Genomic DNA, 121,896 nt, shown 5'->3' on the forward strand with positions numbered 1-121,896 from the left:
ATGTTTGAAAATGACGTAGAATAAATATATTAACTGATCAAGCAATATTTACCTTGATTTTTCTTCATTTGTTGTTGATAAAAATTTAAATTCCCTCCACGTCCAACATGTGCTCTGATGTCACTGAACATTTCCACAGAATCCACCTAAACAATCTTTCACACAAACTTTTTAAAGGGACATTACAGTTTCGTGGTGGAAATGACACCAATACTGTGCGACAGCTATATTTTGTATAAAAAGTAATATTGATAGTGGTCTCACATTAAATACTATAATGTATTTTAATAATTTTACTAGTGCTTAAATCAGGTACATTAATAGTTAGCATTATGATTTTTTCATACTTTTCAACCTCCTTATAGGTGTCAAAATCACTGTTTTTTCCTTGTATTTTCATTGTTGAAGTTTAAAAGTCTGGGTGTGCGACAAGGAGAAAACAGTGATTTTGACACCAGTAAGGAGGTTGAAAAGTATGAAAAAAATCATAATAAAAAGGTAGTAAAAAGTTTTTAAGGTGGTTTTATTGTTAGTTTGACAAAGAAAGAGGAATTTGTCCAAAATTATATGTATGACCAAAGAACAAAAAAGTGTCTATAGTCTAAGATATCTATACTGTAAATTTTGTGTTTTATTTAGTCTATTAATAACTGTAGTACACAGTAAAATCCCCATAGTTAAATCACCTCTGCTTAGAGTACATAGAATTAAAGTTAATGAGATGATTAAGAAATTAATAAGGCTGTGACTGAAGTCAGTTGTAGTTCTTGTGTTTCTCTTTTCTTCAGTGATTCTGCTTGTTAACAGCAGGTGTTCATCACTACTGCACAATCATCACTTAATTAATTGCTTAATTATCTCATTAACTTTAACTCTGCTTTGGTGTTAACACTATTTAGAGAGGGACCATATAATCTGAGCAGAGCTGATTTAACTCTGGTGATTTTGCTGTGTAATAATTTTAATTATTTAAAATTACAGCAATTAGGCTACTAATAAAAACAAATATATATATATATATTTTAAAAGAACATTTTTTTCTTAGTGTGAAAAACATTTTAACAGGCCCAAAGTACATGTTTACACCAAATAACTGTTTATCCAATGGAAAGATTCAATTAATGTTAAAAGTTCTTCATGAAACCATCGATGCCAATGAAGAACCTTTATTTTTAAGATTTTCTAAGTCCCCTCGCGGCTCATAACAAAGAGTAGTTTAATTTATAAAAACTAAACTAAAATTTTAAGTGAAACTAACTTTAAATACAAATTTTACATGACAAAAATTCAAAGTTCTGCCTTCCTTACCCTTGTTTCCATGACAATATCCTAGTTACCATTGTAAGCACACAAAAACACTGAAAGGGTAACTTCCGGCTGGTCTGAACTTTAAATAAATAATGTATCCCGGCGTTAATTAAACCAAGAGAGCGTTTGAAATGAAGAAAAACACCGGAGCAGTAAAACAGCAGGGGGGCAAATAATCCCCTCATTAAAATCATCGCTATATAGGGCAGACATTACAGTGAAGCTAGCCGCAGAGCTAACAGTCACACCTGCTCAGATCCGCCCGTGCGTACTGCATACTGTAAATGCCCACCAGCATTTATTACCAAAACATTCATCCCATGCTGTAATCTGCGAATGACTGCATAAATCTCAGCGACAATGGACTGTAAGAGGGAAAAGGACAACGGTGAGTTACTTGATAAAGCGGTGTTTTAAACGTTAGCGCGTGCTAGCAGCTGTAGCTGTCCACACACACTGGTGCTGATTCACAAATGTACTTCTGGGACCACAATAACATGTATTTGAATTAAATATATTTTGCTGTATATTTGCCAGCCTAATAAATTCAGCCTTTCATTATAATTTCAGTAAAACAGCACGGCGTCTCCTTCAGGGCATTACTCTTGTTGCTCCGAATGTGCGCTGAATTTGGGTTCATTAAACACAAGCTTCGGCTCCGTTGATTAAACCAACTGTTGGTTTGCGACAACTTTCAGTGTATCCACATAATCTCGGCTTTCTTATCAGCTGGCAAAACTCTTTCAAGTGGGTGCTGTGTGTGTTGTCATGGTTGACTTAAAATGGATTAGTATAGCTTTGTATTATAGGCTATTCAGTTGATTATTGTTATGATTCTGCACCTTTTTGGATTACAGGAAAGTAAAGTTATAACCATCCCAAGTGTTGTTTTGATTTAGTGTTATTTAAAGGCTATATTGAAGTTTTTATTAACGTTTTGAATTGGGTTTATTTATTTTCGATTTTCATTTTAAAATGACTAATGTTTTAGCTGTTTTGTTATGCGTTTTTTTTTTTTTTTTTTTTAGATATTACTATTTACTGTAGGTTTAATTATTTTTATTCCAGTTTTTAGTTCAGTTTCAGTTTAAGATTTAGTTAAAGGATTAGTACACTTTTACATAAAATTTTCCTGATAATTTACTCACCCCCATGTCATCCAAGATGTCCATATCCCTCTTTCTTCAGTCGAAAGGAAATTAAGGTTTTTGAGGAAAACATTCCAGGATTTTTCTCCTTATGGTGGACTTCAATGGCCTCCAAATGGTTGAAGGTCAAAATTACAGTTCCAGTGCAGCTTCAAAGGGCTTTAAACGTTATCAGATGAGAAATAAGGGTCTTATCTAGCGAATCAATCGGTCATTTTCAAAAAAATATAACTGTATATGCTTTATAAACACAAATGATCGCCTTGAACGTACTTCCGCTTTCCGCATTCTTCAAAAAGCTTACGCTGTATGTCCTACGCCTTCCCTGTTCTACTTACGGAATGAACGCGTAGACAGTTTCGTTTTTTTCCGTAAGTTGAATAGGGAAGGGGTAGGACATACAGCGTAAGCTTTGGAGATATAATTAATTTTGAAGTTTTTTTTAAGTGTTAACAATGAGATTGTGGTTTTTATAATCAATTATCATTGTTTTATAATCAATTATCTTAAGATGGACCAAATTTGTCACCAAAAAAAGTCATTCGGTTTAACCAAAATTTCGGCTGATATCTAGCTAGCAAACAAAAGGACAATTAAACATGTTATATTTAGTACAAGTCTTTAAAATATTACAACATTTCTCATGTTTTATAGCGGTTGTACCAAATAACCTGATGTTTCGGGACATGTGTATGAGCAAGAGAAAAGATGAATTTTTCAAATAGTTAAGAAAGAGTAAGTTACTTCATGACCATGTGGTCCTTTGCAGGTGTCTGAATGATGTCACATCCTGTCACATGATATTGACCGCATGACTTGATCCAAAATGGTCCCATTATATTGGTTACTTCGAATAACATCAATGAAATTAATTTTTCCGGACATTCTTTCTCATAACAAATGACTTCTACACATAATTTTAATACCATTTTGGCACTATGTTGATATATGATGTTATAAAATCATGCCAGAATAAAAAGTATATACATTTATTACATTTTAAGATATTTTAATCACAAATGAAATGGCTGTATTGGCCTTTGGACGGTTAAACCGAATGACCTTTTGACACTTTTAAATCTTTAAAATACCTTTATATGTAGCAAAATATAATTAAAACCTTTTGGATTCAATAAAAGAGATCTAGTTGTGCTACCTTACACACTTTGGATGTCAAATCTTTGTTTTTTATTAATATTAAGGCCTTTGGACAAGAAGATGACCTGTCATGTCATCTTTATCTATAAACATTTTGGTACATACATTTTGGTATGTCCTCTACACTTTAAAAAAAGCAACCAACTAAAATAACTGCTGTTATTACATTTTTATATATATATATATATATATATATATATATAATATATATATAAAATATAAATCAAGAAGAAATAAAAAAAAAATCAAGAAGAAATTACAAATTAAATGTAAGGACACAAAGATGCTGGTATCATATAATGATAAAAGTGTCAGAATTAAAAATTAATATTTTCAGGCATTACATTAAACCCAGAGGGAGCTGCAGCTGTAATCCAGTCTTTGAGAGTTAAAGAAAAGCGACACATAAAGGGAGATTAAAACCGTAATCACCATGAATCTTTTGAATCATGTAGAGCCACATTTATAATCTCCCCACAGAAAATACTTAACAGACCAGAAAGAGCTTTAATACTGTTCGGACTTTTTTATAATCACACATTTTCTCCTCATATTCCAGAAACAGAATGTGCAAAAATCACCACCGTGCTTCTGAAATCCCGCACTGGGGAGTTCGATTTGGAGTCCATCTTGTTTCTTAAACTGAGGAAATTAGGTAAGACTATATTGGTTTTGGTGTCTTTGCTGAATACATTCTCATGGTCACACAAACACAATCTTGCTTTTTTTTTTGTGCAGGAATTTATGATCTTGGATGTATAGGAGAGTGTGTAAACCTGGAGAGGCTGGACCTCTCAGGAAATAACATCACAAATCTGGGGCCTCTTTCACCTCTACGAAGACTTCTCGTTCTTAATTTGTCAGCTAACAGAATCTCAAATTTAGGTAAAGGTTGTTTCAACCTTAAAGGGGGTATATGCAGAATTCAGAAACCCTTGTTATTAGCGACACCGGTGGCCGCTAAGCGAACTGCAGCCAGCCCACGTGCACAGTTATACACACAGCCTTGCAAAATATACTTGATTTGACTCGTACGTGTACAGAGACATTCGACGCAAACACAGTTTTGAGCAATCTCTCACCAAGAGTTACAATATATATGTATTCTTTAATGCTAGAGCTGTACAAATAAGGGTACTTTCTAACCTCTTCACACAATCTCTCGTCTATGTAGGCCTCCATTTTTGCTGTAGCTTGCATGTGTTCCTGTCTGTTCTGTTTATGCAGTTTTTCTTTGACTACCTTGTGAATCGACGCCCTCGGGGCACGGTTGCCACCTTGTGGATAAACCAACCTGGTCTCATAGTAGAGACGTACCCGTGGGCACGTTTTCGTGAGACACAAAATTACGTACCGATGAGTACGTCCGACAGAAACGAACGCTAGAGGCGGGTAAAACATCAATAAGCCCTTTTGCTCATTTTCACACACGGTTTCGATGACGGCCAGGGTCGGATTTTGAATGAATAAAGACGCGTGTTCGCGTCTCCTTGTGCAATATGATGTTACGACTTCAAAGCGATTCTTACCGGAGTGTCCGATTTGTAAACGAACGTGCTTTGGACTTTGCGTCGCTTAACCGGCTCTATATGTTTAGCTTTTTTTGGCCATGACCAAGCTTGCTCGGTAGCTCCCCCGATACGGAGTTGGACTTACGACGAGGAGTCGATCCTCATGTGTCATTGAACGAAAGGGCACGCATAAACGTCACATCCTTTTGATTTTCCCCGGCAAAAACGTCCTGAGTCCTTCACATAAAACAGTCAGTCTACAGGCTTTCCTTCACATCAGTCTACAGACTTTTCACAATTGAATTGAATTTCGTTACAAGCTTATAAATTCTTACATATAGCCCCTTTAATCTGATTACTCTGTATATAAAATAAATGCTATTATATCTGACTTTTGGAGTTGAACATGTCTCTTCTCAGAACCCCTTTCCAGCTGTGAAAGTTTACAGAGTTTGAATCTTGCTGGTAATGTGATACCGAGGTAAGCCACCTTTCTTAGCTTCTCATATTTATCTGCTTTCCTATCCACCTTTCTATAAGTGACACATATTGTATTGCACCTACAGTGTTGATAATCTTCATGCACTCAAGATTTTAAGAAAGCTGGAGAGCATCAGACTGAAGGACAACACTTATAATTACAGTAATCCAGGTTAGCAGTTTTGGGACGTTAATTTATTAAATCATTTTGGCACTCAAAACATTGTACTTCATTCTTATTTATTTTGCTACAGTCTGCAAGAATCCATCATACCGAACTCTTATTCTTGAAATGTTCCCAAACTTGAAAGTGTTGGATGGTGAGTTTTTCATTTTATTTTGCTTAACACTGCTTAACAACAACAACAAAAAAGTTATTTAGCATACTTTTTTTCATAATATGTTGTACTCAGTCTAGCAAGTTATCATATTCCCTTTTAATGTGTCATTTAAGGTGAAAGGGTGGTGGGACGTGGAAGTGACTTATATCAACTATGCAAAGACATTGATGATACTATTAAAGGTATTCACTTGAATGTAAATCCTGTTATTTAATAGATTTTAAAATAATTTTAGAACATTTTTGGGGTTAAACATATTTGATTAATTAGTGCATGCATGTTAACTTTTTTTTTCCAAAGAAATGAATACATATCTTGAGCAAGGATGCATGATCAAAAGGAGAGTAAAGATATTTGTTACAAAAGATTTCTATTTCAAATAAATGCTTTTCTTTGTACATTCTGAAAAAATTACATTGTCCACAAAAATATTAAGCAGTACAACTGTTTTCAACATTGATAACAAGAAGAAATCATGTGATTTCTGAAGGATCATGTGACACTGAAGACTGGAGTAATGGATGCTGAAAATTCAGCTTTGCATCACAGGGATAAATTTTTAAATATATTCAAATACAAAACTGTTGCTTTAAATTTTAATAATATTTCACAATGTTTTACTGTATATTTTTGATCAAATAAATACAGCCTTGGTGAACATAATAGACTTATTTTAAAAACATTTAAATAAACCTACCAAAGCTTTAACAGGTATTGTAAATTTGTAAAAATCATTTTACTTTTCTCAAATTTTATGTAACACAAATTAAATTTCAAGAAAAAAGTTGAGATAAAATGTTGAGAATAAACTTGTTAAATTTCGAGAAAAAAAGTTGAGATAAAATGTTGAGAATAAAGTAATTAAATTATGAGAAAAAAGTAGTTAAATTACGAGAACAAGTTTGTTAAATTATGAGAAAAAACTCGTTAAATTTCAAGAAAAAAGTTGAGATAAAATATTGAGAATAAACTTGTTAAATTTCAAGAAAAAAGTCGAGATAAAATGTTGAGAATAAACTCATTAAATTACGAGAAAAAAGTCGTTAAATTATGAGAACAAATTCGTAATTTAAAGAATTTGTTCTCAAATTTAACAATTTTTTTTCTCGTAATTTAACAAGTTTATTCTCAACATTTTACCTCGACTTTTTTCTCGAAATTTAACAACTTTAATCTCGAGATGGTTTTATTTTTTTATTACTGCTTGGCCCTAATCCTCTTCCGTAGATGAGGGCCAAGCAATAATAAAAAAATAAAACCATCTTGAGATTAAAGTCATTATAATGCAAGATTAAACATTATATTTTGAGAAAAAAAGGTCGAAATATGTTGAGAATAAAATCATTACATTTTGAGAAGTTGTTGTGTTTTGAAAAAAAAAACTCTGTAAATTTCGAGAAAAAAGTCTAAATAAAATGTCGACAATAGACGCTAAATTGAGAAAAAAGTCTTTGTCTTTCAAAAAAAACCTCGATCTTAATCTCGAGATGATCCTCTTCCGTACAAAATCTTGCAGACCCCGAGCTTTTTTTTTTTTACTTTTTAATATATGACTTTTTTAAAAATATATATATAATTTTAATTCATTCCCTTTAAAAATAATTATTTTCCTCTGTTTTTGTATGAGGCTCTGCCTCTATACGTTCTATAACTTATTTTCTCTTTAATTTGTAGCAGGCATGTATAAAAATGGCCAACTGCCTGAGGTGCCAGAGACCAAACCTTGGGTGGATGATGGTTTTTGGGAGATAAAGAGATCAAACAATGCCATTGTTGATGAAGCCTATAAACAGTTCAGTGGTATGTACTAAACACATCTACATTAATCAAAACCATTTTCTAAAACATACTTTAATCATAATCAGCAGTCACATTTCTAAAGCGTTGATTTAATATGCTTCCATATTACCATCTCAACAGATGTTCTTCATGAATGCAGGCTGCTGAATAGTCGAGCAGCACATGTGATCTCACAAAACGAACGGACCTTCAGCCTCAAGAACCAACCAAAGCAGTACGCCGTTTGAATCTGGGAATCCTTCAATCGAATTATGTTTCCATAAGAATGCATCAGTTTTCCACAGCTTTTTCTATGTTTTTTTAAAAAATCCATAAGCTTGATGCATCACCGGTGCCAGAATTCCAAAATCCTCCGTGTTGCCTGCAGTGTGAGGGTTTAGTTTTTGTAACTACACTTGAGTTCTTTCTGATTTTCCTCCATTTAGAGCAGTGGATCTCAACCAGAGGGCCACAACAAACTTCCAAGGGGGCCTCAGTATTTAAAATAAGCTAAACCAACTTAAAAAACAAGATATGGCTTAGTATTTGGTTATTTTTTTTAACAAATATACACAGATGAGCCAAAACATTATGACCACCTGCCTAATATGCTGTTGGTCCACCTCATGGTGCCAAAACAGTGCAGACCCGTCGAGGCATTGACTCTACAAGACCCCTGGAGGTGTGCTGTGGTATCTGGCACCAAGAAGTTAGCAGCACATCCTTCAAGTCCTGCAGGTTGTGAGGTGGAGCTTCCATGGATCAAACTTGTTGGTCCAGCACATCCCACAGATGCTCGATTGGATTAAGATCTGGAGAATTTGGAGGCTAGGACAACACCTTGAACTCTTCATCATGTTCCTCAAACCATTCCTGAACAATATGTGCAGTCTGGCAGGGTGCATTATCCTGCTGAAAGAGGCACTTCCACCAGGGAACACCAGTGTCATGTCAACAGTGTTTAGGTAGGTAGCACGTGTCAAATTTACGTCCATATGAATGGCTGGACACAGGGTTTCTCAGAAGAACATTGCCCAGAGCATCACACACCCTCCACTGGCTTGTCGTCATCCCACAGTGCATCCTGGTGCCATCACTTCCCCAGGTACACATGTACAAGGCCATCCATGTGATGTAAAAGAAAATGGGACTCAACTGACTAGGCGACCTTCTTCCACTGCTCCAAGGTCCAGTTCCGACACTCTCATGCCCATTGTAGGTGCTTTCAATTGATTTTGTGTGACTTGTACTACAGTAGACTGATGATCTGTTGGCTGGAACCAGACGGGAGAGCCTTCGTTGCCCTCATGCATCGATGAGCCTTGAGTGCCCAAAACCCTGTCACCATTTTGTGGACCACTGTTGGTAAATTCTCACCACTGCTGACCAGGAGAAAACCACAAGCCTTGGCATTTCAGAGATACTCTTACCCAGTTACCTTGCAATAACAATTTGGCCACTGTCAAAGTCACTCAGATATTTATTCCTGCCCATTTCTCCAGCATCCAACATGTAGATTACAAGAACTGATTGTTTGCTTACCATCTAATCTACCCAGACCTCAATATGAGATGATCAATGATATTCGCTTCAGCTGTGACTGGTCATAATGTTTTGCCTCATCAGTGTACATCTTTCTAGTTATGTTAAGCTCTAAAGCTCTATATTTTATTGGGTAGAAATTGTGAGTGAAGGGGGCTTTCAAGTATTGTTGTGGACAATAGGGGGTCTTGAAGTGAAAAAGGTTGAGATCCACTGGTTTAGAGAGACCCATACTGTAGTTACCCCTAATCCAATTTGATCACTGTCTCAGGATGTTCAGAATCAAGACAATTCCTCTTTGCACTCCTAAAACAATGCTGTATTTAACATTGTGCGTTAAATTATGCTTAAAATGCTGCTATTTGTATATTTCATAATGGTGAAGCACTTGTATTGTTTATTAACCACTTCTGATGCTTTCCCATGTTGCTCTTCTTGTTTACAATTTTTAGAGAATGCTTTTTGCCTTTTTATTCTATGCCTAATGTGGACAGTTTTTTTGAAAATTGCTTGTTTCATATGGCATTTTTTTCTTTTTATTTGCTCAAGCTGCTTTTTGTTTTAAACTACATTTAAATCTTATGATATATGATCAGCTTTGCATCTTTGTATTTACATTTTGTTGGATAAAGTACATTCATGCCAAATATCCCTGTGTCTATGTTTATTCATCTTACAAGTAATGAAAATTACTGTCACAGACAGGGCTTTAGCATTAGGCTTTTGTTCAATTAAAACATTGAATTTTATTTATTAAATTAACTTTTATAAATGTGTCTTAGCAAAAGATAAAGCATTACATATTTTAAGATATGTCAGTGAAAGTTGCTTTCAGTTAACACAGCTCAAACATGATTTTAGTCTGGGACTAGAACCGGGCATCAGAGTATTTAAATGGTTGAAGTGATGTTTTACTCAAAAACAAACATTCTGTCATAATTTACTCACCCACGTTGTTCCAAACAAAGACTTTCCTTCTTCCATGGCATACAATACGCAGCATGACCTGAATGGTGCCACAATTTTCATTTTTAAGTGAATTATACCTTTTGTACTGCACAAATAAGGTATAAAATATCGTTCTGAACACATTCAAGAAAACGTCTCCATCTTGTGGTCTATACATGCATAGGTCTACAGGCACTACTAAACATAAAAGTTACCCACCTCACGAATTATTTGTCTTTCCTAAAAGTTACTCACTAAAAATCATTTCGTTTTGATAATGAGGGGAGAAAAGTCACGTGGCGCAAAAATAAATAAATGAATAAATATCGGGGAAACCATGTAGACATGTAGGCTACCATGTCATCCAGTGCAGTAGGGGGAGTGCTACAAAAGCATGTACGTTCAGCATTTCAGACTTCTCAACTTTACAGCTGCTTGCCGATCAGTGCGCTTGTACATATGGTTGCCAGGTTTATCTAAATCCCCATTTCTGCAGTCTGCAATTCTGAAAAGGGCAAATTATGCTAGTTGTGATTTTTTTTTCTTTTGTAATTGTTGGGAACATTTGTGAATTACTACCAACATTCATAACTTACACCTACATCTAAACTCTGAAAATGTGTCAGATTTTGTATCACTCTTTCATAAATAAAAAAAATTGCATTTATTCTATTAAAAAAAAAAAAATTCAAAGTACATTTGGTCAGTTTACATAGATAAAAAATATAAACATAAACTGGGATTTTCTAACCAGGGGCCTGTACCATGATGGTAGTTGAACAAACTTAGGGAGGGTTATAGGATTAGTTTCGAGTTGACAAAACCAAACCACTCCAATCCAGCTTTGTTGGTACCATAATGCTGATCATCAACTTTCTTTGTCAACTCAGGTTTGAACCTGAGTTTTGGAGCACGTACACATGAATGCGTGACATCAGTGGTGAACAGCCAATCACTTGCCTTGCAACAGAGAGAAACTATGATTCACTTCTCGCGAGAAAGCCAGCGTGATTCAAAACTCTTTTGCTGAAGCTTAAGAGATTGAAGAAAATGAAGTATTTAAACTCATTTAGACTGATGAAAATACTTGTCCATGAAAAAGGACAAATAAAATAAATTATCTTGCTCTATCAGTGCAGGTGAAACTTGCAAAGTTAGTTTATATAGGGTCACATGTAGTCACTAAAGTTTATTTACAGCTTATTTATATTACGTATGATCTGTATATTAATATTCATTGAAACTAAATGCTTAATAATAACTGCTAAACTAAAAATTCTTGTGTGTATTGGATTAATAATAATATATATCATATAATAATTATATAAATCATAAAATAATTCTAAGAAATGATCATTAAAGCCAGACAATTTCATTGTTAAATTTTTTTTTTTTTTACTACATAGTGACCTTTAATTTGGAGGACGAGAAACTGGGGGAGTGAGTTTATTGCGTTGGATGTGTCAGTTAATTTAGCTCACATCCGATTGGCCCAATTTCGGTTTGAGATCTCTAAACCAGAACATAACCTGCCCCGGAGCAGGTTTGCCTTGGAGAATACGTTACTATGGCGATGAACACCGCTAAAAACCAAGTCACTTTCATGGTACCTAAAACCCAGGATTAGCGCAAACTAATCTGAAACTTACCTGGCTAGCCAGCTAATCCGGCTTTATGGTACAGGCCCCAGGTGTGCGCATTTGACCCTTCGCCGGGAGTTTGATTGACAAGCGATCTAACCAATCATAACGCCGAATCCGCCATTTTGTCCGACAAAGCAGAGTTAGAAGATTAACCTCGGTGAACTTGAACTCGAAAAATGGTGTGTACTGACGTCTTTCTGCTTTTGAAACAACATTCCTTCTGATGTTCATTCATGTTTATTTGATGCTATAAATAGTAGGAAGAGATTGTCGGACAAAGCAACAGTAACTAAGGGGGGCGGGTCTTTGCGAAGGGTCAATTAAGGGAGTGATAGGGTGTCTGTGGAAAAGTAGAGAAACGTACGAAATGTAAATAATAATAATAATAATAAAATAAATAATAAGAATCAACTAACAAACTAAATCAACAAATCATTTGAATTAAAAAAGTAATTAAAAAAACAAAGTAGAAAAAAAAACAATAATGTAACACAATAAATATTATGAAATAAATCAAATACAAAAAAGTAGATGCATGAAAATATATAGCTACACATTTACGTTGGGAGGCTCTCGCACCAGGATAAGGTCCGTGTCATCAAAAAGATTTCAAACCCCTGCAATAAGGTAAATCATAGCTTTGTAGTAGTCTAGCTAAAATCTGGCAACCCTAGATACTCCTAGTAGAGGATGAGACACTGAGTTAGTAGTAGTCGCCACTCGCCAGATCACGACTAGCACAGGATGGCTGGAAACGCGTGGAGGTCAACGGTAAGGACTATATCATACGACAAACCTCAGATTACAGCAGTCTGTGTTCTGTTATGCCTAATATGACTGTGTACTGTGAATGCATGTATATACTTAAATTACGCAGAAATAAAGCGTTGCGTTGCATTAGAGATGCCACAGCGGCCCAGTACTGCATGCCCTTCACACCGGCACTTACATGTTTAACACATTTAACAGCTCTGTTAACTCATATAGTAGTCTTTTAACACATATAAGTGAAGTTAAGAGAATAATACGACGCGTTCTGATCTGGGTGGATGAATCACGCCTGAGTCAAACGCCACAGATGTTCAATGCCTCTGCAGCCACACGTTATTGTGTTTAATAACCCAAATATGTAAATAAACTCAGCTAGAGGGAGAGTAAGGTCAGGCTGTGATCATTTAAAACGACATTCTTGCCTTTTCAGCTCTTAAAACTTCTCGAGAGATGCGGCGTGCGGATAAGTGACGCGAGCCGGACTCCGGAAGTAAGACGCGCATCTCTCCGTTCAGCCAGTTAGCTTTAACGTGTTAGCTTGCAGTGGGTCATTAGGCATTAAAGATGGCAAATTTGACGTGGACATTAAAATAGTCAGGATGAGATGGTTTAAAAATGAGCTTAGCTTATTTACACACTAGTAAGGAGATCCATTAGCTCCAACTAACCAATCAGATGGTGGATGAAGGTCACCTCGACATGTTGGCTTTATGAATGTAACAAGGAGTGACTGATGTCTCGACTAAACTAACCATAGTTTTATGAGTTTCTCTCATTAACTTAATGTTGATAGTTCTTCTAAAACACAATTATGTAATGATGAGGACATGAGAACATGCAGAACCGTTTTGTGTCCTTCAGACTGGTGTTTTACATATAATAATGTGGCCACACTTAAAATGTATGAATGTCATTGCAAAATATGAAACGTCTTCAAGAAAAAAAAACATATATATATATAATGTATAATATTATACCTTTTCTCAAAATTATCTTCACTTTTCTTACCAAAAAGGTCTGGTAAGATGTTATCTGAGGTGGCAAAACTTACTAATGTCTTAATTATTGTCTTATAATGAACAGTAGGCTATTTATATGATTTATATTGTTATGCGGTATATTGTTTAACAGTATCAAATCTGTTTTATAATTAAAGGGTTAGTTCAACTAAAAATGAATATTCTGTCATTAATTACTCATCATCATTATATCTTTCCAAACCCTTAAGACTTTTTTTTTTCACCTTCAAAACCCAAATGAAGACATTTTTAATACAATCTCAGAGATTTCTGTCCCTCCAAATGCAATGACGATCATGCATTTTTGAGTACGATTCATTTAGATATTTTTTGGAGAAAGTGTCCAAATACTTTTTTGGTTCTTTAGTTTTATGGCATCGCTCTCTCACAGTACACATTGCAAAAGAAGTAATGTCCTCATCAGATCTGCTCTCTTTTTTTGAGGGGTTATTTTAAAAAAAAATCCTTGTCATTGGTGTTTGACCAGTAGCTTTAAAGTTTTAGACAGATTTAAAGGGTTCACCCAAAAATGAAAATTGAGTCATTACTCACCCTCATGTGGTTCCATACCCGTAAGACCTTCGTTCATCTTCAGAACACAAATTAAGATATTTTTGATGAAATCTGAGAGTTACATGACATAGATAGCAATTTAACCAACATTTTCAAGGTCCAGAAAGGTACTGAAGACATCGTTAAAATAATCCATGTGACTACAGATGTTCAACCTTAATGTTATGGAACGACGAGAATACTTTGTGTGCAAAACAAAACAAAAATAACTTTATTTAACAATCTCTTCTCTTCCCTGTCATTATCCTTATGCAGTTAATGCAGTAAGCACAGGCTTCCGTGTTTATGTCAGAATGCCGGCTCAGTATTGGCCAAAGCTGATCATGTGATCAGCACGACGCATGCATGTGATGCTGACGCAGGTGCCGGACAATAATGAGTCGGCATTCTGACTTAGAACCTGGAAGCACTGGACGTAAACAGCATATGAGAATGACACAGAACAGAAGATTTTGTTAAAGTTGTTACTTTTGTTTTGTTTTTGTGCACAAAAGTATTCTCATCGCTTCATAAAATTAAGGTTGAACCACTGCAGTCATGTCAACTGTTTTAACAATGTCTTTAGTACCTTTCTGGACCTTGAAAGTGTCGGTTAAATTGCCGTCTATGGACAAGTCCTCGGATTAAATCCGAAATACCTTCATCAAAAATATCTTAATTTGTGTTCCAAAGATCAACGAAGGTCTTATGGATGTAGAACGACATGAGGGTGAGTAATTAATGACAGAATTTTCATTTTTGGGTGAACTAACCCTTTAAACTGAATGTGTATATACTTGAAGTGTTGACTATGCAGATTTGTGAAACTACACCCCTCATTTTACACCAGGGATGAGTATTAACGAACACTTAATCATGTAACTAATTGGCAAAATTAATCTTTTGGCTTCAGGATGGTCCCTGGTGTAATTCACCTTCTACTTGCTTGTGGCCTTAATTGAATTTGCTGCATTGTGTGTTCAAAAAAACACTTAAAGTTTGCATGCAGAGTTAATGGGATCAGACTAAGTCTGTCTCAGTCTATTTAACTGCTTGTGCTGCCACAGTGAAGATCAGCCATAGTAGCAGTCGCATTAAACGCAGCCCTTTTCAAAAACACATGGGTAGTTTGCTTGCTTTTTAATAGAATGTTTGTGCTTTCTGTATTGTGTAGAATGAACTTGATTGATTTCTTCCAGTGTTATTGATCTGTTTGTATCTTTAAAATCGTCTCTGCAGGTGTCCCGTGTAATAGGAGCCATAAAGACTCCGACCCCACAGCCCAAAACCTTCTCTAGAGGGGTAAGTTGAATTTAATACACTGCTGTACCATAATAACCATGTTTATATACATGTACCATGGTAATTCCAAGGTATTAAAGGGATAGTTCATGCAAAAATCTACTCAATTACTCACCTTCAAGATGTTCCAAACCTGTATGAATTTCTTGCTTCTGCAGAACACAAAAGAAGATATTTTGAAGAATATGGGTAAACAAACAGTTGCCCCATTGACTTAGTGTTAGGTTACAAACATTTTTTGAAATATCTTCTATTGTGTTCAACAGAACAAAGAAATAAATACAGGTTTAGAACAACTGGAGGGTGACTAAATGATAACAGAATTTTCTTTTTTGGGTGAACTATCCCTTTAATTAAAGTACATTAGATGTAAATAGCATGGTACACAAATATTGTAAGAATGTAGTACCACTCCACCTGACAGGCAAGGTTCTCTCAAAGTTAGGAACAAATGTTCTTAAAGTAACATTAATAGAATGTTTGGTCAAAGTGATCAAGTCTTTAATAATGTTCTTAAAACATTAGCACAAACACCTTATTTATACATCGTTAATGGAGTTTTTTTTTCTGAAACGTTTTAGTTGGATGTTCGTCTAACATTTATTAAATGTTAACTACTTATTTCAGAATGTTAGGAAAATATTCAAAAGTAATATTCCAGTAATGTTTGAAGAATGATAATGGAATGTTTCCTTAACTTTCGAATAACCAAAAAAAAATAATTTTTGTCTAGTAGTTTTTTTGGATTGAAACTGTATCGTTAAAAAACTGTATCTTTGAAGAGCTTAATGTACTTGGAGTAAGCATGAATCATAAAAGAAGTCTCAAACATTAATTTCGCAGCCTGCAGGAACTATGCAGTTCAGTCAAGGTTGTTCACTTGAAGGCGTTGGCTTTTTGGCTCTAGCAACGGTATACAAAACATATGCTGCAAAATAACTCAATATGGATGCCTTTGTTCTGGAGGCATTAGTTAAAGCAGCCTGCAATTTTCAAATGAAATCCTCAAATATATGTAGAAGCCTCAGAAAAATAATGCCAGATTGTGATACTTGTGATTAATTCTCAGAAATTTAATCTAATTTGCGGTTTGTTTGTTTTTTGTGCTTTGACAGATTCAAACTGTAACGTTAATTCCTGGAGATGGAATCGGTCCAGAGATCTCCACTGCAGTAATGAAGATATTTGAAGCAGCAAAGGTACGTATCTGTTGTTTTTACTCTTCAGAAATTCAGCTTAGACTGCAAGTTACAACAAGCGCGTTGAGCGACTATTATGTTTTTAACCCCTTTTGTGCACTGCTTTCAGTCTTAGAAGAGTATTCAGCACATTTGTGTAAATATTTGCCCACGACTTACATAGTGCAGCTGTATTTAAAGTCACCATGATTTCAAAACTGAAAATTCTTCGGTTTTTGATTAATGGAATATTGCAGGATTTATTTTAAATGATTTATCCGGGCACATCATTATATTTTTAATCCATGTGCCCTTCAAACCTCCCACTCCATCTTCTCTGATGACATGTTTACTGGCACGAGGGCGGGACAACCTGTCACTCACATGAGATCGACCAATAGCAAACTACAACCATCCAATCAACTCCCAACAGACAAAATAAATTTTTCCACCATTTTTTCTTATTCAAGAAGCGTTTCACTTACAATAGGGAAGAAAAGACTATCACAACTTCTGTTTCATGCCGATTTTAAAGCTACATTATCACTTATTTTTTTCTCAATCAGGCCCCTATTCAGTGGGAAGAGAGAAACGTCACTGCCATCCAAGGTCCCGGAGGCAGATGGATGATCCCTCCTGAGGCAAAAGAGTCGATGGACAAAAACAAAATTGGTTTAAAAGGTAAACTTCTTTACTCTCTCACATCATTTGAATCATTATAGTGTTTACAAAACTCAATTTCGATTACATTTCAGGACCCCTGAAAACGCCGATTGCTGCTGGACACCCGTCCATGAACCTGCTGCTAAGGAAGACCTTCGACCTGTATGCCAATGTGCGTCCGTGTGTGTCCATCGAGGGCTATAAGACGCCTTACACCGATGTGGATCTGGTCACCATCAGAGAAAACACAGAAGGAGAGTACAGTGGGATTGAACATGTGGTATGTATCTGCTCTTTCAAACAAGTCACACCAATAGACATTAGCTGCGTCCGAATTTGCATTACTGTACCGACATTTGGTTTGGAACTTGCTTCACGGGCGTTAAAAAAGTATGTTACATGTAGTATCACGTGTTGTACTTTTTCCAGCAGCAGTATATACATTTATACCATTTTAGATATCTAGGCCTAGAGTACAACAATAGGATGACATTTGACTTTTGGGGTCCTCAGCAGTTGATTGGCTCCCTTCACAAATGCCAAAGGTCATGCTATTATCATCTAATGCTATCTTAACCAGTTTTTCACGCAGTGCTAGCAGGAATTCACTGGGCACAGCTCATATTTCAGTGCTGTTTATTCTTTAGGTAGGTGCCACATGGCTGCTGTATATCAGTTGTCTCTGGTCCCAGTCCATAGTGTGTCAAAGTTATGTGAAATGACCTTCAGGTCATCATATTTCATTCATGCGATCTTCCCTTTGTCTGTCCATGTTGTTCAAACTATGTACACTGTTGTTCAAGAGTTTGGGGTCAGTACAATTTTTCTTTTGAATTAAATAAATACATATATTTAGTAAGGATGCATTAAATTGATCAAAAGTGACAGTAAAGACTTTTATAACTGAACTTTCTGTTCAACAAATAATATAATAATAAAATATTAAAGGGATAGTTCACCCTAAAATGAAAATAGTCGTCATTTACTCAAGCGTTGTTCTAATGCCGTATGCCCTTCCTTCTTTTATGGACAACAAAAGCAGAATTTTTAAAAAATGTCCCACTTGTGCTCATTCATATAATGGCAGTGAACAGCGACCAGCATCAAGCTTTTTAAAAATGATGCTAAAAGTATCACTGAATGATCCCATGTGAAACATGTCATATATTCCAGGTGTTCTGGGGGTATACGATAGGGTTTAGTGAAAAATATACCAAAATTTAATGTATTATACAAAGAAATTCTTGACCGTTGGTTTTCTCTGCATGACGTGCGTGTTCATGAGACTCTAAGCGCTGCAGTTTACTCTGTCCTGCCCAGAAAAAGCACACGAGTTGTGAGAAATCAAGATTAACAAAATCGCAACATATGGCATTAGAATAACACAGGTGAGTAAATGATCCATTTTAGGGTGAACTATCCCTTTAAAGTGTTTTCAACATTGATGATAATAATAATAATGTTTCTTGAGCAGCAGATCAGCATATTATAATGATTTCTGAAGGATCATGTGACACTGAAGACTGGAGTAATGATGCTGAAAATTCAGCTTTACCATCACAGGAATAAATTACATTTTAAAATATGTTCAAATAGAAAAGTTATTTTAATCTGTAATAATATTTTACAATATTACTGTTTTTTTACTGTATTTTTGATTAAATAAATGCATCCTTGGTGAGCAAAAGAGACTTCTTTCAAAAAAAAAAAAAGTACCAACCCCAAACATTTGAACAGTAGTGTAAATGTAAAAATCACTTTACTTTTCTCAAATTTTCTGAAAAACCCCAAACTTTTGAATGGTAGTGTATATGATGTGGTTGTGTACATAAAACCTTGAGTTGTCTTATAGATCAAGTCTACCATATGGAACTTAAATCTGAGTTTTAGGGCTGCACAACGATTAATCGCGTTTACGTAATATATGTGTGTGTTCTGTCTTTTAATAATTATGTATATATAAATACATGCACATACATGTATATATTTAAGAAATATATACATGTATAAATAAATATACATATTTATATATATTTTATATTACATATAAATATATAAATATAATTTTTTTCTTAAATATATACATGTATGTGCATGTATTTATATAAGCATAATTATTAAAAGACAGAACACACACATATATTACGTAACACAGACTTTATTTTGCAAACGATTATTCGCAGCCCTACGAGTTTGTATAGCAGTCATCATATCTTGCCCCTTTGTATGAACTAACCCTACTCTTGGTTTTGTCAAGTGGTTTGAACAAAACCTAACCACAATATTAAATTTGCTTTATTTTCACTATGAATCAGATTGTGGATGGAGTCGTACAGAGTATTAAGCTGATCACAGAGGATGCCAGCAGACGCATTGCTGAGTATGCATTTGAGTACGCCAGAAATAACCAAAGGACCAGTGTCACGGCTGTTCACAAAGCCAACATCATGTGAGTTTCTCCTTGCCAAGAAAACTGTCACAAATCACATAGTAACTTTGTAGCTATGATGAATTTCTATATAACAGGAGTTTTTACTGGTAACAAATGTCTTATTGGATCTAAAATGGTTGTAATATATAAACATGCTGACTTCAGTGATGTTTTCTAGGCGAATGTCTGATGGTCTGTTTCTGCGGAAGTGCAGAGAGGTTGCTGAGAATTTCAAGGATGTGAAATTCACAGAAATGTATCTGGATACGGTCTGTCTCAATGTATGTATACAAGACAACTTCATTCATTAGGCCTTTTCTACACATCTTACATCTGTGACATGTTTTGATGTGCTTTTGACACAAAAAAAGTGTAAAAAACATAATGGAGATTTAATTAATTTTGAAGTTATATTAAGTGTTAACAATGAGATTATGTGGTTTTTATAATTAACAATGCTTTTGTTATTTTTTACAATATGGACAAAATTTGTCACCAAAAAAGTCATTTGGTTTAACCAAAATTTCGGTTTTACCGAATGACGATATTTTCAAACAATGCTTACAGGCTGATATCTAGAAAGGACAATCAAACATTTTATATTTAGTTTTTAAAATATTACAACATTTTCCATGTTTTATAACGGTTGTACCAAATGACCTGATGTTTCGAGACATGCGTATGAACAAGTGAAAACATGAATTTTTCTAATAGTTAAAAGAGAGTTAGTTAGTTATTTTGCTTCATGACCATGTGGTCCTTTGCAGGTGTCTGAATGATGTCACATCCTGTCACATGATATTGACCGCATGACTTGATCCAAAATGGTCCCTTTATATTAGTTACTCCGGATGACATCAATGAAATTCATTTTTCTGGACATTCTTTCTCATAAAGCAATTTTTGATGAAAATTTTGATGTTAAATCCACTATTGTTTTATATAGAATTGTTATATAGTCCATACAATAATGCAAATACATCAGAAGTAACTGTAATTGAATTACAGAGTAATGAATTACTTGGTAATGCGTTACCCCCAACACTGTCCAGAAGTCAGTTTATTTTCATAAAATCATCACCATCTTTGCATTGTGATTATCCACTAGATGGTGCAAGATCCCTCTCACTTTGATGTGCTGGTAATGCCTAATCTATATGGCGACATCTTGAGGTGAGTCTGTATAAAGCATCATATAATAATATTAAAGGTGACCTAGATTAAAAAATTTAATTTATCTCGGCATAGTTGAATAACAAGAGTTCAGTACATGGAAATGACATACAGTGAGTTTCAAACTCCATTGTTTCCTCCTTCTTATATAAATCTCATTTGTTTAAACGACCATCGAAGAACAGGCGAATCTCAACATAACACCGACTGTTACGTAACAGTCGGGATCATTAATATGTACGCCCCAAATATTTGCATATGCCAGCTCATGTTCAAGGCATTACACAAGGGCAGCCAGTATTAACGTCTGGATCTGTGCACAGCTGAATCATCAGACTAGGTAAGCAAGCAAGGACAATAATGAAAAATGGCAGATAGAGCAATAATAACTGACATAATATTTTTAGTGATATTTGTAAATTGTCTTTCTAAATGTTTCGTTAGCATGTTGCTAATGTACTTTTAAATGTGGTTAAAGTTACCATCGTTTCTTACTATATTCACGGAGACAAGAGCCGTCACTATTTTCATTTTTAAACACTTGCAGTCTGTATAATTCATAAACACAACTTCATTCTTTATAAATCTCTCCAACAGTGTAGAATTAGCCGTTAGCCACAGAGCACAGCCTCAAATTCATTCAGAATCAATGTAAACAATATAACAGTATACAATACTCACATAATCCGACGCATACATGACGAACACTTTGTAAAGATCCATTTGAGGGTTATATTAGCTGTATAAACTTTGTTTATGCACTGTTCAAGGCAAGCGCGAGCTCCGTGGGCGTGGAGCACGAGATTTAAAGGGCCAATAGCCCTGAATCGGCTCATTTATAATGATGTCCCAAAATAGGCAGATAAAAAAATGAATTAAAAAAAATCTACGGGGTATTTTGAGATGAAACTTCAGACACATTCAGGAGACACTTTAGACTTATATTACATCTTTTTAAAAAAAGTTCTAGGGCACCTTTTAAATTTCATTTGATTATCTTTAAAGTCTCACCATCCTTTGATTTGTCTTTCAGTGATCTGTGTGCCGGATTGATTGGAGGCCTTGGAGTAACTCCTAGCGGGAACATCGGAGCCAATGGCGTTGCCATATTTGAATCAGTATGTGCTGGATGCTGCAATAGCTTTACAATGGAGTAATCAATTAGTATCATTCCATTTATCATAATTCTTGTTTTTTTTTTGTGTACGTTAGGTACACGGAACTGCCCCTGATATCGCAGGCAAAGATCTGGCAAACCCTACCGCCCTTTTGCTGAGTGCTGTCATGATGCTGCGTCACATGGGACTACACGTTTACGCTAAAAAGATTGAGACTGCCTGCTACGACACCATACGGGACAAAAAGGTTGGATCAATTATTAGTCATCTCGGGGCATTAATATGAATTTGGCATCCAGCATCAAGACAGATCTTAATACTTACATCTGTTTATATGTTTTTATATATTCCAGGTTCTGACCAAAGACCTTGGTGGAAATTCGAAGTGCTCAGAGTTCACAGATGACATCTGCCGAAGAGTGCAGGACATGGAATGAGGCTTTTTTAAAGTCTATGTTTGGATATCATGCCTAAAGAACTGACAGTCAAAAAACATGAAATTAATCTTCGTATCATTCTGATATCTGCGCACAATTCTATTAGTCTACTAAGTGTCTGCATTTTTGTTTCTACAGAACCACAAAGCACTGTCTTAAATTCTTGTTCTACGGTGACTGTATTTGTGAACTGTTTTAATCTGTCAAAAAGGAACTACATAATATAAGATAAACCATATTTATTGACTGGACATTTTCTCTGGTTTGATATATTGACAATTTGCCTTTCTGTCACATGACAGGAATAATCTTGTCCAAGTATTTGGGGCTGAAATACATTTTTCTTTTCTGCTTTGCTTTAAAATGTGTTAAATCCGTAAAAAAAAAAGTGAAAAGATGTTTCACAATTTTATGCTTGAGCTTTAACATTAGCTATGAACTTTGCATTATGGTTAACAAGTAATATAATTCAAACAACTGTTGACCTTTGCTGTGTCAATTGTGAAATGACTGTACTGTCAAGACATGACTGTGGTTGGAATATATACGTCTATTTTTATGGGCAACCTATGTCTTTATTTTTACAGAGTACTTTTTATACGATAACAGTACATAAAGATGAGAGCATTATCATATACATTATATCCACAAACAAAGCACAAGTTTTATTTTTAAGATCTGATCAAATCATACAGGAATATTAAACATCATATAACATCCAACCAACATTGTAAGACAATTAACAGTATGTTGAGAGATAGTACTTAAAAAAATAGAATTAAATTAGGTTGTTAAATTTAAAAAAGCATTAAAACCCACTTTTCTATCATCTGTCTTGGCAAAAAGCAACAGTATCTTTAATAGAGATGAAGCCAGGTCTTCTATTCTCTGTAAAAACTCTCTATCTCACTGTGATACTTCTGCAACACCACTGGGCGACGTAGTTTCATTGTAGGACCTGAAAAGAAATATATATTCTATTATCTTTTGGAATGAACATTCGGTGGAGGTTCAGTACAAGTTAAAGGGTTAGTTCACCCAAAAATGAAAATTCAGTCATTAATTACTCACCCTCATGTCGTTTCACACCCGTAAAATCTTCATTCATCTTCAGAACACAAATTAAGATATTTTTGATGAAATCAGATGGCTCAGTGAGGCATCTATTGCCAGCATAATTAACACTTTCAATGCCCAGGAAGCTACTAAAGACATTTAAAACAGTTCATGTGATTACAGTATTTCAACCTTAATGTTATGAAGCGACGAGAATACTTTTTGTGCGCCAAAAAAACAAATAACGACTTTATTCAACAATATTTAGTGATGGGCGATTTCAAAACACTGCTTCATGAAGCTTTACGAATCCTTTGATTCGAATCAGTGGTTCAGAGCGCGTATCAAACTGCCAAAGTCATGTCCCCCAGTGGTGAACCATTGAAATTTCGAAACTCTTACCACGTAACAAACCCTTGTATACTGAAATCATGTAACTTTGGCATTTTGATACACGCTCTGAACCACTGATTCGAAACTAAAGATTCGTAAAGCTTCGAAGCTTCATGATATATTTCGTTTTTTGGTGCACAAAAAGTATTCTCATCGCTTCATAACATTAAGGTTATAATACTGTTGTCACATGAACTGTTTTAAATATGTTTTTAGTATCACTGAAAATGTTAATTGTCTTGCTGGCAATGGAGGCCTCACTGAGCCATTGGATTTTATAAAAAAAATATTTTAATTTGTGTTCTGAAGATGAATGAAGGTCTTACAGGTGTGGAACGACATGAGGGTGAGTAATAAATGACAGAATTTTCATTTTTAGGTGAACTATCCCTTTAAGATCCAAATACAACCACCAGTTTATAAAACGAGCAATTGACATCTATTGAGAAGTGTTTTAACACTCACCTAGTTCTCCTCCAACAATTGAGAAATCTTTCAATAATATGGTCCATTTTTGTATGCGTTGTGCATTTGAGGTTGCTTTTGAATTGACCCGTGCAATACCCTCTTCAATGGACTGGTACACTAGCTTGTCTTTTCCTCCAATGATGTCTGACACTTTTGTCGCTTGGCTACCAAGTCGTTGACAGTATTCCACAGCCTCCAAGCTAAGAATGTCTGTTGGCTCTGCGGTCTCTGTATTGACTGTGCACTATCCAAGGAAAGGAAGAACAGAGTAACCTAAATGGTTTTAGAGTTATTGAAGCCAGAATTTTTCTCAAAACATACTTTACCTTTAGTGTGAGCAGCATGGACAGAAATTTCCTTTTGTCTCCAATTAGAATGGCATTGCTGATGATTGGCAACTCTTGTTTCACGGCATCTTCTATGAGAAGTGGGGGAACGTTCTCTCCTCCGGCAGTGATAATGAGCTCTGAAAATAAAGAGATTGAATGGAATTGCCCCTGAATCCAATTATATGGTACCATCAAAGCTAGTAAAATGTGTAGGATAAAAATAGCATCCTTTACCTTTTATTCTTCCGCTAATGTAAAGAAAGCCATCTTCATCTACCTTTCCCAAGTCTCCAGAGTGGAGCCATCCATCTTGATCTAAAGATTCCTTTGTTTTATCCTCAAGGTTGAGGAAGCCCATGAAGACATTCCGTCCCCAAAAACACACTTCTCCAATTCCGTCAGCATCTATGTTTACTAGTTTGTATCGACAGCCTGGAACCACCTTACCACAACTAGAAGAGTTTGAGGAATTGTTACACAGTGAACTTGATTATTGACCTTCAAGTTGAAAGTATTCAACCTGTAAATTGAGGAAAGACAGCTTGCCTTTGAAAGCGGTACACTTTTGGGCCAGACATAAAGTGGGGTCCTGAGCTTTCACTCATCCCGTAGGCTTCATAAAGTCGAATGTTGAGACCGAGGAAGAATTGAAGGGTTTCGCTTCCAATAGGAGCAGCTCCTGAAAAGAACTTCATACAATTGGAGAAGCCCAGCTCGGCACGAAGCTTTTGCAAGACCAAGCTGTCCGCAAGAGTGAAGAGGAATGACTTCTCCTCATCCCTGATTTGAAGATAATGATCATAAAATCATAAAGGTCCAAATCACATGAATGTAACAAACGGAAAATGATATTCAGTACTTTTAAGCAAATTATGTACTTGGTAAGCCTTTGATTAGCCTCCAGACTAACAGACATGGCCCATGTCACCAGTTTCCTTCTCATGTATCCACACCGTGAAATGCCTTCTTTGATTTTTTCCATAATTTTCTCCCAAACACGAGGAACGCCCATGTGGGCCGTGGGGGAAACCTCTCGAAGGGTGTCTACCAAACTCCCCTAAAAATAAAACTTCAAGTGAGCAATAGAGTGGATTTAAATCCTTTACAAAATTTGACAGTGTGGCAGTAGTCCAGTCATTCAAGTCCAGACCAGGACCTGAGGTGGTCGAATTCCAGGTCAAGACAGAGACCTGACGAGGGTTTAGTCCAAGCGAAGGCAGAGTCCATCATGAAAATATGGTCTTGGACTTCACTTGGACTCAACCCTCTTCAGGTCTCTGTCTTGACCTGGACTTGACCTACTCAGGTCTCAGCCTGGACTTGAATGAGCTGGTCTAAATTACAACACTGATATTTGATGACACCACCAGTTACAGGATCTAAAGCAAAAGTTCCACCTTCTAGTAGAGTGTGCAAAATTATTAGAAACTTCTGGGCAGGCTTGCTGGATCTAAACTCTGCAGGAAGGTGGCCCTCCAGGAGGCACATCCTGATATTGCTGAGTTAGATGCGTTCATATTTTGTTGATCCTGGAACAACATTCCACTCTGAAAATTTAGTCTTGACCCTATTCCTACCCCTAAACCTAACCCTACCCATAAGTTATACCAAAAATCAGAGGGAAATGATAGATGAATAACACTGATGTAGAAGCACCAATTCATTATTTTAAGCCTAAACTTGACATAATCTGTAAACTTGTCCCTCAAATCTGAATGGTTGATTTGAATGTTGTTCCAGGATCTACAAAAATGTTGACCCAGGAACATGCTGAACTCAGCAATATCAGGTTATGCCTCCAGGAGCAGGACTGTTGTTGAGCATTTACCTTTAGAGCATCTGGTTGAGCAAAGGTAACTTGCTCCCCCCACTGGATCCCTGTCCACAGATCGTAGATCTGGGCAGCTATATGGCTGAGAGGAAGGTAGCTGACCAGAGACTCTTGCCTGATTTCAGCTGACTGCATCTCTCCAACCCTGCTTGCATGGTGGGCTGTCCATGTGATCTATAAGAGTCCAGAATTCAAATTTCAATAATCTATAAAACAACATTGCCACTATATTGTGAATGTAATTTTTTTTGCATAGCCGTTTACATTGTCATGGCTTAGCATCACTCCTTTCGGTGATCCAGTTGTTCCAGAGGTGTAAATAAGTACACAGCACTGATTGGCTTTCTGGCTACTGATGACTTCATCTAGTTCTTGATCAGAGATTTCCAGTCCTAGTCCCATGAACTCTTCCCACTGTCCAAAGACAAGCAGTCACAGTAAATCTTTGGGTAACTTTGGCAACTCATCTCTGTTTATCGAACACTCACTGAATAGAGATTGGGAATCTTCTCCTTCAAAGATCCAGAATACTGTACTATGGCTTTCAAGTGTGGCAGCTTATCCCTTATCTAACAAGAAAAAAACAAGAGTATTAATCAGGTTGTTCATTGATTATGAGAAGGTCCAGGTAGAGAAAATAAAGTACATCAAATGTTACCTGTAAAATCTTATCCAGCTGCTTTTGATTTTCCACAACAATGACATTGGCTCTTGAGTCATTAGCGACATAGAGGCAGGCATCTGGTGAGTTTGTGGTATAGATCCCTGCCATTATACCCCTAGCACAAACAAAAATATAGATGTGAGGGCAGTGATCCTAGCCCTAATATTGCAGGCAGCGTTTGTGCACGAAGGCACCAAATGAAACTGATTTTGGGCCGACTTCTGAGGTAGCATAACGGTTTAATGATCAACAACAAAATAGAGAGAGCTTTGGTTAAGGCTAAGGGAATATTTACAATACTAATTTCTCACTAGAAATAATATCAAGTGGAAAAACACTGGTCAAAAACAGGCAGTACCTAACCACTACCTGCAACTTTCAGATGCCATCTTTATTTTTTAGCTTAAAGGGTTAGTTCACCCAAAGACCCAAGATTTTCGTTCATCTTCGGAACACAAATGAAGATATTTTAATGAGATCTGAGAGATTTCTGCCCTTCCATTGACAGTCTATGCAACTACCTCTTTGACGGTACAAAAAGTGCATAAAGAGATTGTAAAACTAATCCATATGAATAGAGTGCTTTAGTCCACATTTTCTGAATAGACATGATCACTTTATATGATGAACAGATTTAATTTAGGCTTTTATTCATCAGTAAACATAAACAGAAGCTCAGTCGTACTTGCTTGATGTGCAAGAACAAACCTCACTGGTTTCTTGTGGAAGCTCAAACATGCTGTGTAACATGAACAAACTTGATCAGCTCTCTCACGTCAAACATACACGCTTGAACTTCCATTTACCATAACTAATCTCTTCGAAAAAAAATTGGACTAAACCACTCAATTCATATGGTTAATTTTACGATCTCTTTATGAACTTTTTGAACTCTCAAAGTGTCAGTTGCTTAAACTGTCAATAGAGGGACAGAAATCTCTCAGATTTAATTTAAAATGTCTTCATTTGTGATGAATGAAAGACATAAGGGTGAGTTAGGGGCCGTTCACATATCACGTCTTTTGCACGCTCAAATTCGTTATTTCAAATGTACTCGCATGGCTCATAATGGGAGCGACACGGCCGCAACACTCATGTATCGAGATGAAAAATTCTCACCGCAGGTCATGTGACAAGAACCAACCAATCAGCTTCGGCCTTTCCAAAACAAAAAAACCAAAAGCTCAGCTGAACAGCTGATCATAGCTGTACAGGGTGTTTTTATTTCTCATATCCATAAATATATCTAGTAGTAAAGCTAAAGCAAGGGCTAGAAATCAATGTATCCTTTGCTGAAACTTGTGGAGAGCTCAGTTCATGGTTGCATAGCAACAACAGACACCCTTTAAAATGTCATGTAAATGCTTTAGTTCCAAATGAAATCGTGTCTCTCTGTTTTTTGTGAATTCGGACTAACAGTAGTAGATAATGTAACCACGCTTACCAGTGGCGTGCACAGACCTCCGCGAGGGCAGGGGCTCAATTGAGTTCCGAGGGGGGAGAAATGGGAACGCTGGGGCACCGCGATGCGACAACAAAGAGCACTTTCACTTTCGCGATCAAAGGGGCTGGGGCTTAACCCCCCCCCCCCCCCCCCCACCCAAGCATTGTGTCTTGTATACTTAATTAACACTGTAGTTTGACTGTGTAGAAACCAGCTGAACCTTGATTATGCACACATAAACATACTTACAGTTTTTTAGCCTGGGCTGGTAAGTGTTTGGCAGAACAATGTGGATTTAGTAACACCAACACTTACAAGTATGAAATTTTAGGCATAATGTGAAAAACCTACAGGTATTTCTCACCCTGCAAAGATAGTTCCAACAGCAGCGATAAACCACTCCGCAGAGTTGAATCCCAGGATGGCTACACTGTGGAACCGCTCCAGGCCAAGCTAAGAGAATTGTCAAATATCACTGAATTATATCTATTCCGTAAATTCCATGCATACGACTTAAACTTTGTAACATGAATATGTTATGCATAAATTAGTGTTTAAAAAAATGCCAAGTTCACCTTTAGAAAGCTTTTGGCGGCCATTCGACTGAGGTGATAATATTCCGAAAAGGTAACTTTTTCCCAATTGTTTTCTCTTTTGGTTGCCAAAGCAGTCAGCGTCCCATATTTCTGAACCGAGTTGGTAAACATCTGATGCACAGTGATGGGCTGTTCTGGACAGAGTTCATCCATTCTCAGCTGAACTGATCCACTGGCTTCTGTAGACCATAGGGATTGGGCTGGGGCCAATTCCGCACTTGCCAGAACCTCCTCAACGCTCTTTTTCTCTGCTGCATTGAATAGGAAATAATCGCAGTTCAATGACTAAAAATCTGATGATGTGAACAACAGGATTGAAAGGTAATAACATAATCCTGATATCCAAACTCTGAATACGATAAACAAAATAAGAGTTACTCTACTTACACAATCCTTCCCCAACATCCTGCTCCAGAAGGTCTGTCATGGGCTCAAGAGGTGAACAGTCTGAGCTGAAAAAAAGAGTGCTGGCCTGTTAGATAGCAGTGGACTCTGGCTCTCCCTGCGGACAGACCCCAGCTCCCGTACCCATGAATCACATGGCAGAACTGCTCAACAGCATTGTAAGCCCCCACAATGATGGGTTTTGGTTACTAAGTGCTAAAGCCCCAGCAGATTTGTTGGCAGATGGAAGCTCACAAAATGTGAGAAACTTTAGTTCCCATCAGTCATAGAAACTTCTGTTTTCTTCTTCACTTCAGTTCTTGATGTAACAGCCACAAGTAAGAGGGCACATTAGGTTGCTTTAAAATACTGGCATCCCTACAAAACGACCGGCTTGATGCTCTTTGTATTCAAGAGTGCTAGAACTGGCAGCTGAGCTGATTTCATTTCCGCTGCTCATTTTGATTCAGCGTGTGTTTGATGAAAACACAAACACCAAAAGAGATTTTTCCAAGTAGTGTTCTGCCAAACTCTTTTCAAACAAGACATTTCACATCTTATTCCTACCTATGGCAACCGAAGCTGAATATTACATCACACATACTTGCAAGTTGAGTTTAAGAAACTAAAAGTGCCTTATTATTAATACCATTTTGATTATAACAAGTTGCTTTCATTCACTCGGCAATCATTTAAGTTCTTTGCATGTAAAATAAATCAAATGGCAGTGCATAAGAAGAAAACTTGACGATTACAGTGACCACCGTTCAAGGTAAACAGGATTTATTAAAAGCATTTACATACCCGTTTCCAAGCTGTTTCCTGGTGGGATCAGTTTGAGTGCTTGTGCTCATGGTGCCTGCAGGACTGGTATGAACTGCTCAAAGATTGTCCGGTTCTTGGCCTATTGAGGACAGAATGTAGGAATGAATAGCTCCACGAAGCAGTTCTCCAAAGAAAGACTTAACAACTTTAGCTATGTACTCATTTTTATTATGCTCCAAGTAAAGCTTCTGAGAAATGTTCACAGTGAATGAAATGAATGTTGGCAAAAATATGTTCTGTGGGAACTGAATGTCTTTGGGTAAAAACACATAGTGCATACTAATGAGTTTGGGGGCTTTTATATGCAAATGTGTTACAGTTCTTTGAATTGGAGTACAAAAGTTCACTCGGTTGAAGTTTGTTCTGATATACATTCATCTTCATCACAATGAATTTAGTACTGTAGAATCAAATGTTTGAGAATTTATCAGCTTGAGAAAGAAGATATTTTTTTATAGTGATATTTTCCATACACAAAACTGTTAAGTTTTTACTGCCTCTCACACCATATAAATGTTCTTGCATATCAATTTTACATTGTCGATCACTAGAGTATAACAAGTACTAAGTATTGTGGTCCTCGTAATACTGGCATTTATATTTCATGATTCTTTGTACCTGATCACCAACCAGCTTCTTGACCAGTAAAATCTCATTGAACAAAACTGCTTTGCATTCATTTGCCACAAATGAGTGGAAATTTAAAGAGATCACTGGGCAATAGTTTCAGTGTTTGCCAGTTGCTGCTGGATCGCATGATACAAATGCTCATCTAAACTTCACAATAATGAGATTTCCAGGCTGGAGAAGCCAAAAAAAAAAAAAAAAGCAGGATTTCTAATGTTTATCAGAAAGTGTCCCACATCTTCAGGCTGACACACTTCTCATGCATGTTATGTAATTTACACTGGACTTTAAAAACTTTCAAATCACTGAAACCCTGATCCTTCAACCAACGGCTCACTTTCAGGCACAAACTGTACACCTACTTCATTAACTAAACAATGTAGCCACGTGGAAAAGCAGAGCCCACAGGGTAGACAAAAAGCCTGTAAAAACAGACTCTTCTGCCTTAATTTATAGACAGACCGTTCTATGCATCCCAGGACAATGTGTGTATGATTATAACTGTCTTATAAAGTGTCTCTTGCATTGCATTTTGTTTTATGCATACTCATGTCATGAAACTCTAACTGAGCGATGATTGGTTCTTTCGATGCCATGGCATCAGCCAATCAGAAGTAACTCCATATCCACGCAACCATATATATCGTACCCTAGCCTGCGATCGACAAGCTGCGCAATGTGAAGCGCTGTTATCCCTCCTCCTCCCCAGTGCCACCTGTGGAGATCTGCTACGGGGGTTCTACCATTCTTGCAGCAGCCTTTTCCTTGTTGTTTTATTTGACTAGGCTGAACAATTTGTATTTGCTCAGCAGCAACAGCAGCAGCGTAGCAGATCTCGTACGCCAAAATCAAGCCATGGATAATCCACTCCGAGAGTTGTCATGATTGAACTTCTAGTTAACTTTTCCTCACGTATATCGTGTCTCATATCAAATTAATGCTCATTTTACGACACACATTTTCATGTATGTCACCTCCTCATAGAATGCAGTGTGTGTTTGTTGTATTAATTGGAGTATAAATGGACACAAACTAGTGCTGTAGTACTCGAGTCCGGACTCGAGACGTTTTTCTGTTGTCTCGGACTCGTCTCGGACTCGGTGATATTTGCACTCGGACTTGTCTCGGACTTGGTCATTGGTCTCGCCACAAGTCCTAATTGGTTTCGACCGAGTCCAGTTTTTCAGTCTCACTTCTTACCGATTCCGAGACGATCTTTTTTGTTACCAGCGGCACAGGCAGTAACGTCAGCTGCGCATTCTCGCTCTCTTCTCTCACGGTGAAGTGACACACACTCGCGCGGGCGCCTCCTCTCTCTCACTCGTCTCATTCGCTCCGGTTCCTGCAGGTTTTGTGCTCACACCGAAAGCGCGCGCACCACTGATCACGCGAATAAGCCACGCTTAGTCTCAAACAGAGACAGAAGTCAAACAGAGTCCAAACAGAGTCCAACAATTACCAAAATGAGTGGCTTAATGCACTTAAAATTTTAAATACATACAAAATGATGTCAAAATGCTCGTCTTGGCAATTATTCAGATAAACACAGTCAGTTTTGGATCGTTAAATAGCTAAGAGAACGCAACTCTTAAAGGGACAGCAGTCCAATATTCCTGCTGCTGTCTGACATGTTATTTAAAGAACAAAAGACAAAGAAAATCACTTTCTGCTCTTGACTAAATGCGTTTTTAACTTTAAAGGTAAGAATAAGTCTGTATTTAATATTTACAATAAAAAATACAGAAATTAAGGTAACCAACGTGGATGTGTTATTTTACATTTGATTACTTTAATTTCTGTAGTATTTCTTATCTAAATAAAAACCTACTTAACCTGAAAAACTTAGTTTCATTGCTCTCTATTCTATTGCATTTATTTGCTGTTTGGAATTTTTTTATTTGTATTACTATTTGTATTTGTATTACTGAGTTTTACTTTTTTTTATAAAAATAAAACTTTGTGTTGAAGAAAGGTAGATTTTTGTTTGTATATGCTGTTAATTATAGTTCTTAGAAAGAAAATCAGAATCGGCAAAAATAGGTATCGGCAGATCACACTATCCAAAAATCGGAAAATCGGAATCAGCCAAGAAAATTGAAATCAGCGCATGTCTAGTTCAAACAAAAGCCACAGCAGAACTGCGATTCATATCGATGTTTTGTGAACAAATCTGTGGCTGTGTAAAAACCATGAAAGTCAATGATTCAATTACCCTTTCAAAAATACATCCACTTGCGTCCTTACTGAATGAATGAATGAATGAATGAATGAATGAATGAATGAATGAATTGAATGACTCGATGACTCACTCATTAAGACAGTGACTTACCGCCACCTACTGGCAGTTTTAGTTCAATTTAAAAGTATCACACATTATAACATCATTGCTTATTTTTCTTTTGTACATTTTTAATTTAAAACATTGATTTATTTTATAAAGGTATTTATAGAGGTAAAAAAGCACTGTAATGCACAATCAGTTTAAAGGGGAAAATATTGTCCCTTAATGGAAAAGGTGTGATTGCAGCAGTCTAAGTGGAAGAGAAGGGGTATGCAGAAGAATGTTAAATGCCTCAGGGTGTACGTGACTGTAAAATGTTTGGGAACCACAGTTGTAGAGAATTTAAAAACAAGTAATAATGCAAAAAATAATAATGCAAGATTATTATTTTAGAATCTAAGATATGCTGTCTCTCACATCACATAAATTATCAATAGTTATGTACGAAGGTCTTGAAGAGGATTCTTTTTTTTCTGTCTCTGTCTTGACTGTCTCATTTGGACTCGGACTTGACTTGGACTCGAACCTTTTGGACTTGGACTTGACTTGGACTCGACAAAGGTGGACTTGACTACAGCCCTAACACAAACTCACCAGTTTAATCAGGCTTGAACACAAAGAGCCATAAAATTCCCCATAGAGGAATTTCCCACTCTGAAATTCCTCCTTCCTTTTGCAAGTTAAACTAACCATGCAAGTTTGTCATCATTTCTTCATTCAACACAGCAGAAATTGATTGCAACTTCAACTCCATCGATTCAGGGGTTTATGATAAGCAGTAAAATCCTCTTAAGCCTTGTTTAAACTGCACGGCTGCGACGCGGCTACCGGACCTGATCCGCAGCCACTCTAGCAAATGCTTGTGTTTACACCAGCCGTGCCGATAGATAGGCACCAAGACTCCTGCTCATATTTCACATCACTAGGAGGCCCAAAATTAACAACAAGATATTTGAAGTTGAAAAACTTATAAATTGTTTGTCCTTGTCGTCCATAACTGGACTTTTAAGTGTATTAACTTCATCTGTAGGCTATAGCAAAATAAAGTATGGCATAGCAATAAACACAATTTAACCAGACAAAATATAAAAATTTAGCCATTAAAAACATGAAAAATTAACGAAAACAACGTCGGACAGTCAAATCTAGTGGTCTCGCGAATCTAGCCGCTTTGCTTCTGAAATGCTTCTGGTGTGAGTTGACACCACGTAGAGGATGGAACAAAACCTTGCCGGAGCCGTAACGCGCCGCAGACACATACAGTGTAAACCAGGCTTGAATGAGGTGTTTTGAAATCAGAGACTGGTGGTTCTTTCCTGGTTAAATTACTCTTTTTTTATAGCTTCATTCCCTGTTCCCATTTCTGGCTTCATTCTGTCACTTTCCATCTTACCTATGTACGTGTGATTGTGTTTGTATGTGTTTGTTAGTTTAGTTGTGTTTGCGAATTTACTTAATAAAACTTGTGCACAATACATATTTGGTTCTGACTCCCTGCCTGCAAATAACTGTCACTTAAATAATCTCGATCTTGTTACATGCTCTAAGTGCTGTAAATGCTAATAAAGATTTATTTTTCTGTGGCCATGAAAAAAACCCTTTTCTTAGAATTAATTAATAAGCAATACTGAGTGTTCACAGAATTAACTGATTAATTGATTTGTAATGTTAATGTCGCTACGTGAAGTTCCTAAACATAATTTAGGGAGGAGCAAGCCCATCTAATCTTCCAATCAACAGCCAGAGTATATAAGCAGCTGATGTGTAATCACATCCTATATTTATTCACTAGGGTGGTATCTCAGAGCTCAAGTTGAAGATGCTTCATCGAGCCCCTCCTCAGTGGACAGCAAGCCATATAAGCTAACCTAATACCCTAAAGATTATATGGACAAACGAACTCATTAAATCAAGTTAATCTGATTAACTGATTCAAATATTCATAAGTAATCATAACAAGTTATGAATAATTATAAACAGTTCCCCTTTGAGCTAATTTGCTACACTGACTTGCGAACATAAAGACAGATTATACCTTCAGATTTGAGGAGTGAGAATAAAAAACTACTCTTTGCCAACATGTAAATCTTCAAGCATTAACCTGCACCTCACAATAATTCAGAAATCTGTCTGTTGTGGATCAATGATGGACTCAGCTGACCCTCTTTCAGACCCTTTAGACATGCTGATGAAGTATATTAAATGCCACATACTGATCTGCCAATTTCCAAACACTGTCTTTCCATGTGATCCAGATATTAAGTCTGTTTCCACAGGCCCTTAACTTGCTGTTTTGTTAAACTTCAATAGTATTTTATTTCATAAACTCACTTTAAGTTTTGTGGCTCTTTACACCATTGCAAAATAGATTCAAAAGGAACACCATTAACACTGTGATTATCGTGTACAGGGATCTGCAGTAACCAATGCAGTGTCAAAGCCTGATTTTAGGCGGAGCTCCGACTCGCTGACTATGACTGAGCAAAATGCAACTACTGGCAGCAAATGTTTCAACATGTTTGCCAGTTCCTGCTGGAGCACATTATACAAGATTCATTTGAGGAAGAACTTCTGACCGAGAATTTCCTAGCTGTGATACTGAAGAGACATCGGACCAACAAAAGACTCAGCGGACTCTCTTCCAGATGCTTCAGACATGTTAATGGAGGATATTAACCAACTCTTACTGATCTATTATTCTAGGTAATAGAATACACTGAGATGTTTTCTTACAAAGATGTTTTGCTTTTTTCTAAGGATCACAGAGCACACATTAACAAACAATGCAATTGTTTTATGGTAATAGTATCTACATATTATCTTTATATTATATAATTATAAATTTAACCTCTGGACATGTAATCTTAAATTTATCTATACATCTGATTAGTTGTGCATTCACAATTGTGTGCTCTTTTCCAATCTTTATGTCTTTTTTTTGTGTCTGTATGTGGGTTTGGGAAGAAGTAACCTACTTAATGGCCTCATTGTTAACGCTTAACAATTCTGTTTAATAAAACAAATGAAAAAAAAAATCATTATATCATGAGTAAGTCATTTTGACTGTTGCTTTTAAAGATAGTAAAGAGGATGTTTTGTTTTATACATTTTTGCAATATTACTTGAAACTGTCTTTACTAAGTGATTAAAGACTATTTATTAGGTGAACTGAAAGGAATATTATTAATATACATCATGACATAATGAATCCACTAAGTGTGTGCGCGGCTTAATGATTGTAAGGCCGATATGAATGTAAATTGATACTTATGACTGATCGCGCTCAAACGCGTCCAGTCAGAGCCAGTTGCGTTCAGTCTGCGATTACAGTCGGTGTTCAAATTCCATGTGAAAGTATATAAATCTGCTTCAGGAGCAGGAAACTGTCGCTGTACGTTGAGCACAATCAGAATGTTTTAGCTAGTCGTAAAATGTGTGCCCGGCTTAATAACACAGCGAATGCCGGTGGTAAACAAACACTCGTGCACGAGTTTTGGGAGGCGTTCACTTGAAATGAGCTGTGAAGGAGGGGGGTTGTTCTTCCGCATGCGCTCATTTCAAAAACTCAGTCGACGAAAACATCCTCTGCACCACCTTTAATGGGTCAGTCTCAAATAATGACAATTTTGCAACTTACAAAATGTTGAAGATTTGTAATACTGTTCAGTTCATTTTTTGGTAATAAAACTGATGGTTAGAAGTAACTAAATTCAGACACTGTTACAGTTCACCATGCCTTGACAGTAAAACCAGCCATAAATTATGAAAAATTAATTTTATAAATTGGTTTCATCATCAAATCTTTCATATGACTCGCCGACTATGACAGCAGAACATACATTTTTGGCAAATGTTTCAACATGTTTGCCAGTTCCTGCTGGAGCACGTTATAATAAGATTAATTTGAGGAAAACGACTTTTGATCGAGAACAACGAGACATTTGATAAGAACCTTGTGAAGACTAATAAATACTATATGATGAATGATCTCTGATTATGAATCTGACATCAAATCTGCTGCAAGAATGTTAGGTTTGATACTGAACATGGATAATAAACTGCTAGACGCCATCAGTCAGTGGACTCTCTTCCAGACAATAACATTTTTCAGTTCTATTTAGCAACAAGTTCTGCATTGCCTTTGAGAACTCTGATTGGCTTCTCTGCATGACGTACCATTTTCTACAGACATGAACTGATTGGATGTCGTCACAGTCGTGAGCGAGTTCCTTCCTATAAAAGGCAGTGTGCTCTCCTTCAGAGCTACACTTTAAACACAGACCGGCTCAGGTGATTTTCACTTGCAGAATCTGAAAGCCTCACTGATCATCTGGAAAGTCAAATGTTTTTGAAGTGTCTGACGAAGCAACATCAGAGACCATGAACATAATGGAGATGTGAATGGAGATTTTATTGCGCAAACTAGTGTTGTTGTCATTTTACCATCTGATCACAGGACCAACGGATCTGCCACAAATGAGTGGAACATAAGTGCGAATTTCAGGCAATTACTTCAGCATGTTTGCCAGTCGCTGCTGGATCACATTATTCAAATGCTCTTCTAAGTCACTGCACCAATAGCTGAAGCTATAAGTCGACGACACCTATATATCAATGTCAATAGCTTAACCTTTAGAGATGAAATAAAACCAATCACGGATTCTGCAGGCCAACGTAAACATTTTTCTCAATCTAAATGAAAAGAAAACTGAAATTAACACTGGTATCATGTGCTCAAAAGCTGGTGTTGTGCTCAACTGTAGCAGGCGGGTCAGAGTCCAGAGTCCCTTCGTCTTCTGTCAGGATTTTCCTTCAGTTCTCTACAGAAATCAGATCCTCCTTCTCCATGCCGAAATTTTACGGCTCCGGACTAATTATGGACACCGGAATAATTATGGACTCACCGGACAAAAATGTTGCTGGAACTTATCAAGGTCTGTTCAGGCCAACTGATCTACCTTTCTTCAAGCAAATGTCACTTACTTTAATATTTCGATTAAAAAGCTTGTACTTTTGTATTGTCCATCTTTGAAATAAGTGTCACTTACTTTCATATTTTGGTATATAATAAAAATACAATCATACAATTTTAATTGTGGGAAATAAAGGTCAAACTATTTTAAGTTTTTGTTTCTGTGTGTTTCTTTAGTTTTGAAAATAATTTTGTCAGTCCTTAATGGCTGAACAACATCCCTGAGAAACATTTATTTCTCGAGTTTGTAATAGTAGACATTATCATATTATATTCAGTAAGAAATACGAAGACTGACGAATAGAAAGAAAAACTTCGCTATTCCAGAGACTATCATACAGTCATTGACTCTTGGCCGTAACCACAACTTTACAGTCTCCACAGGTCCTTTACTAGCAGGTTTGTTAGACTTAATGCTCATATGAGCCCATACTCATACTCTCTATTCATTTTGCTCGGGTGACTGTAGCTGCTAAAGGGGCTGAACAGAGATATCAAAGCCGCACTATGCAGGAATAAAAACCTAGTTCACAAGCAGGTGTTAGGATGTGAGAAACCTTTCCTCCGATGACTGAACAAGCTGCACTAGTGACCATGAGCAACTTTACCATGAACGGGAATGATCAAAACTGTGTTGTGATCATCCCAACACCTGATGACAGGAGAGATGCTGAGCTTTCTGACACAAATGAGTGGAACATGCGAGCGATTCTTGGACAATTGTTTCTGCTTGCTTGTAAACAGCTGCTGAATCACATGATACAAATGCTCTTCAAAACTTTACAATAACGAGATTTCTGAAAGAGAAATAGCACAATTACCAGTTACTCATCCATCTATAAAACACTGTTGAGCAGAGATCAACTGACTAGATGGCAGAGAAACTACCCGCCTTCAAATCACTGAAATTTTGACCCTAAAATCACCAGCATTCGTTCAAGAGGAGGAGTGTAAAATCTGACCCTGCTGCTCATTGTGCCTCGTCACTGCTGTCATTCATCCAGCATTGTGTCTCTCCTACATCGGATCCGATTTATAGTCAGTGTAGCTCAAGGATTCTTTGAGCTCCAGGAACAGTGACATTGCCGATCCGACACAAGCTGAGATTGACTGAGCCTGTGCTTCAGCTTCTGGACTCACATTCATCACAGATCATCATGATATTTAATATCTGTTTTGTGACTCTCCAGCACTGATCATGATTAAAAGAGTTTTCAACATGAATCTGTCTAAAGTCTCATGTAAGAATGCTTTAATAACAATAAAATCCTGTGAATTTCTCAAAGTTATTGTCTCTTTAAAGCTTCTTACCTGCTTCTTACAAAAATGAAATGAAATGAATATGATTGTATTTTCATTTTATATGATAATGTCTACTATAACAAACTCGAGAAATAAAAGCTTCTCAAGGATGTTGTTCAGCCATTAAGGGCAGACAAAATTATTTTCAAAACTGACAAAACACACAGAAACAAAAAGTTAAAGTGTAGTTTGACCTTTATTTCCCACAATTAAAAATGTATGATTGTATTTTCATTATATACCAAAATAAAACAACATTTATTTCAAAGACAAAATTAAGTTGGGTTTCGAAATATACCAATATATAGTTCAAAAAGAAGACAAAAAGTGCTGAGACTTTCTGTTGAATTACAGAGCACAGCTTTGTCCATGAAATGCATTGGTTACTCCTCAAGTGTTCCTTGAAACCATAATCCTGGGAGAAAGTTCATTCGGAGCACACAGAGAGGAAACTTATTGCTTGAAGAAAGGAAGATCAGTCAGCCTGAATAGTCCTTGATAAATTCCATCAACATTTCTGTCTGGCAAGTCCATTATTATTCCAGTGTCCATAATTAGTCCGGAGCCGTAAAAATTCAGACGTAGAGAAGGAGCATCTGATTTCTGTAGAGAACTGAAGGAAAATCCTGACAGAAGACGAAGAGACTCTGGACTCTGACCCGCCTGCTACAGTTGAGCACAACACCAGCTTTTGAGCACATGATACAAAGACTGACGAATAGAAAGAAAGACTTCCCTATTCCGGAGACTATCATACAGACACTTCAGACATGTTGATGTTAATATATTAACCTCTTACTGATCTACCATTCTCCAAGCACTAAGCTCTCTTTTCCCAGGGCTGTAGACTTCCTACGAGGATCAGTATGATTGCACTGACAAACACTGAAATGCATTAGTTATAAAATATCAAACAAAGTGGCATCTGCAAACAACTGACTCTAGAGCGGTTTTAAAACTTCTGAGATACTTTTTCAGTTTTTAGTTACTGTTCACCAGCTGGTCTCAAGATCATTTTTAGGGGATATACAGTATGAAGTGGATTGATAATTCCTCTCAAGTTTACACAGCAGAATAACACAGTGTAGTTATTACTCTACACAATAAACATGGTCCACAAAGTTTAACAGTTTTTAACAACATATTAATGATAAATAAATAAATATATTATTATTTTTTATTGTTATGGCTTAAATGGCCAGTATTTATATATCCCCAGGTGAAAAAGTACATTTCTATAATGTAGTTAAAGTGCTCTATTTTCGTGCACTAATTTTGTACTTAATATACTAAAAATTCTTCTTTAGTACTTAAGAACATCTAAGTGTACTCAACTGTGCTATTTTGAGACACCATGAAATATGAACTAAAATGTGCTTTTGATGTACTATTTCTGTATTGAAAAATTGTATTTAGATACCACTTATAGTACACTTGAATCCATAGTGTACTAGATAATAGCCTACTAATCCCATGCGAATAGGGCTAAAGTCACTGACTAGCCCGTGTAAATGTTGAAAATGCCTTACGTCTCCCTGAGAAACAATTACTGTCTGAAAAGGGCTATAAAAAACAGCAAGGTAATGATCTGTTGAAACAACCTTAATATCTTTCAGACCTTAGTATCTTACAATCACCAACCTACATCTACAGGTACCTTTACACGACAACGATGTAAAAAAAAACAAAAACAAAAAAAAAACGCAGAAGTTTTTTCTTTAGAGGACAACACTATCAAAACAATCCCCATTCACATGGATCCATGAAAAAACGTATTTTGCATGCCAGGCCAGTAGATGGCGATGTCACTTGGTAAAGAAACACTACGTGCCTGCGCACATATGAATTCTTTTACAGAAAACTCGTGCCAAATGCACATGCCTATAGACTAAACACATCATACGCATATGCATGCGGTCACCATTTTCAAAGATACTGATGAACTGAACCTGCAGCTCATTATGCCGCGTTCACTTTAGACTGATTTAGTCATGCTGTATTCACTTGTACTTGGAAGTCAGAAATTCCAAGTTCCCAGAAGAACAGAGAACTGACCATCAAGTCAGAGTTCTGACTGGGAAACTCAGAGGAACCACAACAACCTGACTTCAAAATCCAAAATGACTGCTTGACGCGTCAACTGTCACAGACACGTCAGGTTCCACCTCACTCCCTTACCCGCGCACTCAATCACCGGAATTCTAATCACCGCCACCTGCAGCTCATCACCACAGTCATCAGCCTCACTATAAGAACCCCACACTCACACATACACATTGTCCGGTCTCGTTCGTGATACACCCCGTTGTTCACTTACCTCAAGGACTCTCAAAACGATACTTACCTGTCTACATCATCTCCTTCGTCTCCATTGTCTCCAGTACTCCTCGTGTCCCTACCTGCTTGTGTGTGTGAGTGTTCCTGTCACCCATCTCCAGCGTCTCCTTCCACCATCACCTGCAATACAAAGAATAAGGACAGTATTACCTCTCTTTCACCTCCAAGACCTTCATATTCACCAGTCACTTACCTGTTTGCTTTGCTGATTGTCTCAATAAACAACCCAACTGCTTTTATCTCTGCTTCCGGTGTCTCTGTTGTAACAGAAGACCGGACCCTAACAGCCATACATCAGCATGAGCTACCATGACCCATTTCAAGAGCTCGTGGACGCTTTGCGACGAGCACTCACCACTCAACCACAGTCACCGTCGCCAGGACCCCTCACCGCTGCCACTTCCGCATCCACTGTCACCGCTGCTTCACCTGTTTACACCGCCAGTCCCATGGCCAAACCAGCGCCCTACTCAGGATCGGCGGAGGATTGCAGCGGATTCCTTCTTCAGTGCGAGTTGGTCCTGGAGATGCAGCCGCACCTCTATCCCACCGAAACGGCGAAGATAGCGTTCATAATCTCCCAACTGCAAGGTAAGGCCCTTCAATGGGCGGATTCCCTCTGGACTCAAAAAGGCTCAGTCGTTAAATCCTATCCAGCGTTCGTCTCCCACTTCAGAGAAGTCTTCGGAAGACCTTTGGCTGACTCTTCTACTGGTGAGAAACTGTACAATTTAAAACAAGGAAACCAGACTGTTAACGATTATGCCTTGCAGTTCAGAACGCTCGCCGCAACCAGCGGCTGGAATGAACAAGCCCTCATCACCACCTTTCGACAAGGTTTGGAGCCTAATGTGCGGTTGCATCTCGCTGCATACGAGGACTCCATGGGACTCGAAAAATTCATCCAACTCGCCATCCGTGTGGGTTCTCGTATGCAGTCGTGTCTCCTTGAGCACCAGGGCCAACCACTGACCACCACCCTCCTCCGTCGGTCCGAACCCGTCAGCTCTCCAGAACCAGCCACCGAACCCAGGCAAGTGGATAACTCACGTTTGTCTCCAGCAGAAAGGCGGAGAAGGCTGACCCTGAATCTTTGCTTGTACTGTGGATCCCCTGGGCATGTCATCTCCACATGCCCAACCCGTCCTCCTCGACCTGTGGTGAGTGCTATCATTCCTTCAATCCAAAAGATGAAACCACTCACTACTATCGTAAACCTTACTGCTGCTAATGCTTCCGTTCCAGTGGTGGCGCTCCTCGATTCAGGGTCAGCAGGAAACTTCATCTCCGGCGCCCTCTGTCGACACCTCGGGCTCAAGACCTCGCCTTCTCCGGTTAACTACCAGGTCCACTCCATCACGGGCAAACCCCTAAGCCGAAAGATGGTTCGTCGCGTCACTGGTCCTCTTCTACTGCAAGTGGGTATCTTCCACTCTGAGACCATCCATCTGCTGGTTCTGGAGGAATCCACCGCTGACGTGGTTCTAGGGCGCCCGTGGTTGGAACTCCACAATCCCACCATCTCCTGGCGCACGGGCGAAGTCCTGAAGTGGGGCGACCACTGCTTCTCCAGCTGTTTCCCAGAACTTCCTGTTCCAAGATCTCCTCTCTCCAAGAATATCTCCGTGAACGCTACCTCCATCGAAAGTCCTGTGGAAAAACGCTCCGTCGATGTTCCACCCGACTACGCCCCCTTCAGTGACGTCTTCTGCCCGCAACGCGCCTCCAAGCTTCCTCCACACCGGCCATGGGACTGCGCCATCGATCTGTTACCGGGTGAGCCAGTGCCTAGGGGACGCATTTACCCCCTATCAGTACCGGAGGAGAAGGCCATGGAGGAATATATTAAAGAGGCCCTTAACCAAGGATACATCCGCCCGTCTACTTCCCCTGCTGCTTCAAGCTTCTTCTTCGTGGCCAAGAAGGACGGAGGCTTGCGGCCCTGTATCGATTATCGCTCACTGAACAAGATTACCGTGAAGTTCAGGTATCCACTTCCCCTCGTCCCAGCGGCCCTGGAACATCTCCGCGGTGCCACTGTGTTCACCAAGCTGGACCTCCGCAGCGCGTATAACCTCATCCGGATACGCGAGGGGGACGAGTGGAAGACCGCCTTCGTCACGCCCACCGGCCACTATGAATATCTTGTGATGCCGTATGGCCTGGTCAACGCCCCCTCCGTATTCCAGGATTTCATCCATGAGGTGCTCCGGGAGTTCCTCCACAAGTTCGTTCTGGTGTATATTGATGACATCCTCACCACGTTGCGGAGGTCCTCAAGCGCTTACGGCAGTTCCAACTCTTTCTAAAAGCAGAGAAGTGTTCCTTCCATCAGTCCTCTGTCCACTTCCTGGGATATGTGATTGACCACAGTGGCATCAGGATGGACGAGGGGAAGGTTTCCGCCATCCAGAACTGGCCAACTCCCACTACCATTAAAGAACTCCAACGTTTCCTCGGCTTCTCCAATTTCTACCGTCGCTTCATCAAAAACTACAGTACCATCGTCAGCCCACTCACCAACCTGCTCCGTAAACAACCCAAGTCTCTGTCCTGGTCCCAACCTGCCACAGAAGCTTTTGAGACCCTCAAGAAAGCCTTCACCACCGCTCCCCTCCTCGTCCACCCCAATCCAGAATTACCATTCGTCGTGGAGGTGGACGCCTCCACCACCGGAGTGGGAGCGGTCCTCTCACAGCAGCAGGGGAATCCAAGTAGGCTCCATCCATGCGCCTTCTTCTCCCGCAAGCTCAACCCGGCGGAGGTAAACTACGACATTGGGGACCGTGAACTCCTGGCTGTCAAGCTCGCCCTTGAGGAGTGGAGGCATTGGTTGGAGGGAGCTAACCACCCTTTCCAAGTTCTTACTGACCATAAAAACCTTGAGTATCTGAAAGCTGCCAAACGACTCAACCCACGTCAAGCCAGATGGGCAATGTTCTTCTCAAGATTTAATTTCACCATCTCATACCGCCCTGGATCAAAGAACCTCAAGGCCGATGCTCTCTCACGTCTCCACGCTCCCGAGGAGAAGAATGATGACCCTGAAACTATCCTGCCCGAGTCTCTCTTCATGAGCCCCATCGAATGGTCGGAAGAGACCTTACCCTCCTCCAATGCCTCCTCACGCACTCCGCCGGGTTGTCCCCCAGGCTTGCGTTACATCACCAGGACACAACGCACTCCACTCCTGCACTCCGTACACTCATCACTTGGCACTGGTCACCCGGGGGTCAATGAGACCCTCTCGCTGCTCAAACAGCGCTTCTGGTGGCCAAACATGGCCAGCGACGTCAGAAGGTACGTGCAGGGCTGCAGGGAGTGCGCCATCTCCAAGAGCCCACGCCATCTTCCAACCGGCAAGCTCAATCCTCTGCCCGTTCCTGAGAGACCCTGGTCACACCTGGGAGTAGACTTCGTTACCGACCTCCCAGAATCTGATGGTCACACCTGTATTCTAGTAGTCGTAGACCGTTTCTCCAAAGCCTGCCGTCTGATCCCCCTGGAAGGTCTACCCACTGCCATGGCCACAGCAGAATTAATGTTCAACCATGTCTTCCGTCATTATGGAATCCCCGAAGACATAGTCTCTGATAGAGGACCCCAATTTATCTCTCGAGTCTGGAAGGCGTTCTTCTCCCTCCTGGGTGTGACCGTCAGCCTATCGTCTGGATACCATCCTCAGTCGAACGGGCAGACGGAACGGAAGATCCAGGAGATTGGGCGCTTCCTGCGTACCTTCTGTCATGGCCACCAGGACTCCTGGAACCAGTACCTGGGCTGGGCCGAGTACGCCCAGAACTCCCTCCGTCAAGCTACAACAGGATTAACACCTTTTCAATGCGTGCTCGGCTTCCAGCCCCCACTGTTCCCCTGGGACGGGGAACCCTCCAACGTGCCAGCGGTCGACTACTGGTTCCGGGAGAGCGAGAGGGTATGGGACTCAGCTCATCACCAGCTGCAGAGAGCCCTGCGCAGGCGCAGGATGACAGCCGACCTTCGGCGCTCCCACGCTCCTAACTACCAACCGGGGCAGAAGGTCTGGCTGTCCACCAGAGACATCAGGATGCGCCTGCCCTGCAAGAAGCTGAGTCCCCGCTTCATTGGCCCATTCACCATCCTCCGACAGATCAACCCCGTCACCTACCGGTTACAACTTCCTGCACAATATAAAAGAATTCATCCAACCTTCCATGTGTCACTCCCTAAAACCTCACCACCCTTCTGTTCTTCCTTCCACAGAACCTGACGTGGCAGCCGTCGAGCCCCCCTTCCACTCATCCTGGACGATGGAACTGCCTACGAGGTTCGAGAGATCCTGGACTCCCGGCGCCGTGGTGGTCTGTTAGAATATCTGGTGGATTGGGAAGGCTACGGTCCCGAAGAACGCTCATGGGTCCCTAAGAATGATATCCTTGATCCTACTCTGTTACAGACTTTCCACACCAACCACCCGGACAGACCTGCCCCACGACCTCGAGGACGACCACCACGACGTCGGGGTCCTCGGCCCTCAGGAGCGGGCCGTGGGAGGGGGGGTACTGTCACAGACACGTCAGGTTCCACCTCACTCCCTTACCCGCGCACTCAATCACCGGAATTCTAATCACCGCCACCTGCAGCTCATCACCACAGTCATCAGCCTCACTATAAGAACCCCACACTCACACACACACATTGTCCGGTCTCGTTCGTGATACACCCCGTTGTTCACTTACCTCAAGGACTCTCAAAACGATACTTACCTGATACTTACATCATCTCCTTCGTCTCCATTGTCTCCAGTACTCCTCGTGTCCCTACCTGCTTGTGTGTGTGAGTGTTCCTGTCACCCATCTCCAGCGTCTCCTTCCACCATCACCTGCAATACAAAGAATAAGGACAGTATTACCTCTCTTTCACCTCCAAGACCTTCATATTCACCAGTCACTTACCTGTTTGCTTTGCTGATTGTCTCAATAAACAACCCAACTGCTTTTATCTCTGCTTCCGGTGTCTCTGTTGTAACATCAACAAAGTTGAAATAGTAGTAATATATTGTTTATTAGCGCTTTTGTTAGTCTCAATAAACTGAAAAATGTGAAAAGTACCATTTGTATTCCGAAAGAGCAAGCACAACAAAAGTTTGTCTAGACACGTGCATCTTTGTTTTCATACTTGTGTACTGGATTGCGGTCAATTAGGGTGTGATGCCATTCCCAGCTACGACATCCCTCTTCCAAGGTAAATGGAACTTGAGCTCTTGCCCCTTTAATCACTAATAGTAAAGTGCCCTTTCGGTCATATTGCTGTGCCCCCCGGAACGCAGTGTCAACCAAGGGGGGTACGGTCGTACCAACAACCCAGTCCCCCTTTGTGAATGTCTCAGAGATTTACTTTAAACTTCAAAGTTCTTATGTGTTTAGATGGTAACAGAATATAATATCATGGTAACTATGAACACTTATAAATTCACAAAAGTTGTATAACCCTAGCATTTTGGTCAACTTGGTCTCTCCTATGTAGATGCCAGATTCAAAGAACAGAAAATGTGAACTGATTTGAATTGACACAAGGGGAAAATGTTGAATATGTGTTTCTGGCTTGTGCTTAAAAACATCCGGAATGTATTCACAGCGCTTCACTTTTTCCACATTTTGTTATGTTACAGCCTTATTCCAAAGGGGATTAAACTCATTTTACTCAAAATTCTACAAACAATACCCCCTAATGACAACGTAAAAGTAGTTTGTTTGAAATCTGCAAATTTATTAAAAATAAAAAACAAAAACAAAAAAATCACATGTACATTAGTGATGTTCGGTTATTGAACGAATCGATCGTTTGAGCCAGTTGAAACCAGTTCATAGGAAGTAACCGGTCGAGCCAGTTCACTAATCGAACTGAATCGAACTTTAGTTCTGGGTTGATGACGCAAGAAACATAAGCCATAAGCATAAGCACGTCTGACTCAAAAAGAACCGATTGAGTCAACCAGATGTCGAGGTTTGCTGAGGACTACAGAGGAGTATGATGTGTGAGTTGATGATACCATGCAAGCCTGAGGCTTATGACTATTTTATTAAAACCTACAAAAAACCTTTTTGTCAAGAGATGTAAATAAATTACTATGGTTTATTGTACATACAGATTAGGCTATAAGCTGTAAAGTGAGATCAATGAGTTTATTCTTTCTGTATACTTTAGACGTTAGAACATCTACGTTTGTGCATATATGTGTGTTGTAGTTGCGAATCTTATGCAAGATGTAGGATAATCAATAGTCAGTCGTGTCCGACATAAAGGTATCCGCGATCCAGTGAAACTATGACCACAAACGAGAGGGGGTTCACAAACCATTAAAGGTACAATTTGTGATATTTTTTTTTCCGCTAGAGGTCGCTAGAAGCCTATTCAAAACAAAGGCGTAGTTTGATGACGCCAAGTTTTAGAGCAGAAACTTGGGACATGTGGTCTCCATCAGACAAAAGACTACTGCACCAGTTTGGAGAACATTATAAATAAAAAAGCAAGGAAGACTTGTCATTTTTAAAGAATATTCAGTTTTTTGATGAATCAATCAATGGTTTGTACACTCTGGCATGTTTGTTTTCTGTGCATTAATATGTAAATTCTGGTTTATTATTGTATATTTCTGGTTAATAAAAAAAAAAAAAGACATGTGGTCTCCATCTCAACGGACGGTGCAAAAGAATAGCGATTGGCGTCTGGAAGAACTCATGTTCGTGGATGCGATTATTAACGTTACTGTAGTATGAAGCAGAGCAGGACCGAGTGTTGTGGAGCTGAACGAGCGATTGATCATCACACGCCTCACGAGCAGCGGGACTTTTATTATGACACAGTCGCCGGCGCCGCTTCCGCTTTTCCGGTCATGAGTTTACGGGAGCTGTCCTTGTCGACAGAACCAGCGGTAGATGGTAAACAGTAATTATGTTTCATAAATAAGTAACACAATCCACCATAAAACGTGCAAGAAGTAAATAAGGAACTGCTTGAAGCAAGCTAGTGGTTTGCTGGACGCTAGACTCTACTTCCGCATTTGTCCACGGCACTGTTGTCATGTGGTTTCTACGTCAGTAAAGGCGGTAACAAAGGTAACTGCGTCATTGACAGGCGACTGCACTGCCCCGTGTCACTGTTTAGAATGGGAATTTTCTCATGATTTACAAGTAGTTGAAAACATTAGAGATATTGTTAGTAATCAGCTGGACAAAATATATAACACTAGCCTAGTGGTTTGTGGATATTTTACTGCAAAAACTTTACATATTGTACCTTTAAGTGAATCAAAGGCAATAATCAGCAATAGGCTATGCGTTCACACAAATTACTTTTTATTTGAATGTTTCAATATGTGTTGACACAAACAACTTTATTTAAACGTTTCATTGATATAACATGACATTGAGTTGTTAGAAAAGAAATGCATAGTGACATCATAGCATGATGAACCTATGAATTGGCTTTTTGAACTGGTTCATTGAGCCGAACTGTCCGAAAAGAACCGGTTCGCGGAAATGAATCAGACTTTGCATCACTAATGTACATAAGTATTCACAGCCTTTGCCATGACGCTCAAAATTGAGCTCAGGTGCATCCTGTTTCCTCTGATCATCCTTGAGATGTTTCTACAAATTGATTGAGTCCACCTGTGGGAAATTCAGTTAAATGGACATGATTTGGAAAGGCACACACTTGTCTAAATAAGGTCCCAAAGTTAACAGTGCATGTCAGAGCACAAACCAAGCCATGAAGTCCAAGGAATTGTCTGTAGACCGCCGAGACAGGATTGTATCGAGGCACAGATCTGGGGAAGGGTACAGAATAAATTCTGCAGCATTGAAGGTCCCAATGAGCACGGTGGCCTCCATCATCCGTAAATGGAAGTTTGAAACCACCAGGACTCTTCTTAGAGTAGACCGACCAGCCAAACTGAGCAATCGGGGGAGAAGGGCCTTAGTCAGGAATGTGACCAAGAACCCGATGGTCACTCTGACAGAGCTCCAGCATTTCTCTGTGGAGAGAGCAGAACCTTCCAGAAGAACAACCATCTCTGCAGGACTCCACCAATCAGGCCTGTATGGTAGACTGGCCAGACGGAAGCCACTCCTCAGTAAAAGGCACATGACAGCCCGCCTGGAGGACTCTCAGACCATGAGAAACAAAATTCTCTGGTCTGATGAAACAAAGATTTAACTCTTTTGCCTGAATAGCAAGCGTCATGTCTGGAGGAAACCAGGCACCGCTCATCACCCGGCCAATACCATTCCTACAGTGAAGCATGGTGGTGGCAGCATCATGCTGTGGAGATGTTTTTCAGTGGTAGGAACTGGGAGACTAGTCAGGATCGAGGGAAAGATGAATGCAGCAATGTACAGAGACATCCATGATAACCTGCTCCAGAGCGCTCTGAACCTCAGACTGGGGTGAAGGATCATCTTCCAACAGGACAATGACCCCAAGCACACAGCCAAGATAACAAAGTAGTGGCTATGGGACACTCTGTGAATGTCCTTGAGTGGCCCAGCCAGAGCCCAGACTTGAACCCGGTTGAACATCTCTGGAGAGATCTGAAAATGGCAGAGCACCAACGCTCCCCATCCAACCTTGAGAGGTCCTGCACAGAAGAATGGGAGAAACTGCCCAAAAATAGGTGTGCCAAGCTTGTAGCATCATATTTAAGAAGACTTGAGGCTGTAATTGGAGCCAAAGGTGCTTCAACAAAGTATTGAGCAAAGGCTGTGAATACTTATGTACATGTGATTTTTTTTTTTTTTTTTTTTTTTTTTTTAAATAAATAAATTTGCAAAGATTTCAAACAAACTTCATGTTGTCATTACGGAGTATTGTTTGTAGAAGTTTGAGGAAAATAATCAATTTTGGAATAAGGCTGTAACATAACAAAATATGGAAAAAGTGAAGTGTTGTGAATACTTTCCTGACGCACAATACAGTAACACACAAATATGTGTTTTTATGCATAAACACAACTTTGTTGTGATTCTATTTACAAAAACTCTGTGAATTTATTCAATAAAATACTTGTACTTTGTTGCTATTGTTGTCGGTGTTTGGCGTCTTCATACTAAATTGATTGTCCAAGCAGTTAAATTTCAAATGAAAAAAGATGAAGTATCATAAACATTGAATTAATCATTAGAAAATCCTCAATGCAGTTGTCAACAGCTCATACAGATTGCCTCTCCCTCACACAGATTTGCTGGGTCTTTCACTGATTTTGTGGCAACTGTCAAAACATAAAATAATTCAATTGATTTGAACACTTATAAGAACCTATGTCTATTTTCACAGGTCACTTGCTTGTTCTTTTGTTAGTCTTCAGCAATGACAGGATACAAATATAATATTTTATAAACAGAACAACAATTAAAACCATTCTGATGTCTCAAGGTTGGCTCCAGCTCTAAAATGTTAGCTGAGCCATAGCAAGATTTTTCAAAATGACCACAAAGTGGAGTGCAAAGTCCTTGGAAAAATTTTTGCATTTCATGTATTTCTACCACAATTATAGGCCACATCGCAAATATATACTACGAGAATCCCCAAACCTACCCCAACCAACACTTTTTTGATTACCTCCACCCTAACTTTATTGTAAATGAGAAAGCATTGGGAGGCATTAGTTCTGTAATAAATTAGGGAAAAGAATGGATATGACGACCCCTACTGATGACTGATCAGCACAGTATAGATCCCTGAGATTGAGCCCAGCCGAGAGATTTACAGTCAAGTTAACACTAATGCAAACAGTGTTATGTTAAATGAGCTCATTTATAAGCTCAGTGCCTCCTTTCAAAATTATATGTTAACTTACAAAATGTTAAAACTTAATAAATCATTTGTATTTTGTGTCATGTCTCTTTCTTCTCCCCTGCTGCTTTTTAGAGAACTGCCACATAATGCTTCCTGTTTGGTAAAAGACATACTGTACATTTGCTACAAAGGATGATAGTAGAACTACTACATTATCAATTAAACTAGCATGCATTTTATTCATACTTTTTTGTAATAGCCAGCAGTCCTATAGGTCAGTGACCAGAGTGTCCAAGATAAAGTAAATAATTAATAAAAAACTAGACTAAGCATGTGCCAAGTTCTTATATACATCTAAAGGTTCAGTGGGGTTCTATATAGAACCATAGGGTTCTAGGCTCCGTTTTAAAGAACGCTTTATGCCAAACATCTCTATATAAGGAGAAATGTCTTAAATGATTGCATAATACTTTCACGTTTAATGATTTTTCATGTTTAATTTTTTGTGAGCTGCTAATTCATTCAGTTAAAATTCAAACTAAATACATAAAATTATGAGAACCCTTAAAAGGTTCAATAAATGAAATGCTTGACAGAATGCTTTGGGTTCTTTTCTTCTAAGATATATACTGTTTTGTATTCAAATGGTTTTAAAAATATGCCTTTTATACCATTTTCAACAAAAGTTGAAGTTACTAACTTTACTGCATATCACTGGTGTAACCATCAAGCACAAAGTATGATTTTGATTTTGCAGATCAAAGTTTTGCTTTGTTTGAAATATTCTTTCTTAAGAAATAAAGATTATGCCCAAGTAGAAGCCATATTCATCCTTTTAATAAGGCTTTTTCTCATTATGATATCAAATGAAGCAACCCTGACCTTTTTTTTACTTTACTCAAAAAAAAAAAAATCAGTTTAATTTTATTTTTAATTTTCTTAAGAAATTAATAGATCCTGACAACAAAAATTAGCATCATGTCATTGACCTACAAGTTACAAACTTGATGACACAGCTATGAGGCCATGTTAACTGACCAAAGGTCTACATTTTGAACAAACCCACTGATTTTTTTCAAGTTATTACAAAAAAATTGTCATTGTTTTTTTTTTTTTTTTTTTTTAAACTAAAGAATCAAATCTACATAAACAACAGTTATGCAAAGTGCATGCTGTAGGATTCATAAACATGCATAACCAGTAAAAAGTAAAAAGTCACGTATTTAGTGGTTTGATTCTCTTTTGGTCATAAAATGTGTTTACCTGTCGTTCACAAAGTGCACGTGCAGGTGTTCACTCAAAGACCTTCTTCTTCCTCAATAGGTTACTTGATTGTAGGTAAGCATCCACTTCATACAGCTCTCTGGTTTGTTCTCTGTGTTCCAGTCACCTACACATGATTCAAGGGGTCAGCAAGAACCGCCTCTTGAGTAGCCTAATTCATTCACAAATCGGCATGCTATTTGTATATTAATTATATTAATTATATTTTTTAAATTATGCGAATAGTCAAATATTTTTCTTTTAATCTATTAGTCTTAATGCTTTGTGCTTTATGCAGTCAAATCTTAATACATGCAAAATCTATTTGAAGAGTTAATTTGCAAAAACCGATAAACGGTAAAAAAAAAAAAAAAGAACTAAGTGCTGTGCATTATTCTCCATACATAGCACGTTCTGTACCCTAAATCCATTTTGTCAGAAAAGCCGGTTTTGTCCACTGTCAGGCATCGCAAGTTCACGTTTTAGCAGAAGCCGACAAGCGGCCTTTGTTTGTGTACAGAAACCGATAAGTCCGTTTTAGCGAATCAGCGCACAGTATTCAGGTCAGGTGACAGCGCTTCTAGTTACTTCAAAAAGAAGCGCTAGCTGAGGTAAGTTTTGTCAAAGCTGACTAAAAGTGATCGAAAAATCATGTGTGTGTCTGTGTGTGTGTGTGTTTGTTTGTGTGCACACGTGTGTTTGAGTGTGTTTTAAGCAGTACTTGGGTTTCGTTTAACTCTGAAACATGAAATGTGGAGTTATCTGCTTTTGCTAAAAAACAAACTTTTAATATATATATAAAAAACATACTTTCAATGAACTTTCATTTTTTTAATTTACCTGTATTTTTTTGTTATTAAAACAACCCAACTGCAGTTTGATTGATATTACTTGGAATGCACAATAAAAAAAAAAAAAAAAACATGATTTGAGAGAATTAATAAAAATGGAGTTAACTGTTTTTTCAAATAAACTCTTCATTTTGACCCATCTAGGCTTCGAGAGTGAATCCAGTCATATACACCATCCTAGGTATATGACTTTCTTTATATATATATATATATAGGCCTACTCACTAAAAAATTTTGGGTTAAAAATAACTAACTATGGGTTAACATAGCACCTTCCCAACTGTGGGTTCTTTTTAACCCAATGGTTGGGTTAAAAGCCAGTTGGGTTAAAAAATAACCCAACGTTTTTTACTGGGGTGTATATATATATTTAGTTATGTTATGAAGTAAAATATCAAGCTTCCACCAGACCGCCTTTCGTATTCAACTTTTGTGTGTGTGTGTGTGTGTGTGCTTTTGTTTATATTACATTTACAAAAAAGCAATAAAGCAATAAAATAGAACAAATATAAATCTTTTGGAATGAGTGGTTTGCAGTTTGCTCCCTTTTATATACATGAAAAATCATGTTGCATGTCTAATTTTAGTAACATAAAGATGTAGCATAAAATGTAATAATATATTTTTTGTAAACAATACAATTATTTTAATTCATTTGAATGTTTATGAATTTGTAATGATGCAATTCACTCAGAACAAATTTTAAGGCAGTCTGCAAAAAGTCTAAAAAAGTAAAAAAAAAAAATAAAAAAAAAAAAAATAGCACCATGATCTTCATGTCACTTCTTTTTCTAAATGATAGTTTCTTTTTAAGAAATAAAACAAGTCTACATATAGCCTAATTTTCTTATTTAAAATAGCCTACATCTGTCCTTCATTGCAATATGTAAATATGTCAGAAAAAAAGGTACGGCGTTGTCACTGGGGCTGTACCCTTTAGGTACAAAGGTAATAAGGTACTAATATGTACCTTTAAGGTACTAATATGCACCATTTAGGGGTAAGTAAGGTACAAAGACTTACCTTTTCACTTTTGTACCTTAGGGTACAGCCCCAGTGACAACACCGTACCTTTTTTTCTGACATGAACGACCGTTATTCAGAAATCAATGTTAAGAGGTCTCTTAATTTTTTCCAGAGCTGTATATAACATTGATATAAGTGATCATTTTGATTTCTATATAAATACAAAATGCATGCGAATAGACCCTTTTTTTCTTTTTTAACTATTTTTTTTGTAATTTGATAAAAAGGTAGCCTACAATACTAATTATAAATGTTAAATGTAAATTGTACATAAATGTATAAATGTACATAGGCATACATTTTAAAAAAATGAAAATATAAAAAACTTTGCAAGATTCCATGGGTCTATTAAATAATTGTTAATCGTCAAATAATTTATTATACTGTTTTGTACTGTTAGTAGGCTATTTAGGCAAAATAAATTATTAAAATATTATCTGCAAAATAGGCCACATTCATCTGAAGAGAAACGATTCACTTTTAGCACTAGAATAATGCTTTATAGAAGCAAGGAGAAAAAAAGGAAAAAGATACTGTCAGAAAAAAAGGTACGGCGTTGTCACTGGGGCTGTACCCTAAGGTACAAAAGTGAAAAGGTAAGTCTTTGTACCTTACTTATGGTGCATATTAGTACCTTATTACCTTTGTACCTATAGGGTACAGCCCCAGTGACAACGCCGTACCTTTTTTTCTGACATATTTACATATTGCAATGAAGGACAGATTTAGGCTATTTTAAATAGGAAAACTAGGCTATATGCAGACTTGTTTTATTTCTTAAAAAGAAACTATCATTTAGATTCTAGTGCTATATTTTTTTTACTTTTTTTTTTTGACTCATAAATGCAGACTGCCTTAGACTGCATCATTACAAATTCATAAACATTCAAATGAATTCAAATAATTGTATTGTTTACAAAAAATATATTATCACATTTTATGCTACATCTTTATGTTACTAAAATTAGACATGCAACATGATTTTTCATGTATATAAAAAGGAGCAAACTGCAAACCACTCATTCCAAAAGATTTATATTTGTTCTATTTTATTGCTTTATTGGAACAATGAATTAGTTCTTTTAAATAAACAAGCAGCCTCCAAATGTGTACAGTTTACTGCTTTGGTAAATTGCTATATTTTAATATTATAAGATGCTTTTTGTTTGAATTCAGCATAAAACAGCATTCACGTCTGTTTTACCAACCTATTTTATGTGTAAAGACAGTATCAAATTTCACTTTAAATGCTGGATAAGCTAAACTTATTTTGGGCCAATTTGTTTGTATATAGGACTAAATGAACATTTACCATAGCAGAAATATATATTAAATGTTAATAATATATATTAAATGTATTAAAAAAAAAAAAAGGATGTAGAATAAAAGATTGTAAACCATACATTGTAGCCTAAATCTTTAGACTAGGCATATTGGGAGACTGTCTTCTCTGGTTCACAGTTTGGCCTACATTAAAATGGCTTATTAAGCACCTTAAATGTAAAACTGCACAAAGATTTTATGAGGGCTGGGTAAAAGAAAATATGATTAACTCAGTGTAAAAACAAGTCTAAGCCCACACTGTGTGTGTTTAATATCAGTAAACACACACACACACACACACACACACACACACACACACACACACACACACACACACACACACACACACACACACACACACTGTTTCTAATTGGTCATCAAACAACTTTGTCTAATACTAGGCTGTTTTTAAATAATTCTAAATAATTAAACACAACAATAACATGATCATATCCACCATCGTTTATTAGCTTGAAACGTTTACCTTGTTAAAGAGCGACCTCTGCTGGGCACTTGTCAGAACACTGGGGACCATTTTTTGTTTTTTATATATATACAGTACAGTCCAAAAGTTTTGACCCACTAAGATTTTTAATGTTTTTAAAAGAAGTTTCGTCTTCACCAAGGCTACATTTATTTAATTAAAAAAAAAAAACAGTAAAAAGCAGTAATATTGTGAAATATTATTACAATTTAAAATAACTGTTTTCTATTTGAATATATTTCACAAAGTAATTTACTCCTGTGATCAAAGCTGAATTTTCAGCATCGTTACTCCAGTCTTCAGTGTCACATGATCCTTCAGAAATCATTCTAATATGCTGATCTGTTGCTCAAGAAACATTTAATGTGTACAATTGTACAAAATATTTGTGTACAATATTTTTTTTCAGGATTATTTGATGAATAGAAAGTTCAAAAGAACAGTGTTTATCTGAAATATAATCTTTTGTAACATTTTAAATGTCTTTACTGCCACTTTTGATTGATTTAATGCATCCTTGCTGAATAAAAGTATTAATTTCTTTCATTTCTTTTCAAAAAAAATAAAAATAAAAATTCTTACTGACCCCAAACTTTTGAACGGTAGTGTATAATGCTACAGAAGCTTTGTATTTCAGATAAATGCTGTTCTTTTGAACTTTCTATTCATCAAGGAATCCTGAAAAAAAAGTACACAACTGTTTTCAACATTGAAAATAATCATAAATGTTTATTGAGCACCAAATCAGCATATTAGAATGATTTCTGAAGGATCATGTGACACTGAAGACTGGAGTAATGATGCTGAAAATTCAGCTTTGCATCACAGAAATAAATTACTTTGTGAAATATATTCAAATAGAAAACAGTTATTTTAAATTGTAATAATATTTCACAATATTACTGTTTTTTACTGTATTTTTAATTAAATAAATGTAGCCTTGGTGAGCAGACGAAACTTATTTTAAAAACATTAAAAATCTTAGTGGTTCCAAACTTTTGGACTGTATATATATATATATATAATCATAAAGAAGCAGAACAGTAATTCGGAAACTATTTGCAAATGTTATTTGCATTAAAATATGCACACATGAGGGTCTTGTCCCCTCTATGGTGGTTACGGCCCTGAATTAAAGTGATATAACTTATAAAAAAAAAGAGTTGAAAATTGCTTAAAGTAATGTAAAAACTTATGTTTTATTGAAAACTTATTGATAGAATTTGAATTGAATTGATTGAATTTTTTTTTTATGGTGAGCAAACCTGATTTCCTCTTTTTGACTTTTCCAAAATCTTTTGGAATGACGCGTCATTGGGAGATGCCTTCACTTTAATACATAAAGATTCAGCTAAATCAGTAATTTAATTAATAACTTAGTTTTAAGAGGCTATCTAATGAAAAATTGCTCTTTTTTTGTATGATAAACAGAAACGCTACTTTCATGACAAATATTTCCACATGCACCTCACATTTCTGCTGAAATTGTAATTCTATATATACTAGGCTACTACTTTAAAACACTCCCTTACAACATATAACGTTTGGTAGCATTCATAATTGCTTGGATAATGTGCAAACATTAGTATCATCTGTCTCAAAACGCATCTGCCCTATATCTATTCTTCGCGTCGAAGGTTCCGGCGCTCGAGCTCGAGAAGGTTCTGGAGCGCCACCGTTTATATAAGAGCGACAGCGCGCGCTGCGTTCAGCCAGCAGAACAACACTGAGAGAGAGAGAGACGAACCCGACGACAAAGCGAACCGGCTTTTCCTCTCCTTTTATTTGAGTGAGTATTATCAAACTTATAACATGCACCAATACAATCTTGAGGCTTTAGCTTAAAGTGTTCTCTAGACTTATTCACAAATTTATCAGTTTCGAGTAATGTTGTGTGACACGTTAGTTTCTAACAGTGTGCGACCAATATCCTCAATAAACCTGCACTAATATTAATGTATCATTTATATGTCTAGTGGCATGATTAAACATGGTTTAAAGCTTAACAATGTCATATGCATACTCTTGAAGTGAGCAAGACTGTTGATGTTATTTTTCAGTATACTGTAGCTGATTCCTATCAAAGATGGTTCGAGAAACCGGTTACTACGACCTGCTCGGCGTGAGTCCTAAAGCCTCGCTGGACGAGATCAAAAAGGCATATCGGAAACTGGCATTGAAATATCACCCGGATAAGAACCCGAATGAAGGCGAGAAAGTAAGTGGAGGTGCTGAGCCACGTACAGATATAGTGTTTCACGTTGTCATGTACAGCGACAGCAGTGAGAGGAACTTTCTGGAAGTGTCCCGAACACTCATGCGAGCCGGCGAAGGATTACATTCGGTGCTTTGCTTTGAGATCCATCCATGTTTATAGATATATAGTTAATGCTTTGTATTTTGTTTTTGTTTTGAATAAAGAAATAAAAGGTGAAGAAGTCCCCGAACAGTGATAAGGTGGGGAAAAACACGAGTGGATTTATAGGTGCTTTATTTTATTTAATGCTGTTGTTTTATTTTAGTTATAGGATTATTTTTTTGAAAATTTTAAGGGAATAGACCAAAAATAAAAAGCCACAAATAAAAATAATGGAGGAAAAAAAAACCAAATAAATAAATAAAAGTTAAAAAAGGGCAAAAACGACAACAAAAATGCAATAAAAATAGAGTTGTGAAAAAAAAATTGTCACAAAATGTTTAATTTTGGGGAAAAATTTAAGTAAAAATGCAGTAAAAAAGTGGCTAAGGGACAGAAGAAAGTACAGAAAGATGAAGGGAAAAAGACTAAAAGGCACTAAGGTGTTTAGTGTATCCAGAACACATTTGATCTGCTATATGCAGCATGGAAACTAATCTGGGAAGTGTTTTTCCTGGAACGTGTTTTTGCATGCATTATTAAAGGAGTAATATTATAATCTTTTCTATTCCCCAGTTCAAACTCATATCACAAGCCTATGAGGTCCTGTCAGATCCCAAAAAGCGGGATTTGTATGACCAAGGTGGTGAACAAGCCATCAAGGAGGGAGGCATGGCAGGAGGAGAATCTCCCATGGACATTTTCAACATGTTCTTTGGTGGTGGAGGCAGAATGCAGAGGGAAAGGAGAGGTGAGACATATATTTATTGCACCAGCAGTGAGCAACTGTGAAATGTCCCACCATGGGAAGTCTAAACATAACGTTTGGGGGGGGGGGTCTTAAATATAGTTTACGCACTTCAAAGTTTAAGTGTAGTATTTCATATCTATACTGTGGTTAACTTCTATGGTAATATTTTGTCTTATTCAGGTAAGAATGTGGTTCACCAGCTTGGGGTCACGCTGGAGGAATTGTACAACGGCTCAACGAGGAAACTTGGTCTTCAGAAGAATGTTATCTGTGAGAAATGTGAAGGTTGGTTACTATAGTTCCTTTGTGCACTTCTATTTAGTAATATTATAGTTAGTTGACTTCAGAATTAAAATTTCCTGATAATTTACTCGCCCCCATGTCATCCAAGATGTTTATGTCTTTCTTTCTTCAGTCGAAAAGAAATTAAGGTTTTTGAGGAAAACATTCCAGGATTTTTCTCCATATATTGGACTTCAACAGTTACCAACAGGTTGACAGTTCAAATTGCAGTTTAAATGCAGCTTTAAAGAGCTCTACATGATCCCTGCTGAGGAATAAGGGTCTTATCTAGTGAAACAATCAGTCATTTTATAAAAAAAAAAAAAAAAAAAAAAAAAAATTACATACATTTTCACCACAAATGCTCATCTTGCACTGCTCTGCGATGCGCCACAAATTACATAATCACGTTGGAAAGGTTACGTGTGACGTAGTACCGATCCAGTGTCTACAAAGTGAACATGCAAAGACAAACAGCCTTTACAAAAAAATAAAAGGAAAACAACGATGCCGGACAATGTTGGAGGAAAAAATGGGTTACTTCAGCCTATGTCACGCGTGACCTTTCTAACGTGATTACGCAATGTGTGGCACATCGCAGAGCTAGTGCAAGATGAGCATTTGTGGTTAAATAGTATATACATTTTTATTTATTTTTTTTAGAAAATGACTGATTGTTTCGCTTGATAAGATCCTTATTCCATGTCTGGGAGACATTAGAAGCTGCACTGAAACTGTAATTTGGACCTTCAACCCGTTGAACCCCATTAAAGTCCACTATATGGAGAAAAATCCCGGAATGTTTTCATCAAAAATCCTAATTTCTTTCCAACTGAAGAAAGAAAGACACAAGGGGCGAGTAAATGATACAAAAATGTTAACTCCAAAGTGGACTAATCCTTTAAAGACCCAATGTTGATTTATTGATTCAAGATGTGAAATTTAAGATGTGAATGGTTGCAGGTTATGGAGGCAAAAAAGGCACAATTGAAAAATGCTCAACTTGCAAAGGAAGAGGGGTTCAGGTCCAGGTACAACAGATTGGACCCGGAATGATCCAGCAGATTCAGAGCATGTGCTCAGATTGCCAAGGACAAGGAGAGAGGTTCAACTCCAAGGACCGCTGCAAAAACTGCAATGGACACAAAGTAGAGCGCAAGAAGAAGATTCTTGAAGTCCACATTGACAAAGGTAGAAGAACACAAACTTTTCTTAGCTTCTGTTTCAGTTATTTGGAGCAAACGTTCCAGAAGTATATGAATAATGGTCTTTATTACAGGTATGAAGGATGGGCAGAAAATCACATTCCATGGAGAAGGAGATCAAGAGCCTGGACTGGAGCCTGGTGATGTTATAATCGTACTAGACTTGAAGGAACACCCTGTCTTCCAAAGGCAAGATGACAACCTCGTTATGAAGATGAAGATCAAGCTGGTAGAGGCACTCTGTGGGTTTAAAAAGACAATCCATACTCTCGATAACAGATCGCTGCTCATCCATTCATCTCCAGGTATTTCATATATACCATTTACTTGTGTATAATATTTGATTTTTCAAGTCAATAAAACATTTCAATTAAAATTAAATATATTTCCCCTCCTACTATTCATGTGAATATTTAAATTAATATTTAGTACATAAAATATTTGATTGTAATTAATTTTAAATCATTTGAATTTTTGTCTTTTTTTTTTTAGGGCAAGTTATAAAACCTGATGATCTAAAATGTATTTATAATGAGGGCATGCCTCTGTACAGAGAGCCTTATGAGAAAGGTCTTCTCATCATACAGTTTGAGGTAAGTCAGTACCCTGTGTTACACGTTTTTTTTTTTTTTGTTTTTTTTTGAGAGAGAGAAATAAAAAGGATTTAGAAATTAAGGATTAATTCTCTCATTTTAGTAAATCGTAGTCATGATTTACTTTGTTCCCTCATTTTAGTTAAATCTGGTCACAGATTAAAGGGTTAATTCACCCAAAAATGAAAAAAGTCATTAATTACTTACCCTCATGTTGCTCCAAACATGCAAGACATTCGTTAATCTTCATAACACAAAATATTATTTTTTTTCCAAATTAAATCTGAGAGATTTCTGTTCCTCCATTTACAGTACATGGAACTACTACTTTGGCGCTTCAAAAAAGTTCATAAAGAGATCGTAAAACTAATCTATATGAATTGAGCGTTTAGTCCAAATTTTTTGAAGACACGATCACTTTATATGATAAAGTTTTTATTCACATACATTGATCACAGAAAATAAACAGAAGCTCAACCGAAACTGCTTGACATATGAGAAGAAACCTCATTGGTTTTTGTGGAAGCTCAAACATGCTGTGTAGCATGAGAATGAACCTCATTGGTTCTTGCACATCAAGCGAACATGCTTGAGCTTCTGTTTACCATATCTGATGTGCATTAAAGGTGGTAAAGAGGATGTTTTGTTTTATACATTTTTTTTGCAATATTACTTGAAACTATCTTTACTAACTGATAAAAGACTATTTATTTGGTGCACTGAAAGGAATAATATTAATATACATCATCTGTGCATGAGGTAGGGCCTTAAAAACATCAGCCAATCGTTTATGTGATCATCGCGTGAACGATTGGCCCTCTGGCTTGTCAATCACTGCCATGACATTCCTTGTGAGAGACGTGCGCGGCTGCGCGCTCCAGTAACTTTTCACACTCCACATGCGCCGCATGCAATGTTTTTGTCCGGAGACAGGAGTAACAACTGCAGATTATGAGTTACCTGTGGTGAGTATGACATAATGAATCCACTAAGTGTGTGCGCGGCTTAACGATTGTAAGGCCGATTATGAATGTAAATTGATACTTATGACTGATCGCGCTCAAACGCGTCCAGTCAGAGCCAGTTGCGTTCAGTCTGCGATTACAGTCGGTGTTCAAATTCCATGTGAAAGTATATAAATCTGCTTCAGGAGCAGGAAACTGTCACTGTACGTTGAGCACAGTCAGAATGTTTTAGCTAGTCGTTAAATGTGTGCCCGGCTTAATAACACAGAATGCCGGTGGTAAACAAACACTCGTGGATGAGTTTTGGGAGGCGTTCACTTGAAATTTCAAAAACTCATTTGACGAAAACATCCTCTATACCACCTTTTTTTTTGTTTGTTTGTGAATAAAAAACTAAATTAAATCTGTTCATCACATAAAGCAATCGTGTCTTTTCCGAAAATTTGGACTAAACTGCTCAATTCATATGGATTAGTTTTATGATCTCTTTATGAACTTTTTAAAGTGTTAAAGTGGTAGTTGTGTAGACTGTCAATGGAAGGACAGACATTATTCATTCAAAAGATTGTGTTACTATCTTAAAAATTAACTAATTTGCCTTACTTAGTTACTTTTTAACTATCATCATTAAAGGGATAGTTCACCCAAAAATGAAGATTTGATGTTTATCTGCTTACCCCCAGGGCATCCAAGATGTAGGTGACTTTGTTTCTTCAGTAGAACACAAATAATGATTTTTAACTCCAACCATTGCAGTCTGCAGTCATATAATGCATGGCAACGGTAACAAAAACATGCACAGACAAATCCAAATCAAACCCTGTGGCTTGTGACGACACATTGATGTCCTAAGACACGAAACGATCCGTTTGTGCGAGAAACTGAACAGTATTTATATAATTTTTTACCTTTACCACTATGTCCAACTGCGTTCAACATCATCCGGTTAGTGAGGTCAAAAAATGCGTTTTGATGACAGAAGTGATCTCACGCTTTGCTTCAATGAGTGTGAGAGATCACTTCACTTGTCAGAGTGTGTTCAGACCTCACACACCGGATGTGGAGGGCAGTTGGACATTATATAAATTATATAAATACTGTTTCTCGCACAAACCGATCGTTTCGTGTCTTAGGACATCAATGTGTTGTCACGAGCCGCAGGGTTTAATTTGGATTTATCTGTGCATGTTTTTTTTACTCTTATAGACAAAGTTCCCATTGACTCGCATTATATGACTGTAGACCACAACGGTTGGAGTTAAAAATCATCATTTGTGTTCGACTGAAGAAAAAAGTCACCTACATCTTGGATGCCCTGGGGGTAAGCAGATAAACATCAAATTTTCAATTTTGGGTGAACTATCCCTTTAATGCATTACATTACTTTTGCGTTACTTTTTCTCACCTGGGCTGGGCTTGTTTTTTTATAACAAGAGTTATATTTTTGGGCAAATGTAAATATCCTTTCACACCGAAATTGAAATAAGCCTCAGGCTGAAGGAAATGCAAATTTACGCGTGTACAGTATAGGGCACAAGCTCAAACAAACCTTTCAGTTGTGCTGCTATTCTGGTTAACAGCAGTATCAGACACAGGGAAAAAAAGTTTAACACTTAAAGTAATTTTTGCTTATGAATCATCGAAGGTCAGCAGCAAGTACATTGGTCAAAAAGGTGAGATTAAATGCTTAAAAATATTTGTTTTGTTTAACTTTTTATTATTGAAGATTTGCATAGTATTCTGATTTCAAGTTACCTGTAATGCGTTACTCCCAACGTTGTTCAATTGTGTTCTGAAGATGAACGAAAGTCTGACAGAATTTTTATTTTTGGGTGAACAATCCCTTTAAGAATTCATTTCCACAACTTGTTAATTCATTTTCTCATTTTAGTAAATCATGGCCATGTTGTCGTAATTCAACAACAAAGTTGGACCCAAAAAAACACTAAAACACTGTATTATGTATGATTTAATTAAAATGAGGGACTGAATCAATAAAACAAGAAAATTAAATCTTGGCTCAGTATGAAAGGAAACAATTCAATTATCTTGTGTTGGGATCGTCACATCTCACAGAAACATTTCTGTTCCCTCAGATTGAATTCCCAGATAAACACTGGCTACCTGAGCACATGCTGCCTGACCTGGAGAGGTTGCTTCCTGTCAGAGATCATGTCATGATGTCAGATGATATGGAAGAGGTTGACCTCTGTGAAGTAGACTATGAAAGGCAAAAGAGAAACCACAGTGGTGAAGCCTACGATGAAGATGAAGGCCCCAGGCACGGTGGCGTCCAATGCCAGACTCAATAAGTGTCATATAAGGAACATCTGTGCAATACTTCTTGAAATAGTGTACACTGAATATTAGGGTGGTTAAAATTAGTTCTTGCCAAACAATACCTACAGCAAGGATTTCCCCCTACCAAAGCCTTACAAAATGGACCATTTTCTTGTCACCACTGGAATTCTTTATTCTGGATTATCTGATGAGGAGGAACCAGGAATGTTTTGAAACAACCGCCACAAATGATTATTAACAGGCATTTAAAGGAATTATTTTGGATAAAAATATCATCTATTTAGAATTTATTAGAAGCTTTACTTTTGCATGTAAATGATTCATTCTGTGAGTACGTTCACTTTTATATGTTTATCTGTTAGATGTGTTTTGGTCGAGTGGGTGCTGCACTTTTTTTGCCAGTTAAAAATCATATTTGTACATTTTCTAAGAATGTTTCATTGTACATTTAACTTGTGTCAAGTTTCTTCAGTTAAATGGTTTTTTTTTTTCCACAAATAAAACATCATTATATTTTCTCTTGTTTACTTGAGAATATATATAATCGCCAATGAATGGAAACTTTTATCAATGGAAAATGTAAATATTTTGAAAGCTTTGATGGTAAAAAATTACATAAGGTCATTAGATGAGATGAGAAATTAAAATGAAACACAGAATTAAATTGCAGGATGCAGTTGTATCATGCAGAAGAATCTTTATTCAGAACCGATAACATGGTAGAAAGAACCTGCCATGCACCATTCATAATCACATTTAAAGTTCATTCATTGTAATCAATGAAAAAGTAAGGCATTAAGAAGTTACACAATTTCTTTGTATTCAAAGCATCATTCCTTCTTCATCCTTCTCAGTGTTGTTTTCTCCTGAAAGAGCATCCTATTAGGAAAAAGAAAAGATGTCGCTTTATATCTGTATCAGATAACATTATATATAGTTACTTCATCATGTACAGTCAAACAGTAAATACACACCCTCAGTGAGCCTCGCTTTTCCTCCTGTTGGCTGGCAAAGCACTGTTGAACACCCAACACACAACACAACCGTCTGCGCATGACTAAACACAGTTGTGATCTTATAACAACCTACATGGAAATAAACAGAAAACATTACGTTTCCTACAAGTGAAATATTATGAATAAGGCAAAGAAAGATTCTTCTATAGATCTCAAACCTGGACATTTCACATCCATGAAGTAGGAGTTGGGACTCTGCACAAGCCTTTTCTTCTTATGCTGCCTTCTTTCAAAATCAAAGGACGGGTTGAGTAGATCTTTGGCCAGCTGTTAAAATAACAACATATTGATAAATACACACAACATGTTACTATAGTCATTTATAAATTTACTATATATACACACCATGTTACTATATAAATTTCCTTCAAAAAAATGACAGTCATTTTAATCTCTTAATTACAATTTTGGTAACTATTTAGTCATGCTTCTGTACACGAAAACAACATCGTTCAACAGCCTCTTCCCTCATTGTCAGTCTGAAAACTATAACAGCTTACTTTTAAAAACACACATAAAACATCAATCTAACTCAAACTATCATTTTGCTCGGTGCAGTGAAACTGTTTACATGTTACTCGTGTAAAGTGAAACAAGGCCTTATCTGAAAGCCACGCAGCGCCATGTGAAATCACAAACTTTCCCGTGTTCAACGCACGGTTAAAATAATCAACAATTGGATTAATATTAAAACGACAGAATTCATATTAGCAACTGTCAAATGCAAGATCCGTTGTCTAGTTGAGCAAACCCACTTACAGGCATGATCGGAAGCTGCTGATTTTCGCATTCGTGTGTGTCTGCTGCTTTCCTCGATCCTGAATCGCTCGGGTAACTGCTGGGTTGCCACGCGCAGCTTCATAAAGGAAATCTGATCAGACATGTCCAGGCATGCTCCACAATAAAACACTCCTTCATACATTAGCCCCTATAAAACATGACAACATTACAGGGACTTCCTGAAAATGACATCAGTCTGACAACATTATGTAATGATGTACCTATCTATCCAGATAGCACACATATCGCAGACGTATATTTGATGTGCGTGTTTTCATCTGGAAGACGTATTTTTTTTATTTTATTTTTTTTTAGTTTTTCATCTGCAACACATGTCTGAGAGACGTTTCCTGTCAGATGTTAAATAGACATTTAGAAAATGTCTTTAAGATGTTTATGATTTAGAATGCATGTAAAACTGACATTTTAAAGACGTTTATCAGATGTTTGTACAGCAGATGCTTTAGAGATGAAGTGCTCTATAAGACATCTTGGAGATGATTATCTATCTATCTATCTATCTATCTATCTATCTATCTATCTATCTATCTATCTATCTATCTATCTATCTGTCTGTCTGTCTGTCTGTCTGTCTGTCTGTCTGTTTGTCTGTCCGTCCGTCTGTCTATCTGTCTGTCCATCCGTCCGTCTGTCTCTGTCTATCTATCTATCTATCTATCTATCTATCTATCTATCTATCTATCTATCTATCTATCTATCTATCTATCTATCTATCTATCTGTCTGTCTGTCTGTTTGTCTGTCCGTCCGTCCGTCCGTCTATCTGTCTGTCCATCCATCCGTCCGTCTGTCTCTATCTATCTATCTATCTATCTATCTATCTATCTATCTATCTATCTGTCTGTCTGTCTGTCTGTCTGTCTGTTTGTCTTTCCGTCCGTCCGTCAGTCTGTCTCTATCTATCTATCTATCTATCTATCTATCTATCTATCTATCTATCTATCTATCTATCTATCTATCTATCTATCTATCTATCTATCTATCTATCTATCTATCTATCTATCTATCCATCTATCAAACTATATCTATCTATCTATCTATCTATCTATCTGTCTGTCTGTCTGTCTGTTTGTCTGTCCGTCCGTCTGTCTATCTGTCTGTCCATCCGTCCGTCTGTCTCTATCTATCTATCTATCTATCTATCTATCTATCTATCTATCTATCTATCTATCTATCTATCTATCTATCTATCTATCTATCTATCTATCTATCTATCTGTCTGTCTGTCTGTTTGTCTGTCCGTCCGTCCGTCCGTCTGTCTGTCTATCTGTCTGTCCATCCATCCGTCCGTCTGTCTCTATCTATCTATCTATCTATCTATCTATCTATCTATCTATCTATCTATCTATCTATCTATCTATCTATCTATCTATCTATCTATCTATCTGTCTATCTATCTCTCTATCTATTTGTCTGTCTGTCTGTCCATCCGTCCGTCCGTCTATATCTATCTATCTATCTATCTATCTATCTATCTATCTATCTATCTATCTATCTATCTATCTATCTATCTATCTATCTATCTATCTATTTGTCTGTCTGTCTGTCCATCCGTCCGTCCGTCTATATCTATCTATCTATCTATCTATCTATCTATCTATCTATCTATCTATCTATCTATCTATCTATCTATCTATCTGTCTGTCTGTCTGTCCGTCCATCCGTCCGTCCGTCCGTCCGTCCGTCCGTCCGTCCGTCTGTCCGTCCATCTATCTATCTATATGTCTGTCTGTCTGTCCATCTATCTATCTATATATCTACTTGTCTGTCTGTCCGTCTATCTATCTATATATCTATTTGTCTGTCTGTCCGTCTGTCTATCTATTTGTCTGTCTGTCTATATCTATCTATCTATCTATCTATCTATCTATCTATCTATCTATCTATCTATCTATCTATCTATCTATCTATCTCTCTGTCTGTCCATCTGTCTATCTATCTATTTGTCTATCTGTCCATCTATCTATCTATCTATCTATCTATCTATCTATCTATCTATCTATCTATCTATCTATCTATCTATCTATCTATCTATCTATCTATCTATCTATCTATCTATCTATCTATCTATCTATCTATCTATCTATCTACTTGTCTATCTATCTATCTATCTATCTATCTATCTATCTATCTATCTATCTATCTATCTATCTATCTATCTATCTATCTATCTATCTATCTATCTATCTATCTATCTATCTATCTATCTATCTATCTAATAAAGCTGTATAATTACAAATTGCAATAAAATAAAACACACAAACCCTCTGGGTTAATATTTCCTGTACTGGCAACCCTGACATTTCTCAGAGCCCCTCAAGAGATGCAGTTCCCTTTCCTTAACAGCTTCCTCCTCTACGAAACACATTTCATTGTTCGATTTAGTTTACTTTTTGTTCTTTTTACTTGCTCTTATTCTTCTTTAATTGAAGCATAATCACAAACTTTGAGTAGAATTACATCTATTTAATCTCAGGCAGTTGGTCATGTGACTACGCCCCCTAGTGGTTGTTCAACGGCATTATTAGACTTTTATTATTTTTATTTATTTATTTATTTATTATTATTTATTTATTTTTACTACTAGACCAATACAACCAGGAACATCATTTTAGGATAGATATAATTCATAAATTAATATATTTCTTTTGAAAGGTGAACCTTAATGTCCAAAGACTTTCCAAACTTTGGAAATCCAAAGAAAAAAGACAAAACAAATATCCTTCTTACACCTAGTGTCAATATCTGTATTAAAACTTTAAAAATGTTTAGGCTACACTAGAATAATTCTTTTTTGTAGCATGATATACAGTGCTTACTTGATAACGACCTGTAATGTATCTAGGGGGGCTTCGTAGAGACTGTGCTCCTAGAAACTACATTGACCAATCGCGCAGGTGCCATCGCGCTGACGTCACACAACGAGGCTCCGCCCTCGCTCGAGACCGTATGATTTTTGTGTCAATGCCATGAACAAGGGAAACTGTGCACTGTCATTCATAAAGGAAATACTGGCTTGGTAAATGGCGAAGACTTACGATTACCTTTTCAAACTCTTGCTAATAGGAGACAGTGGAGTGGGAAAGACATGTCTGCTGTTCAGATTCAGCGAGGACGCGTTTAACACCACCTTCATCTCCACAATCGGTCAGTTCACCGGTGATCTGGGTAGAAGGTATTGGACTCTGTCCCGTTATATACAGGACAATAGTGTTCAGATACAGTGAAACTGTAATAATTAAGTTTCTAGTTTCATTTGCATTGATAAAAGTGGGTTTGAAAAGCACCTGTGGTTTTTTCAACCAATTATGGGATATGTTTAAAACATCTGGATTTATTTAGAAATGCACAGGCCTTTGAGTAGCTTGCTTATGTAGACAAATTAAAATGTTTTTATTTCTTATAATGCTTTGTTTAATATATATTTGTGTTCTATACAATGTTTTTATATAATTTAAATGTATTATATATTTTTATTTATTTAAAATTGTACCCAAATCAGTATTAATATTAAAGGGAAGTGTTGATAGATAGATAGATAGATAGATAGATAGATAGATAGATAGATAGATAGATAGATAGATAGATAGATAGATAGATAGAGATCTAGATAGATAGATAGATAGATAGATAGAATCTATCCATATCTGTCAATACAGATACACAAATATAGATACTCTGGAAACAATGCTGTCGGTGAAGGTGTGAGAGTCATATTTTGCTGACCACAGCTGTATCTACTTTTAACCTGTCAAACCCTGCTCACTAATGGCCTTACAAGTTCATACAGGAGTCTACACAAGAGAACCATAAACTGTATTACTGAGTTATTAATTCTGTGTTCATGCTAATGGATTCAAGGAACTCAGTAAGTTGCTGTTAGATGTTTTGTTGTAGTGTTCAGGTTTAAAATCAATACCATATGCTGTTTTCCGTCATTATTCTTTGACAGTGAGAAAAATGATGCAGAAAACATAAGATGCTATACAATAATAGGCCTAGGAGGAATAAGTGCTTATAGAACCTTTTCTCAACTAGATTTTCTATCACTTATTAGCATAAACCTCATAAAATGTTGTTACATAAATGATTGAAACAATAAAAAAGCTAAAGTTTTAGATTTTTATAAGAAAACGATTGCTAATATCTTCTACAGTTTAACTTCTCATGCACATTTATCTTGCTTTAAGGATATTTTAGACATAATACTTTGTAAGAAAATAATATTTTGCATTGTGTGTGTATGAAAGCTGCAAAGTTGTCTTTCGTCTGACTGCACAGAGAGTTTAGTCATTTCCTTTGTCAGTTTTTCCATCTGATTAAAACGTCACCGCCCCCTCTGCCTTTGTTTGCGATGCTGTCTTGCAAAGGGGTCTCTGAGCCTTGACTTTCTTTCAGACTTCATTTGTATTTACATCCCATTTATCTGGCAAACCAGCTCATTCTCTGAGTAAAAACAGCAATTTTGCTGAAAAAAATGTGCTTGTTTATATGTTAGAAATCATCACGACCTCTCTGCATAAACAATATTTTGATGACAACGTCAGGATGGAGTGCTGGGGAAAGTATGGTTCCTTTGTGTGGGGTCATAGTAGACTTGACCGTGAACAGAGGGCTGTACTGTTTGAATCCCCATCATGCTCTCGTGATATTCACTCAGCCCATCTCAGCATTCTTCCGCCAATGCAGTGGATTATTTGACTGGCATCTGCTTTCTTGTGCCAGGACGTCCATAACCCCAGTTGTGGCCACTCTGCATACTTCCCCACACTTCTGAGCAGTCCACCTCCGCTTCCTGTGACTCAGTCTGTGTGTTTTTCTCAAGGTTGTGATATTGCTTAATTGCTTGATAAATTGTTTGTCATGTTGCTCATTTTTAGCTGTGGTCGTCTGTCGGAAGCTAGTTATTTTAGTTTATAAAGTTTTAAAGGATGTAAAAAAAACTCTTAACCTTTATTAAACCCTCTGAAGCCGTATGGATCATTTTTATGATAGATGGATGCATTTTGGGGGGGCTTCAAAATCTCGCCTCCCATTCACTACCATTATAAAGCTTTTTAAATATATCTCCAATTGTGTTCATCTGAAAGAAGAGGGTTGGTAAATCATTGGAAAATTTTCATTTTTGGGTGAACTATCCCTTTAAGGACCATTCACACCAAGGACGATAACTGTAATGGTAACGATTAAGATATAGTTTTTAAAATCATTCTAAATTTAAAGGTGCCCTAGACCTTTTTTTAAAAACATATAATATAAGTCTAAGGTGTCCCCTGAATGTGTCTGTGAAGTTTCAGCTCAAAATACCCCATAGATTTTTTTTTAATTAATTTTTTTAGCTGCCTATTTTGGGGCATCATTATAAATGAGCCGATTCAGGGCTACTGGCCCTTTAATTCTCGTGCTCCACGCCCACAGAGCTCGCGCTTGCCTTGAACAGTGCATAAACAAAGTTTACACAGCTAATATAACCCTCAAATGGATCTTTACAAAGTGTTCGTCATGCAGCATGTCTAATCGCGTAAGTATGGTATTTATTTTGATGTTTTAATTAATTTTTTTAACTGCCTATTTTGGGGCATCATTAACTATGCACCGTTTCAGGCTGCGGCCCCTTTAAATTCTCGTGCTCCTCGCCCACGGAGCTCGCGCTTGCCTTAAGCAGCATAAACAAAGTTCACACAGCTAATATAACCCTCAAAATGGATCTTTACAAAGTGTTCGTCATGCATGCGGTATGCATGCGTCGGATTATGTGAGTATTGTATACTGTTATATTGTTGACATTGATTCTGAATGAGTTTGATAGTGCTCCGTGGCTAACGGCTAATGCTACACTGTTGGAGTGATTTATAAAGAATGAAGTTGTGTTTATGAATTATACAGACTGCAAGTGTTTGATAATGAAAATAACGACAGTCTTGTCTCCGTGAATACAGTAAAAAAAGATGGTAACTTTAACCACATTTAACAGTACATTAGCAACATGCTAACGGAACATTTAGAAAGACAGTTTACAAACATCACTAAAAATATCCTGATATCATGGATCATGTCAGTTATTATCGCTCCATCTGCCATTTTTCGCTATTGTTCTTGCTTGCTTACCTAGTCTGATGATTCAGCTGTGCACAGATCCAGACGTTAATACTGGCTGCCCTTGTCTAATGCCTTGAACATGGGCTGGCATATGCAAATATTGGGGGCGTACATATTAATGATCCCGACTGTTACTTAACGGTGTTATGTTGAGATTCGCCTGTTCCTCGGAGGTCTTTTAAACAAATGAGATTTATATAAGAAGGAGGAAACAATGGAGCTTGAGACTCACTGTATGTCATTTCCATGTACTGAACTCTTGTTATTCAACTATGCCAAGATAAATTTAATTTTTCATTCGAGGGCACCTTTAAAATAATAGCAGACTCCACACCACAACTATAACGATAAGGTCAAAGAGGAACAATATTGTTGGAATCACTTTCACAACGATTTTTTTCTAGCTGATGAACAATAAAAACATTGACAGCCAATCAGAATCCATCCTTATTTAAAGAGCTTGAGCATTTTAAGCGACATTTGACAAAACTGCAAAACAGGTTTATAATAAACAGAACGTTATTGTGTGTTGGTGTGGACGCAAATATAGTTATAGTAACTTTATAGTCATGTTTTTAAGGTGAATGGGCCTTTAGTCAATATTTTGGTCTTGTTTTCCAGTATATGTATCTAAAATTCTTTTAATGGGACGTATAATGCCCCTTTTACAAGATTTAATAAGTCTCTTGTGTCCCCAGAATATATCTGTGAAGTTTCAGCTCAAAGCACCCCACAGATAATTTATTATAGCTTGTCAAATTTGCCCGTTTGGGTGTGAGCAAAATCACACAGTTTTTGTGTGTGTCCCTTTAAAATGCAAATGAGCTGCTGCTCCTGGCCTCTTTCCAGAAGAGGGCGGAGCTTTAACAGCTTGTGCTTCAGTTGCTCAACAACAACAAAGCAGGAGAATCTCACGCAGCCAAAATGAGGATTGTCAGTAACAGTGTTCAGCCTTACATTGTTCAAACCGGAGTCGGACACTGATGGAGAGACTCAGGAAGAAGTTACAACTTTTAGAATGAAACTGGACGTTTCTGAACAGTTACTGGATAAATTTATGTAGTTGCTGTGGAGTTGATTCAACTAGCATGTGCCGTCATGTTAATCTTTTGTGTAAATCCAGTGTTGAATTGACTCTCGTTTGTGAAGCAGTCCAGCGTAAAATGAAGGCATGACAACAACACTCAACTACAACAACTCTTCCTCTTCTCTAAAGCAGCCCAACATGGCCTCGCCCCCTTTGTTGTGTGTTCTAAGGGGCGGGGTTTATGTAAATATTAGGGTTAGTGATGTCACTAACCCGGGAAGAAGCTTGTTTTAGTCCCGACCAGCTGTTTGTTTTAGTCCTTAAAAAGCGATTTCTGTTAAAGAAAATATCTCCTTTAGCATTGAACTTTGAGTGTCGTAACTTTGCAGATGTTGTTTATGCTCAAACAGCAACACACTAACTAAAGTTGAAAAAGTGAAATCATAATCAACCATCCTTTTAAAACAAGATAACTGTATAATTTGTATGCCAAAATAACATAAGATAAAGGTCTTATTGTCAGAGAAATCAAACAAAATTTAATGAGGTTTATGCATAAAACAAGAACTGTTTTTTAGTATAAACCTCTTAGTTACCAGCCCAGATCTTGAACTAATAATTTGTTGTAGCATTAGACATTTTCCCACAGGAAAACCACACCACAAAGCCACTCATTTGACAATTTATATGGAGTAAATGCACAAAAAGCACCATTCGCGCGTAACGCTCAATTCGCGCGAATGAGGCGAATTCGCGTCTTCCGCGCCGCGCTAAACGCCTCATTCGCGCCGCAAGACCTCCAGACGCGCTTAACATTGAAATCATTCGCGCCAGATGCTCTATTCGCGTTTGGTGTGAACACAGCATAAGGCCTCTTATTGTATTTGTACTTAATTTTTGGTCATTAATAATCTTAGAAATCCTCCATCTTGATTTATTTCTCGAATGGAAACCATCTCTCTACAACATCAATACATTTAAGATGTCAGATATACAGAGAGAACAATCTAAAATGTTAAGTTTGTTGAGTAGTACACAACATTTATGTGAGTAAGGCAGCCTGATACAAGCAACAAGTAATTTTCCTCTAACCAGCAGGACAAAAAAATGGCAAGAGGAGCAGTTTAACCCTAGGAACTGGAAATGGCTCATTACTGCAGTGCAACTTTGATTGTACCATTGATTCCATGTGGTGCCAGTCACTGAAGATCTGACGATGTTTCTCTTTTGCTCTCTCTCCAGGAATTGATTTCAAAATCAGAACTGTCGAGCTGAACGGCAAGAAAATCAAGCTTCAGATATGGTGAGCTGTTTGTCATTAATATGCAGCGCTAAGTTGTGTTTTATATATCCTGTTATGTCATCATTTACACTTCGTCTTTAGAGATATTTAAAGCTGTGTAAAGAGATATTCACATTCTAAACAGACTTTTGAATATAGAGAACAGTTTCTGCACTTAATTCGAGTTTTGTTGCTTTTAAACATTATACCAGTTAGCTTTGAGGCTATTATGCTAAAAGGCCATTTTATTCATCTTGCACACAAATATTCAAATTTTTGTTCAATAAAATGCTTTCTAGAATGAAAATACACTTGTGGGAAAAGAAGTACACTTTAGCATATTTTAAAAATGAGTACTTTTTACAAAATAATATACTTTAAAACAATATTCTACTATTCTACTCGATTTCAGACACTCAATTGCATGTTATTATATGCATTATAGTTTATATTAAATTCATTTAGTTGAACTTAAGACTGCTTTTTTGACCCACAGGTCAAAAGTACTCAAGAACATCTTTATATGTAATTTCATAATTATGCCGTTTTTGAAATATGGTTAAAGTGTACTGCTGAATGTATTAAAATAAACTATAATGTAATTTCTATTGAAACTTTTGTCATGTATTGAAATATATTTGTAATTTCACATTTGTAATAATGAAGCTGCGTTTTAGTACATTTAAAAATGTTTACTTCTGTAAAATACAACAAAATAATTTAAAATGTACTTTAAAGTAACTTTTAATTTAACATTATTACAAAGTGCACTTTTTGAAAAGTGTAAATAAGTGTGTTTCATTAATATCATATTATCTGCAAGTATATTATCTTTTAAAAACATACTTTTAAGATTTGCAGTACACTAAAAGTGCACATTCAATACAATGAAGTGTACTTTCTTTTAATTAACTAACTAACTAGAAATAGCAAGTAGCTAATGATGGTTTGTTATGTTTTGGTTGCATTAACGCTTTATACATTTGTACTTTTTCTGCCCTAAAAATGTGTAAGCCCTTCAAACTTCTTTCTTTCAAAACAGAAGAGGATTCGGTTAAAGAAACCAGTTCATGAGCTAGCAATATGCTAGTTAATATCTAAGCACTATTAGAAGGTTTTTGGGATCTTTAAGTGCTGATATTTATAATAGTCCTTGACTGTCCTTGAGAAGTAAGAAGGAAATGACATCACACTGTGGCTATTCTTCCTGTTAACAGTCATAATGCTCCAGCAGACTAATGAAGGATGAGACATGCAGACAATAGTGTCATGAACATCCGTGCCTCTCCCTCTACAGGGTTTACTGCACATTCTACAGGATGTTTATAATAAAATCTGGGAAAGAATGGGGTGGGATTCACAGTAAATGAATGTGAAGTGTTGAGGTTCAGCGAGGTGACAAAGGACGGAAGGAACGAGGTGAGGATGCGTATTTGCGTGTGACTGTCTGGTTGTTTTACAGGGACACGGCTGGGCAGGAAAGATTTAGGACGATCACCACGGCGTATTATAGAGGCGCTATGGTAAGATACTACTGGCTATTACACTGTGAAAAAATATTTTCTTACTCAGTGTTTTTGTCTTGTTTTCCATTACAAATATCTAAAATTCTTAAATCTTGAAGTAAAATTACTTGAGATATTTTCTTATTTTCTGGAAAAAAAAAAGAAGTCAAAATTATGTGAATTTATGTATGAAAAATAACTTGCAATGGAGTCAGAAAAATAAAATCACTTAATTTTGATCTAGTTTTTAGTATACAAGGGTGTGTTCACACTTGTAGTTCGGTTCTCTTGGTTCTTTTGGTCCGGGCTAAAGCCTCGTTCAGACTGTTCGTCCAAATCCGATTTTTGTGCATATCTGATTGAAATCCGATCAGATTTAGCAAGTGTAAACCGCAAAAAAATCACATGAAATGTGATTTGTACAAATCCGTTTCGAGCTACATTGAAATGTGGTTTGAAATCCTATTCAAATCGCATTTCTGGAAATCCGTTTCAGTCTGACTGCTCTGATCGGATTTTGCATGGTTTAAGTGACTTTCTCACACCACATAAAAAGTAAATGTCAGACGTTGTTATAGGAAACATGCTAAAAAATTCACTGCAGAAACAAGGTTGTGTTGTTGCAAAGTTCCGGACGAGCAGAAAATGACAATGATAATGACAAATTGGACTGCCAGTGTGAACGCAGCCTAAAGACCCCGATATACTTCAAATGAAGTTCTTTTTCGTTCTTCTTTTAGGGGTAAAACGAAGTTCGAAATGCATGACCAGCGATATACTGTAAACCAGTGGTCGCGATTGACCGGTCGATCTTTATCACTGTTCCAGTAGCTCGCGAAAATAACAGAAATACAAAAATAGCCTACATTACATTTCTCCAGTCTTTGTACTGTATTTATTTTTCTGTTATTTTCGGGAGCTACTGGGACAGTGATAAAGGTAAATAGCCCACATTATGTCTGAGTCTGTAAACGGCCGTTAACAAGAGGCCAGAGACGCTGAAGACGGACGCGAAGAGGAGAAAATTCTGTAGCAGGCAGAGCAGATCACTGTTCACGATGCTCGAACTATAGGAAGGAAATATAAATATTGAATTAGGGGTGAAGGGTTATATGAATGCATCTCTAAAAGGAATTACTGTCTTCAGAAAAATTTCAATGGCAACGGCATTTTATTTTCATCTTACCTCCTAATAAAGTAGCTAATTATTAGTGCAGTTCAGCTTTGTTTACAGCGGTAACCAAGGAAACGCTGTGTCACTGTTGCTCCATAAGCGCCACCTGCTGTCAGAAAGTGAATTTGCGTTTCATTCAGCCTGCTGTTTTTGTTTCAAGCTTTTTTGTGTGTAGCATATAATTTCACAAAGATAAAGTCAGACCGTTCAGATCTTGGGCTTAAAAAGGTTGGTGACCACTGCTGTAAACGAACATCTGACGCCGCCCACACTGTTGTGAGCGACGTTTAGATGAATATGTAAATATGTGCCATGCGCTTTCTTCTCAGTAACAAAATAAACACAACAAAAATGAGAAAACAGCAAAAAATTTTTTATAGAAAGCATAAGAAAAGCGTCTGATCACAACAACATGAGTATGTTAGCACGAGCTCTGCATAGTAGTCCAGTCACGTCACGTCTTCATATAGCACTTTATTCAATAGATTGCTTAAAATCAAGCAGCTTTACAGTATCAAACATGAAAAACAGTGTCAGTGCCTCATTTTCTCAGAAGCACAACTTGATTTTGTACTATAAATCGGTGTGTTCATGTTTTCATGATTTGACCTCAACGAACTCAAACACACAAAATGAGTCAGAGAAGTGAAGGCGGAGCCTCAGCACACACCTTCTCTTACGTTATCGTCACGGACCAATGGTAGTTCAAAGGTGTTTTGCAGCTGGAGCGAACTTTTCCTGAAAGTTCACTTTGGCAAGCCGTTTCGAACTTCCAAAAAGAACACAAAACGAACTTCGTTTTGGCCTGATTTTGTTGGAAATGGCGTCACATCAGTTCGTTCTTTGATTTCGTTTGAAGTATATCAGGGCCTTAAGGGTGCATTCACACTGGCGAAACGAGGCATGGTTCGCTTGAAAAATTATTAATGTGAAAGCTGTCATACAGATCGGGGAGCACACCGGGGTACCGAACCCGAGATTACCTGTAGGAGGTGGTCTGAGTTCGGTTGCGCTGGAACTGTGGTGCAATTTACATAAATGTCAAAGCAACTCAGACTCAAATACACACTTGTTCAAGAAGTAAAGTAATCTGCGCATGCTTTTTAGATGATGACCAGTAGTGTTGTCAAAAGTACCGACTTCAGTACCAAGTCAGTACTGAAATTTAAAAAATGTGACAATACCAACATTTCCACCTAGCATTTTTAAACACTTGTGATCGGCCATTTTGTTCATGCGCTCAACAGATTTGTCTGTGATTGGCTACAATAATCAACACTTCAAAACATGTTGTAAATAGACATCTTTTACGCTCTTCACCGAGCGTTTACACAGATACACATGGGAGCGTTAGACATATCTGTTGAGTGTGTGAACACAATGGCCAATCAGAGGTGTTTAAGAATCCACTTAGATGATAGTGGTGATGATTGAGTGTACAGAAACTATTTAGCATTCAGTTTCATTGTGCAGAGCGAGTGGAATTAAAGAGGCAAAGGAATGATTCACAATCGGCTTTCTCCTCAAAGCAGTCTTTCTTCAAGCAGCAGAAAGCTGCCTTCATGCAACGTACATATAGTAAACCCAAGTGTTGCTCCCTCTGCTGCATATAATAGCACAAAAAAAAAAAAAAGACATGATGTGATGACCTAAGTTGAACGCAAATGCACCAGGGTTCAACAGAATCAAGCTGAATCATACCCCCTTTCCACCAGCACGAACCGGGTGCTAGTTCAGATCTAGTGCTAGTGCCAGTTCGGAGTTGGTTCAACTGAAGAGCCTTCTAAGAACCGGTTTGCCTTTCCAAAGGCTAGAGAGCAGCACAGAGCCAGGTCTTACGTCACTGTATACGTCTCATATTTCACAGCAAAGCTAGCGCTGCAGCGCCAAACACACCAAGCTTGTTCGAGATGCATTGGCTTCTCGCATAGCGATCGGCGCATGACATCAGAGCTCCGCGAGAACGATCCAAAAGCACAAGGAGTCATATGCTCTACAAACGCTCCCATGGATCCACGGCACCCGCCGAATCGGTCCGCGCTGCTCTGATGCATCTCGAACAAGCTTTCTATCAACAATCGCGGATGTTTCACTCTTGTTGATGCTCATGGCTTTGCGAACCCACATCGGCATCCAAACCCGGCTTGGTGGTCACAAGTTTCTTGTTGGTCACGGTAACCCCGCCCCTAGCCCCTGATGCAAGCGGTTCTTACTTTTAGCCCAGCAATGTTTTGGTGCTACTTAAGAAACCACTTCCTGGTTCGGAGCTAACAAATAACTGATTTGAAACTAGGCTCTGGCTCCGAACCAGCACTCAAACTGCCTTGGTTGAAAAGGGGTATCAGACTTGGACCACAGCAAACATGCCCTGTGTGAAACCCCCATAAGAAAACGATACATTTAGTCCTGGTTCAGAACAAAACAAGGGCTTTTATAATGTATATTTTGCGATGGAACTTATTAAACATCTAAAACAATGCTGTGTGCTTGGCTAATTGCACTTGTTGTATGTGTGCACATATGATGGTATATTTTTACCAGCTGAAAACTCGTGAAGAGCTTATAAAATGTGTAAAGGAGTCAAAACAGCACCTGTTGCACACAAACGAAGATCTGCAAGGAGACGTGGTTCTGACGCCTGTACCAATTATAATGGGCAACTTAGCTTCTATGACGAGAAAAAACAGGTAGCTTCAGCATTCTGTCCTTTTTTGGGTCGCATCTTGTGACATCACATCCTGTTTTTGGTTCATCCTGGTTTTTAGATATCTTTGGTCTGTGCTGCATTCGTATTTCAGTTGAACCACACCAGAGTTTGTCTTGAAGCAGACCCAGACACCCTGAAAATGTCTTGATCTTGATCCACTTGTTTGATGCGCACCAGGATTCGGATAGTAGATCAATTGTACCAGATGGTTTTTTTAGGGTGTGTTCACACTTGGCAGGTCTGGTTCGATTAAAACGAACTCTGGTGCGATTGCTCTGTTAGTGCGGTTCATTTGAATAAGTGTGAACGCTACCATCCAAACCCTGGTGTGCACCAAACAAGTGGATCAAGATCCACATTTTCAGAGAGTCTGAGTCTTAATAATAATAATAAAAAAACAAAGATATGACATCCAAAGTATGTAAGGTAGCACAACTAGATCACTTTTATTGAATCCTTTTTATTGAAGTGTCAAAATGTCATTCGGTTTAACCGTCCAAATGCCAATACAGCCATTTCATTTGTGATTAAAATATCTTAAAATGTAATAAATGTAGATATTTTTTTATTCTGGCATGATTTTATCAGCATAGTGCAAAATGGTATTAAAGTTGTGTGTAGAAGTCGTTGCTTTATTATGAGAAAGAATGTCCCAGACAAATGAATTTCATTGATGTCATTCGGAGTAACCGATATAAAGAGACCATTTTGGATCAAGTCATGCGGTCAGTATCATATGACAGGATGTGACATCATAACTATTTGAAAAATTCATGTTTTCACTTGCTCATGTCCTGAAACATCAGGTCATTCGGTACAACCGCTATAAAATATGGAAAATGTTTTTGCTAGCTAGTTAGATTTCAGTCTGTTAGTTAGCATTGTTTGAAAATATCGTCATTCAGTATAACCAAAATTTTGGTTAAACCGAATGACTTTTTTGGCGACAAATTTTGTCCATCTTGAAAAAAATGACAAAAGCAGTGTTAATTGATTATAAAAACCGCATAATCTCATTGTTAACACTTAATAAAACTTCAACATTAATTAAATCTCCATTAGGTTTATTTACACTTTTAAAAACCTTATTTGTCAATGACCGCTATACATACAGTTTGCTGTGTACTGAGATATATATATATATATATATATATATATATATATATATGTATGTATATATTTATATATATATATATATATATGTATATATGTATATATATATATATATATATATATATATATATATATATATATATATATATATATATATATATATATATGTATGTATATATGTATATATATATATATGTATGTATATATGTATATATATATATATATATGTATGTATATATGTATATATATATATATATATGTATGTATATATGTATATATATATATATGTATGTATATATGTATATATATATATATATATATGTATGTATATATGTATATATATATATATATGTATGTATATATGTATATATATATATATGTATGTATATATGTATATATATATATATATATGTATGTATATATGTATATATATATATATATATGTATGTATATATGTATATATATATATATATATATGTATGTATATATGTATATATATATATATGTATATATATATATATATATATATATATATATATATATATGTATATATGTATATATATATATATATATGTATATATATATATGTATATATGTATATATATATATATATATATATATATGTATATATATATATATATATATGTATGTATATGTATATATATGTGTATATATATATATATATATATATATATATATATATATATATGTGTATATATGTATATATATGTATATATGTATATATATGTATGTATATGTATGTATATGTATATATATGTATATATGTGTATATATGTAAGTGTTGATTGTTGAAGATGGATGTTTCATATTTCTGCTTGCTTTGTTTTCAGGGCATTATGTTGGTATATGACATCACCAGCGAAAAGTCATTTGAGAACATTAAAAACTGGATCCGCAACATTGAGGAGGTAACTGAAAATCGAGATCTATAGATTTTGTTTGTTGTGTTTTCATTTATTTGACACATTTGTTAACAAATCACATTTCTTTTGGCTGTACTTTTCAGCATGCATCATCTGACGTAGAGAAGATGATCCTCGGCAACAAATGTGACATGAACGACAGGAGACAGGTGTCCAAAGAAAGAGGAGAGAAAGTGAGATCTCTCACATCTTACAAGTTTTTACAGTATTCCACACAAATAGATATAATAAAGCTAATAATTTACAAGGAATAATATAAATAATGATTCCATTTTATTTGAAAATGTCATTTTTGTAACATTTTTGTATTATTTTGAATGAGATATATAGTATTTTGAGCGATACAGGATGTATTTTTAATTTAATCATTTAATGACTGTGTTGTCATTTTTTAACATTTTGTTTTCTAGCTGGCAATTGATTACGGTATCAAGTTTTTGGAAACAAGTGCAAAAACCAGTGTAAATGTCGAAGAGGCCTTTTTCACGCTTGCCAGAGACATTATGGCTCGACTCAACAGAAAAATGGTGAGTGTTTTTTTGTAAAACAAAACAAGTGCATTATACTGGATATCATTTATGATTGTATTATGGTTATTTTAAAAATATATTATTTGCTTAATAATTTATTTTTTATAGGTTTCACAAACTTTTTTTAAAATGTCTTTTTGTTGACTAGAATGATGGTGGTCAAGCAGACGGTGGGGGGCCGGTGAAGATTTCCGAGAAGCGCTCCAAAAAGCACAGCATCTTTAAGTGTGTTCTGCTGTAACTCATTTGCGGCGTGTGGATACGTTCACTTGCTGTGTCTCTTCGGCAGCCAGAAATGCTCAGCTGGTAAAACATATCACATGAGCCCCTGCAAAAGAGCTGGACCATCAGGCTCAAGAACAGATGAAGGTTCGTGTCTCCAAGCCCTTAAATTCAAGATGGAACAGAGGAATGATGCAGTTTTGAGAGATTTACTTGGTTCACTCTGTGGTAGAGTCATAATAGGAAATGTTTGCTTTGTTGTGTGGTGATAATCGTGATGATTGTGTCAAAAGATAATGGATCAAATATGAATGGTTTTGCTTTGATATGTTTTTGTGTAATATTATGTATGGACACATTTGCTTGAAACATTTGCTGCTGAAAGCTTAGATGTATCACATACAATATTTATGAATTAGTCAGTGAGTCTGTTTTGTTGTAATATGTTCCTGAGTGTCTTGTATACAGCATATACACTGTTCTTGCACTGGTTCAAAAATTTTAATTGAGAAGATCTGTAAAAATGCAATTTTTGGAACACTAGTGGGTTAAAAAAGCACTTTACATGTGTTTTCGATGAGCTCTCCTCACAGGCACATGTCCATGTATAGCACAGACGGACATCAATCCACCCACTGGAAGGTTGCAAAGATAGAACATGATGGCTTTAGAGCATGATGGGTAAAGGAACATCTTCAGGTCGGGTATCAAAGGGAACACATCTTACTTGGCAAAATCACAGTCACCCATAGTAAATGAGTGTTTGACACAGCCAGTCAAATCCGAGAACCGTCAGTATTAAGGGAATAAGAGAAATTGTGCCTGTGTTGTAGATCCTTAGCTTTAGGGTTATAAGTATAGGGCTTCAGTCCAGCACTGATTTGTGAAAATTATGTGACTTTTGTTTTTGAATATGAAGATGATCATTAATTATTTAATTAGCATTTAAAATTAATGTTTTATTTGAAAAAGACAGGCGCCTTCGCCATTTGAAAGCAAGTTTAGAAACTAGGGTCCTTGTGTCAATGCTACAGTATAATGTTTTGTAACATGAAAGTCACTGATGCATGTTTATGTAAATCCATTAATAGAAACTGAGCTTTTTTGTATTTCAATATGATATCACCTTTTTAGCTCTTTGTCATTTTTTGATTGAAAATGTCCAGTGCATAATGAATATATATATATATATATATATATATATATATATATATATATATATATATATATATATATATATATATATATAAATATTGTACAAGCAACTTTTATTTACTGTTTACATTTTTTTCACCATAGGCTCTTAAAAGAAACATACAGTTGCCAAAAAGTGGTATTATGTGCTTTTCATGCTTGTACTGTGTAAGTTGTTTTAGTCAAAGGATCCAGGGTGAATTCAACTGGTCAAATCAGCACTTTTGTTTTCAAATATGTGAGACATTTTGGTCTCCTATTGAAACTGCACTAAAGGCTGTGTCAGAAGTAGTACAGATTACAGCAATAAAATGTCCCCATTTGGGAATTCTCTCTTCCGACTATTTGTGCTGATATTAGGGACCTTAATGCCTTGGATCTGAGTTTATTAATCTGATTTGGACAAATACTGCCGAAGAATGTTTTGATGATCATCATTTTACTTCAACAAATGTAGCATATATCATGACCACTGATATTCAGATGGGACCATTGTTATGCATGTATTTTCTTTCATATTTGTGACTGTATGATTGACTTTTTTTTTTTTAAGAGACATATAACGCAACCTGTTACCTGAAAAGCTAATATGCTCGTTTAAACATGTTAAAACCTTAACAAAGAAAATGTGAACAAGAATTTGAAGTGTGTTTTTATTAATTGTAGATTTTTATACTACATATAACCAAAGTAAATACTGTATAAACATATCTTCATACTTCTCATCTTATTTTTTTCACATAGTTTAGTCTTCTTTTTGTCAGCAATTCATCATCCAGAACAGTAGATGGTGCTATTAGACAGTCTTATCGCAACAATAAACAGATTACTGCTCCTATACAACCTGCTAACTTCAAACATTTTGCATTGAGGTAGACTCATTTTGTCTTTTGACTTGTTCAGTTTGCATAGCCTTACTTTTTTGCCCACAAATTGTCATTATACTGTATAATACTGTTACTAATACTGTATACCAATCCAAAAACACCTAAACCATAACACATAAATGGCATAATGAGGACCAGAGCAGTGAGCAAGGTTACCTAATGTATTTTATACCTTAAATATATATATATATAATGATGGAAATTGCAAGCACACAATTAATGAACAGTTGATGATATGGTTTCAAAGATCTACTACTCCGTTAACTTGATCATGACACCTGAGTACATACTGCTAATGTAAGTATCTAGTGTTACAGGTGCATAAGGAATTTAATGTGTGTATCATTCTTATCTGAGGAATGTATCTTCTTATTGGACTCCTTCTAGAGCAGGCATGGACAAACTCGGTACTGCCCTGCAGAGTTTAGTTCCAACCCTGATTAAACTCACCTGCCTGTAGCATTTTAGTAATCCTGAAGGAATTGATTAGCTGGTTCAAGTGTGTTTGATTAGGGTTGGAGCTAAACTCTGGCTGAATCCCAAATGACATACTTCTATGCACTTTCGGTCTTGTGGACTTATAATGGCTGCTGCATGCCCGTTAAGTCCATAAGGCCGTAGGGTGTCCCATTCATCATTTTAGGTTTCAGAAGGGTGCTCGCCCCCTTTGTGGCCGCTATGCGCCCTCGATGTGCACTTAAGCTGAGCCCACAAGTCTGCGAGCTACATAGAGGACTTTACCCGGCAGTCAAATCGGCATTACATCATGAAAGTGCGGACTCAGAGGAAGACCATGAGGATTTAGGGTGCCATTTTTTGATTCAGTCTCTGTAGGGCAGTGGCCCTCCAGGACGGAGTTTGCTCAGGCCTGTTCTAGAGTGTTCCCTTTTCGTATGGCTATGACTCGTCTGAAGGTACATCATCTGTTGTCTTCTGTGCTGATTTCTCTGGATCATCAGAAGTGTCTCCATAGGCTCCAGCAAGGTCTCTTTCACTGCTCGATCCATGGGCTCTTTTCAAACTGTTTCCTAAGGACGTGCAAGGTTTTGTGGACCAGCTCTTTGATCTTCCAGGGAGGAACATTGTGTCTTCTGGCAGAAGCAGTTGGCTACCATCAGCTTGCACTTCAGAATCACAGTAACCTGCACCTGTAGTTATTTCCTTTATTTGCTCTCCATCTTGTTTCTCTGAACCTTTTTCCTTTCCCAGACTTCCTTCAGAATCATCTGGATCCTTTCCCATCTCCTGCTGAGTATCTTCCAGGTGCTGGTCTACATCACCCCTTTCTTCCCGGTTTACCTGATCTACATCTAGTAATGCCTCTTTACCAGTTGCCCCTGCTGAGTGAAGCTCGCCACCCTTTGTCATCCCATCGTCTATTGTCAGCTGAACACTTTCGTGAGTCATTGATCCCTCTGAACTGTCTAGTGTCTTCTCTCCATCTTGCATTCCCATCTCCTCTTTACTGTGTCTAGAAGAAACTCTCAGCCTCTGTTGCTCAGGCTGGTCAGAATGTTGCTCTACCTTGAAACTGTTGCTAAACTTGTCAATCTGGTCTACTAATGGTCTTACCATTGATACCTTTGGCATCTGACCAAAAAGACTAGGATGTACCTTATACTCATAACTAGCACTCCAACGTCTTGTAGCTGGAGACCCATCCATTCCTTCCCCTTCTTGATTTGCTTCCTTTCCACTTGCTTGATCAAATGATATTGTGCTCCTATATCTTCGTACACTGGACGGGGATGTGCTTTGTATTTCTGTGGGATAATATTTGAAAGCTTTCACCTTTTCTAGAGGGTAGGAGGTAGTTGCCTGCAGTTTCACTCTCTCAGTCATGAAGGCTTCTTTCTGTGTGGCACCATCCGAAGTAGTCTGGTTGTCAGGAACTGAAGATTTTGGTGATTCTGGCTTTGTCCCATCAGCCTCAACACCCTTCTCACAAGGGAAGATTCGGATGTCCACACATGAGCCAAGGCGTCTTTTTACCCCTGGAACATCTACCTCTAGATTCTGGCCATATTCCTTTGTGTTGAGGTTTGTAGTGCTTATTGTTTTACTCAGATCTGCCTCTTTTTCCTCGGGTGGACGCTCATCAACACCCAGGTAATAGCGGTAGAGGCTGTACCCATCAGCACTATTGATGCTACTGTGACGCTGGAGAGAAGATGGGTCACAAATAGAGGAGGCAGATGAGCGTGTGCGGGTCAATTCAGAGTGGTCGATTCCCACCAGTCTTTCTAAGGCATTCACCATTCTGCCATTAATGTCTTCTAGCTGGGCCAAACGAAGGTCCACTGTCTGAAGGGAGGCCTTCATTGTGTTCTCCCTCTCATTCACCTCTTCAAGGCGCATGGACATGTTCTCTACCCTGAGCAGGAAAAGGAAGATAATGTATATGGGATGATTACATAAATACAAAGTTTGCAAACTGGGATTTAAGAGGTTTACCCATATTAGTGTATTTTTATCATGACAACACTTGGAAGATTTTAGCATGGTAATGGATATGACAATGTTAATGTATTTTGTCTTGGTGGAATAGATCTGCTACGCTGCTGTTGATTTTTGCTGCTGCTGCAGAACAAGTACAGGAACTTACTACTGCCAGTACATATGCCGATACACTGCTGTGAGTATGTAAGACATACTGCTGCTGCACAAATTGCATATCTCAGTTACCCATAGCAGATCTATACAGGTGGAGCTGGGGAAGGTGGAGGGTTTTAGATAAACTTTGAAAGTGCACTTAAACTTCTAAAGTGAGTGATAACCAGCCATTTAAATGTTGAGCAGCAAGCTTATTGGCTGCAGATGCAACATGAACCAGTCAGCTTATGCCAAGTAGTTAACGTGTTAAATATCATCAGCATACATTAAGGACCCATCAGTCTGCACCATCTAGAGCAGTCATTCCCAAAGGCGGGGTCCCGACCCACAAGTGGGTCGCGGGAGATTTTGTATGGGTCGCCAAGTCGAGCACTATTTTTCAGTGTGCTTGTAACACAGTTCGTAGATACGGGAAGAAGGAGGCGGGAACCGGCGAACGTTCAACATAACTTTAATACCAAAATAAACAAAGAACAAAACGAAAGTAATTCCGGCAGACCCTCGCGGACATCTGCCGGCCACACAAACATAATAAAACATAACGTTAAGTCCAGGCCTGGCCCTCTCTCATCCTTCACTGTAGTCGCTCCTCCTTTTATGCTCCCGGAGCTCCTCCGTGAGGGACTCAAGGCCGGTGCACTTCCCAGGTGAAGCTCATTAACACTCGCACCGTTCCCTCACGGCTCTCGCCCGCTATATGTGTAGTTCAAGAATTAACCGCACAAGGGAGATCATCGTTTTCTTCCGTTTATTTATTTATTTATTTTTTTGTTCTTTAGCTGCGCTCTGCACTCGGCAACCAGCCATAAAAATGGATGCTTAGCTAATTAAGAAGAAAAAAACAGCTAAAGACCAGGCTAACACTGCCAACAGCCAAAATACCGTCCCCGAGGGAGGCCAGCTTGACACTGTAATGATGAGAATATGAAAACAATGAGATGCCCTGTCAACTCTTCCTTTCTCATTTCACCTCTGCATTTTACTTTTTGTCAACAACAGGTAAATAAAAAATAATTATGCTTTGTCAAATATCTGTATCTCTTTTAAATAGTTAAGTGGAAGCTTAACTGACCTTAAAAATGGTCATACATATTTTGTTAATACATAAATTCTCTTTGTGATATATGAACTATATGGGCCTAATGTTTATTGGGTCACAAGAATTTATCGAATTTAAAATGTGGGTCCCCAGAAAAAAAGTTTGGGAAACACTGATCTAGAGTTTCATGACAGAACTAGGCATTTAATTTACCTTTCATTTGTAACCCTGATACGCTCATCATTTGAAGACAGTTGCTCGTCTTCTCTCTCCCTGAAATATTCCTCCACACATTGCTCCTCAAACTCATACAGCATCTTCAGCTCCTCCGGGGTGAGAATAAGCTCTTTATGAGGAAAACATAGAATACAAACAAATATTTATCTCATGTTCAGTTCGAATTTATTACTTGCTTGACCACATGCATCTTGATAATTTGGTCTAATTATTTTATGAAACTCACTTAATCCTTTATCCTTCTCATCCAGTTCTCCCTCCTTTTTCTTGTTACAGCGGCAGCAGAGTTTGCGGAATATGATGTAGAGGTGGCTAAAGATAATGAGTGGTGGAGGTAGCACAGGCCTGTCATGGAAGGTCATGATGAGCTGATATCTCTGGAACTTCCACACTTGGTTGGAGATGGACTTAACCTCAAAGAACGTGTTGCTTTATTGGGAGGAAACACATAACAACTAGCAAATCAACACCATTGAACTGTTACTAGAGATACACCAATGAAGACATTTTGGTAAAGACCAATAGCCACAACTTATTATGTTGCAACCGATCCAACGCTGTTTGTTTTTACATGCAAATAAGTCATCAAAACATTATAATGGTAGCATTCTTACTTGAAGACAGCAATGAGCAAGTTCACAAGCAGGATGTTGGCCACTAACAAATAACAGGCCATGATGGCTGGAGTCAGCCATGCTCCAGGGATGCAGGGTGGAAGCTTTTTCCCATCCTCATCATATAAATTGTCTCCACAGGGGGCTGTTTAGAAAAAGCTTTCTTGTTACATTAAAGTACCAGCGATGAATTTGTTCTGCATTCACAACAATTTCAATGCCATTATACCATTAGTAGGGTTATTTTTCATGAAAACAGTGTTTATCATTGTGTCAAATGTTCATCATTGTGCTTACGATTTATTTCCATTGCGTAAACTTCACCACATTCCAGAAGGGCAAAATAGAGATGAACAAGTCAGTTAGTGCAATTGGAAACCAGAATCAACAAAGTGTACAACAAGAATTAATCAAACCCAATATCAATTAAGAGACAGGCAGGATAATTAACTAGAAACTGCTGCAATGTGTATGGCAGAGTACAGCCTGAAATACTTTTTACAAGACTGAATACTCTAAACATTTCTAACTCAACAAAAAAGCTACTAAGCATTAAGTTATAGGGGAAACCGCAACAAACAAAAGAATCACAGAGGTAATGGAGATATTAATGAGGTATTATAAAGGTGGATCAGACTGTTAAAGGACACCTATCTACCCTGGAGGCAGGAAACAAAATCTTACTATAAATTCTAGTCTTACGGTCTATCGAATCTGCAAACACCTCTCCATAAATCATCCAATAAGGCATGTAGAAGATGTTGCGAGCCAAGCGCCACGTGGGCTCCTCATCTGGGTGGAGGATGGCCTGTCGTGCCACACCGAAACTCATCAGGACCACCAACATGATCACCACAAAATACAGCATGTCAATCATCTGCAAGACAGGCGGCCACTTATTCAAGTTAAAAAGTCATATAGTTGAGAATCAAGTGTACAAGGTCTGAAAGTATAATAACTTTAGTACAATAAATTGCATTACCATTTTCCCTATCATCATGACATAGGGTCCTAGGTACTTGTTGACTCCAAATATGTCCAGTACACGGATATACCAAAAGATAATGCCCACGCAGTAGATCACACGACCATAGCCCATGTAGGGTTCATTTTGAAGCCTTAGTAGTAGCCCGAGCAAGAAAGTGGAGATGGCCACCAGATCTGTGATGTTCCAGTACTCCTCCAACCACACGTTTATCTTTTGCTTGAGCTTGCCTGGTTCAGACATCAAGATCTGGAAGAGAGAGTACCAGAAATAGGCTACAAACTGATTCTTTACTATTGGGTTTGAGTTGATTTAGCTGTTTTTGCATTGATTTCTAGAGCTGTGGCTGTCTTTACCTGTCTGACTTTCTCTAGCCCCAAAGTGATGATGTATGAAATGACGATCCACTCTTGTAAACATGGCCAACGCTCCATCTTCACCAGTACTACGTAATTGTACAGCATGAGATAGCCAAGGTAGGCAATCTGCCCAATGCAAGCCAATTTTGCATTTCAGGGAAAAAAACAAAATCGATAATAATATATCAAAAATATACAAAATGTATATTATTTTATTGCATTAAATATAAACATTATTTTACAAAATAAAATAATATATTATAAAAGATGCTGGGATAGGCTTCCTTGCAACCCTACATAGAACAAGCAATTTGGAAAATGGATGGATGAATATTCTACTCACAGTATTGAACCAAAATTTGGTGAAAGGGGCATTGTAGAACTCATAGATTTTTGTCCCGATTGGAATCTGCCTCATTTTCTTATCGCCTTCCTCCTCGTCTCCTTTCTTAGAGGCTGCATCTGCATTGGCATCCTAGATATACATGAGGTGTTTTTAAAACATGTAGAATTCATAGAAACAGCAGCTTCATTAAAATCTAAAGCCCTTAAAATCATCCTGGATTTGTTTTAACTAGACCAAACATAAAATTAAGAAGCCGTTTGATGCTAGAGTTCCCTGTTTTTTCCCCCACAAGACTAACCATAATTATTTTCTGACTTTAGACTTTCTGATAGACTGTAAAATATCAGCACACTTTATATAACTAGAAGGAATGGTGCAGTTTACCCGGCCAGACTTATCATCATCCTTGGTCTTCCTGTCTTCTTTATCTGGAGTTACTTGATGAGACATGTCATCACCCAGACGGAAATCCAACAGCAGGATAAAAGGTGGGAAAACGAGGTTGAGTATCACCTGGAAGAGTTTTCAGAGACAGAAGCAAAAGGCATATCAAAATCAAGAAATAACTTACTACCAATTATAAATGTATATTATATTATATGTAAGGGATAATGTACAACCAGCCGGTTGTTTTTGCAGAATAAACCCTGACCGGGTGATCAGGACCCTGATGCAAAATGGAGAGGTCTTGCATCAGCCTGAAGTTGATTATTCTGCGATAAAAACCAGCTGGATGTACATTATCCTGCTTATTACACGGCTACTTGCCACATAAGTAAATCATTTGACATGAAATATTGATCTGAGTCTAAATATTTTATTGTCTCTTTAAACGCAAAGCATCTGCGGAGAGAGCAGTTGCTAGCAAGCAACAAGTTCAAACTAGATGGACATTTAAGAGATACGGTACAGGCATAACACATATTTATGGAAGAGGATTAGGGCCAAGCAATAATAAAAAAATAAAACCATTTTGAAATTAAATTTGTTAAATTTCAAGAAAAAAGTCGAGATACAATGTTGAGAATAAAGTCATTAAATTACGAGAAAAAAGTCCTTAAATTACGAGAACAAATTCATTAAATTATGAGAAAAATGGCGTTAAATTTCGAGAAAAAAGTCGAGATAAAATGTTGAGAATAAAGTCATTAAATTACGAGAAAAAAGTCCTTAAATTACGAGAACAAATTCGTTAAATTATGAGAAAAATGCTGTTAAATTTTGAGAAAAAAGTCGAGGTAAAATGTTGAGAATAAACTCGTTAAATTACGAAAAAAAAAACTCATTAAATTTCGAGAAAAAAGTCGAGATAAAATGTTGAGAATAAACTCATTAAATTATGACTTTATTCTCAACATTTAGACTTTTTTCTCGAAATTTAACGAGTTTTTAATCATAATTTAACAAATTTGTTCTCGTAATTTAAATAAACTTTTTTCCTGTAATTTAACAAGTTTATTCTCAACATTTTATCTCGACTTTTTCGCGAAATTTAACGACATTTTTCTCGTAATTTAATGAGTTTATTCTCAACATTTTATCTCGACTTTTTCGCGAAATTTAATGAGTTTTTTCTTGAAATTTAACAACTTTAATCTTGATATGGTTTTAATTTTTTATTATTGCTTGGCCCTAATCCTCTTTTTTACATATTACACAGCATTTCGCCACATAAATAATTATGGGTAATTATCTATAAGAGATATTGATCTGAGAATAAACCGATTTAACATTGTATCTGTTTGTTATCAAATAATCCATTACAGTATACAAAATAGTCGCAAAATGGCAGCAGCTGTGTTTGTATGAAACATAAAAGAGCGAGTCCGCGATACCGGATGACATAATTAAATAACTGTACACAAAATATTAATTTGACTGAGTTTTAATATTTTATTATCTCGCCAAACGCAAAACTTCCATGAGGAAATACCATTCCTAGCAAGCGTATAGCACTGCAGACTTCAGTTTCCCAGATGAGCCAGTGTTGTCTGTTTTTAGCGGTTGTTATCGGGGAAGAACATACAGAATCAAGTCCAGAATCAGAGCCGTGTAATAATTATATTATATTATGAAGAATGAAGAACTCATTTCATAACACATAACACATCTTGAAATGTCTCAAAGAAAATGCCTCACCTTCAGTCCTGGGTTTTTACCCATCCTTAAGCTGCCCATCCACATGTCAGTGAGGAGCATCTGACTGCAGGTGTGGGCTATGAAATCTCTGTGCTTGGCAGCCACTGCCAATTTCAGACAGGTGGAGTTACTCCAGTTCTTTAACTCATAAGTCAACAGTTTCATGGCTAGCTGTTCATCATGTTTGTAGGACTGATCCAGCAACTCATAGGCCAAGGTTCCAAACTCCCTGAAATTGCCAGAGGAGTAATTTTACAGTGTAGAAATACATTTTTTATTGCAGTATTTAAGTAAGAATTACAATTGTTTCGATCGACTTGGTAAAACAATATAGGAAAAAGTACACTTAGCATTTAACTTAGCATAGCATCTAGCAGTTGTACTTGCATGCCTATTGTAAACATAGTAGTGAACCTTACTTGAAAGGGACCTAACTCACTTGGAGTTGTTATCGAGGTCTTGCGATATGTCGTCCACCATCTCACTTTGAGACGACTCGTGAGCCATGGCTTTGAGGAGCTTACAGGCCACCAGAGCTTTAGCCATAGCCTCCTCACCCCTCTGCCACAGAAACAGAGCCATCTTCTGCCGTTTCATCAGCACTGCCCAGACCATCAGCTCGTGAAATGGGTAGTGGAAGCGACAGACCTCTGGGTCATCCACGTCAATGTCCTCTTCCTCTTCTTTTTTCTTCTTTTGCTTCTTCTTGCCCTTTGTCCTGGGTTCATCATCCTAATGAGTTGAGCAGGATATTTGCATTAATAGAGATACTGTGTGATCTGTCAAAGAATATCATTAAAAGAAGGTAAATATTTGAAGTGTACCTCCATTCCAAGCAGCTTCAAGGCTTTAGGCTACAAATAAAGGGATATTAAATTATTTAGACTATTTGTACATGCTTAAAACATTTACTAATTGATTAATCTCTACACCTCACCCTCTTCAGTCCATAAAGATTGTTGTAAAGAGCTCTGAAGTTTTTCCTTGTGTAGTTACAGCGATAGGCTCCGCCCATCAGGTACTCCACCACCAGTCCAATGTCAATCAATGTGATTTGGTAATCTGGTGGGAGATTCCCCTTTAAAATCAAAAGAACAAATGTTATTTCTCTTGAGATGTTCATCATGTTAAGTTTTATGAAATACATAATTCACAAAATCTTCTTCAGAAAACATAAGCAGCGGAGTTAATCAACCAGAATACAAAAGTAAAGTCAGAGAGCTTTACCTTTTTAACATCTCTTACTACAATATGTAGAGTGTTGGCAGGACCAAGTTTCTGAAAAAAACAAAACAAACACAAGCCAAGAGATTGCGTATGATTGAGTAATAATATTATGAGAAATATTAAAAAATATGACAGAAGGGCCTGTATTTTTTTTTTTTCCCAGTGGATTAATGAATTGCTCTTATCCTCTATTGTGCTTTCCTTGTGATAAGCTCCAAAATGATAATGGTTACGGTGCTTACAGTGTTGTATAACTCTTCTAATCGAGGGATGGTTAGAAAATGGTGAATGTTTACACCATTTTCTATCAGGAGCTTGACAAAATCCACTCTGTCCAGAACCAAAGCGTCCATCATGGCCTGCTCGAGGGAATTCACCTGAAGAGGGCGACAGTGAGAAAGAATTTGCAGTGGGGAAAATCTAGAGAGTGAGGAGCTACTGAAAAGCTAAGCATTACTGAAGCAGTAAACTTAAAAGCCAAGTACGTCATATATTTAAGATTATCTAGTTGTGAATTTTGGAAATGGTGGACTATAAACCCTTTTCCAAACGTCTCACTTAACATGGACCAGTGTTTACTACAGATAGTGTACAACAAAATAATAGCAAGACAATTTCTTTCTGTTTGTTAAGCAAGCTGCATGAATGGTGTATTCAATTAATGAACTAATGAGCCACTTCTATTTAGTGAATCAATAACCTACAGCACAACTGGTGTGATTCACAATCAAATGACTCTTATGATCAGGTTCTTTTAATGAAATGGTAACAAATACTCAAGAATTCTGGATTAAATCAGTCTGACAAAGTAAGTTTTGTTTACTCAATGTTTCATGAAGAAAACCAGCAAGACTTCATACATTATGTTATATTACATTATATTGTATTATATTTACAAAATGATGGTGCGGAAGGTCCACACTGTCTTACCCAGTTGAGTAGTTCTAACTTTCTGGGGTCAGTTTCCTCTGGTGGTTCTGGTTTGGCTTTGCCTTTTCCCTTTTTTCCTCTGACCTTTCCTTTGTTACGTTGAGTTGCTCCTTTCTGCCTTTCTTGAGATGGTGCTGCGCTGGTGGAGATGCTAGCAAGGGCACTCGCAGGCTATGAAAACACATTTTACAACTTAAGAAAAGTCTCTGGGAAATACATATTGATAAATATATTCATTGGTATATTTTGGAATGGCACATATTTCACTCACTGGTAGGTTGTGTCCATACACAAAGATTTGGTTGCGTGCTATGTCAACTCTATTCCAGGCCAGAGCCAAGCTCAGCTGATCTGGAGCTGATGCATTTGTTCCTGAATTACAATGAACACATTTGAGTTCATTTTTAACCATTACCAAATCTGTGGTGAAATTTTAAAAAGTCTGCATACTCACAATACCTTTCAGTAATGCAGTGAGGATAGCCATTTCAATGTCATCTTGTCCCTCAGCACCCATTCGAAAGACTGTTATCTACACATAACAAGTTAAATGGGGCAGCAAAACTAACACTTGACACTTTTTAAATACATTTATTTTGGGCAAGGATGTGAGCTCATTCACACTGTGGTGAAAATGAATGGAAAAGCTGTTTTCATGGATGAATGTTTGGCTTAATTTTATTAGCATTAGCAGGAAACTAGCAAAGGCAACTCTCTTATTCACACCCTGAATAACTACATAGCTAATTTCCCTCTCAAATTAAGTAATACTGCTTTCCTTGTTTAAGACGTCTGGTATTAAATGCAATTACCTCTGAGCTGCAGTCACATGTACGGTAATGTTAAATGTAATCACATTGGCATTGGATGAATGGCCCTATTCCAAGACATTCCTGAGTGTTAGCATGCATTGCTAATGAGAGACTTATGGTGGAGTCTGGGCAGTTAGATTAGTATCTCATGGCTGCATGAGTGGGGGGATGGGGTTGTGATGCCTTAACTTAAACACTTAACAAGAATGAAAAGTTAATTTCATGATAAACATCTCGGTTTAAGCAACCCATTTTTACACAAATGGCTTAGAGAAACATTAGCATGCTTGTTTTCATACTAGCATCAGCTAAGCTATCAGTATTCACTTTTAATGGTGTGCGTGAAAGTTGAATGTACATTTATGTCCCTATATAAATGTATTTATATGCATATGTAATATGCATTTATGTATGTATGTGGACATTTTTGCTCTTAAAATACATTAGCATCTCATTTTATGTAAAACACTGTTGTGGAAGGCCATTAGCTTATCTAATGCCAGACAACATGATGTGATATCACTGTAATAAATGGAGGAGATGTACAGTGTGGATTAGAGAGAAATGGATCCACCCTCCCTCCCCCCATCTGCTCATATGCAGGAACAGGGTGAATGAGCGTAGCTGGTAAGCAAGAACAGGTGGCACTACACTGATCCTAGTCCAGATGTATAGAGCTACAGATTATCTCCTGTCCTGAGGCAGTATTATTAAATACTTAATACATCACTTACCCTCAGTTAAAGCTGCAGCAGCACAAATATTACCATTAGCCAAGCTGCCAGAGTGCACTGGGTCACCCTGTAGGTGAATGTAATCTATAGGTAAGTAGCTGGTGATTGTGAAGTCTGTTCTAACTAATGGGGTCTTTTCTAGCAGATAATGCTGTAAATTGCATGCTTGCCATCTGTTAATCACAACAGTCTCATGTAAAGTGAAGGCACTAATTGCTCCTGATAAGAGCATCTGCTAAATGCTAAGGATGTGATGAGATATGTACCTACTACTAGGGAACGGATGTAGATGAATGCATGAGAGAGACACATGAATAAAGACACATGACAAAATGAATAATGAATGGAAATGTTTATTTATGAAATTTTGTACAAAATAGTCAAAAAATATTCAGCTGGTCTCTCAGCCTGGCCAAACTGGCCTTAAACTTGTTGGCCAAGCTGACAAGTGTTCATAACCCATCTAAAACCAGAAAACCTGACCTGACTGAGAGACCAACTAAGACCATCTTAGACTGGTTTAAACTTTTTTTTTTTTTTCTTAATTAAGAAAGAAAATGAACGTGGGTTTGTCTTAAAAGATGTTGGCCTACATTTGTTACATGATTTTACGTCACTTCAGATAACTTACCAACTCCCTCTTCTTCATGCATTCAATGACCATGAGCAGAATCTGCCCTGACTGCATTTTGTTGTAGTTAAAGGTTTTCTGGATGGTCACCAGCAGTTGCTCTTTTGCATCCTCATTTACCAGTCTGAAAATACAGTTTTGATAATGAACAGATTGGGCAACGATTCTCAGTGTTCCTATTAATGATGGGTCTGTACTAGAAATTTAAGGGTTAATGTGCAGGTAGCTGGTCATTATTGGAACATAAAACCCTACAGGGCAACCGGGACCCTTTCAGTGTGAAGCAAAAGGGGTCTGATCTTGATTGATCTATGCATCAAGTAAATAATTAATATAATTAATAAAAGTTAATACTTACCCTTCAATTTCAGAGTATTTGTGGGCAAAGGAAATGATATCAGAGGCTCGACCACTGCCATCACAAACCACTACGGGCACAGGTGGTTCCTCACGCAGGCTTTCCAGGACAATGGAGATGACATTGGGACCCCCTTCCACAATCAAACACACCACCGGTACACCCTGGCCCAATCCTAACACACATACACACACAAAAAGCAATTCACTTATCTAAATGTTTTGAATTGCTTTGTACAGGGATTGTGCACATATCAATATAATACTATTACAAAACATTAGCCTGAATGTTTGAGCCTTTTGGGTGTTTTGTGTTTTAAATCTTGTTTTCAATTACTCCAAATGCATGCACATTAAAAATCAAAAAGCCCTTTTGTGATTAACAAAAGGAGCGGTATTTAAAAGTGAAGTGGGGAGTACAATCATTTTAATTTGCCGCTCCCGGGTCTGATCCCAGATCAGCCGATGAAGATGTGAGTGGTGACAGCTGAGCCTCCCTTTGCTGTCCCTGCCTTATCACAAGTTCCAGGCATAGGATGACAAAGGGAAACCCACAGGTCACAGACGCCAATGCTTTGATCAAACCTGTAATGGCATGGAGCATATGTCCATTGGTCCCTGACCCCATCACCCCCATTACTAATAATCAGGATATATCTTGTGTCATTCAAACCCTTAGCAAGCTTTCAAATGTGCCCTCTTAGGAGATCAGAGGTACATTAAGCTAAAGCAGATAAGATTTGTTGATGCTACTGCACTTACGCGTGTTAATCTTCTGGAGTGAAATGTGTTTCTCCAACTGCCTGCGTAGTTTGACCTCCGCCCCGTATTTCCCACATGTGCCATTATCAGATAGTATGAAGTGTGAGTGGCTATTGTTGAGAACGGCAAGTTTGCTCAGAGGGTTGGAGATGGCCTGGTATGGTTTGTTAACCTGAAGAGGAACAAAACATTGCGGATGTCAGTAGACAAGCATGAAGCTTCTACCATTAGTTGACATAGTGTAACGCCTCAGAATATTATTTTTTCATAAGTTTATGAGCACCATCATGCTTTGTATTATATACCGATAGTTTGTGCTTACATCTTTTCCAATTAGATCCTCTTTGCTTTCCAGGATCCCCCATGGAGCGATGCCTATAGCACAGACCTTCCATCTGGATTTAGAAGAGTGGTCCTTTAAAGCATCTCCAACATGCCGGATCACTCCTACATTGTAAGAGTAACATAAAACAGGTTAAGGAAACTCTCTTAAGCACATCTGATATCAAACAAATCACATATCCCTCAGAAAACCAAATTGGAGATGGATCCAAATGTAGGATCCAAGTGATTTCAACTGTGTGGATTGGAATCATACTTGTAGAAGAGGACTGGGCAACTCTGATCCTGGAGGGCCACTATCCTGCAGAATTTGTTGTTATCCCCTACTTGTAATTTTCTAGTAATCCTGAAAATTTTGGTTAGATTAGTTGGGGATGGAGCTAACCTCTGCAGGATAGTGGACCTCCAGGACTGGAGTTACCCATCCCTGGTCAAACATAAGTAAGAAATCTAACCAAAATCTTCAGGATTACTAAACAATTACAAGTAGGTGTGTTCAAATAGGGATAGAGACAAACTCTGCAGGATAGTGGCCCTCCAGGATCAGAGTTGCCCATCCCAGTTGTAGACCATAAATACCCACCAGTGCTGACTCCACCAGTGAAGATCCATGCTCCGGTAGTCACGGCAGCCTTGATCAGGCCTTTCCCAAAGACTTGCTTAAGTTTGGGCTGCAGGTCAAAGTTCTGAAGGCCACCATGAACTGATATAAGCAACGTGGGCAACTCAAGCTGCCATTCTTTCACCATAAGATGCAGCAAGCTGTCCGGTTTAGTATCATGGGACACCCGAATATACTGTAGGAAAGATTGCATTTTAAAATTAAAGGCAAAAGTTAGCAGGTTTATAAATCTTTTCCTGCAATTATGTACCAACAAAAAGTGGTTTGGTTGATTATTTAGACTTTGTCTGATGTAAAATTCCACTCTCAAGGAGGAATTTATTGAGAGTTAATTTGCTTATTACCATGCACTTACTGGTAGTTAGTGAATAAGACTCAAGTTTTTTCTTTGAAATACCAGGTGCAAAAGTAGTGCAACTAGTTCCCCCAATTCACTCAGTAATGTTCAGAATAGGTACCATGGCTTTGTTGACAAATCCTCCTCCTTGAAATTCAATGGTGCCATAAGCGTCAGTAGGGACAATCTGGGTATGTCTGACCGCTGACCATTTTTCTTGAGGAGGGTCCACTTGCACAAGATGGTTTTCTTCTGGTAGCTTGTTGACTGCAGGAATGGCAGTGTGCTGAGTCAATAGATAACCACAGGCACACCTGAGGAAAATCACAGCAGAAGTAATGTTGGAGGTTTATTTTAATGCATGCAACAGGATGTGGCTTACGTAACTCAATTAGCTGACATTTCATTATTGAAATAATTTGGTTGGAGGGTAAGGTTTATTCTTTCAACCATTTAGATCAGGGCTGTGTCTAAACCGTGGTTAGTGTTCAATTGGTGCACACATCAGTGCACATCCTGGCATCCCTCCACCTACAGGAAGTGTGGTGGACTGGACTACACCAGCCTCTTCATGTCCACACAGTGATCTGTAAAAGGGCTTATGATGTCACACATCACCCCTTATTACATAAGAGTCTACAAAGCCTCAAAACAGAATGAGTCATAGAGGTAATTTGTCTCGCACAATGGTTTCATTATATGTAATGTTATGGTAGTGTAGTGTTTATTGTGTGTTCTTTTGAAAGTGTTCAAAATAGAAAAGCTCACCGGGTCGGATCCTTGGCTGGAAATATATGGATACATTCTCTTTTGTGAAATGTTTTCTCAATCCAAGTTTTCTGGATCTAAGAAACAGAAAAGAAAAAGCAGTAAATAAGGTGTAAAGTTTCACAATACAGAATATTAAAATAAAATATTGAAATAAAGCACCTTTCTGACCCTCGGAAGCAGAAAAGGCAGTAATAAAGTGGAAGAGTCTTTGTATATAGGTTTTAAAGTTTCACAACATTTTACACACCATCTATTTTTACCATCAGACCCCATATTCATATATGTGTAACATCAATTACAGCAAGAACTGCTTTTAGTCCCTTGAGTTTGCCTAGAGTGAATAGAGTAAATTCTCTTTGCAATGGTAATCCTTACTAAAGTATGAGTGGTACAGTACACACTAGCCGTAGATATACAGAAAACATGGAAGAGAACATATGTACATGGCAAATGCGTAAAGTGAATAACTATGGGCACTTCTTATGAAATGCATTTGTTCACCATTACCACAGATAAGCGTGCTTTTAGGACTATACTAGTACACAGATAATGCTAATCTTTTACAGTTCCCATAGCCATCTACTAACACTGCAAATCAACTGTTGCTTGTAGTCAGGATGCATAGATACATCATTTGAATGAAAGTGCATCCAGAGAGTCAATGACCATATCTAGGCTGTGGCCTTTGCTTGAAATTATTAGTGCATAGCAAATTAGAGTTCAAACTCTGTTCCAGACCAGAGTTATTTATCTCTTTTTTTTCTGTTCTGAGAAAGTGCCAAGGAAACCCATCAACATTTTTAGCTTTCGCAAAAGACCATGTCAGATTCTGCTGTGCCAGCTTTGTGATTATGCTCTGGCGCTGGACGAAAATAACCTTTGGTTCAAAGCAATATCTGTCTGGGCTTTTGTTGTTGGTTCAGCCCTAATTAAGACGAAAACTTCTGAAGCAAATCTCCTCTGAAAAATCAGTCACAGGAGAGAAGCCAAGATAAGAAAAACAGAACATGTTAGAAACCCACCAAACCATGACTTTCAATTGCACAATTATAGTAGTAAAGCAATAAATTAAGTTAAATTAATTAAAATGTGAGTTTCTTTTTGATGCGTTGCCAGGAAGCCAAACAATTTTGTGAAAGCAAATATATATATAATTTTTAAATAATACATGATTAACAAAGATGTTTTTTTTTTTTTTTTTTTTTTGTGGAAACTGTGAATTGCTGTTGCAGGAAGAAACACAAAAAAAGTTTGGTAAATTATTCGCAAGTTTTATATTTCGGTACTACGATCTCGTAAACCCAGCCCTGATCTTTCCTATCCCATCCTCACAGTAGCATCAGTAGACCATGAATCCATGGGTTCCTTCTGGTCACCTAGCGTTAGCTAGCAGGGGTCCTACCTGTGGAGCCTCTAGTCGACGTTAAGAAGGCGCCAAAGAGAAATTTTCTGCATCTGTGTCCCTCCTGGAGCTCTGCTGGCGAGGGGTGCTCTCTCCCAGAGCTCTGGCGCCCAATGAATCCCACAAGACATGAAACTTCATCACTTTATGAGGGGCTGTTCATATGATGAGCATGTGAGCAGGCTCTTTGTTCAGGGCACGTCCCATGACTCCAGTTCAAGGTAATCCTTTTGGGAGTCCCATGACCCCTCTCTCCTTGCCCACAGGGTATTTTCATCCCTCGCTGGAGCAAAGCACAACAAATCTACTTTGATAGCTTCACAACCCCCATGAAACACACTCCTTAAGCTCAGAAAATGCTTTTCTACCGCAAACACTCTTCACAAGTTGATGAGAGTCAGGTTTGTGTCTAAAATGGACAGTAATGGGAACTCACCAAAGCTTTTCATTTGAAAGTGTCACCCTCCTCCGACCACTTTGATTTCAAGCCCAATTTGCATAATTGAGAGAATTGGGCGCAGGCATTCTTTTGAAAAGAGGCCTAGTTAAGACATGACAGGACTCCAGTTGGGGGCAAGGTCATCCAACACTAATTGTTGTTAATCTCTATTTTCACCAACCATATTGTGGGGGCGAAAATGGTTCTGACAGACTAACAATCACGTCTAAGCATTGATGACGCTACTGACTTTAATCTTTTAGGGAATAATCTTTTATACAAAACAAGAGAAGTCTTTAACTATAAACCAGAGTGAGGGACTCTACTCAGTAGATGATGCTTCATCAGTTGATTTAAGGTTTGGTTTTATGAAGTAATCAGTAGTTGATAAAAGAATATCATGCTAAGGTGGTTTTGGCTGGGTTCCCAACCTGGTCAAGCTGGTGTTTAGCTGGTCTTCTAGCATGACCAGCTTAAAAATGCCTTCAAAACAGACCAGTCTGACCAAATTGGCCATGCCAGGAGATTATTTAATGACACTGGGCTGATTTACAATATATTATTCAGCAGGGTTGCCTGGTCAACCATTGCAAATATGGGGAGATTACATCCAAAATGAAGATGTCCATTTAGCCCTTTATGGGTCAAATAGATGTGCTGAGATCATTGGTTTAAAGTGCTTTACAATGGGTTCTTTCCTCAACCATCTCACGCTTTCAGAAGTTTGGTACTGTCGTCAAAACGCACGTGGACTACTGGTAATTAAAGCTCTTGAAGACAAAGGGGTTTTGCCACCGCAGTGGTTCAGCCAGTGTGACGCACTTATTTCGGCTTGTTTAAACTCATTATCCACAGCAATTAAAACTCAAATCTGCTGAGCGCTCATCAGCTTTGTCAGAGTTTTCCTCGGAAAATGCACAAAAGCTCCCTGGAAGGAAAAAATCTGATTTTCTTGCTCAAATTAACAAGGCCTATAGCAAACCTGGCAACAATCAACACTATTGAGTCTTTCCACATAGTCAGACATCTCGCACATTGTTGCTTAACTAAAAAGGCATTTGTTCATAAATAGGATTGCCGCTGTGATTTGTGAGAGCTGAAAAGGGGAAATCAGATTAAACGTTTATGCAAAGCTTTCCCACAGTTTGTGTACAAGTCTGCATTTTCACATTGTAAAGGCAAAACCCACAAAGACAAGGTAAATACTCTAAATACATACTTTCTAAAATTTAGATATAGCATAGCCTGTAAACACACTTCTTGGATTGTTTGAGTTTCTTCAAAACTAGACACTGAGGATCACATGAGAGGGTCCGATGACCCATTCCTTAGAACTAATGAGCAGTGTGGGATTTGATTTGTGCTCACAGTTCAACTCACAACCTTGTGAAAAACCTATCTATCTATCGATCCCGTTCTATAGGCCTACTGTATATTTGTGAACATTGAACATCTAGCAACACGGAAAGACAAATATCTTTGAACACTGTGTGGGTATTAAAGGTTGTACCCTAAATTGGTTAAAATCCTATTTGGATACTAGAACTTTCTCAGTCTGTGTGGATGGGTGATCATCCTCCAAATCAGTCTTGACCTGTGAGGTTCCCCAAGGCTCTATCCTTGCCCTTTTTTGTTTTGTCTATATATGTTCCCTCTGGGTTAAATTTTTAATAATAAACACAGATTATCATTTCATTGTTATGCTGATGACAATCAAATCTCTGTGCTTTTTCAGCAAAATAAAAACTGTTGTTTGAGTGCTTTAACCTCTTGTTTGTCAGATATTAAAACATGGATGTCCCTAAATTTCTTAAATTTCAATGAGAGAGAAAAAACGCAAAACTAAAAACCTCTTTGAGAAGGCAAATAGGGCTAGTCTAAGCTTTAATTATGTGATTATGTTGTGTCTTACTGTTATACTGTTGTACGTATTGTAACATTTGAATTGATATTATTCAGCAAAATGGTTAACTACTATTGTTTTGTTGTGCTTTATAAAAAAAGTGAGATCTTACTTGTAAAGAACTTTTTATGTCATTTTAAGATCTTAAACTGAAACGCTGTATGTTTTTGTTTTTTGTGTGTGTGTCCTTAAGTTGTTCTGATGGTTGTATATGCGGTATTACTGTATATAGAGGTTATACCAGGTTTGGAGACAATAGGTCTTTGGGCTTCTAGGCAACTTTAAAATGCTTAACCTTTTTAAAACAGTTCTTTTCCCCTCTTACTCTGCCTCTAAAAAGATTCATTGTCTCTGTGGGTTTTGAAAATCCAGTTAGCCATCATCACATGAGACCAACATGTCACTGATTAGCCTTGAGATTTCTTAGTCATAAGACACATTTTTTAGACAACGGTGTTTGTGTGAGAGTGTTTTTCTCTGTCTTTCTGAGAGGGGGAAGGGGCAGAGACTAAAAAGAGAAATGATTGTGAATTTTGGAGGATGCATGCAAATGTCAAAGGAAGTGTTTAAATAACCATAACCTTAGACTGGACACACACCCTTCAAAACTTCAAGTCTATTGCATGTACTGTCATCTTTTCTTTTTTTACTGTGCTGACAATTTTACATTTATTCACTAATCACACATTTATGAGGTTCGGAAACATTCACAGGAATTTGGTTTATGCGTTCTGACTCTAGATTTTACTTTCATTGCAAAAAGTAATACGCTCCATCTACTCAGTAAAACTGTGGCAACAGATTACAAGCAATATTAATAATTAAATTCAACATATAAGAACTGAGTTTGAATTAATCAAATTAATTCCTTAAAATTCAACCATTTAAAATGTGTAAAATTAGCAAACACCATTACAAAAACAACAAACTGACATAAAAAGCAAAGAGTCAAAGTGCCCAACTAAATGAAACACTGATCACAATAATGGCGACCAAACTTTAACATCAACATCTAAACCTCTGTTAATTCATGTGTTTCTCTTTCCTTTGGTGATTCTACTTGTTTTTATCAGGTGTCTTCAATGTTGGTAATTAAAAATAAAGAGTTCTTAATTCATCTTTGACGTCTATCTGTTATTCAGATAGTTTTGTTTAAATTTTACTTGCTTTAAATGTTTGACATTTAAGGAATTCATTTGGTTAATTCTAAATTCTATTTATTGCATTTACTTAATAATACTGCTTGTAATCTGTTAACAACATTTTATAGAGTAGATTACTTTTTACAATGCTGACAGCTCCTACATGTATTACATGACTCCAAAATGTGCCACTCGGCACAAGATATATTCAATTCCTTCTGAAGGCTATATTTTCAGTCTTAATCACATAAAATTGGACATTTCATAGTAGAGAGTTAAAGTGCTTAATCTTGCCTAGCTGCGGCATGGTGCTCATACTGGGGGCATTATGGGGGATTAGAGGCAGCAGAGGAGCATCAAACCATTCTGGTGCTTCTGGAGAAAGTTGCATTGCTTGTGCTTAGAACAGCCCTTTTGGTTTCTCTTGCGTTAAGATTAGGATTTGGATTAGTAAGAGATTTAAAAGATGCAAATCTGTTTTATATAATGTATTTCTAACTTCATGTTTCGCAACAAGTTAAATTTGCTTTTTAGCTTCATAGGAACAGCCGTGGTTAGAGGTGCAACTTTAGAGAAAATTTGCAAATTTTAAAGAGGGAAATTATTATTTTAATTTCCAAATGACCATTTCAAATTAACCCTTTGCATATTATATTATATTATATTATATTATATTATATTATATTATATTATATTATATTATATTTAGGGCTGTCAAACGATTAATCGTTGAGTTTTGCCTAATATATGTGGGTTTACTGTGTGTAATTACTATGTATATATAAATACACACAAATTAATGTATATATATATATGTTATTTATGTACAAAATATAAATAAATACATATACTTGTAAATATTTCTCAAATATATACATGAATGTGTTTGTATTTATATATACATAATAATTACACACAGTACACCCACATATATTAGGCAAACTCAAACTTTTATTTTGTATGCGATTAATCGTTTGACAGCCCTAATTATATTATATATTTTGTGCTTTTTAACTTTTTAAACTTTAACTTATATTATATTATATTATAATATGTTTACCCAGCCTCACTAATTAAAAAACAAGGTTAAAAAGCATAAAAATATGCACAAAAATAATAACAAGCAGACTGATTCTACATCACAAGTCAGAAATGAAAGCAATATGAAAGAATAAGGAAAGAATTGTAAAAGATTTGTATCCCAAGCTGATTGGACTGGTCTTCTCCACTCTGCCCCATTCTTACAAGCTGATTGGACGAAGACTAAACCCTTCAACTGAGATATAAACCTTTGAATCAGTGTTGTTTTACTATTAGATTTTTATGTCTTGTTTTAATTTTTAATTTTCTTTTTTAGTAATTGTGTTGCGTTTTTATTTTATGTCTAAATACTTCGTAAGTTTTAGTGTTTAGTTTGAGTTATTTTAGTACTTTTACTTTATTTCAAGTAATGAAAATGTGTTTTTATGGATTTACTGATAATAACCCTGCTGTGAATACCTGGTTCAGTATCATGTCACATGCCCTCCTACTTCACTCATGAAGAAATGCATACTTTTACTCTTTTCAATCACCCCTAGATCATGAAATCATATTAAAGGAAACAGCCCTAAAACTGGTGGACACTCTTACCTTCTGCGACCCTGATGCTGAGCGTTTGATGGAGGGCCGTTTGATGGAGCCACTGGTTTTCCTGCTGATCCGCTCCATGTGTCCAGTTCACGCTGCACCTCAAAGACTCATGACTGTGTCGGACCCTCTAAAACCCTCTTTTGCTCTGTCTCTAAAGCGGTCCCAGCACTAGCAAGCGTGAAAGCTCATCTCCTGATGTTCACTCTTTGGGTTCTCCCGCCCTTAACTGACAAGACAGAAAGATGCAGATGAGGATAAAACATCTCTCGATGACACGCTTGACACATAGACCCCGTTTCCTCCGCTTGACAGCCTGTAATCAGGATTAATGCAGCCAGCTCTTGGGACTTTAATGGGGGAGAGATTTAATAAATGGTTATTGAAGGTAAATCTACTTTGGGACACTGTGGCCCAAAAAGGTTTTGAAGACATGTAAACTTTGTGAGGATGTGTCTCCTGGACTTTGAAGACTTGAGTTGCAAGAAGAAAACAGGTACACTACCTGTGATAGGCCTATGTCAGAATGACTGTGGTAAAGTTTGAAGAGGAAGTCTGTAAGGACAGACAGTTTTGCAAACCGTATAACAATATTAGATCATGGTGATCTTATTATAAATGTCCTGGTATTCTTTTTGTTAAAGTTAAGCGAACCGCCTTATAGTCCAATGCACAGAGTTTAGCACTGTAAAACCAAGGGATTATTTAAAATAAATAAATATTAAATGAATTTCTCTAAATACATGCACACACAAATAAAAAAAGTCAATCAAATGAAACCTGAAACAGATGCGCACCTACCAATCCTTTCAAATAAATTACATTGAGAGGAACCTTTCTGTATTCACGCTGTGAATATTTGAAAAAGTAAAATAGAATACTGCCCCCTTGTGGTTTTTGTTCTAATTTAAAACTTTTATTCAGTGTCCATGTTACACATACTATATAGCCTATTAATTTCTAATGTTCTAACAATAACCTGTATTGTTAGACACAATGTACTATAAATATTATATACAATGTAAAAAAGAATTGTTGGTTTAACTTAAAAAGGTAAGTTTCCTGGTTGCCTTATTACCTTTTGAGTTTGTTAAAATTAAACATTTGAGTTCATACAATGAAGGCAATTGGTTTAATCAACAGAAACTCAAAATATTATGTTATCTGAACCACATTAATTATCTAAGTTGATTTGACAAAAAACAAAACAAAAATGTTCAGATAACAAATCATGAAAATAATTTGGGTCATTGACGAATAAGGTTTTTAAAAGTGTTAAAAACCTGATGGAGATATAATTAATTTTGAAGATTTATTGCTAACAATGTGTTAACAATGAGACTATGTGGTTTTTATAATTAATTAGCACTGCTTTTGTCATTTTTTACAATATGGACAAAAATTGTCGCCAAAAAAGTCATTCGGTTTAACCAAAATTTCGGTTTTACCGAATGATACTTTTGGTTATACCAAATGATGATATTCTATATTATATAGTGGTTGCACCGAATGACCTGATGTTTCGGAACATGCGTATGAACAAGTGAAAACATGAATTTTTCAAATAGTTAAAGAGAGACTTTGCTTCATGACCATGTGATCCTTTGCAGTTGTCTGAATGATATCACATCCTGTCACATGATACTGACCGCATGACTTGATATTGGTTACTCCGAATTACATTAATGAAATAATTTTTTTTCCACACATTCTTTCTCATTATAAAAAAGCAATGACTTCTACACATAATTTTAATACCATTTGCGCTATGTTGATATATCATGTTAAAATCATGCCAGAATAAAAAAATATATTTATTACAAGGGATTAGTAATAAATATTGCTTTATACATATATACATTTATTACATTTTAAGACATTGTAATCACAAATGAAATCTCTGTATTGGCCTTTGGATGGTTAAACCGAATGACCTTTTGACACTTCAAAATCTTTAAAATACCTTTATATGTAGCAAAATATAATTAAAACCTTTTGGATTCAATAAAAGAGATCTAGTTGTACTACCTTACATACTTTTTCATTTGTTTTTTTATTATTATTAATGACCTGTCATGTCATTGACCCATATATATATATATATATATATATATATATATATATAAAAAGTTATGTTACTCATTAATTCCATATTTTATTTGATACATTTTACCTGAAAAGCACATGATTGGATGAAGATGTCAATAAAATAAAGTCATGCCAACCAAGTGAACAAATAAATACACTCAGCTCCTCTTCTCATAATAAGAGGATAAAAAGTAAAGTAATCCATGTCAAATCAAGAACAGCACAGTTGACTTTGTGAATAGAGCTACTGTGTGTCTGCCTCATCTAAAGCATAAAAAGACAGAATTATGTCATGTAGAGGTCAGATTTGGAACCTGTCAGCTTGTTAGAAATGAACAACTTTGTAATGTTACATAAGAGTAGAGATTCATCGATAGCTTGATTTTGTATTATTTGTGATGCTTTGAACTTTCTAAAATGACAATATCATAATTAATAAAAATCAATCCAAAAAATGGCTTCATGCATGAGGGGATTTAAAACAAGCCAGGACAAACACTGATTTGTTTACAGGCTAAAATGAAAACATCTACTAATTCCTCCAACACTTTTGATTAAATGCCACAGATGAGTACATTTGCTAATTGAATCTTTACTATCGGCCTACAATAAACTCACAACATAAAATCTGAAGTGCTTAAAGAAGCATACATAAACACTAGCTCTTACCTGTGCTGAATTCTGTGAACTTCACAGCAGATCATATTGTGGTCTAAACAATGAAGGTTCTCCTCAAATAGAAGTGCCTTCCCTCCATTGAAACAATACTCAAAGTGTTTCCATTGCTTTAAGAACAGATAATGCATAATTTCTCCTCGTAAGCAGACACAAATGAGCTTTATGGGCGCAGATGGCTCAGGCGCACATTTTAATTCCCTACAACACATGAGCCTGTTGTGGTGACCAGAGCTCTTCACAAAACCCTGAGGCCTCCTATATACAGCATGTAGTAGCTGAAACCAAACTATATGGCCTTTTATTTACTACATTCAAGTATAAAATGTAAAAAAGCATGCTGTTCCCTGAAGCCACGAGTTTGTATTTTGAAACAGGCAATATATTTTCTATACACCTTTGTTTCACTATAAAATGTCTATTTCCTTTGGCATGTTCTGAGCAAATAAATATTAGAATGATTTTATTTAATATATGAAGACAAATCACATGATCTCCCCTCTCAGGAATGTGCTGAAACCCAATCTATCATCTTAATCTGGATTTCCATAAACTAACATTGACCATAGCGCTTATCGGACTTAATTGACAATGCAGGATTAAGATCATGAACATTATTTCATCTGTGCTGGTGGGGGTCATATCGAGTGACACATCCAATTACAATTTCACATCCAGAATGATGAGTTGTTTTATATAAAGCTAATGTACAAGATTGCCTTATTTTAGAAACAGCCATGACAGAGTTTGAATAGATGCATAGACAGAGACAAAGACTGTGACAGACATGGATGGATGGAAACTGTAATGGAGACAGATGGATGGACGGACAGATAGATAGATAGATAGATAGATAGATAGATAGATAGATAGATAGATAGATAGATAGATAGATAGATAGATAGATAGATAGATAGATAGATAGATAGATAGATAGATAGATAGATAGATAGATAGATAGATAGATAGGCACTAAGCACAATAAAATAATTTTTTAAATATTAAATATATAAAATACATTTGGTTTGGTATTTTATATTTAGTAATTTATACTTTTGTAATATATATATATATATATATATATATATATATATATATATATATATATATATATATTTTTTTTTTTTTTTTTTATTATTTAGTTAATTATTACTGTCTAACAGGTGTTTAACGGTCTCTGATCCCATTACTTTGGGGTTGTAATATATTCCTTACCACTAGATGGCGCTCACACAGCATTGTTTCTCACATATCTCACTTATTCTAACTAGACGGTGCTGGCATGAACTTGCACTTCCTCGTCTCTTTGTCTGGAAGATTTGCATAAAAGACAAGTTTTAGGTCAACAGTGCTGGCTACTGACTCTACTAATTCGCTTCCTGTTTGAACGTATCATCCTGTTTTCTGTGTTAAGCAACAGTTTGAAAATGACTCATATGTTTTCAGGCAATTATTTCAGGTATCTTTTCTGAACCAGTTATCACAAGCACCTTGCCAGCGGTGGTCATGTCCACCAGCCAACATACCCTCTCCAATGACAAGGCCAACTGCAGAGGGTCACATATATGTCTGTATATGGACCCATCAGATTCACTCAAAAGCTCACATTCAGGTTCAACAACCTTCAAGAAATTCTGAATCACCACTTGATCCACATGGAAAAAATTTATCCAACCAATCACCCGAACCATCAAGCCGACTAAACAAACGTGCAGACACAAAGTTCATTGTGGTTGTGTTGTAGATGGTCAACAGCTGTCATCAATGCATTGTTTTGTTTTCTACTTGTTAATTTCCAAATGTTTTTGCTCTGACATGTTTCCAAAAAGAAGGAAAACATAGTAAACAGCTGGCTGGCAGGTTAAAACCACCCAAATTAGTTCCATATGCGGCTATCTATGGAAAACAACCTCCGTTAAGATAAAAACAAAGCAAAGTCACAGAATAAAAGAAGTGGGTTCAAAGTAAATGTGGAAAAGTACATTTACAAACAAAATATTACCAGCGTAAAGAGATATTTGTTCCCGTGTAGTCAGATTACAGGCAGCTACGCATTACAGAGATGAATAATGCAGCAGGTGTCTGTCCTACCTGGAAGCTGACAGCCCCACCTGGTTGCTATGGCGACAGACAACAGCCCCAGCAGGCACAAAGCGTGCGTTTCCGCTCTTTACCCTCTGCACGTGTGTTTGGACGAGGGGTGTGGGTCAGGATGGTGGTAACTTGATGGACACGAATGGTGGATCACACACCACAGACTGTCATGTTTTGAGAGAATAATCTCAGAGAAGGTACAAAAGATGGAAGTTTGGGTCATTCAAAATTCATGTCATGCTGGAAAAAGGAAACACAGACTGGACAAGCATTGGAGAGAAAGGAAAACTGTACACAGAGCTGATTTCAGGACATGCCACGGCATGTCAATTTCTCCCAGCAGAGCTTACAGAGACAGGAGGATATGAACCTGTGGCTCTAGTTCTACTAGTCAATCTTGTATGAAGTACAGCAGAACATACTCAAAACAGATACTTGAGAGACTGTTATGGACTTTAGAATCGTTAATCTTGTACATTTCATTTCCTCATACTCAAAAAACTCTTTGTTTGCACTTAAGTACACAATTGATTTTTTTACTGGCAGTCATAACAGTATCGCATGCAGTGAGGGACGCTAAATCACTGCATACTTTAAGTGTGAGACCATCACAGGCACGTGCCTCTTCTAATCACCCTCACCTTTAGGTAAACATCACTCACATTTGAAATCGAGGCCAGTGGCCTCTAGTTGGCTTTCCTGAGACCTGGAATTAGAAGGCTGGTTTTGTTTATAGGGGACCTATTATGTGAAATCCACTTTTACATGGCGTTTGAACATGTCTGATGTGTGTCCACAGTGCGTGTAAACAACTGCCTTTAATGGTAAAAATTCACCCACTCCTTTTTTTTTTAATAATCCCCATAAATAAGAAGCAGTGTCTAAAAATACGCTGTTCCAGATGTCCCCCTAATGTGACGTCAGATTAGGGACAAGTCCCGCCCATGACTGGTGACGATCTGCCCTATTAGCATAGATCCCGCCCTGAGTGAGCCGCACATTGTTCACCATGTTTATATCCTTGCTATAGCGTCTATTGATATAATGTCTGTGCCACATAAACATTATAAATATTCAGTTTTTTATGTACAAATGAATATAAGAGTCTCCATAGACTCCCAGGACCTGAGCCAGAGAACAGCATTATTTCAACCCAGTTTAAAAAAAAAATCATGTTTAACAGAGGGATTTGTGGTGAAAAACTACATTAAACATGATGCTGTACAGAAAATTTCAGAAATCAGAGTTGAAACAAGCAAAATGCGCCACCCACTACCATGAAGCACGTAATCGCGTTGGTCTCACTACACTCTCAAAATATTGAATTATTTCAATATACAGTGGCATGAAAAAGTATGTGAACCCCTTGCAGAAACTGTGAAAATTAGAATTATTTTAATAAAATAAGAGGGATAGTAAAAAATGCATGTTATTTTTTGTTTAGTACTGTCCTGAGTAAGATATTTTACATAAAACATGTTTGCATTTAGTTCACAAGACAAAACAATAGCTGAATTTATTAAAATAACCCCATTCATAAGTATGTGAACCATTGATTCTCAATACTGTGTGTGGTTACCTGATGATCCATGACTGTTTTTATGTTTTGTGATGGTTGTTCATGAGTCTCTTGTTTGTCCTGAGCAGTTAAACTGAGCTTTGTTCTTCAGAAAAATCCTCCAGCTCCTGCAGATTCATCAGTTTTCCAGCATTTTTTGCATATTTGAACCCTTTTCAGCAGTGGCTGTATGATTTTGAGATCCATCTTTTCACACTGAGGACAATTGAGGGACTCAAACTCTTCTATTAAAAAAGGTTCAAACATTCACTGATGCTCCAGAAGGAAACACGATGCATTAAGAGCCGAGGGGTGAAAACTTTTGAATTCAAATATTAAGGTAAATTGTACTTGATTTTTCTGCCGGGAAACATGCAAGTATCTTCTGTTGGTTCCGAAGGGCAGTACTAAATGAAAAACAATGATATTTAAACAAAATAAGAAAAATTGTGACATCTTCATCCTGTTCAAAAGTTTTCACAACCCGACTCTTAATGCATTGTGTTTCCTTCTGGAGCATCAGTGAATGTTTGAACCTTTTTTAACAGTTGTGTTTGAGTCCCTCAGTATGAAAACACAGATCTCAAAATCCTACAGTCACTGCTGGAAAGGGTTCAAATATGCAAAAATGCTTGAAAACTGATGAATCTGCAGGAGCTGGAGGATTTTTCGGAAGAACAGAGCTCAGTTTAACTGTTCAGGACAAACAAGAGACTCATGAACAACCATCACAAAACATAAAAACAGTCATAGATCATCAGGTAACCACACACAGTATTGAGAATCAATGGTTCACATGCTTATGAATGGGTTTATTTTAATAAATTCAGCTATTTTTTTGTCTTGTGAACTAAATGCAAACATCTTTTATGTAAAATATCTTACTCAGGACAGTACTAAACAAAAAATAACATGCATTTTTTATCATCCCTCTTATTTTATGAAAATAGTTCTCATTTTCACAGATTCTGCAAGGGGTTCACATACTTTTTTCATCCCACTGTACATGCATATTTTGCAAAAAATGTAAAATATATTGTTTATATATATAATCCCTCAGGTCCTACTCACCCAACTCTGTGTGGGCCTAGAACCCGGGTCGCCGGTGTGGGAAGCGGGTGTGCTAACAAGGACACTAAAGACCGCAGTCTGTAGCGTCAGTCGCTGACACGTTTCTTGAAATCAGGGGAGTGAGGTTTACCTGCACAGCTCTCACTAGCTGGCCTTTGTTAACTCAACTTCTCGGTCACGACACCAATGTAACGCCTCAGTTCCTACCCGCCCCGCTCTGTGCAGGTCTCAAACCCGGCTCACCGGCATGGGAGGCAGGCGTGTTAACAAGGATACTACAGACCGCAGTCTCTAGCGTCAGTCGCTAGTGAGCATCTTGAGATCAGGGGAGTGAGGTTTACCTGCACAGCTCTCACTAGCTGGCCTTTGTTACACTCATCCCCCAAAACCTCACTCCTATCTTGGTCACGGCACCAATATAACACCTCAGGTCCTACCCGCCCCGCTCTGTGCAGGTCTCAAACCTGGCTCACCGGCATAGGAGGCAGGCGCGCTAACAAGGATGTTAAAGACCGCACGCAGTCTCTAGCGTCAGTCGCTAGTGAGCATCGTAAGATCAGGGGAGTGAGGTTTACCTGCACAGCTCTCACTAGCTGGCCTTTGTTACACTCATCCCCCTAAACCTCAATCCTATCTGGGTCATGGCACCAATGTAACACCTCAGGCCCTACTTGCCCCACTCTGTGCAGGCCTCAAATTCGGGTTGCTGTCATGAGCCAACTAGATCATCCACTGTGTAGGCCTCATCAACAGGACAACCAGTAGCGCAGCTCCTCAACAACCGTCCATAACGGGGTGATGAATACAATCTGGATGGAACTGAAATAAATACTTTGAATGTTGCGATCCTATCGGACTTATGATAGCAACCTGAGTTGTAACAAAGCACTGTTCACCAGAGGAGAACTGGCCCCCGACTAAGCCTGGTTTCTCCCAAGGTTTTTTTCTCCATTTTAACACCTATTTGCCACTTGTTTACCACCTGATGTCACCTGTTGGAGTTTGGGTTCCTTGCCGTTGTCACCTTTGGCTTGCTTAGTTGGGGACACTTGACATTTAACTTGACATTTGATATTCAACAGTGCTTTTGATCTGCCTGCATTGACATTATTCTTTAAGAGCTGCTGTGCAGCCAAAATAATGTACCAGTTATCAATGTAAAGCTGCTTTGACACAATCTGCATTGTAAAAAGCGCTATATAAATAAAGGTGACTTGACTTGGGAAGCGGGCATGCTAACAAGGACGCTAAATACCACAGTCTCTAGCTTCAGTCGCTAGCAAGCCTCTTGAGATCAGGGGAGTGAGTTTTACATGCACAGCTCTCACTAGCTGGCCTTCGTTACACTCACCCTCCTAAACCTCAATCCTATCTGGGTTACGGCACCAATGTAATGCCTCAGGTCCTACTTGCCCCGTTCTGTGCAGGCCTCAAACCTGGGTCACTGGCATGGGAGGCAGTGGTGCTAACAAGGAACACAGTCTCTAGTGTCAGTCACTAGTGAGCATCTTGAGATCAGGGGAGTGAGATTTACCTGCACAGCTCTCACTAGCTGGCCTCCATTACATGTATAATCAACATTTTTAAATAGTTTTATATTTCTCCATTGTTTTTAATTTAGAATATGCTGTTCACAATGCTTCATGGGATTGTAGTTCTTTGCCACACTAAAGCCGTTAAGTACACAGTCTTATTGTACCTTTGTATTTTTATCTGATTTTCAAATACTTTTTTGCTTTTAATCAGAGTTTATAATGTTATGATTCACCTCATAGCTGGTTGCCATGGTTCATGGCTTATACCGCTTTAACAGAGACTTTTTTGAAATCCCTATGGGAGAAATTAATGGAAAAAAATACTTGCAGAACCAGTGCTGCTGAAGAAGTGGTCGAGCACTGTTGCACTCTATACCCATGAATACTACTGAGACTCTTTTCTCCTATGGAACAGAAAAGATGAACAAGGAGCATGTTCATATTACATTTTCCCATACAACAAAAACACATAACAAGTATTGTGAGTGCTGTCAAACACCAAAAAGAAAAGAAAAGAATACAAAAAGTTGTGCTATTTAACTAATAATTGGCTCAATTAATATTGCACCAATTAATACCCAACAGAGCATACAAAATCAAGAAGATTTATAATACCTGGAGAGAGCTACCTAGCATTTCCGTTAATCTCTATGGAAAGTGTTTGACTAGTTCACAGCCCAAACCATTCACTAGTGACTATCCTGAGCTGTGAGGAAAGTTACAAATCTGTTTTAAGGCCGGAACACACCAAGCCGACGCCGATTAACTAGTGGCGAGGAAAGCAGACTGTGGGGTTGGCTCACGTTGGCAGCTTCTGTGTCCAAAGTTGGCCTGACACACCGAACCAATGCTAGACAGCCGATGGCCAAGTAGCACGTCAGTTCTGCAACTGCGTGAGATGAAATGCCTTTCCGAACCAGCAGGTGGCAGTAGCTGAACAGCCAATCAGAATGATCAGATGGCCCGATGGACTGACGAGCTCCGACGCCGATTGAACATTTCGAATCGGCCGAAAAAAGCTGACGAGGACCAACTTCAGCCGACGGTGTGGAACACACTAAGAAAACTTAGTCGGCCGACGAACAAAAACTGCCCGATGGCCAACCGTCGGCTTGGTGTGTTCCTGCCTTTATGATTTTAAGAGACCTTAAACATGTATCAGGTAGGCCTACTGGTAAACCATCTACTATAATATAATGAAATACTTGATATGTTGTTAGCAAAAAAAAAATAAAAAAATAAATGGAGGAAACTTGCTTGCAAGCTAATTTACTAGCAGTGGCTAGCTCTGCTTGCTAACCAGCCAAAAAAATCACTCTTGTGTGGTGACTCTCAGAAATACTTTAGCCATTTAGTTACAAAACAGCAAAGATTTAGCATAGTATATTAGTGCATCACTACTGTTGTTTATGGTTTACACTCACACACATTTCTTAAGGCATGTGGAAAGCATCAGGATTTACCACAGTTTTCATGTTGTCAGAGCACACAACATTACTGATGGAGAGGATTTCATTCATTTAAGGATGGAGTGATGGTAACGTTTTGTCAAGGGTTAGCGTTGAATGATACAAAACAATGTGTAGTAAATCACAGATGTGAAATACAAGCCTTTCTCTTAGAAAAAAATGTGATGTATGACATGCCAAAGTGCTTTGAATGCACTGTGGGATTTAGAAGTGGGCCACAGCCATCAAGATGTCAGTTTTTTAAACTTTGCTTAGAAGATTTCTTAGATTTCTCTCCCTGTGTTAGCCTACAACCTTTTCTATTGCTAGGAGTCATAATTAACCTTTTTACCTAAATTAAACCAGTCTTTCCACTTTGTCTTTGTTTGTCTGTACTATTAGGGTGAGGACTCCAATTTTTAAGTGTCAGATGTTCAAAAATGTTTGTCTTGACTGACTGCTACTCAGCAAGCCCTAACAAAGCAGTAAAAAACAACAACAGTAATGAGGTTTACAGCTTGTTTCCTGTGTGGAATTGTGGGGGTTGGGGCGGGCGGGAGGGAGGGAGGGAGGGAGGGAACGAACACGAGAGACAGACAGGGAGAGGTGTCATATCACTCTCATGAGAGACGTACTGTAATTACACAGGATGTTTTAGGTAAACATACGAAAGGTGCAGTTTCCATGCCGATCCTGATGTTTTCCTTATTTGTATTAGAAGACTTTCTTCTGACAGACTCTGTCAATGAATATTCAAAGCATATCCCTTCGAAAGAAACTGAAGATGTCCAATATGATTTATGTTGATGCCATTGCTTATCCACTCATGACAAAGACAGCACATTACTATCATTTAAATGATTTATAAATATACGTTTGGCAATAAAGAGCTTTATAAAACCTGTGAAATCTTGCAATGATGTAGACAAGTAAAAGATTTACTTCCAGTTCAACTTCTCAGATGCTAGATAATTACATTTTTGGAAGAAAACAACCATCCCCCAAGTCTCCATGATATTCTAGTCCTTAGATATGTCCTGGTCCCTCCTTCATTTGAAGCCTATTGAATTTTTTAGTCTGTTTTATTATTTAACAGGTAAAAAACAACAACAAGTTGCATGATTTAAAGTATAAATCTTGTACGTAGCACAAAAGGCTACGTGCCAAAATTTGTTCAAATCCGCAACCTTAAGTATGAGCAATCGATACTTAGCAATCAGTACCTAAGCAATGCCCACTAATGAGTTAGTCTTACTCATAAGTCATGAGAAGGAGGGAAAAAGAAATCATATTCCTTAGATGTTATGTAGGTATTTTAACAACAGTTCTCTATTCCCAACCCTTGCCGAAGGGGCTGAACCATCCAAATTGAGCAGGTGTTCTGCATTGACGGCAAACATGGAAATAGGTGGTATCCGTTCTGTGCTTCTTCTAAGGTGTAGCCATCTATGCGTCATGCCCCAGATTGGATGGGGGCTGGTGTAGGAGGAGCAGTGCGCTGGGTCTTTGGGAAAATGAGAATTTGCCCCTGAAATCATGAGGCCTCATGGGTGGAACAACCTCAATGTTTCTCTGCAGGACCAACCTACCTCCCTTTCTTTTGCTCTCTCTCTCCGTCTTCAACACGGGGCTCACGTTTAGGGTAAACACTTCTTAGAAACTCTCCCTGAGGGTTACCACATTCCATAAATCCCCCTTTACAAGTACTAGAAAGGGTGAAGGGGAACAGTGAGCCGTGTAATTGTATGTTCCAATCCCTTTCTACTCGGAGAACAAAGTTGGACAAAAGGTCATGCCCCCAAACAGGACACTTGGGTGAGTGAGGGGAAATCCCTCTGAAGAGGCTTCCTCTTGCTCACTAGCTTGGAAATGATGAGCTGTGATGGATTTGATGGCCAGTGAGTTGTGGGTGCCCTAAAATTCGTAACTGGTAGCACCTTCTGCGACCTTATTAGTTATTTAAGTAAACAAAACTAATGTCAGATTAGTTTTTTTGGTGTAGGTGCCATTGGCTATTAAGTCACTTTGACCTGTCACCTGTCAGCACTGTGTCTGATTTAACTTAAAAATTTGCCTAGCGGAAAAAAGAGTGGCTTCTCTCTGGAAAAAAGAGTGGCTTCTCTCCTCAGAGTGAAGGCTTGCGTTAAGCCCCTCTATTTTCTTTAAGCAGTGGCCTCTTATGATAACTAAGTCTACTCCCAAGGTTCAATTAGGGTTGATGTGCCTTTACAAAATAGAAGGGAGAAAACATTTCAACATCGCTCAAATGTTCTGCTAAAGGGACATTTTATGCAAAAAAGGGGAAACTTCTGTGACCATTTACTCTTCCTCATGTTGTTCCAAATCTGTATGACTTTCTTTCTTCTCTCAACTGTTGTTCTGAAAGGAGAAATTTTGAAGACTGCCCTGGTTGCTCTTTTCCAGCAAGTATAATCAATAGCCGCTTTTCCACTGTCTGGCCTATCTGAGTCAGGGCTAACTACGTGCCGTGCTGGGCCAATAGCCTTGGACCTTGAGCACTGAGGCCAAAATTAAGCCCCGTTTCCACTGTCGGGCCAGTGTGAGTCAGGGCTAACAACATGCCGGGCGGGGCCAATAGCCTTGGACCTCAAGCACCAAGGCCAAAATTAAGCACCATTTCCACTGTCAGGCCAGTGCGAGTCAGGGCTAAAAACATGCTGGGCGGGGCCAATAGCCATGGACCTCAAGCACTGAGGCCAAAATTAAGCCCCGTTTCCACTGTCGGGCCAGTGTGAGTCGGGGCTAACTACGTGCCGTGCTGGGCCAATAGCCTTGGACCTCGAGCACTGAGGCCAAAATTAAGCCCCGTTTCCACTGTCGGGCCAGTGTGAGTCGGGGCTAAAAACATGCTGGGCGGGGCCAATAGCCATGGACCTCAAGCACTGAGGCCAAAATTAAGCTGCGTTTCCACTGTCCGGCCAGTGCGAGTCAGGGCTAACAACTTGCCGGGCAGGGCCAATAACCTTGGACCTTGAGCACCAGGGCCAAAATTAAGCTGCGTTTCCACTGTCGGGCCAGTAGCTCTGCAGCACTACCCTAAAACCTGCCCTTAACACACCTCCATAGAATGACGTCACACAACCCCACCATTTCACCAGCTAAAAACTAGCTAGATCGCAAAATGAGTATGACAGAAGCGAACATTTAGTCTTCCTTAAAGACTTAAGGCACCAGCATCGATATTTCGATATATCAAAGCTCCAATAAGGCCCAATCAAGCCCCGGAAGTGACAGTGGAAATGTGACTGGCCCTGGCATGCACTAGCATGCTAGCATTTGGGCCGACAGTGGACATATGGTTAATGAGGACTGGAGCTTTAGCACTCAACAAGAACTGAAAAGTGGT

At 37.5% G+C, this 121,896-nt stretch overlaps 7 protein-coding genes across 13 annotated transcripts; 4 read left to right on the top strand and 3 right to left on the bottom strand.

Moving 5' to 3' along the window:
- The first annotated feature begins 1,559 nt into the window (after positions 1-1,559).
- lrrc61 (leucine rich repeat containing 61) lies at positions 1,560-9,493 on the top strand. Of its 2 annotated transcripts, none has more exons than XM_067380140.1 (8): positions 1,560-1,696; positions 4,174-4,269; positions 4,353-4,499; positions 5,546-5,606; positions 5,692-5,777; positions 5,860-5,925; positions 7,621-7,746; positions 7,867-9,493. In XM_067380140.1, the coding sequence occupies exons 1-8, from the start codon at positions 1,669-1,671 to the stop codon at positions 7,971-7,973; spliced, it is 717 nt and encodes a 238-aa protein (XP_067236241.1). In that variant the 5' UTR covers positions 1,560-1,668; the 3' UTR covers positions 7,974-9,493. The 2 variants fall into 2 exon arrangements, with proteins under 2 accessions (XP_067236241.1, XP_067236243.1); XM_067380142.1 differs by having other exon boundaries at positions 7,624-7,746.
- Positions 9,494-12,506: 3,013 nt separating this feature from the next.
- On the top strand, positions 12,507-22,740 carry idh3a (isocitrate dehydrogenase (NAD(+)) 3 catalytic subunit alpha). 2 transcript variants are annotated; one of them, XM_067379015.1, is made up of 12 exons: positions 12,551-12,629; positions 13,060-13,119; positions 15,440-15,502; positions 16,618-16,701; positions 17,247-17,361; positions 17,436-17,623; positions 19,659-19,792; positions 19,953-20,055; positions 20,883-20,947; positions 21,981-22,065; positions 22,160-22,312; positions 22,419-22,740. In XM_067379015.1, exons 1-12 carry the CDS (start codon positions 12,603-12,605, stop codon positions 22,500-22,502), a joined length of 1,161 nt encoding a protein of 386 aa, XP_067235116.1. In that variant the 5' UTR covers positions 12,551-12,602; the 3' UTR covers positions 22,503-22,740. The 2 variants fall into 2 exon arrangements, with proteins under 2 accessions (XP_067235117.1, XP_067235116.1); XM_067379016.1 differs by lacking the exon at positions 13,060-13,119 and having other exon boundaries at positions 12,507-12,629.
- Positions 22,741-22,886: 146 nt separating this feature from the next.
- acsbg1 (acyl-CoA synthetase bubblegum family member 1) lies at positions 22,887-29,710 on the bottom strand. Its single transcript, XM_067379014.1, has 13 exons — positions 29,671-29,710; positions 29,263-29,534; positions 29,052-29,140; positions 27,238-27,358; positions 27,068-27,148; positions 26,844-26,993; positions 26,577-26,753; positions 25,627-25,805; positions 25,295-25,528; positions 24,983-25,200; positions 24,746-24,885; positions 24,417-24,663; positions 22,887-23,460 (listed from the first exon to the last, which is right to left on the bottom strand). Exons 1-13 carry the CDS (start codon positions 29,708-29,710, stop codon positions 23,384-23,386), a joined length of 2,025 nt encoding a protein of 674 aa, XP_067235115.1. The 3' UTR covers positions 22,887-23,383.
- Positions 29,711-58,422: 28,712 nt separating this feature from the next.
- dnaja (DnaJ heat shock protein family (Hsp40) member A) lies at positions 58,423-65,686 on the top strand. Of its 3 annotated transcripts, XM_067379571.1 has the most exons (8): positions 58,423-58,524; positions 58,796-58,953; positions 59,668-59,842; positions 60,023-60,127; positions 61,088-61,315; positions 61,404-61,634; positions 61,822-61,922; positions 64,984-65,686. In XM_067379571.1, exons 2-8 carry the CDS (start codon positions 58,822-58,824, stop codon positions 65,197-65,199), a joined length of 1,188 nt encoding a protein of 395 aa, XP_067235672.1. In that variant the 5' UTR covers positions 58,423-58,524; positions 58,796-58,821; the 3' UTR covers positions 65,200-65,686. The 3 variants fall into 3 exon arrangements, with proteins under 3 accessions (XP_067235672.1, XP_067235673.1, XP_067235674.1); XM_067379572.1 differs by lacking the exons at positions 58,423-58,524; positions 58,796-58,953 and adding an exon at positions 59,154-59,192; XM_067379573.1 differs by lacking the exons at positions 58,423-58,524; positions 58,796-58,953 and adding an exon at positions 59,167-59,220.
- Positions 65,687-65,865: 179 nt separating this feature from the next.
- On the bottom strand, positions 65,866-67,137 carry rps27l (ribosomal protein S27 like). The gene is made up of 4 exons (XM_067379563.1): positions 66,964-67,137; positions 66,363-66,471; positions 66,163-66,273; positions 65,866-66,067 (listed from the first exon to the last, which is right to left on the bottom strand). Exons 1-4 carry the CDS (start codon positions 66,967-66,969, stop codon positions 66,039-66,041), a joined length of 255 nt encoding a protein of 84 aa, XP_067235664.1. The 5' UTR covers positions 66,970-67,137; the 3' UTR covers positions 65,866-66,038.
- A 2,812-nt stretch (positions 67,138-69,949) lies between these two features.
- LOC137014673 (ras-related protein Rab-8B-like) lies at positions 69,950-84,770 on the top strand. The gene is made up of 7 exons (XM_067379112.1): positions 69,950-70,151; positions 75,373-75,433; positions 76,875-76,935; positions 82,763-82,840; positions 82,939-83,028; positions 83,266-83,382; positions 83,534-84,770. The coding sequence occupies exons 1-7, from the start codon at positions 70,028-70,030 to the stop codon at positions 83,624-83,626; spliced, it is 624 nt and encodes a 207-aa protein (XP_067235213.1). The 5' UTR covers positions 69,950-70,027; the 3' UTR covers positions 83,627-84,770.
- Positions 84,771-86,560: 1,790 nt separating this feature from the next.
- Positions 86,561-108,287, bottom strand: LOC137014516 (transient receptor potential cation channel subfamily M member 1-like). 3 transcript variants are annotated; one of them, XM_067378879.1, is made up of 27 exons: positions 108,064-108,287; positions 101,543-101,619; positions 100,896-101,088; positions 100,399-100,612; positions 99,796-99,920; positions 99,474-99,645; positions 98,713-98,887; positions 98,355-98,478; positions 96,637-96,709; positions 96,449-96,549; positions 96,178-96,348; positions 95,490-95,624; positions 95,248-95,298; positions 94,958-95,098; positions 94,845-94,874; positions 94,460-94,752; positions 94,021-94,249; positions 92,266-92,394; positions 91,879-92,010; positions 91,533-91,661; positions 91,174-91,425; positions 90,894-91,068; positions 90,489-90,509; positions 90,192-90,336; positions 89,804-90,006; positions 89,554-89,686; positions 86,561-88,062 (listed from the first exon to the last, which is right to left on the bottom strand). In XM_067378879.1, exons 1-27 carry the CDS (start codon positions 108,139-108,141, stop codon positions 86,586-86,588), a joined length of 5,178 nt encoding a protein of 1,725 aa, XP_067234980.1. In that variant the 5' UTR covers positions 108,142-108,287; the 3' UTR covers positions 86,561-86,585. The 3 variants fall into 3 exon arrangements, with proteins under 3 accessions (XP_067234980.1, XP_067234981.1, XP_067234982.1); XM_067378880.1 differs by having other exon boundaries at positions 90,876-91,068; XM_067378881.1 differs by having other exon boundaries at positions 90,876-91,068; positions 91,879-91,997; positions 92,244-92,394.
- Between the last annotated feature and the right edge of the window lie 13,609 nt (positions 108,288-121,896).

This window comes from Chanodichthys erythropterus, chromosome 24 (genome assembly GCF_024489055.1).
Source record: "Chanodichthys erythropterus isolate Z2021 chromosome 24, ASM2448905v1, whole genome shotgun sequence".
NCBI classification, from domain to species: Eukaryota; Metazoa; Chordata; class Actinopteri; order Cypriniformes; family Xenocyprididae; genus Chanodichthys; species Chanodichthys erythropterus.

Excerpts from the sequence above, each read along its gene's own strand:
- LOC137014516 (XM_067378881.1), bottom strand. The coding sequence starts at position 108,141 with ATGGAGCGGATCAGCAGGAAAACCAGTGGCTCCATCAAACGGCCCTCC. Across the intron at positions 101,089-101,542 it reads CCAGCCAAGGATCCGACCCG|GTGTGCCTGTGGTTATCTAT; the intron begins GTGAGCTTTTCT and ends GATTTTCCTCAG. Across the intron at positions 95,625-96,177 it reads AGTTAGAACTACTCAACTGG|GTGAATTCCCTCGAGCAGGC; the intron begins GTAAGACAGTGT and ends CGCCCTCTTCAG.
- acsbg1 (XM_067379014.1), bottom strand. The coding sequence starts at position 29,710 with ATGACAGACCTTCTGGAGCAGGATGTTGGGGAAGGATTGT. Across the intron at positions 29,535-29,670 it reads GGATGTTGGGGAAGGATTGT|CAGAGAAAAAGAGCGTTGAG; the intron begins GTAAGTAGAGTA and ends TATTCAATGCAG. Across the intron at positions 27,359-29,051 it reads GTTGGAACTATCTTTGCAGG|GGGTATAATGGCAGGGATCT; the intron begins GTGAGAAATACC and ends TGTTTGTGCTAG.
- LOC137014673 (XM_067379112.1), top strand. The coding sequence starts at position 70,028 with ATGGCGAAGACTTACGATTACCTTTTCAAACTCTTGCTAATAGGAGAC. Across the intron at positions 82,841-82,938 it reads GGATCCGCAACATTGAGGAG|CATGCATCATCTGACGTAGA; the intron begins GTAACTGAAAAT and ends TGTACTTTTCAG. Across the intron at positions 83,029-83,265 it reads CCAAAGAAAGAGGAGAGAAA|CTGGCAATTGATTACGGTAT; the intron begins GTGAGATCTCTC and ends TTTGTTTTCTAG.
- lrrc61 (XM_067380140.1), top strand. The coding sequence starts at position 1,669 with ATGGACTGTAAGAGGGAAAAGGACAACG. Across the intron at positions 4,270-4,352 it reads TCTTAAACTGAGGAAATTAG|GAATTTATGATCTTGGATGT; the intron begins GTAAGACTATAT and ends TTTTTTGTGCAG. Across the intron at positions 5,926-7,620 it reads AAACTTGAAAGTGTTGGATG|CAGGCATGTATAAAAATGGC; the intron begins GTGAGTTTTTCA and ends TTTAATTTGTAG.
- dnaja (XM_067379571.1), top strand. The coding sequence starts at position 58,822 with ATGGTTCGAGAAACCGGTTACTACGACCTGCTCGGCGTGAGTCCTAAA. Across the intron at positions 59,843-60,022 it reads AATGCAGAGGGAAAGGAGAG|GTAAGAATGTGGTTCACCAG; the intron begins GTGAGACATATA and ends TGTCTTATTCAG. Across the intron at positions 61,923-64,983 it reads TTCTCATCATACAGTTTGAG|ATTGAATTCCCAGATAAACA; the intron begins GTAAGTCAGTAC and ends CTGTTCCCTCAG.
- rps27l (XM_067379563.1), bottom strand. Across the intron at positions 66,274-66,362 it reads CATGGATGTGAAATGTCCAG|GTTGTTATAAGATCACAACT; the intron begins GTTTGAGATCTA and ends ATTTCCATGTAG. Across the intron at positions 66,068-66,162 it reads AAAAGCGAGGCTCACTGAGG|GATGCTCTTTCAGGAGAAAA; the intron begins GTGTGTATTTAC and ends TTTTCCTAATAG.
- idh3a (XM_067379015.1), top strand. The coding sequence starts at position 12,603 with ATGGCTGGAAACGCGTGGAGGTCAACG. Across the intron at positions 13,120-15,439 it reads ACGCGAGCCGGACTCCGGAA|GTGTCCCGTGTAATAGGAGC; the intron begins GTAAGACGCGCA and ends TCGTCTCTGCAG. Across the intron at positions 22,313-22,418 it reads ACACCATACGGGACAAAAAG|GTTCTGACCAAAGACCTTGG; the intron begins GTTGGATCAATT and ends TATATATTCCAG.